Here is a 104,615-nt window from a genome sequence, read left to right as displayed (position 1 = left end):
CGAGAGCTGGTGTGCACGCTGGGGCTGATGGTTTGACAAGGGGGAAAGCACACTGTTAAAGGCTATTTTATTTGGCTTAGCTTCCTTTTCACCTCCAACAGCTACCTCTGTGGAAGACTATACCATCACACTGATGTTGAGCTTATTGCTGCCAGTTCCAAATCTTTAAGAGTCCATTTTCTGCAATTATTTTGTATGAGCTCTACACTCCTTTCTTCACTCAGATTTTGTCAGTCGTACCCTGTTTCTTCTACTCCACTGTTCATTATATCATTCTGATATAATGGTCCCAGAACGGTAACAAGTGAAAAATAAATTTTCTGTTTTGAACAATCTCCCGCTCAGTGTCCTAGATAAATTGTGTCATAAATAACAAGAAAAACTACTCTGTAGCAAAAAAGGAAATGAAACATTGTGTTGCTTTTGTAATGACTGAGCTGGCTACACAGCATCCCCCCCCCAAGCCTTCCCCCCCATCTGCCTGACAGTGTCTTCCTGATGTATCCTAAGGGACAGCAGGAGGAGGGAGGTTTTCTTGAATTTTCCACGTTTCATAATTATACTGATCCCTTCACAACTGTAGGTCACAGACACACACACAGAGTACGTGATCCTGTATTGTGGTTCCCTCTGACAAAACCATTTTGCCCAGAACCACTTCCACTCACCAAACCCTGCCGCAACAGGCAAGGCTCGAGCTCTAGCCACCCCCACCTCCCTCCGGAGCGCCTTCCCAGCACCAGCGGGGCTCTGTTGATGCTGCTGAACACTCTGCATTCCTCCAGCTTCAGCCAGTGCCAGGCACCGCAGCTCGCTGAGCCCATCTTTCCACCCAGTGAGAGCTGCAATCCTCCTGGCTTTGTTCCACCAAGTGCCAGTCCTGCTCAGTTAACCTTCAGCAGTCCCTCAGAGAAGGCGCAGAGCCTGGGAGATTAGTGGATGGTCTCTGTGTATCCTTTGGAAGCTGCTCTGGCAGATGAAAACAAAGCAGCAGCATATTCACAGACGTGACAACAGCCTGTAACCACTGGAGTGTTTAAGATGATACAGATATGCATTAAAAATTTTGACATGCCAACCAGATATTAAAATCCCAGCAACACACTCAATTCCTTTGCTGTGCTATGAACTAGAACTGGTCATGGAGATACCTGCCAGGGTTCTCATGTTGAGTATCACATAGACCTGAGCACTTCCTGGGAAAGATTTAGGCTTTGGTTAGTAAGAAAGTAGGACAGTTGCTGTTGACAAGTATGCTCACTGTGCTGCTGTTGGCAAATACACAGAAGGAAAAGTGACAGCCCTAAAATCAAAAAGGAGCAGATTCTGCTTGATATGAACACAGCTCCCCACGGGCTGCTGCAATGCAGTGGTATCTCAGCCCTTTAATTTCTTCATGATATGGTTGCATCAAACCCTCCAGAACTGGAGACAGTAAGCTCCTAGAATTCATAACACCAACACCAGCAGCTAGAAGGTCAACAGGAATTGCCCTTTTAATCTCACTGTGCTGCCTGTACCCTGTTGGCCTAAGTTACTTTGTGATGGGAAACAGAGTTTACTTTTGAGCAGTATCTAGGACACTGGAAACCTGACCCTCATTCAAACATAGAATATAATCCAACAAAGGCTAATTATTCCCTTTGTTTAAAGGGAATCAAACACAGAGCCAGACTGGACAGCTAGGACACCTCTCTCAGTGGAAAGGAATGAGAGGGAGAGGTACGAAGAGGCAGATGGTGCATCTGAAACACACTTTGTGTAGCTTTCTATTGCACGTGCATGTTTTCCTCTTGCACCTGTTTCTACCACTCAAACACCAAACTATTTAAAGATGGCAAAAGGGAGAGAGGGTGTGGAAAGATGCGATTCATTCTTTGCATTCTCTTCCCCAACACTTGCAGATCCTTGATTCCCTTTTATGTGACTCGTTTTCAACTTTTTTTTCCCCTTCTTTCAAGGCACTACAAATTTGCAGCTGGAGAGGAGGGAAAATTTGCATTTAAAGGGTTTTAATAAATTAAAGGCCCTCGGGGAGTTTCCCAGAGAAACTGAACTCAATTAAATTAAGGGCCAGGTCTCCGGCATCACTTCTGCTGAAATAAAACACAACCTCCAGCAAGGACATATCATCAGATGACTAGTTAATATTGGTTCAATGTTTACAAAAATTCTCTCCTCTCCTTTAAAAACATAACAACCCACTTTGGAGCATTTCTACTCCATAGCAACTAAAATAAAACAGAGGGGAGGAAAGGCAAAAATGCAACCTTCTAAGAACATAACTACAACTCAGGTCTATTCACTGCATGGGGTAAAAGCTAAAGGAGTAGCATTATCTTACATCTCTTTCCATAATCCTGTGAAGACACTAATTTTGTTCCTGTCAATCAGTTCTGCAGCCTTCCCCTATTGTTCTGCTCCCTATTGTTACCTGCAACATGGACCAACAATGGCACAAACAAACAGCAGCTGCCCATGTCTCCAGATGCAGTTATATTCTTCCACAGAGGAAAAAGAAATGAGTACAAATGCTCATCAGGAAAATTCCACTAATTTATTAGATGTCTTGTCCTTCGTAGAATAGTTTGAGCCAAACAAGTCTGCATATTTAAATACAAAATATCTTCTGAATCACAGGAGATTCCAGAAATGCCAGAACTCCTAGCTCTCCTCCCTCAACACAGAATAATCTTTCCCACCCACTTCTCTGCCCAGGCCTGCACTGCATCCACATTAGGGTCTCTGGCCCATCTTCTTCAATGTTCGGTTCAGCTGTAATTAGAGAAAGCAAAGGTCAAAAAATACACAGTGATTGATACAAACTGCTGCTTTCCCTCAGCAGACCTTATCCAATGCCTCTTAACTCCTTCCTCTCCAAATCTCTGACAAGAGAGCTCTTGAGCCAATACAGAATGTCAAGCAGAAGGGGAATAAGTAGAACTCTCCTCTCCAAGACAGCAGAGGAAGATGTGGAGAGAAGAGAGGATATAAACTTGTAGCAGCGGTATCACAACCCTGTATTAAGTCTCCAAATCTCACAATTTTGCCCTCTGAGTTTCCAGTGCAGAACAACCTCCCTTGGGAGAGAGTGAAGCAGTGACAGAATGTCACCTCCTGGCCAAACTCAATGCTGAAGCCCATCTATGCTCCAGAAATCGGAGGTCATTTTCTAGAGCCATAGTTATGAAGTTAGAGATATGATTTTGGTTGTGCTACTGACAGGGACACCACATTTATCTAGAGACAAAGGAATAAGCATCCCTGGACAGTAAAACTCCTCCTTTTCCACTGTGGCTCAACTGAGCACTTCTCACAAAAACATACCATTTCTCAAAGGCCAGCAGCTGCTGCTTAGAACACCTGCCTTTGCCCAGTGCCTTGCAGAGCCAGGCCTAAGTCCAGCATAGAATTACACAGCTGTCTCTCACACAAGTGTGGACCTTTCAGGGCCTGCACAGCCCAATGACTGCCACATGTTTCTATAGAGCTACACAGCTCTCCTGCCCAGGCCTCACCTCCTCAAACTTGTGGATCTGGCGGATGAAGAAGTCCCCGTAGCGCCGAGCGACCTTTGTGTCTGCAATATGGATCATGTCCTGGAAAAGAGAACAGGATGAGATTAGGAAAAGGACTGTGCTACTAGCAGGGAGACAGCAAGAACTGCCAAATATAAGGATCAGCCTAAGGAGCTTCACCCCAGACATGGTTCAGCACTACACATATCTAACCTGTGCTAGTTCCACCGCAACCATCCATTCTCCCTGGGCTGCCTTCCCTCATACCTTTGTCTGGGATGGGTCCCCCGTTCAGGTTGTATTCGCTTCCCACATTCTTATACACTCTGGTTTTGTCCTCTTTGCAGCAGTTTGACAGTTCCAACCCCAGTTCATGCTTCCCTCTTTTCAGTCTTGCTATATGCCATGACAGCTGGGCTGAGACACGGCATGAAACCTTGCAAGAAGAGATCTGCTACAAGGACCAAGAACACAGGGTAACCTGGTCTCCTCCCTAGCAAGAAACCTAATGGTTCCTGCTGTCTTCCTAGACTACAGTCCTACAAGACTCTTTGCTATGCTTCCTGCTGCTGGAACTCCAAGGCAGATGGTGATAGCTCCACAGTCTGTGTTTAGATTCCTCCTAGAGTAGCCACAACTAAATGCTACTCCAGTGCAGAGCAGACCTGTAACATGACCAAGCAGTACCTCTGCTTTGTCTAACAAAGAAGAGATGTGGGGGACACCTACAAGGACAATCCCATCTGACACACAAGCAGCAGCACTATCTGTCACTCAATTATCACCACCCAGAACACTGACAAGCAGCTCCCTCCGTCCTGGGGAAGTGTTTGTTTTCTAAGTATGTTGACTGACAAAGCTGCCTATGATATTCCATCACTCTTCTTCCACTGACACTCTTTTTATGCAGGGCTAGAACTTCATTGTGGGCAGGCAAGCCCTATAAATGGCAAAGGAGGAAGGAATGTCTCCCACAGAACAGAACTAGGTGCTGCCAATTCTAGAATTTCATGGGTGAAAGAATTTCCCAGCCAGCAAGTGGTCATACCAACCTTGTCAATATAGAAGTCAACCTCAGAGGCAGACTGGAACTCTCCATCCAGGGCAGATATGCCACTGGTCCATACCAGATTCTTCATCTTGTGCTTGAAGACGAGCAGCTGGATACGGAACTCCTGCTCTGTGAGGTCTAAGAAGCCGGCCAGCTTCGCCACAGGCATGGTGGTGTAGAGCTTGAGGAAGCTACGGATGGTTGAGAGCTGGGCCTGCTGCTGAACTTCATCAGCAAAGACCTTGAGCTGCTGCAGGAAGGGCTCCTTGTGGTAGTTGGGGTGCACATTGTCATAATTGGGCACCACAGGGGAGAGGAACTTGGGGCAAGCATAACTGAAGAGCTCCTCATAGACCTGCGCGTCGCCCTTCTGCATGCGCAGCATCTTGTCCCCGTACTTCTCGCGCAGCTGCAGGTGGATGCTCTCGTCTATGCGCATGGGGTACATGGTGAGGGCGATGGCCAGCAGCGCGTGCATCTGCTCGTTCTGCTTGTTGATCTGAGACAGAGAAGAGACCCTGTCAGCACCACCGTGTGCTAAGGCTTTAGGGTGCCCGAGGGAGCTGGCAGCTGTAAAGGAAGATCCTTTACACAAAGCACTGATGGTCCTAATGCTCAAGGGGGACCGCGCAAAGAAGGAATACCTCTGGGCAAAGCAAACGGATGAACCAGACATCAATGTTCTTAGAAATAAAAGAGAGGGTGGGCAAGAGGAAGGTACAGAGTAAATGCATCCACAGCAGCACAGAACCCAGAGGGCCAGAAGCGTGTTTGACTGTTTTGGTACAAGAACATGCAGAGAAGGGAAGGCATATAGTTTAACAACCATCTCCTGGCAAGGGACAGTTGTCAGTGAAGAGAAGACTGAGAAAGAAGATTTATATGCGTGTGGGATGAAATGGACAGCTGTGTGGCTGAAACAGACACAACCAACTTTTTGAAGTGTCATGGAATTAAGACTGGCAGCATTTGGCTAAACAAAGAATTAGGAATTAATCATAAGGATAAAAAGGAGACAGCAGGTGAAACGGGCACCAAAATCAGGAGGTAAGACAGCTTTGGTAGAAAGAGAAAGGAGCTTTGTTACAGCCATGACTGTGGATAATTATCAGATAATAGAAATACATCTGACAAAGGCAGCAACCTGAAGTACAGCACTGGACTAGAAACAAAGGTGAGTCTGAAGGAGCATGGACAAGAATATCATCAGCAGCTGATACACATTAACAACCCTGTCTAAAGCTAGAGTGCACATGGACCTGGGGCAACAGTATGGGGAACACCCAAAGTAACTAGTAACATAGCTAAGAGCAAACATTGCCATCCATGGCAAAGGAGTTCAGAGGATCCCCCAGTCACCATCACCAGCAAAGTCCAGGATAATAGTTGGACTACTAGACATAAGCTACCAGGTGATAGAGGAGGGACGGGAAAGAAGACAGTGGCTTTTTCTTTGGGGAAGTCTAGTCTATTCTATCTCTTACCATCTCATACTTGTAGGTTGTCCTCTGAAACATGCTCTTTGTCCTCTGGATGTAGAGGAGGATGTTGGCAAAGACACGGATGGCATCCTGGTAACGCCGCATCATAAGGTAAGCAAAGCCCACATAGTAATAGGTGGTCACCTGGCACTCAGGCACCCGGGAGTACATGCTCTGAGAAGGAAGGAGTAACATGCCATGTTAGGGGAAACAATCCACACCCCTTGTTAGCCACAATTCAGTCATCTCTGCTTTCACTCCCATCCCAAACACAGAAAGGAGAGGGTTAATTCAGGATACCTCACCTCCCACCCATCCCTGCAGCAGCTTCCTCACTGTTTTATTGGATCATCCCATTTCCTATGTTTTCCAGTTTCAGCTTCCTGCGAGGAGAGGACTCTTGCTCTGTGCCTAACATTGCTCTGCTCAGTTCCCTTTCCCCCTGTTTCACTCCACATCCTGTGCCAGACAGCACATAAGCAGATCTGTGCCAAGCCCGGGCTCAAACCCATTGCAACTGAACTTTTATTAGCCACAAGCAGCACTCAATTCTAAGGCAAATACAGCCTAGGTGGGAGCGGGCATAGTGAGAACAGAAGTCAAAAATACAAGAAAGAGACACTGGCAAAATTAAGAATGGTGTGTTCAGGTAGTTGCTACTGCACTACCACTTGTAGTTCCAGTATTCTCTGTAACACTGTGTTGCACAACTCAACAAACCTGCTAAAAAACTGGGCAATTGTGCTGCAACAGCATCAGGCATTATCATATGGCTTGATTTAATGCCAAAGCTCCAGCTGTGCTCAGCCACAAACTCCTGACAACTACAGCAGACACAAACAGTTCCTCAGCTGGAAGATTCAGCACAGCAATTTTTCACCAGCACGCTTCAACAGAGGCATTTGGAAGACTGCAAAAGAAGGGTTAAAACATGTTGCATTACCTTCTTGTTGAGCTCGATGTTCTCCAGCACCTTGATGGCTTGGTAGTAATCTCCCAGCAGAGAGTGCAGACGCAGCAGCCCAACCAAGCTGAAATAGCCCAGCATCTTGTACAGGGAGTGGCGCCCATATTCACCAGCCACACTTTCAGGGTCACCTAGGGGAAAAAAAGGAACCACAATGTCATCCTCCAAGGAAGCAAGCTACCCTCACAATACTTTTCTGTTTAAAACAAAGGGAGCAAGGCCAGAAATGTAATCACTGCTACTTCTCACTTAAGGCCAACAGAACCAGTTCCCAGCCAACCCATCCACTGATTATGGGTTTGATCCAGCTCCCAAACAAAGTTAAGCAACTTGGGTCAAATCAAAGCAAGGCAGCACAGACACCAATGCTGTTTGGCACCTCCCAAAGCTCACCTCCACTTGTATAGACCTCCAGCTGTCGGTTGATGTTGGATTTGTCAACTAGAGAGTGCAGCACATTAAGGACACTGTGGACATTCCAGATCTTGGGGTTGGAACGAAGGAAATCAATTTCCTCTTCAGACTTTTTGGCTGTTTTACAGCGGTACTGGCTGAAAGACTGGAACTACAGGGAAAAGCAGAGATTCAGTGATGACAGCTTGTCTGGAGATGCTCAGGTAAGTGGACTAAGCTTTCAACTTGCTCCTACAAATGCATTACAATAAACTACAAGTTGCATGGAAAAAGAAGTTTCATGTGAGATCACATGGAAATTAAAATGGCAGATTATACCACCTTTAAAGCATCTAAAAGAATTACACAGTATAGACAGAAAAGGCCAGGAGACAATTGAAGCAGAAAAGGATCTCTGAAACAACTAGGAAAGGCAATTAAACACAAATTTGCTGTCTCAACAGATAGAAAAGAGAATGACCAAATTACAATATGTGTTTGCATGCATGCATCTTTTCCCTTATATGTACACATCCTTTTTGTTCTCAAGATTGACAAGACAACACTTTCAGGCAGATCTATAATAAAAAGTTACAGAAAAGGGAATATATTCTTAGAAGAGAAAAATCAATAGCATTTGAGATCTGTACTGTTGTACTCTGAACAGTAAGTGGAAAAACATTTCTTAATGTCAAGACCTCAGACCACAGCTTATTTCAAATCAGATCATCAATCTCTCAGTGCACACATAAGGGCCGTACTAAGAAAGACAGAAATTTTGTTCTGAAAGACAAATAGGCACAAAAGCTCAGAACTCCCCAAAGAGCACCCTGTAACTTAAAAATCTGTACAACTTCTTCATCCACCTGGCAACACGAGAGTAACGGTGATCACCAAAGATTTTCAACTTGCAATGGTACCCTTGCTATGGAAATAATGGGAAGAAATGGAAAATTTATATAACTAATAAAGGAAAAGACACCCCAAAATGGCCCAGTTTTATAATCACATACCTGGTATATGAATTCATCAATGATATCCCAGAGCCACTGGTTGGGCAGTTCCAGAGGAGCAGGGCCATCAGCATCTGCAGGAGAACAGATGAGAGGGTTAACACCTTCAGCAAGAACACTGTCAGAACTGGAGGAATAGTCAAATTAAACAACACAAGAATTTCCTTGAAATGGGAGTGGGGCAGCAGATGAACGAAACTTTCAGTAGGGCTGAGATGCAGCTTTGACTACCTCGACTGCCTTCACTTTCAAAGACTATGAACATGCACAGGGTTAATCTCTAGATTGTGACTGCTCAGCAGCATCAGCTCTCAGAAGCTGCACAGACTGCAGGGGTTTATCCCAACTGATCCATTCTCCACATGAGGCTTTGCAGGGAGTCACAAACACTAACATTTGGTCCAAGGGGAGTCAACAACAGTAAACAGTTATGAAGTTTTCCTTACTGTAAGTTTTCATTTTACTTTTTAATACAGATAGGTGAAGCAGTTCTCAGCAAGAAAGAAAGCTAAGTAAGTTTTATTCTTTACAGTATTTCAGAAAGCACTGGAAACTAATTCTGCTTTTTGTGGTTTTAAATTCATGGATTTAAATTGCTCTTCATTCAACTCAAACATGCAAAGAGCTTATATCTTTCCCTCTATTACTTATAAAGAAACATGTTGCTGTTCTTCTGACCCTTTGTCCAGCTCTGTCCTCTCCATCTGATCTTTCTCTCCAAAACTCACAAACCAGAAATTAATTGCAGCAACTCACTGAGAATGTAGTTGAAGAGATTGCAGTAATTGTAATAAGACTCAAATCTCTGCTCCAGCGTGGGCCCCCCCTGCAAAGAGAAGTCAGCAGAGTCTGCTTCAAATCAAGCAGGGCAGGAGGGAGTTCATGGGCAACAGCATAAGGACAGTCACAACAGTAGAGGGTCTGGTTCAGGAGTGCTAGAGCCAGTATTCAACCAGGACACCCACCAGCATCGCCCAGAAAACCTGTAATTGTAGCACTGCTGTCCCACAAAATAGGGATGGCTTTTCCTGTATAGGCAGATTCTCCCAGGATATCAAGCAGTCAAACATCCTGTGAATATTCTGCATTAACCTTCCCTGCTCCCCTCTGCTGTTCAGATTCAAGAACTTCACTATTCCTTCACCAGCTTTCCTTCCTTCTCTGCTCATGAGAAGCCTTAATAGATGAACAATTCTGTTTCTGGACATAATTCCTAGACACTTGACCTACTGGTTCTTGTTTCAGCTGGAGACACTGAGTCTGAAAACCACTAATGGCACAGCTTGAGAAACCAGTTTCTCCTGCTGAAGTTTGGCTTGGGCACACAGCAGGCTTTTAAAAGTGTCCATTTCTCCACCCTCTGGTCTACAATAAAACTGCAGTTATTACTTATTTACCCAAAAGTCATGCATCTGTTGAGACTTTTTCCTTTAAGAACCAAGTACTATGACTTTCTCATTGATTAAAGAGACTTAGAAATAGGCTTAAAAAAGACAAAGTTTGTTTCGTTTCACAGAGCACTATTCTTTTCATTTCCTTCTTCTCCATCCTTCATGGTATCCATGTTTCCCTTTTCATAAGGCACTCTGATCCCATATGAGGATTTTTATGACAAATAATGCACCTTCCTCTTGTGACACCCCTTCTCACTGCCTGCTCATTTGAAGAGGAAAAACAAAGAAACACACATAAGCAAAAAAAAAGGAAAATTCAGTTACCTTCCAACACCCCCTTATTCCCTAACTCACTAACCATTACATTTGCTGTTAGAAACAAAGAGCCTCCTGAACACTCAGATCCAGTCTCCTGATTCATCTGAGCTACCACAGAAACCAGCACACTCATCACCACCAAGCCTGAAGAGACAGCTAATGAGCCTCAAACAGACAATCAAGTCTTTCTTGCTTTTCAGCAGTCAGTGAATCCTTACTAAACTACCAAAAGCAAAAATTTTAATCTTCCCTAAAATCAGTGTGACTTACAGCTCATGAACCCATCCAATCCTGCCTTGCAAAGGTTAGGGGACCACTGATACTGTAGGGCAGCAAGACTTGTCAAGTTTGCTGGCACAGAGAAGCCAGCAAGCAGCCCACAAGAAGACACAGGGCCAACACTCACGCTGACTTTGGCGTAGATGTGCCTGTAGTACAGCTCCTTGTATAGGATCAGGAAAACTGCATCTGGAAAAGACAACATAAGAGGACATTAGCAAGCCACAAGGCCTAGAAGCCTTCTGCCAGAACAACGAAAGGAAGCACAAAAAGACGCTTCACTCAAGTCTGACTTCTTGCCAGGCATCTGCTGAAAGAGCTGCCAGAGTGAACAAAGGCGACCGACTCAGGCAGCAACAACGCTGTGCACCTGATAACTCAGGGTCAGGAGAAATTCAGTTCCTTCTCTCTCTGACAACCCAACAGAAAGTGGAAAGACTCACCATTTCCAACCTGAGGAGCAATGGCCTCAGCCTCTGGCCATGGAGTGTTCTTAAAAAACCTTTCTGTCAGTTTTGTCCAGCTGAAAAACAGACACACATGAGGTATGAAAATCCACGTTTCACTCAGTATGACAGTGCTGGAGTCAGAGATGACAACAGAGAGAGGCCTTGGACTTGATGAAAGCTGAGCAGCACCACCAACCCCTGCTAGTAAATCCAATGTTGAAGCATACCATGAGAATCACAAGCTGAGCAGTAAGATTGCAATTTATCTCCCAGGCATGAAACAGACATGTACGTCACTTCCACACTCCCTTTAAGTCAAGCTGCCCCAGCTACAAGCAGGAGTGGAAGCAACCGTTTGGAAGAGACACAAAAGCTGTACCTCAGGTTTTTGCAAACTGCCAGACTAACACCACTGAGAGCCCTCTTTGCAGCCTCCCTCCCTGTTAGGCCAGGGCTGACACTTCCCTTCAGACAAATCACAACTCGTCTATACTCACATTGGCCTAATGGGCTGGTAATACCAACGAATTTTTTTTCACAGTTACCAAACAAAACCCGTTTCAGAGAAAGCCCAAGTTCGGAACAGCACAGGTAGCAGCCTTCCCTTTTAACAGCATCACAAGTTAAAACAGTGATTTCCATCTGTTGGAAGTACCTGTTCTCATAAATGTCCTGGATCTCGTACACCTTCTGGTCAATAACATCACTGGAAACGCGGCTGGCCTGGAGCTCATACACCTTCTGGTCAATGAGATCTGACACCGTCTTGTGAAAATACTGAATGAAGTTTTTGATCACTTCGGGGATCACCTGGTAGGTCTGCTGTTCGTACTGGCGCTCGTAGGCCAGGTCTTGCTTGGGGTCTCCTGCGGAGAAGGAGGAGCAGTGAGGCAGCGCCGCACGGCCCGGCCGGGGCGCAGGCAGGCGCGGGGCGCTCACACTCACCCGTGTGCATGTCATAGTCGTTGGAGTAGGCGTAGGGGTCGTAGGCAGCCTGTGGGGAGAGGGCGGCAGTGAGTCCCCGCGAACCCGGCCCCGAGCCCCGCGCCCCCCAGGCCCGCGGCCCGCACCTCGGTGTCGTAGTCCTCCCCCGGGTAGGCCATGGCGGCGGCGCGGCGCGGACAGCGCTGCGGGCGGAAACGCGGGCCTGGCGCGGGGGCGGGGCGAAGGGCCGAGCGGAGCCCTTCTACTGGCCACAGCAAGTGCCTGTCTTCACCCGGGCGGGCCGGCCGCCCCTCTCTGTCTGACTGGGGAAGGCAGCTGCCCGTCAGGCTCTCTGGCCCCTGCCCGCCGCGCCTCCCCGCCCGCTCCCTGCCCATTGGCTGCACCGCGGGCTGTGCCGCCGGTGGCGTCCCGCCCCTGCCGGCCCGGCCGTGACGGGATGGAGGGCGGCGGGGCTGGCGGGGCGCCCGCCGCGGGGCCGGACTCGGAGCCGGGGCCGGACTCGGAGGCACAGCCGCAGCCGCGCATCGCGCTGCCGCCGCTCGGAGCGGACGCACCCCTCGGTTACCTGCACGTCCTGTGGCAGCGGGAGGAGCCCGCGGGCAAGATCCCGGCCCGCCGCCTGCGCAGGGCCGCCCGCCTCCACCGGCGGCTGGGCCCGACGGGCAAGGAGGCGCACGGTGAGCGGCGGCGGGGAGCCGCTGTCCCGCGGCCGAACAGCCGCTCTGCGGCCCGCCCCGCTCGGGCCGCGGCAGGCAGGGAGGGAAGGGAGGGCGGGCGGCTCTGTTCCGTGCCCGTCCCTGCCGGGGGAAGGCGCCCGTCGGGAGCGGGCGGGCCCGCAGCCCGCTTCGGCAGGAGACAGGAGAACCATTCTATATCCTGCTGTCCTGATCTGCTTCCCATTCTCTGGAGCCGGTAGCAGCCTGATTTGGCCCCCCGCGTGTGCTCGAACACCGGGGTGGAACGTGTCTGTAGGGAAACGTGCCTTTTCCCTCTGTACTTTCCAGTAATTGCTTTCTTTCCTCCATAGCTCTGAAAAGGCTGCGTGAAGCTGCCAATAGCAACGATTTGGACACAGGTAAGGCTTCTGTCAGTCCCACTTGGGACCTCTTCTTGGAAGGGCATTATCTCAAAGGCTCTTACTCCAGGAGAGGAGGAAGTGGATGCAGATAGTTTGTGGTCAGGGTGCTTTAGATGCTTCAGATGTAGAAAAGGCTTTTTTAAAATCCAGGTTTGTTCTCCAAGCAGAGTGTGGCTGGTTATTGTTTTCACTTTTTCATTGCACCTGGTTCATAGTGTTAGTTTTCCATCTGCCTGGGCCTAAATCAACGCTGTACTGTCCCAGCTGTTTTGGTATGTTCTTTTGCCCAGTTGTTAGCAGCAAGAGAATAATGTTTTGATTTAGGTGAAAAAGTTATGATTACCTAAGCCATACACTGTATGATGAGGCAGTGTGACCCAGTAGATTAGAACCAGGGCCAGAGCTGGACTCTCCTAGTTTCTGCAAAATTCCCTTGTGATCCATAAATTCTGCTTTCCAGATGTCCAACCTCAACACTACATCTTTGTCTCTCAGGCTTTGTTAATTGAAGCATATCAGAGTTAGTTTATCAAAACTTAAAGTCTTAGTAAATTTTGCAATCTGTGCTCCTACAAAATGAACTTAATGACAACTTTGCTAGATGCTGGCTAAGAGTAATAAAAGAATAACACACAATTTATAATGAATTAATATTTATTGATTATGACTAAACAATCTAATTAAAAGGTAATTAAAAACATTAGCTAAAATTACTAAAAAGTTCTGACATTTCCAAAAATTTCCCCCTTTGGAAGTGATCTTAATTTTCCTTTATGATTACTTGCACTTAAATTGTTGAATATCTAGCAAAACTTAAGACATCAAGATGCAAAAAATTTGCTTGTATTTTGTTATAAGATATCATAGATCATTAATTCCGAATGAAATTCTAAATCGGGGTATTATCTCTTTTAACAATATCTTGGTAACTTCTCTTGCTTTGTTGGTGCAAGTAGCTATCCAAAAAATGTGTCAGCTAAAACCAATATGTATCAATATCCTTCTTGTCGAGGTAATTCAGAAAAATCTGTTTGCCTATAAACTCCAGGACAGTTTTCTCTTTTTATAATCCCTAAAGGAGGTCTTTTGTAGGGCTGTGGATTGTGTTGCAAACATATACACTTACTGACTACACTTTTAATTCCTGGTATTTTTACACTAATTGCTTGATGTTTCAAGTTGTCTCTCATAGCTTCTGCTCCCCAGTGTGTTTCTCTGTGTTTATCTTTTCCTGCTTCTCTCATCACTGCTTGAGGTACTATGTTGTTCCATTTCTCTTTCTTTTGGCAATATAATATCAACTCTAAAATACCATTTTGGTGTCAAATACCATGAACTGACCATTTTCCTTGATTATCTAATAGATACTCTAGCCACCAGAGAATACATTATGCTATTACCAGTTAAAGAATTGCTTTTAAATTCTTTCCAGTGCTGCAAAATGCAACCTAAAGGCAAACATTTGCGTATACCCCTCTTCCCGGGCTCGAGAAGAAAAAGGAAAGCCCACAGTAAATAGAAATTCCAGCAATGACAAAAACACGACACGAGAGAGCGCTCTGTGCACACCAACATAACCCCAGTCAGCTAGGAGGAGCAGCCGCTGTTCTAACGCCAGGAGAGGGCTCTGAGCAAAGGACCCTCGCTTTAACAATTTACATTACCCAAAACCAAACACTTAGTACACACCAAGTACACTAAAATTCACAGTCAACATACAATGGCTTAAACACTCTTACAGCCAATGAGTTTTCATACAGACTCAATTTATGCTTATGACACACGTTAACACACACATTTTCCAACACTAACAGATACCATAGGCTTCAATAAGCAGACATATCTGGGCAAAGCCCTTCCACAACGTGGCTCTTCATGCAAGCAGCACTGTCTGACTAATTTATGGGCAAAGCAGAGGGTGAAGACTCAACACCTTTTGACTGTCACTTATATAGTTTTACAATTAGAGTTTTCCAACTAGACAGTGGGACTCAAACACAATTCCATTAATATTCACTTACAGAGTTTTACACTAACTTTAATAGAAAATAGCCAATTATATATCATAACTTTCTTAACTCTTATTATGTTAGAGAGTGCAAGCTTATGATTAGGTATACCTTTTTAAACCTTCAGTAATGTCTTAATAAACTCCCAGGATTTTTTGCCTTGAACTTGCCTGGATCAGAGGATTGAACATTTTCCCTGAAAAAAGTCTTTCAGTGTGCACCAAAGTCCTTGTTCCTGTAAGTCTGTGGAACATCAAATGCGTTGTCTCACCTGGGTCACCAGTAAATTGTTACTAAATCCTTCTAAATTGTTGGGGTAAATAAACCCCTCTAACATTTTCTTTATAGTGTTAGTGCGTAAGATGTTACGTTGTTGCTGGCCAGGAGGGATTTTTGTGGCTCACAAAATTCTGACCTCCACTCAGACTCAGATATAAAACTTCTTCACTTATTTATATTTTTTAGCAAACAAATAAATGAATGTTCATTGGTTGTAAATTGCATAATTCTCTTCTATTAATTAGTACGGTGTCCTCTGTGGGGTATTGATTTCTTGCTTCTCATGCTAGCTGGTCTATATTTTTAGTCTTTTTAGTATCTTTCTCCTCTGGTAGGGACTTTCCAACACATACACTGAGTTGGAAAGTCTTTGTTAGTCCCTTATTTATCTTCTGGTTTCTGCACAGTCCTTGTGGTCCATAAATTCTACATTCTAGATGTCCAACCTCAACCATACATCTTTCTCAGGTTTTGTTCATTGAAGCATGTCAGAGTTAGTTTATCAAAAGTTAAAGTTCCAGTAGTTTCCCCAAGCTATGTTCCTACAAAAGTACATTATGACAGCTTTGCTAAATACTGGCTAAGAATAATTTAAGAATCACACACTGTTTATAATTGTATATATAGATTATGATTTACTAGAGCTATTAATTTAAAAGTTAATTAAAATCACTAACTAAAATTATTAAAAAGTTATATCATTTCCAACAGGGAGATGAAAGAATGCAGTTTTATGTAAGTCTTGGTTTCAATCCACCTTAGATTTGATAGACAGTTTCCCATGTTTACAGTCCTCTTGTGTTTTGTTTTCTCTGCAGCTTGAGGAAGTGTGCAATGATTAATTTATTTTTCAGCAACAAGTAAACATCTTTGCTGTTTCCTGTGGTGGCACTGGGTGGAGAGGTTATGTCATTCCTACTTGGTTCAGGGGAAGAGTAGCTAAAGTGTTCCAGTTAATGGTTCTCACTGGGGCACTGTCAGTCTTCCATTCTTTCTTCTGAAGTGTCAAACATCCCATGTTAATGCCACTTCCATCATTTTAGGTGTTCTTGTCAGTTCTGTACCACACTTGAAGTAGGATGTGTACAGGAAGAAATTCAGAGGTGGCTGTAATTCAGTTTCTGGAAGCTGAGATGAATGGTGACTTTCAGTGGCCTGAAACAGTCTTGACTGTTGTAGGATATGCTGTTTGAAGATTTCAAAACACTGTGAACCTGTCAGCATTTTTAACAGCTATGGAATGAGCTCTTATTTTACACACCAGATAGTATATCAGATGATCTCAAAACAACAGAAGTAGCAGCCCTTACAGATGCCTCTAATACATATTGCTGTAGGTGCTATTTTTATGCCCCTAATCTTTCCACCCTTTACTGATCTCTTTGCTCAGCTCTTGGCAAGTTGGTACATTCCCCTGCTTGCTTCCCAAACTGTGGCCACCATTGGTTAGGAAGGGGCATAATCAAAACAGGTGTGAAGAAGTGGCTTTTCTCACTACCTGTGGTTACGCTGTGAAACTTCTCACCATGAGTCCATGTAAATGTCAAAAGTTTACACAGGTGCAGAAAATGACCATGTAAATCCACAGGGAAAGCCCATGGAGGGGTAGTGAGCACAGGATGCTAATTCTAGCTTGGGAAGTGCCTGAGATGCAGCTGACTAAAACCAAGAGTTTTTACCACATCCTTCCTATGCTTTTGTATTCTTCTTTAGGTATTGGCTGCTGATTGTCCTTGGAGCTTGAAAATTTGTGTAGGTGGATCTTTAGCCGTTAGAGCTGTTGGCTTATCTTTTATGGCAACATGTGGAAGGTGGTGAAGGCTGAATCAGAGGGTGGAGGTTATGCTGCTTAGGCTGGTTCTGCTGAGCTAGGATAGTGGTAGCAACTGGTTCAAGTCCAGTTGACTTAGCAGCTGACAACATGTGTATCTACTCCCAAAAGAGCATCACCTCTCTGATCAGGTGCCCCTTCAGCTTACCTGCTTTCTTCTCCTTGGGTCTGTCAGTGCAGCAACTCTTGGAGGATGGAGCTGACCCCTGTGCTGCAGACGACAAAGGCCGGACAGCCCTGCACTTTGCCTCCTGCAATGGCAACAATCACATCGGTGAGTGGGGGGGCAGTTCTCCAACCTCTCTGTGGCAGGGATTTTGAAGGATGCTTTTTATTGTGCTTCAGCACCTGTCAGAGATTGTTCTTTTCTGTACCTTTTGTGTCAAAGTTGCCAACTCTGGCCCCAGGGTTTGCCATGTCTGCCTGCTGGAAGGGGAGCAGGACCTCCCAGCTCTAGGACTGTACTGGTGCAGAGGGAAGAGTGTCCTTACTCCCAGTTCTTTGCATCAGAGAGCCCAGGAGCAGTGGCCCTGCATGGCTTTGTGCTGGGTCCTTCTGCATTGATGTGCAAACCCCTGTCTTGTAAGGAAGCTGATGAGCTGAACAGAAGCCTGGTGGCTGCCACATGGACCTGTGGGCCTGACCTGTGGGCCAGAGGGAAGGGACTGATGTGTCTCTGTTTCCTTGTTTCTAGTCCAATTGCTTCTGGACCATGGGGCTGACCCAAACCAGAGAGATGGGCTGGGCAATACTCCCTTACACTTGGGTAAGTACCACACAGATGAGCTTTGCATGCAGAGAAGTGAGGTGAGAACCTCCTTACTGTTCCTTTCCTCTCCACCTTTCTGTTGCCTGTGCCTCACAGAATGCATCTCCAAATTTAAGCTCCTAGGAGGGACTCTGCACTTCATCAGATTCACTCCTCACAGAAGTTTAAAGTCAAAGAAAAGGTTTAAAAAAATTGATTTCCCTCCCTCTGCCAGCCCCAAGGAGTGCAGATAGAGTTCCAAATAAGTATTCAGGCTTGAGTGGGTAGGTACCCTAGCATTTGGGCTGTTCCTCTTTCCTCTGGCAGAGAAGCCCTCAGGGAAGCAGCAAGCTCTGTGGTTGAGCAGAAACTCATTTTTGTTTGTACCTCTGAGTTGTGTGTCCTGTGTTTTCCCTCCCCAGCTGCCTGCACGAACCACGTTCCTGTCATCACCACGCTGCTGCGCGGAGGTAACATTTCCTCTATAACAGTTACAGCCTGTTCCCTTCCTGCCCCGTTGAAACTCCCAGGGACACCAAATCCTGATGACAGACCTCACTGTCCCTGCTCGTGCATCTTGCAGGGGCCAGAGTTGATGCCTTGGATCGAGCTGGCAGAACTCCACTGCACCTCGCTAAATCAAAGCTGAATATCCTGCAGGAAGGATTCTCCCACAGCCTGGAGGCTGTACGCCTTGAAGTGAAACAGGTAAAAGAAACAGCTCCATATTCTCATAAGGGGGTACAGCCTCTGGCAGCCTCCTGTACCCTTTACTTAAATGCCTTTCTGTAGGCTCTTAACTGCTGAGAGAAGAGTTTGACTTCCATTTCTCAAAGACCTCCCTTTTTCCCCAGCCTCTACTTTAAATATTTTCCAGGGCCTCCCTTGGCTCTGGTAAGCTAAGGATGCATTGAGTGAATTCTTGGGCTGTATGGAACATACTCTTTTCTTCAACCACGGTGTAAGAGATGGCTTGTGGCAGAAGAAGGACCACAGCCACAAGGCTATAGCTGTGCCATACACATGCTGTGTATTCCTAGCACACTCTACCCAGCTGCAGTATGTGGAGGCATAGCACATAGCATTTGCAGGAAAGCACTCCTGGGTCTGCAAATGCATGGGGCATGGGCCTCCCTTCAGGAGCCACATAGACACAAGGATTTTTATCCTCTGTGCATGAGCAGATCCTGCTGGAATTAGAAATCCCTGCTCCTCACAGTGAGGGAAGCCAACTAGCCATAGAGAAAAGTTTGGTGCTTTCAGGGCTAGACTTTGTGCTGCTTCAGCTGGGCTTGTCTCTCTTCCCTGTTCTTAACCAGGCACAAGGATCACAACTAGTCCATCTGTCACTGGTGAGCACTTCTGGTGACTCATTGGAGTCTGATGCTGCCATTAGTGCCATGTAATTGCTTTGTCTGGGTTCCTCTCTAGGGGTCATGTACTCTGCCATGTGCTGCAGCTTCAAGGCTGTGTGCTTGGCAATTTTATTTTTCCTGTAGAAACACTCCAGCCTGGTGCAGCTCACTGATGTTTGCCTCTTATGCCTGTTTGTTTCAGATTATCCAGATGTTGCGGGAATACCTGGACCGTCTGGGGAGGCATGAGCAGAAGGAACAGCTGGATGACCTCTGTTCCAGGCTACAGATGACTAGCACAAAGGAGCAGGTAGGCAGCATTGAGCTACTCTGACTCACCTCCTTGCATTGGGACTCCTGCATTTAGGAGAATGTAACTGCATGAGTAATGGGGCATTGAAGACATAGTTCTTGCTCACATTGGGTCAAGTGGGCAAGTTACATGATGGCTCATGGTACTCCTTTAGGTGAAAACTGAAAATGCAGAAAGCACCACAGGGCCAAGCAGCAGGGAAACTGAGGATACAGTCAGTGTAAAGCCAGGATCAGCACAACCACACAGGGTTGCAGGGCCTGGGGTTTTTTCCCTACAAAGACTGGCCCCTAGAAACAGGCTGTGAGGAAATAGCCCTGATACCATATTTGAGTTTTGGGCAATGTAGCAACATGCTTGTATTTTAAGGACTGGCAAAATCAAATATAGTGGATGGAGGTCAAGCATCGCCTCCTCAAGAATGGAGAGAAGCTCCCATTGCCTTAGATTAGGGCTTGTTTGATGATGAGGATAGTAGCCCTTCTGCATGATTGTTGGCACCAAAAGGATCCTGTCCTAGTATAAGTTCAGCATGGGCATTACTGGCAATTCTAGTGCAAGGGTGGTACCTGCTGCATGGGGCTTTCTTCTCTGGGGCTGGATGGCTGCACAGCTACACTCCCCTCCCTGATGGCCATCTGTATTCTTTCAGGTGGATGAGGTTACAGACCTCCTGGCCAGCTTCACATCGCTCAGCCTGCAGATGCAGAAGATGGACAACAGGTAATGGGCTGCCAAATCATCTTCCTGAAGCAGCAGAAGAAACCTTAGAGAGGAAAGGAAGCTGAAGTTTGCTTCTCAGATCACTGACTAAACATTGCTGCCAGCAGCCATTCCTGCCCAGACTGACTCTCCAGTGGTGCTCAGACTGTTCCTGGGGAAGGCAGCAGGCTTTGCACAACAAAGGCAACAGACAAGAATGCTGCAGCTGTGACTTTGGGGTAAAAGAGCTGCTCTACGTTTTACCAGATGGGCTGGTGATGAACAGGGTACCTTTTCCAGAGATATTTTGCCTTCTCCTAAATACGTCAGATCTGACTAGTGCACTCAGCAGCTGGCCAGCATCACAGAAATGCTTGGAACAGGCACCTTTTGCCACCTCCATACTGCTCAGTTGCATGAGGGAGAACGTGAATGCCTTGAACAGCAGAAGGCTTTGTGCTATGAGAAGAACACACATTTAATTCTGCATGCTAGAAGCTGAGCAAACATTCTGCCTTAGGAAATATGCACTGAGGCTTAATTCTCACTGTCTGCAGAGCCTGGTGTCAGAAGGCAGAGAATGTGTCTGGTTTCAAATGGGATACAAAGTTTTTCATGGCTAGACTAACACCTTTCGCTGGACCCATTTTTTAAGTCTGCTGCAAGTTAGTGCTTAAATATTACAGTGTAACACTTCCAAAAAAATACCCAAGTACACAGCTAGCAGGTCAGATCTGTCCTGTTGCGAGCATAAGGATTGGAGGGTGACAGTCTTAATGCAGTTCTAGTCAGACATCTACATCTTGCAAAAAAGCCCCACCCTAACTAACATTTGTGTTTCCTGTTACTGGCAGTCTCAGGCAAGAGGTCCAGTTGTGACAGGAGGTATTGTGGACTCAGATGTATTCCTGGGCTAGGATGGAGGTGGATTTACCTCTGCCTCAGCAGCACCAAACCCATTGCTCAGCCCATCTGTATCTCTTGTCATGGAGAACCTCAAGTGGAGTGTGAGAAACAAATTATGGCTTATGCTGGGAGCCTGAAGTGATGCAGCTATGAAGGATGCAGGGAAATGCTCTTGCTGCTCTCTCTCTTCTGCCCACTGTGGTTAGCAATGAAGAGTTGTTGTGGAGCAGGGATCCAGGAAGTCTTGTTGATGGGGCACCAACAGCAACAGGGTGACAAGAACATGTCAATAGTGATCTGAGTTCCCACCTGTGTTCCACATCATGATGTGCTGATAGCCACATCTATCCTACAGCTTGGGAGTCGCTGGTTTCAAAGAGTTTATTATTAAGATTCAGCTTAAATATGCAGTAGCCACAGTTTGGAGCATTTTTCAGAGATATTTAGGTCAGCATGTTCTCTGATATCTGCCTCTTGTCCAGGAAGAGGCTAAGTGGACCTCTGTTCAAAACTGAGATATCAGAAATAGGCATGGCTTTTAGATGGGTTCGTCTGTGGGCTGCTGGAGGATGCAGCTGGGAGCAGCAGTCTCATGGCTGGGCTAGAGCTGTCACTGTGATACTTCATTATGATGTGCTTGATGGGAAGGATACCGAGAGGGTGAGAGACAATCTGACCTTTTTGTATTTTCAACTTCAATAAAATCCTGTCAGCCTTTTATGACTCCTCAGCCAAGTTCTCTTTCTTAGAGCGGCCCATTCCTCTTTTTTATGTCTGTTCCAGGCCCCATGCACAGCACTGGACTTGGTAACTGCTACTCTCATACCTGGTCCTCAAATCAGAAGTGACAACACAAAGTTGTTTGAGTTCAATCACCACTCTATTAGGGCCTGGGGTTCCCCAGGTCTATCTGACCCCAGCTGCCTAGGTTTCCCTGGGCTGATAAGCACAACCTGTCCAGGCCCCTCAGGCAAGCTCCCAGCCACAGGCAATCTTAGCAAGCAGCTCAGCTCTTAAGTGAGATCAGCTCTTTAGTGATTCAGCTCTTCAGTGATTTCAGCTCTTTGCTTGCTAAGTGCCCCGGGCAGACGTGTGGGGAGAGAGAGGAGAAGGCTGTATGCAGTTCCACAGATGTGCCTTTATTGGCAGCTCCTGCGAAGGGTTTCAGTGGCAGCTCTTCCAGAAATGGGGTTTAATATAGGGTACGGGGTGTTGGAAATTGGTCCAATAGTAAGGGTCAAGGCAAATATGACCTACAGTCTTACAGAGAGATAACGAGGGTCTGAAGGCAAAAGAGGGGCTTCTTTGGCGCAGTCATCATGACTAGGCATTTCTTATCTTAGGCAAGTGACCGCCAGGGAGGCCTTGCAGGGCCTCTGGCTGCTACACCACTCTGTTTGCAGATCGAAGTACAGGGTTGCTGGCTGACCTTTTCTGATCCTGACATCCACAGCCAAGAAATCCAAATTTAAAATCTAGGTAGTTGCTGTGAAACTGTACAAACAGAGGAAAGAGACTCCCAGCAGGAGTGCTTCAAGCTGGAAGATGAGATATTTTGCAGAGAGGAAAAGCAGCCTCACCCAGTGGCAGAAGTTGTGCCTTGCCCCATGCTGAATAAAATGGCTGTGCTGTGAAGAGACAGCAAGAGGATAAGGGGCTGGGGAGGGACATCTGGGCAGAGCAGAGAACTTCCAGCGTGGCCCCTATGTCAGGAGCAGGTGACCTTCATGCCCAGTCTTTACTGATCTTGTTTCTTCCCATCTTTACAGCCCAGTCTTGATGTCCACATACACTCAGCTGCCAGCGCTTCTGCCCTCAGCAGCCTTGTTGCTGAGGAGACCATTAAGGTACCTGAAGAGCACGTGGCTAAAACGCTCTTTATCCCTGCAGTTACTTTAGTTGCTGATGTTATCTCTAAGTAGACACCTCTTACAAGCTTGCCTCAAACCCAGGAACACATCTAGCTGAGACTCAAGAGTGAAGCTTTTAGTCTCAGCACACGTGATGTTGTCCACAGCTCTTCAGGCTTTTTTCTTGCCTGGTGCTGGGTTTTTCTTAACAGCTCCTGACAGAGGGAAAAGGTGGGGGTGCTGCAGCCTGCCAGGAGCGATTGTCTTGCTTCTTTTGCCACCCTGCTCCCACCATGGCAGGAGAGGTAATAAAAAACCAAATGGTTACATGAAGTCTTGCCACTGCTTTAACTAACACCAGGTAAGAAAGAGAAAAGCACATTTGGTTTTCAACGGAGAAAAAAAAAAGTATCATGTAGGAATTGTATTCTATGAATCACCACAGTCAGTTCTGCTTTCCTGCCATGGGGCTTGACACTGTGGGCTGCCCTGAGCCATACCATGTGTTTGGCACTGAATGGAGAAAAGTTTTAGGTTTCTTTGCATCAGCCAGTCATACCCAGAGCCTTAACTAACCTGTCATGCTCAGCAGCTGTATCCAGAATGAGAATTAGGTGCTGGGCAGGGAAGAAGCTGTTCCAGAGAAAGAGAAAACATAGCTTCCCACTGTGCTGAGAGCTGTAGACTGGCACTGCCTGGTTTTCTTTCTTCTTCTGGCATAGAGGCTTCAGCTTCTCCCAGGAGCTTTTCTCTGTCCTTGCACCCTGTGCCACAGATTTCCCTGTACAACCCGTGAGGCTGGTAGCAGTTTTCTGCATCTCCCAGAGGTGTCTGCTGCAGTAATGGAGAATGGAAACAACAGCACAGGTTTCCCTCTGCTATTTATTTTGCCATTAGAATCAGTCCAAACTCCTCATTTCCTTTGTGCTACACCTTCAAATGCACCCCCCAGATGCCTTCCTGGGCCTTGTTCTCAGGGCCATGGTATCAACTGGGACTTCAGGCTTTGGTTCTCTCTTACCACTATCTGACCTCCAAATACACTCTATTTGCCTACCTAATTCAGAGCATATGATCTGCAGAATTCCCAGCTATTGAACCCAGCAGCAACCTCCCTGGCTCTGAGGCTGCTGCTGTACTGTGACATGCAACCAAAACCAGCCAGACTGAGGATCTGCCCTGAGAGCCTGCTTGTGTCTCACAGAGGAGCCATAGCAGAAGCAACAATTCTGACAAGGCCTCCCAAGCAAAGCTGCATTGATGTTACTAAGCAAATGACCTTTCTCTGGAGCAGCTATTTCACCCACACAATTGAGTGCAAAGCACACACACTGCAATGTATGTGAAAACCAAGAATTTGTTCAGCTCTTCGGCAGCTGAAATAATTAATCTCCAACAGCTAAACTCATTTGCTTCCTCCACCTTTGCCTTTCCAGCAGACTTCAAATCCAGCACAGCAATTATCTGTGCTACTAAGGAAGCCACATGTAGCGTCTTTGACAAATTTCTCACCCTTTCATCCACTTCCTTTGCTCACTCTGTGAGCAAAAGTCTCTTCCATCACAGAAAGATACTTAAAAAAAGATGCCTTCTTCATGCATTGTGCCTGGCCATCCTGGGGGAGCAGCTCTGGGCAGGCCAGGGCCCGTGGGGTGACTACATGGAGGAATCAGCAAGTTTGGATGAGGAATATAATAAAGGAGATATGGAAAACAGCATTACTCTGGGATTTTTAAATGAAATCTCTGAGAGGGGAAGAGAGCACATGGAAGAATTAAAATACTCAGCTGGCAACCTCCTAAGGCTGATCAGTAGCTAAACCCAAAAGCAAATAAGCAGAATTCCCTTCCCAGAGCTGCCAGGTTTGCGCACAGGGTCATAAGCAGGATGAGCTTCTTGACACCTGTGTCTGGCACCTCCCAGTATGTCAGGCTCATGTCACACATGCCAGGGAGATGCCAGACACCAGAATCAGCACACAGTTGGCAGGACTAAGTTACTCCACAGAGAAGAGCTGATGCTTACCCCTAGACACAAAGCTCTGACCTACTCACACCTCTCCCATTTCATCCACCCTGTTCCAGATCTTGGAACAGCTGCACTCTACCAATGTGGCAGACCAGCCCCTGCAGGGTTAAAGATGTGCTTGTCAGCCTGAGCGATAAAAAGTAGGATAGAAAATAAGAGAAAAGAGTCATTAATTAAGGCAAGAAGCTGGGAGCAGAGACTGCAGAATGCCAATCAGTCTGGAGAGAAGGCTCAGTGGAAAGCAGCAATCAAACTCCTTCAGTTTTAATTAAATCTGTCTCTCTATCAAGGATGTAACATCTTTGCTTCACCTCTGCTTTTGAGCTGAGAAACCAATTGGAGCATGTAAACTGGTACTGGATAGACAGGAATTCACTTCTGGCTCCAGAGCCTTCCCAACCCAGGCTCAGCACCTGCCTTTCCTTCTCATGTGCTCCCCAAAATTGGGGCTTAGCACCAGGCAGAATGTAGTGAAGGGGTCCAGGGTTTGCAGCCACTTGTCATGCTAAATGCACCTTCTCCCAAAGATCTTCCCTGTCCTCTCTGTCCTGTTTCATTTAGGCTTCACCCCAGTGTGCAGCAGTCAGCCCTGATCTGATCAGTTCCATTTGCAATCTGGGATAAGGAGGAACAGGATCAGGGGTGAGCAACAGCTCAGCTGCTTCTAGGCAAGACTAGGCAGTGTCCAGCCATACCACATCATTGTTCCTGACTGCTGTTCCCTTCTCCCTCCAACCCTTTGGGCTGTGGAGTGATTCTTCACCTGAAGAAATTATAAGATCATGTGAGCTGGCCACCAGCCATGGCATCATGTGCAAAGGGTGGCTGCAGAACTCACTGTTCCCAGGAAGGCACACTGGACACATTTCTGAAAGAGATCTGCTGTAGAGGAGTGGCAGCCACCACGAAAGGAGAGAGGTGGAGAAATCAAAAAACAGGGAGAGAGGCAAGGGAGGTTCAAAGTGCAGAAAGCAACATCAAGCACTTGAATGGAAAAAGAAAACTAATTCCCAGCAGTGTTGGCCTTCCTCTTCAGTTACCCTCTGCACAGAAAAAGGAATGTCCTTGGAGCTAAGCTCTGGCAAGCTGAACAACAGCTTCAGTGAGCGTTAGAAATACCATGTCACCTGGGAATTAAGAGTGGGCAGGACAAAGCAAAAAGGAAAGATTTACGCAAACAGAAGTAGGGAACAGAAAAAGAAGAAAAATAAAGGAGAGACCATGGTTCTGCTGATGCACATCACAGCTCTGCAAGCTGCCTGATGTCACCCAGCCTTACTGTACAATGCCTACAGCACTGGCTGGGGCCAAAACTCCAAAACACAACTTCCAGCACCATGCATGGGGACAGGTGAGGATACCAGAGGATTCTGTAGCCCATGCAGGGCTAAGGACACCTACAAGTGCCATAATAACCTGTAATTGTTTCCCAGCTTCAGTGTGGAAGTCTGGGTGTCCCAGAGTGTCACAGCTTTCCCTAAACACTTTTTCCTAAGCTTCCCAATTTTCACCTTCTTTTAAGAAATTACAGGTGCAGATCTGCCTCACATTAAGGGTTACATATTCAGGATCCACACAGCACTAATAAAACACCATATGTAATTAAAGAAAAGGATGGCTGTTGCAATTGCTTAAAGTTTACTGTGAATATTGAGCTGGGATGATGGCAGGTCTCAGACATAACTACAGGATCATGGAGGAGGTGTTTGAGGAGTTCTGAGGGACTTGAACTCAGTTTAATGGATCTGAATGAACGAGCTCATCTCTCTCTGCCAACATGAAACCATCTCAGTGGGGATAAGGCATGGGCATGATCCTGAAGGAAAGCAAAACCACTGTGATGTGGCCAGAAAATGTGATGCAAATATAGACTTCTTTCTTGCCTCTCTAGCCCTTTTCTAGGGCTTCTTCTTGGTCTTGTCCAACAGTTCCTCTTAGAGGGGTCACATCTAGGGAATGGCCAGCTGTTGTCAAAACTTCCTCCTCCAGTAGCTCCTTCTGAACAGAGACCATGGCACCTTGTACCTGCTGAGTCCATGCTCTGGCACAATTGGCACCTTCATGGTCCCTCTTCCTGGTGTTCTCTTCTGGGGCTTGGGTCACCTCACTGTTGCCTCCATAGAAATCTCCTGTCCTGTTGGGAAAACCTCTTTCTACATTGACCATATGGACTTTCCTTCCAACCCTCTTCTTCTTCTTTTTCCTGATCTTGTTCTGGAAGAAAAAGCAGGTGAAGGCCTGCTTGAAACGCTTGCGGAAATGCTTGGAGATGAGAGCATAGACAATGGGGTTGAGGCAGGAGTTGGTGTAGGAAAGGCAGTGGGAAGCCAGGCGGAAAGCGTAAGTGGCCCGGTTGAAAGGAAAGTGGCCAAACCAGAAGCAGAGGATGACCAGGTGGTGGGGCAGCCAGCAGAGGCAGAACAGGATGGCCACTGTGACAATCATCTTGGTGACCTTACGTTTGGCTTTCCGAGACTCTGAGATTCTTTCTATGGGGTCTACAGAAGTCCACAAGAACTTGATGGTCCTAGAGTATGCCAGGCTCACCACGGTCACAGGCAGCAGGTATCCAAATACAAACGTGAGGATGTCCAGAACCTTTCGGCGCTGGTCCTCCCAGATGGGGACACAGATGGGCACGCCATGGTAATGGATTATCTGGTAGTAACTGAGGTAAGGCCCTGCGAAGAGCAGTGACAGTGACCAGATTACCACAATGGCCACTCCCGCATTTCGGGATGTGCGGAGATCCCGGGACTTGAGTGGATAGCGAATAGCCAAGTACCTGGCAAGGAGGGGAAGAAGAGGCAAAACACAGCATGGGTGAGATGAGGTATTTCTCCTGCCCTTTGGAGCTACCATCTGTGTACCCCTTCCTATGCAGCCACCCATCTCTTCCCTCCCAAATTTTTTGGAAGTGAGAGTTACAGTGAATTCACAAAAATATCAGGGGCATTCCAACAGTGGGCTTGGGATCTCTATCATACACTCTGCTGTGCTAGCTTAGGAAGGGCAAGCAACTTATCTTTTGCAGGGGTAAGAGAAGGATAGGGGCAGGACTCTCCTGTTTCTTCTGAGTAGTGTTGCTGCTCTGGGGGTTTTGCTGTTCTTGCTTATGCATGGTGGACTCCCCTCCTTTCCAAGTGAGTGCTGGGTAATTGGGCTGAGAGCTTGGCTTGGTAGAGGGGGAAGGCATGGGAAGCTGGGGAGACGGGCTCTGCTGGCCCTACCTCTGGGGAGACCTGACCTGCTTCTTACAAGGACACCCTACTGGGTATGTAGTGACCTTCCTCCCACCCTTAGCTCAAGATTGGCAAACACAGTGTCCCTGAGCTGCAGAACTCAAAGGGAAGGGGACACTTACCTGTCAACAGAGACGGCAGCCAGGGTAAAGCTGCTAGCATACATGGTGAGGTAGATCAGGAAATGCACAGCCTTGCAGGCAAAGGCCCCAAAGAGCCACCCATCCAGGGTGTAAATAGTGGCCTGGAAAGGGACACAGCAGATGATGAAGCACAGGTCAGCCACAGCCAGGTTGAGGATGAAGAGGTTGGTGGTGGAGTACTTGACTTGGCCATTCCACAGCAGCACAGCCAGCACCAGTCCATTTCCCACAGTACCCACAAGGAAGATGAGGGAGAAGATGATGGGCACAATAATCCCTGCTGCTCGTAGCTCTGGGCTGTCAGAAGAGATGTTCAATCCCCCTGGCATCTTCCTGTCACACTGCAGGGACCTGCATTGGGAGAAAGGAATAATAGGCTCCAAGGTGCCTGACCCCAGCCTTTGACACTCACGTTTCTCCCAGAGATGCCAATCCCAAACAGCTGATTAGATGATGCCACCAAGATCCTCGTGACATCACTGGCAAGAATGCTGTTGTAGTCAATCAGCCCACATCTACCTGGCTTGAGCAGAGCTGAAGCCTCTTCTCCTGCCCAGGTTCACATTACCATCAGAACATCTTCTGTGCTCCCAGCACTCCGAAGGATCCCTCCTGCCCTGCCATCTGGCCTCACCCCATTCCTCCTACATTCCCAAATCTGCTAAACCCCTTGGCATTGCTTGCTTTGGTAAGTCTAAACCCTGGCTAGTGTTTAACAGGGTTTGGCCACAGGGCCATGAGGTAGGAGGCTCCCATGGCCTGCAAGTGCTCCCAGCACAATCAGCCCAGGGCTGTGCCACCTCCCACAGCAGGGACCCGATGCCTGGATCACACCCCACAGCAGCAGCACCCCAACACATTCCCACCCCAAGGGAACTCCTTAAGCTGGGACCCCCTCACCCAGGAGCTGGCTGCTCCTTGCTACCTGTGCAATAGTTATGGTCCACAGAGGAAAGGCAACTAAATGCACCTTTTCCTGATGCTGAGAGGTAATCAAGGGCTGGATGGTGGCAGGTAGGTGAGGATGGGGAGGAGACCCTGGAGCCACCTGAAATACAACGTGATGATCACTGTGAAGAAGCCTGTTATTATCACAGCTCAAGGTATTGCGATTTGCTGCAAAACTTCCTCCAGCCCTGAGTAACACTGTGCTCAGGCAAGGAACACCAACAGTCTATCTCTGAATAAGCCTTCTCCTTGTTATGCTATCATTAGAACAAATTGTCCTTCTCTGAGCAAAAACAGAGAAGGAAAGACACTGTTATCTAGCTACTGTTGACAAGCAATTAACTCGGTTTTGGGTCATGCAAGCTCCTTCACTCCATGCTCCCCCATCCCTCAGCTCATGCCACTTCTGCTTCCCAGCTTCTTTGTGCATCACACCAAGAGACTGCCTCTGCCCCTCTGTCTTTGGTCCCCTCTGTCCTACTGATAGCTACCCTCCAGCTTATCCAGCTTATCTATCTGGCCCCATGGGATCTCCTCACTGAAGCAGAGGAGCCCAGTCTCCTTCTGGGCATGCAAAATGCAACAGGGTGTCTCTGCTCAGGGAGCCTGAGGCCACCTTTCAGCTTTGGAAGCTGTACTCACCTTTTTGAGGAAGGGCCTGCAGCTTTGCCACTCGCTGAGGGGGAGAATTCCAGTCCAGCCCACACAGTGGTAGCAGGAGGATGCAGACCACAGAAGAGTTTATCTGGGCAGCTCTGTCATCCCAGTCACTCCTGCCCGGTGCTCCGCTGCCTCCCTCTGCCCACCACCAGCTCTGCTCTCTCTTCTTCTGGAGCTCCTCTCCTCTCTCTCTGACTCCCCCTTTTCCCTCCCTCTGCTCTTGCTGCTGATCCATAGTTCTCTGTTGGTTTTTTTTTCCCCTCTCCCTGAGGTTGGGTTTGGAGTTAACTCCTCTCTGCCCAGCTTTCCTGCAGGCTCAGCTGCTCCCTGCTCCTCCTGCTGAGAAGGGGGTGGCAGAGAGAAAGCTCACTTCTCTCTGATGGAAAAGGAAGGATGGAGGGGGAAAGGGTCCCTTGGACCTCATCAGCCACTTCTCAATGATGGGTGCTCAGGATGTGTTGTCCAACACCTCCAGGGAATGTAAATATCCCACAGCTGTGAACCTCATCCCTGCCCTGTCCCTCAAATATAGGGTCCTAAACCCTCTGGAGGATGAGAGGTAATTGCTGTTACTAGATGTTATTAGTTAATTGTTAGTAGCTCTGAGCAGATGGAGCCTCTCCCACAACATCTGACCTAGGGAAGGAGGAGAAGGCACGTTTTGAATTCCATCCAGTCCAGATCTGTACTCCACCAGTACTTCAGTATGGGAGGGAGGACAAGACCTCCAGAGGTCCAGCTCCATCGCAGCTGCCTAGAGACATATGGGGGCTGGCTGATGTGCCAGGAGAGGAAAGTGACCCACGAAGCCCTGCTGCTATGTCCACCCTGGTGGCAGGATCTGTGCCCTGAGGACTTCCAGCTGCACTGAGTGCAGCATGGTGATCCTTTCTCAGCAAGACTCAAAGGCCACCAGCTTCCCTTCATTGGGAAGGTTGCGACTACTTCCTCCAATGACGGTGCAGGATATGGAGAAGGAGGCGCTGGCCCCTTCCCCTCCGCAGCAGCCCAAATTATCCCCATTAGCGCAGTGACAGGAGAGACCATAAGGCTTCTCCCCGCCACCTGCCCCTCTGGTGGGAATGAGCGAGGTGTCCCCGCCAGCTCCCTATCAGCCGCTGTAACCAGGGAAAAGGGGAAGGCCATGCCTCGGGACGCGGTGATAACCCAGGGGATGCGGCAGAGTACGAGCCTGCAGCCGGGCACAGCCTGTCACAGCGCTGCTCGCCATGGAGGGACCACACCGCAGCTGCCTCCTCCTCCTGCTCTGCCTGCTCCCGCCGCCGGGCATCCCAGGCCCACCGCCGCCTCTGGAGGAGCCTGGGGAGCCGCCGCGGCCGCCGTCCGGCACCGCTGAGCCCACGGCGCAGCTGCTGCGCGGCCAGCCCTCGGCCCCGGCGCGGCCCTACAGCCTGTCGCTGTCCCCCGAGGATTATCGCTACGCCCCCAAGCCCCGGCACCTGCGCCCCGGGCGGCTGCGCCGGCTCCTGGGCTCGGCCTTCGACCCCTTCTGGATGGCGACCGAGGAGCCCCGCCGTCGCAACGGGAGCATCCTCGAGGAGAACCTGGAGTCCACGAGCAGGGACTTGGCGGAGGGCGCCGGGCGGTATCACCGCAAGCTGTGGCGAGAGGTGGAGGGGCTGGAGCTGCCCCCAGAGCTACCGGGGGCCCTGGCCCGCCGCCTGCGGCAGTGGCTGGTGGAGCGGGCCAGCTGCCGCCTCACCTCCGCCTGGGTCGACCTGGGCCCCGTCTTCTGGCCCCGCTGGGTGCGCCACACCACGTGCGAGACCGGCCCGCCCGGCTGCTCCTGGCCGCCCGGCATGAGCTGCCGGCCCGCACAGCTCACCCGCATCAAGCTGCTGGCCTGGCACTGCTGGACCCCGCCGCTCCCCGGGCCCCCGAGCTGCACCTGGCGGCACATCCCCTACCCCGTCGTGGCCGCCTGCAAGTGCTCCTGCCGCTGAGGGGGCGGCGGGGGGCTGCGGAGGTACCCCCGGTGCCTGTTCTTGCAGCCAAAAGGCCTGAAAAGGCAAACGGCTGCCTGGACTCGCCCTCGGAGCTGGGGGGAAATCCCTCAGAGAAATAAACCTGCAGGAAGGAAGCGGGGATGGCTGTGGTCGTTGCTCTGTCTCACCAAAACCCCTGGGTGGGGGGTGCTGCTGCTTCCCCCCTCACCCACCAGTGCTGTGAGGCATTAGCACCAGTGGAGGCCCTTGTGCAGCATTTATCTCCAGCAAAGGATGAGGGATGGAAAAAATATGGCACTTGACCCCGTTTGCAACAGCCCCAGCTGGCTCAGTCCAAGCTGGGGCATCCCTGCCTGCCTGGGTGGGGCTGCAGGAAGGGAGCCAGGGCAAGGGAATTCCAGCAAAAGGTAGAGGTGGGTCATTGCTGCTCCGGGTGGAAACAGCAATGTGGAGAGGGGCTGGAGTGAATCGGGGCAGTGAGGTAGTTTGGGACTGCAACAAGGCAGCCTAGTGAGAGTAGAACTGGGAGGTGGGCCACAACCCAGGGCTGGAAGCATTTCTGGGGCTAGGTGTGTATAAAAATGGGATGAGATAGGATAGTCCCCTACTTCGAGGTAAAATGGGTGAAATACGTGGATCCCCCACCAATCCCACAGTGCAGAAGGTGACAGCTCCAGACTCAGGACTGCCTGAGCAGCATACAGGGTATGGGGCAGGTCAGGGAGCCCAGGGTGGGAACTGCATCCTCAAAAAGTGGCATCTGACTCTACATTCCACTCAGCAAAACATCCTCTGCTTTCTGGGATAAAAGCTGCCTACAGCTGTAGATCAGACCTAGGCTGAAAGGCCTTGAAGCAACAAAGAGCAGGAGGATGTGCCTCAATTCAATATTAACATGATGCCTCCAAGTCAACAAGTATGGCATTATTCATTACCAGTGTGCCATCATCTGACCCTCCTGCCTTCCTGGGATTCCAGAACTACACAGTCTGTTCCCCAGACAGCTCCACAGCCTGCTGCTGAGCTTGGCCTTGAAGCAGGCAGTGCAGGGAGTTGGCTGCTGAGGCACCCGAGAGATACAGAGGTGAGAGGGAGGTCAGTGCGTCTGGCGAGAAGAGGAGCAGAAGGGCGAGCCCACAAGTGCATGCAAAAAGAATTGTGAGCATCACAGGAAGGAGGCTGCTCTTGCTGCTCTGACCTACAGCTGAGCAGAGAGACCTCTGTAGGGCTGCTCTGCCAATGAGGAGGACTTGAAAGCCGGAGCAGGGTTAAACTGCTTGGGTTGTCTGCCCTGAGTGGCGTGGAGGCACCAGCAGGGATGCCTGCAGAAGGCCAGGGGAGAGGGGGAGACCAGGGCTAGGTCCCTAGACGAGCAGGAGAGAAATGTGAGGGAGAGTGGTACAGGTATGCAATGGAGGTGTGCGGGTAGGGGGAGCAAGGGGTGCACATGCATTGGGCTCAAACCAGCAGTGATTCAGTTTAGGGTCTCAAGCCTCCCTATACCTGAGCCCATCTTGCTGAACTTTCATCTCTTCCAGGTCACACAAGGGGCCTGAGAGCAATCTCCCTGCCTTCTCCACACCAAAATACCGCCTGTTGAAAAGGGTTTGCAGCACTGCGAGGGCCTGGTGCCACAGAAAGAGATCTCCATATCATAGTTTATCAGCAGGCTGAGCTCAGGGCCTGTGGGGATGGAAAATTAAACAAAATCAGCACACAGTTACACTACCAGCTGTTCTAAAAGGGTTTGGCTGCAGTCCAATTGAACCTACAAGACACATTTCTCCCCTGTCCTTTGCAGCTTTATAAAGCCCTACGGGTCCTGGAGTAACAGCTGTATTCTTCTGCAGTTGCTCTGGCTCAGGTCAGACATATTGCCCTGTGTTCCCTGACAGCCTAATGACACATAAGGACTTCAGAGCAGGTCTCTGCTGACACGACCCAGTGCTCCAGCATTCAGGCAGCTGGCAGGACACACAATTTCTGATCTGGAACAGAACTGATGCAAACAAAGCAATCCTAAGAGATGCCCAGGTCCCACTTGTGCCTTTTTGAATGCTGAAATACTACAGCACAGCTAGGAGGAACAAATCCAGAGATTCCAGACGGGAGAAAGTTAAAGGTTTCCGTCACCTGCTCTGTCCCTGGCCTCAGCCTCAGTCAGATGCAGATCCTCTCAGTATGCTACCACCTCTGCCACCTCAGCTTGCCCACTGCCTGATGGCCTCTCTGGGGCAAGATGTCTTTCCCAGGGCAGGTTTGGGACCACTGAAGTAATTGGCAAAGCCTGGTAGCTGGGGACCAAGCAAGCCTCACATCTAACCTGAGAGTGAGAAGTAGACAAAGGAGCACCAGAGCTTTGGGGGGCCCATATACTCTTTCCCTAACCAGCTGCCAGTAGCACAGGTTGCAAAAGGTGTAGGAAACACCCCTGCCTCAGTGGGGGAATTACAGCAGTCAGATCTGCCAGGGTGATGCTGCTGAACCCACAGGAGAGCATGGAAGAAGCAGGCAACATCAGCAACGCTGTTATTTCCATCAGCAGGAGACAGCAGGAACTGCAGCGCTTCACCATCTGGACTGAGGCTTCGGGGAAGTCATAGCAGTGTCTGGTCACAGCATGAGAGGATGGGGATGGGGTGCAGCTCCTGGATGAGGAAATAGGAGGCAGACAAATATCCGCTGCACTGCAGGACACCTTTAATGACACTTAAGTGCTGTTTACCAGTGCTACTGCCAGCATGCTGCAACAGCCAGCTGGCTGACTCATGTGACACAGGCTGTGATGCCTTGAGGAACGGTCCTGCTTTTGGCAGTGTGCTGTTCAAGCCTTTTTCCCCATCAGAGGCACTTGGTTGTGGACAGAGATGGTGCTGAAGAGGTGTTTTCTGGCCCCTCAAGACAGTGCTCCGTGCTTCCGTCCCACCTCGGTGAAGGCTTCCACGCAGCGGTCGATGTCCTCGTCGCTGTGCACGGCTGAGATCTGGACCCGAATGCGCGCCTTCCCCTTGGGGACCACGGGGTAGCTGAAGCCAATGACGTAAATGCCTGGGGAGGAAATGCAGACAGAGTCAGAGCTGGCTGGGACAGAGACAGGCTGAGTGTACTGGGTGACAGAAAGGCTCCCCTCCCAATAACCACTTCCAGCCTTCAGGGTTTCCAAGTGCCATTTGCTCCCAAGCATGGAAATGAGGTTAAGGGCCAGCAATGGGGATGGAGTCCAGCCTAGCAGGACAAGAGCATTAATGTAAATCCTCTCCCTAACTGAGAAAGAAGCTGCAGCCAGCAACATCTGGGGGAGACCATGAGGACATTTGCAGCTGGAGGGGGAAGAAGTACTGGATTTTGTGCAAGAACATCTTCTGAAGGAGGGCTTGTGGTGGCACCACCGCCAACTGTCCCATCCCTCAGGGAATGTGTCTGCATACTGAGCTCCCTCCCCAGATCACCTCTGTTGAGCATGTCCTCTGCCATCACTGATGCCAGCCGAGCATCCCCCAGCATGACGGGACAGATGGGGTGGTCTTTCCCCGAGATGGTGAAGCCAGCTGCCGTCATCTTACTTCTGAACCTGGTGGAGGGAACAACAGGATGAGTAAAAACCTCAACAACCCTGTCCTTGGAGACCACTGCCTTTCTTTCCCCTGGGAGTCCTGCCCACTGAGAACTGGGTAAGGTTTGCTGCACTGTTCATCTTCTGTGCAGGGAAGAGATCTCTCCTCTTAGAGTGATCTCCTACCGTGTCCTGCCACGCATAATGAGACTGCAGATCCTTGAGGGGACAATGTGCCCCAGCTCACAGAACATCCAGATGTGACACATCTGCCTGACACAGCCAGGCAATCCTGCAGCCTCCCCTGAGCCCTGACTTGCAAACTGTCTTCACAGTTATCACTGGGAAAGGAGGGGCGAATACATCACAGACAACTCACTCCTAACAAAGCTGCCCCTGCTCCCACACCAACATGGCCCCTCACCGTTGGGTTTTGGCAGCCATAGACTGTGCAATGGCATTGCTCTCCATGAGCAGGTCCAGGGCCTTGGATGCACAGCCCACCACGGCAGGAGGCAGGCTGTTGGAGAAGAGGTATGGGCGGGAACGCTGGCGGAGCAAATCGATGAGGGATTTGGGACCTGTTGTGTACCCGCCTGCAGACAGAGGAGAGAGAATTGGACAAGGCACCCCAGCAAGGTGACCTGTTTAGAGTGAGGCTTCTTGATAAAGTCAACCTGGCACCTGCAGCAGGAATTTAGGTACAAACCAGGTCTAAAAATCATAGCTGATGCTTTTGACCAAGAGTTTCCACCTTGACCCCAAAGGCAAATGCATGAGAAAGATGACAATGTAACAGGCACATGGCAGGATCTCCCTTAATCCTGCAGCAAAATCACAAACCAAGCCTTATGCTACCAGTGGAAAAGGATAATATGCATTTGCTACTCTATCATTAGTCAGAGGAAGGAAATGTAAGATTGATGCTGTAGAGCTCTTTAGGGCATGCAGTACGCTGGACAGGAAAATGCCTTCACCTGCAGCTCCTCCAAGAGCTTTTCCCAGAGTAGAATTGATGATGGTGACTTTGTCCATCACTCCCAGGAGCTCATCAGTACCCCTGTAGAAAAAGGAATGTTACGTTATCAGTTGTGCCAGCACACACCAGGGAATCTGCTGGATACCTCAAGGAAAACAAAGCACTGCCAGCCAGGTCTCTGGCATCCCTCCTTCTAGAAAAGGAGGAATAGCCCCTTGAGATAGTTCAACCCAAGTGTTGACCTTCCTCTGCTGCAGAAAGCCTAAGCTGGGAGAGGACCAAGTAAGAACATGTGTTCTTCATCCCTTAGAGATGGGAAAGTGCTCAAACTTCCCACACAGAAGTTTAATAGTCCAAACAAAGCACCTGCCAGGAGAGGTGGTGCCCCAATGAGATGGTCAAACCATCTGTTACACACTGAGAAGAAGCTGTCACTTGGCGATGGATCACTGCTGAAGTATCTCCTTTCAATCCAAAGGTGAGGTGCAAAGCCTTCAAGGAGTCCCCACACAAAAACACGCTGGCCATCAGCAGCTTAGTCCTTGCTTCAGAATGAGTCAGAGTAGGAGGAAGAAACAGGGCTGAGGCAGTCACTTACCGCCCATTGGGTCCCAGGAATCCTGTGGCATGGCATTCATCAATGAAGACCAGGGCATCGTACTTCTGGGCCAGCTGGCAGATTTCCCTCAGGGGCGCGATGTCACCGTCCATGGAGAAGGCACCGTCAGTGGCCACCAGCCGCAGGCGATGCTTCTGTTGGAGGGAAAAAGCCATCCCCAGGGGTGAAGATGTCACCCTGAGGAGAGGGGCTGGCAAAGGCACACACTCAAACCCCTGTATGAAGAGGATGTACCTAACTGACATGGAGGGGATTTGCATCACAACCAGCTGCTTTGCCACCTTGCCTTTTGCCTGTTGGCAAAAACCACGCCTATTGCATGGGAAAGGGCAGAGCTCACCCTCCAGGACTGGTTACTGCACAGGCAGCACAGCTAAGCAAGTGCCCTGGTGTTGGGGTGGGAGCAGAACTCCATACCTGCGCTTCCTTCAGCTTGGCCTCCAGGTCCTGCATGTCCATATGCTTGTAGCGGTACTTGTTGGCCTTGCACAGGCGGATGCCATCGATGATGGAAGCATGGTTCAGCTCATCTGACAGCACTGCATCCTCTGGGGTCAGCAGGGCCTGGCAGTGCCAAACAGAAAGGATCATCCTTTGCTCTGGATGCCAGCTCACCGAGATCTCCCAGCCCCCCTCAGTACAGAGAACAAGGGTGTGATTGATTCCAGCTGCCACATCTCTCCTGGCACTGCTAAACTTTCTATTTCCTTACTAGTCATCTTATTCCCTGGCTTCTTTATGCCAGGCTTTTGCTTGTGGCTTCTGAGCTCAAAATCTCCTTCCCCCTTTCCTAACATGTGAGATCACCCCTGTCCCTCACCTACACTTTAAGGATGCAGAAATGGGAGCCCTCCCTAAGAGCTGGAGCTGGCTGGAGAGAGCAGAGGTGAGGGTGGTTAAATGCCTCTGCGTGGCTTCCCTGGTGCAAGGGCCCCAAGTCAGGGCCCTTCACCACCAGCCACTGCTATCTTTTCTGGTGCATAGACCTCACAGCAGAGCCTCTGGAAGGCATGGGAACCACATTGCTGTCACCTCCCTTCTCCATGCACAACACAAGTGAAGCCTTATGAACCTCAAAGATACCAGCGTTGGCATCAAAGCAACTGGCATAGAGAATGGCATCTTCCCGCTGGTGGAAACGTGCGATCTTCTCCTCCAGGTCCTTGTGTATGCTCTAAAGAGAAGAGAGGAGCAGGAGTCAACAGTGGGGCAGCACAGGTTCTTGCTTGCCCACTGCTGTTAAATGCTGACTTGAAAGGGCTGGAGACAAACAGGTTTTATCCAGAAAAGGGATGTGCGTGGGAGAAGTTACTCATGTTCAGCAAATGCAGCCCTAAAGTATGATTATGGGTTGGGATGCCAAAGCTCAGCAGGGAGACTCGAAGCACCCCATGCACAAAGAGAAAGCTCTTCTTGTTCTTTGCACTTAATCAGGCAGGTTTCAAAAAAGGCTCCAACAGGGATAAACTGGGCTGGGTCTGATGGAGCCACTTCAAGCCAGGTTCACTGTAATTTTGACCCAAAAGAGAGAGAAAAAGACATTTATTTTCTGAATTCAGAAGGGTGTTCAGTTTCTTTGCTCTCAGGTGTTGTAATGGTTTAAATTGGCGTATTTCCAGATGCTTGGCTAGTGGGGATCTGGCAGGCTCCTTTTCTCACCGGGCCACATGTAAGCTAGCACTGTGCACGCATGCCGAGTGGAAGTGTCGAGAGAGGAGTCTGCGTGGACACCCTGCGAAAGGCCCGCGGGGAAGGGGATGCTGCTCAGTACCTGGGTACCGCAAATAAAGCGGACGGAGCTGAGCCCAGCGCCGAACTTCTCCAGGGCCTCCACAGCGGCACGGATGACCTCGGGGTGGCTGGAGAGCCCCAGATAGTTATTGGCGCAGAAGTTGAGGATTCCTGCGGGAACAGAGAGAAAGAAGCAGGGGCATGGCACCGAGGGAAGGGACCGAGAGCTCTCCTTTCCCTCCCCGCCGCACGCACCGGCGCCGCCGCCCGCCAAGCGGAGGTGGGGACCCTGTCGGGAGGTGATGATGCGCTCGCTCTTCCAGGTGCCGGCGCCGCGGATATCCTCCAGCTCGCTCTCCAGCCGCCGCCGCAGCTGCGCCGCCGCCGCGCCCGACGCGGCCCGGGGGGCGCCGGCCCCGGCCCCGCGCAGCGCCCGCACCGCCGCCGCCCGCCACATCCCGGCGCTCCGCCCCGCACGCCCCGGGGCGGGCCCGCCGCCCCATCGCCGCTAATTAACCACGGGTTCATCGCTGACCAATGCACATCGGCCGCCGCGGCACCGCCCCCGCCGGGCGGGGCGGGCGGCCGCCGCGGGTCCAGCGCTCGAAGCGCTTGGGAGCGTTCTCCAGGAGGCGTTCGGCGTCGTCTTTGGAGGAGAGGATCTGTCCCAAGGAGTTTAGGCACCCCAGAGCCAGATATGTGATGCCCGGAGTCTGAGGGATTTTGGGGGAACGCCATCTATGAGATTTAGGAACTGTAATGGGATCATGTAGTATGGTCTGAGGGATTTCATAGCAATAGGGCATCATGGACCTCAAGGATTGACAAGCCCAGGAGCATTAGGTGACTCTGCCTTCAGCACAGGTGACTTGGATCCTTGCACATAGGTGGTTTATGGGTGTCCACCGCTAGGGGTAATGAGCCACGGGTCTGTGGCATGTGTGTGTATCAGGCTGAGGTGACCAACAATCCATTGGACAGAGAGGTTTAGGATTTCCCAGGTGAAAATTAGAATACCCAGAGGATTTGAGCGCCTCTGGCCAAATGTCTTTGTAAACTACAGGCTCAGTGGCTTTAGACACAAAGGGTCATAGAATGATAGAATTGTTTGGGTTCAAAGGAACCTTAAAAATCATCAAATTCCAAGCTCGTGCCATGGGCTGGAAGACCTTCCACTAGACCAAGTTGCTCAGAGCCCCATCAAAACTCGGCTGGAGTATTTTTAGGGATAGGGCATTCATAACTTCTCTGGGCAGCCTGTTCTTTCTGGATTAGGTATCTCTTTCCTCTACTACAACTAACTAGGGAATTCTGTGGCCAGAGTGGTTTAGACCACTCATTCCAGGGGAATTAGGTACCAGGCTCTTGAAAGGTTCAGGGTCTTCAGTCTAGGTGTTCTGGTTGCCTTTGATCTAAGGGTCTTACGAACAAGAGCCCATAGGGATTAGGTGCATCCAGGCCAAGGATTTCAGTGTCCTGAAGTACTGAATTTGGAATCCTTAATGGCTAAAGGACTCAGGCACCATTTGCCCAAGCAATTTAGGAAGAATAGGCTGAAGGATTTGGGAGCCATCATGAGAGGGTGAAGATCCTGGCCTTTTGAGAGTTAGACACAAAAAGTCCAAGGACCCTGGGCATCCAGAGCCCCTGGGATTTTGGAGCTCACGGCTCAGGTGGTTGGGGATCCTGATTATCAAGAAGTTTATCTGTCTCTAGCCAAGAGGGATTAGGCAGCTCCTGCCTGAGGCTCAGACCCTGCTGAGCAGTGAGGTCAGCCCACAGGCTCCCTGCCAGCCCTGGCTTCAGGATCACCCAGCCCAGCCCAGGGAGGGGCTCTGGCAGGGGACAGGCAGGCCCTGGAGTTGTGCCAGCCCCACTGGGCACAAAGCCAGAGCCCTCCTGTCGCAGCAGGACTGAGCCCAGCAGTTCTGCCTCACCCTGCCCACCACATCCTACCCATAGAGCTGTCCACTACCTCAGGATGTTCCTCCCTGGGGAGCAAAGATGCATATGGCTGTATCTGTCCTTTCTCCCCACAGTGATCCCACTTCCCACTCCATGGACACCTTCAACTCCTTGCAAGCCCAGGTGGACAGACTCTGGCTGCACTCCATCTCCTCTGTCCCATCCTTGCCCCAAAAGTCCCTGCCACCATCCAGCTGTGCTGAGGCAGCTCCATAGGCAGGTGGGCAGCCCTGGTTGTCTCCAGCACCAGCTCGACCTCACACCCAGCAGCCCAACATTCCTCACCTCATCCCCACAGTGGGGATCTGCAGCACTGGATAGGGAACAGGGACCCCTCTTCCTCCTCCAAGGAAGGCCAGCTTTCACAGCCATATGTTCCGGCTTCCCCACCAATGTCTTTGCCTGGCCCCAGCAAACAAATAAACCCCCCAGGAGTTGAGGCAGGACCAGGAACTGAAATCCTGCATGACTCCAACAGGCACACAGGGTCACCATCACTCTCAACACACAACAAGCAGTCCAGCATTAATAAAACCAACAGACACACATGCAAGAAATTTCTGAGATATCAGAATAAAAACCCAGACCAGTAACACTTTAAAATTGTTTTTTTTTTCATTCATCAACTGCCTTGTTTCAGCTATTTCAATTCACGAATAGAGCAATTCTTTATAAAATGCAGTAGAAAGGAGTAAAAACAAAGGCAACAGCTATTTACAGAACCAACGGGGAGAGTGCCGAAGTGCCTCTAGACTTCTCACTTCTTCTTGGGCGACTTCCGGGCACCGGACTTGGCTCTGGATTTCGACCGCCTTGCCTTCTTGGGTTTTGATGCCTTCAGGGACTTGGCTTTAACAGTCCTTGGCTTCTTGGCTTTCTTCGGACTCCTCGACTTCTTCCTGGCCTTCCTGGCGGCAGATTTGGGCTTCTTGGCTGGGGACCTGGCTTTCCTGGACCTAGCCGGCTTCCGAGGCGAAGTGGATCTCCTGGCTGCCTTCTTCCTCTTCCTGGAAGGAGACCTCTTCGCCTTGCTGGCCTTGGCTAGGCGGAAAGAGCCGGAGGCACCAACTCCTTTGGTCTGCTTGAGGACTCCAGTGGCCAGCAGGCGCCGGATGGCCAGCCTGATCTGGACGTCGGCATTCTGGCCCACCTTGTAGTTGCTCTTCACGTACTTCTGGATGGACTGCCGGGATGCGCCGCCGCGGCTCTTGTCGGCCCGGATGGCTGCCGTGATCATGTCCGAGTACGCGGGGTGGGCTGCCGGCCGCCGCGCTGACCGGGCCCGCTTGGGCTTGGTGGCCGAAGCCGGTGGCAGTGGGATCGGGCTGTCGCTCATGGCGAGTGCTTCGTCCCGCGATGCCCTGCTATGCCCTCACTGCTGGCAGCGTGGCCCGCCCGGCCTGGGACCCCCGCCCCTGGGCGGGGAGAGGCTGGAAGGGAGCGGTGGGTGGCTGAAGCCGCAGCAGAGCCGGCGCCGCTCCGCCGCCGGTGCCCCCGCCGGTGCCTCTGCGGCCGCGCCCGCCGCGGGCTCCCTTTAAAGCCGCGGCGCGGACCGCGGGGAGGACTGCCCCGCGCCACCCGCCGCCCGTGTCCCCGCGTGTCCCCTGCCACGCCCTGACCCGACCCACCCGGAGCCACAGGCAGGGACAGTGCGGGGGACACTGCGGAATAAGAGCATTTGGGGCAATACGTGGTGGGGACAAGGAGGGACACTGGCGGGATCAGCGGGGGACAGTCAAGAGCGAGGACTTGTAAGGGACATTTAGTGGGGCAGCTTAGGTACAAGGTGCATTTGGAAGGATATTGTGTAGGGACAAAGAAGGACACTGGGGACGCTGGTAAGACAGGGACATGCATGTCAGGGATATTCAGAGCAACAAGAGATGCAGAGGGACACTTAGGGAAGACACAGGGTTAGGGAGGGACATTTAGGGGCAACACAAGCAAACATGCTGGAGGAATATCAGGGGACAAGGAAAGACACTCTGGAAAATATTAAGGGGGTAAGAAGGAACACTAGAGATGACACTGGGCATGGCACCAAGGAGAAAACGGGAAGCACTGGGCACAAGTCAGCCCAGCAGCAATACCCCATGGCCAAGTGCCACTATTCCCTCTTCTGCCCCTTTGCTCTCCACCAGGTGCTTTAGGAACACCATCTCAGCCCTTGCATGTGGGTGATGAGGGGTCACAAATAACAGGCTACCCCCTTGTTTTGGGAGACACACACAACTCTCAGCATGCGGACAGAGTAGGGACATAGTGGCAATCAGCCATCCTTTCCCTGCTGGGTGAGCGGTCGGCTGTTCCTGGGAGATTAAATATAGCCACTATCATCATCTTGCCTGTAGGATTTAGATGATGTTTTCCCCTTATTTTTTAAAAACACATGGGCGCAGCCACCTGGTGCCCGCCAACATGCCACGTGGGGCTCAGAGGTGAACCAAACCTCCCAGTGCTTCAGTTTACCATTAAAATACACAGTGAAGCACCTCTCAATAACTTCTGAGTTCCCTGGGTGTCCAGGGCCATGAAAACCACCAGCCAGGGACACACAGAAGTATACATCAATAAAATATCAATATAGATACATAAATACAAATATAAATACAGAAATTGAAATAATAAAAATAGCAATAGTAGAAATTGAGATAATAGAATCATAGGGTTGTTTGGGCTGGAAGGGACCTTAAAGATCATCCAGTTCCAATTTCCCTGCCATGGGCAAAGACACCTTCCACTAGACCAACGTGCTCAGAGCCCCATTAAGCCTGGCTTTAAACACTGTCAGGCATCCACAACTTCTCTGGGCAACCTGTTTCAGTGCCTCATCACACTCACAATAAAGAATTTCTTCCTAATATCTAATCTAAACTTGCCCTCTTTCAGTTTAGAGCCATTCCCCCTTGCCCCATCACTACATTTAAATAGAAATAGGAATCTTTGATGTGAAGACCTGGCCTGGAATAAGACACTCAGACCCCTGATGCTTTCCCACAGATGGAAGGACCAAGTGCATCTCCTTGAGCCTTCCTCCCTGATGGACTTTCTTCACATGCTCTATTCCATTTGGGGAGTGGGAAAGGCTCTCGGCACCTGCAAACCTTTTTGTTTAATTAGGAGCAAATTGCTTCTAATTGTGGAGAGGAATAACCACCCTCCTGCCTCCCTTGGGGTTTGCTTTAGTTTAAGACCTAATAAATAAATGGCTTTCCATCCCATATGGAGCTCTGGTGGCCTCTGTGCAAGGCTTTGACCGGCTGGGGGACCTCTCATTTTTCCTATCTGGGAATAAACGGCCGGTGCTGGCTGCCGGCACGTAGGCAAAGCCAGGCGGGCAGATAAGGCACCATCTGTTTTTATTTGCACTCAAGTTTGTAACCGTCGTGCGTGGCTTGCCCGTGCACCAGGCTCTGAGGGGAGACGAGGAAGTTTAGGAGGGGTTTAGGAATTGGCACCACGGGCTGCCTGTGGAGCCTCCAGCCCTAACACCCAGGCAGCGGTTATCAATCCAGCGCAGGGATGTGGGGAGGCAAAGGCAGCGGGGGGAGAGGCGGCAGGGAGGGACACACAGATGCTTCACCTAACTTTAACCACCTTAGGGGTCTAATCTCACTCGTTCACCTGGGCAGCTCCTGCTGCTGATCCGGGCTGCTCATCCTCCTCCGGCGGGTGCCGCTGCTGGCAAACAAACATGCTCTCCCCTGTGTGTGGAGGTTCTGGCCCTTTCATGCAGACTAGATCCCTAATTTTTAGTCAGTGAAACTAAGGGGAAGATCCCGTGGCCCCAAGCAACTCACTGGAGGGAAGGCACACAGGTGGTCACAGCTCATCAAGCTGCTGCTGGCTTTGCACATGGGGGGTAACCTGGTCATGGCAAACCCCCAAGCACCCCAGCTGATACTGGAATGCACCCATTGAGCCTTGCACTGTTTTGACAATGCATCTGTAACATGAACTGGTAAGGACTGAGAGGATGACAGAGTTTTCCAGTCCTTGGCAGGATGTCAGGCCTGGAGGTAGAAGGCAGATGCTGTCAAGCAGTGCAAGCCCTGATGCCTCTGGGAAGTGGGTCCAGTGCTTTTGGCACCTCACTGCAGGCAACACAGGGGACATCCAGAAGGAAGAGTTTTTCCCATAGGCACATGTGCCACCATGGCCATCTTGGGTTCATGCCTGTATTTTTGGTCACAGGAACTTGCCACCATGCCCAGGATTGGGTGGGTTACCCCCTGCACCCACTTTTCTCCTCAGGAATTGCTATCCAACCACTCCAAGCCTTCTGAGCCTTCCCTTTCTGGCATTATTCTGCAGAGATTGGGAAATCCCACATCTCCAACAAACCCCAGCGGACACAGCCTGGAAGAAGAATCCTCTCTGTAATCCTGTTTACCTTCTCCTCCCTGTCTGCACTGAGTTCAACCAGACCCCATGGGGATTTGCACATTTCCAGCTGCAGATTTTGTCTTAAAAGGTCAAATCGTGTCCACTGCGGATCCATCGGGTAATAGCCCCTGCCTTATAGGGGCAGGGCAGCTGCTCATAGGCCTTTGAGAGCACCAGGGTACTTCTGGCAATTAATGTCAGAGATAACATTTCATTTTACCCAGTTTCCATTTCAGGGAGACTCAAAATCCTCAGCAGTGGGACTTGGTCTTGGTGGTACTCGGATCCAAGTGCTTCTGTGCTTTTTTAAGAGCAAAACACAAAAACTAGCTGAAGTTCCAGCTGTGTTCCTAAGAGTTTCAGCTCTGAGTCCCCAGTGTGCAATGCAGTGTGGTCAGCCCAGCAGGAAGCCACTCAGCCTGGCCATTGCTAGGGGCAGAGCAGGCTTGAAGGATACAAATAAATGGCAGAGTACCCCTGACTGCTGGACTGATTACCACTGTTTTAAAAGATTGATGGGCTGCTTTTTAAGAGTGAGCTCCTTATGTGAGCTGGGGTGCTGGCTCCCATACAACCATGGTGCTGTAGAGCTGTGGGTTTTCCCAGTGCTTGAGGCTGGGATGTTTCTCACAGCCACAATCCAGCTGCAAGCAAGTGGATGGGATACAACCATCGCTTTGGGATGTTTTTTTGGACTCTGCCAGCCATCATGCCTGTCACCCATGGGCATTTTGGTCATCTCCTCTCCTGGCCACTCTTCCCCTGCCCAGGTTCCCTGCTCCCAGGAGATAAGGATGTGGAGACGACGGGGTGACCATATCACCTCGAGGCAGGCGACACAGGCTCTGCCTGATTAACGCTGTGCCAATTTTGGAGGCGCGTCCCCCATGGCCCCTGGATGAGGGGATGACTCTACCCTGCCTGGGGCTGATCTGCAGCCACAGAGCCTCAAGGAGGGGCAGCTCCACCACATGTCAGGGGCACACACATTTCGCCTGTGCTTACGCCACACACTTATCGGGCTGAGCAGCCCTCGTCTGAAAGGCAGAAAAAAACAACACACCACCCAACAAACCAACCCAAACACAAGATACCAAACTCTTCTGGGAAGGGATGGATGAGCACTGTGCAAAGAGCAGTGTGCAGTTCATCCCTCGCTTACCCTCCGCTTGCCCCCAGTGCCCCACTTTAGGAGTTCCCCCCTTTGGGAGTAGGTACAACTACACAGACTGCTGTTTGAGTGGTTGTTTTTTCTAAAAAAACACACATGGTCCGCAACACTCTGTCCTGAACCCTTTTTTCTCCTCCTCTTTTGGCTCCTCTAAATTCCCATGGCAATTCCAAGTTCTACAGCCTGAAAACACCTGCCCTGAACTGTTCTTTCACCTCTTGCCAGCCCATGGGCAAATCCCCACATGCCAAATTCTTGCCCCTTTCTAAACTCAATGGCAACAGTCACGTCCTGCTGGGAGGCAGAGGGAAAAGCCTGGACCTTGGGCAGCACAGGGAAAGAAGGGTTTCTAGACCAGAGGCAGAACGTCAAAAAGCATTAACAGCAAGCCCTGGTGCTTGACAGGCATAGTAGGGAGCTGAGCTCATTGCTTGGACTCTTGCACCATCCACTGGGTTGCCCAAGGGCCTTGTGCATGTGACTAAAATCTGCAACCCAATTTTACCAGAATTTGTGACTAACAAAGTGATCTGCCTTTCCTAGGGAAAGTAGTCCCTGCAGCCCTTTGCAAGGGAAGGGCAGACCTGCACCCTCTTGCCCTAGAGAATGCCAATACCATGGCAAAAGATCAAAAGAGTGCCTCCCTAATACCCCTCATTTCAGCTGCCACTGTATTCTTACACTCCCTCCCCAAGTCTCCAGTACTCCAGTCTCTCAGCCAACACATCTGTCACTTCCATCCAAAAATCCTCCTTGACCCCTTTGTCTTTCCTTCTTCAGATGCTGCCTCCAGCCCTAGCATGTGACCACAATCAGATCTCTTCTCTGTAAAACAACAGCTCCTATTTATATCAGGATGGGGCTGAATGAGTAGTAGTCACCACCAGGTCCTCCATCCTGACATAAAAGCAACATGCTTCACACAAAAAACAGGAGGAGGAAAGCATTTATGATCTCTGTCATTTCCCTAGTATCTCTATATACTGTTTACTCTACCAGCAATTTGCAGTGCCATGTACCCTTCCAATACTGGATTTACTAATGCAGCCCAGGCTCAGCTCTTCCTCTGTGAGGCTCAGGGTCCACATGGAATTTTGGGAGCAGTGCAGTGAAGCAGATTATTTTTCCCCTCAAACATGAAGGTGGGGCAAACTTGCTGGGCTACTGCAAGGCTCCTTTCACTCTCTGGTCAGGGGTGCTCCTGTTGCTTTCCCTCATCAAATCCTGAAGAAAGGAAGCATCTGGTCAGTATATACCAAAACCTAAAAAAATCTCACACACACACCCCACACACCCTCACCCCTTCACCACTGGATTAGGGCCACATGGCTCAAGGAACACATTTTCCTCAGCGAAAGGGGAAGATTTTATTAAGTTAAAGTTGAAGGGCACAGCGGAGCAGCAGCAGCAGTCACCTTGGGGAGGTTGGCTCGGGCGGGTGCAGTAGCAGCCTCACAGCTCCTCTTCCCCAGAAAGGTGAAGCCCTGTGGCTCTGGGCTCCTGCCAATGCAGGTTCTTGCAGGAGCCAAAAGGGCAGTCACGGAGAGAGAGCTTGATCATGTGGACTCTTGCCAAGGTGTCCTCTTTCAACCGTCTCAGGCAAGCACATCATGGCAGATAGCTCCAGCGGCTCCCTCCTATGGCTTGTGTGTCTTCTCCGCAGGTCCCTGGGGGCAGCACGGGGAGGGGGAGCATGGTCCTTGCCGTACATCCCAGGGGGACCGTGGAGACATTTGGAAGAGAGGGAATATGTGCCAAAGGTGGCTGTGTGTGGCCAGGAGAAACGGAGCTAGGAAAGGGGGAAAAACTGGGTTCTCTTTTTCAGGTTAGAAAAATGCGGGTGATGTAGTAAAAGTTTTCCTCCTCCTCTTCCCCTCCTTTCCACAGGGAAAAAAATTCCTCTATAAAATATAATTTTCACATATAAAATCCTGAGGAAGGTGCATGTAAGGAGCCAGTCCAAACAACGTGCTCAGGTATGCAGGCAAAAAGGGTTCATCAAAAAAGCTTTGGAAGGGGCGTGAGGAGGTTGGGGGGGGATGTGGGATTCCTCACCAAGGTGGCAATGGATAGGGATTCAACCTCCCTCTCCCCACAAGTGAGGAATGGAGCAAATACAAAACAAGAACAGATAACAAATGTAGAGCAGACCTAGAGAGAGAGAAAACCGGACATGGTTTAGAAAGATTCCAGTGAGCACAGAAATGCCATCCCTTCAGCTCCCTGGGAGGTGGCTGTCTGGTGCCCTGCTACAGACCCACTCATCTCAACACCCATCAGCAAGCACTGGTGGAGCAGGGTGGTGAGCCCAATACAAGCAAGCAAGCCCAATACAAGAAGCAGAAGCACTCTGGACATCAGGATGCCCTCATTCCTGCCACCTTGCTCCTCCCCATCTGTGGCAGAGATGCCTGCAAGTGAGCGTGGGGGAAGGGCTGGGTGTAGTTGGGTCTGTTTTGATGTAGATCTAAAATTATCTTGCTGCGATAGGGAAACCACTTCAAAGGTGAAGGCAGCAGAAACAAACACAGGGAATGTGTAACTACCCACAGTAACACCCAAGCCATGGGGCAAAGGCCAATATTTGGCTACCACAGGCAGCCTCGTTCAGGAGTGATCGGTGCTGGCTGCATCAAGAGCACCATGAAAAGGGGGCTGGAGCCCTCGGGAGAACATCAGGCACAACAGGAGGACCAGCAATGCCAAGAGGATGCCATAAGCAGAGAAGGATGAGTTAAGCCCAAAGTTTCAAAACTGATTGGAGTAGGAGAAACTGGCAGCTTCCACACCCCTGCAGCAGCCAGTCTCAGTCACCTGCACCTGCAGGGGACGTCCCAGCATCCCCAGGCTCACCATTACTTGCTGTTGCACAGCGACTCCTTCTCCTGCAGAGCCGCCATGGCCAGGCGCAGGTGCTCCTTCAGCTGCTCGATCTCTCGCTCCGAGCGCACCTTAATGTGATTCAGCTCTGCATAGACATCTTGGTATTTCCCTGAGGCAAATCTCTTGTCCTGCCAGGGGAGGGAGAGGGGTCAGGCAGCTTGCAGGGCTGATTTTAGGGAGGGTGGCAGCAAGGTGAGCCCAGCAGAAGAGCCAGCAGGTGAGGAGGGGAGAGCTAGCCTTGAGTTTAAAGCCCATCCCAATCTGGGCCAGGCAGAAACCACTCAGAAGAGGAGCATGGAGGTGTCACTTTGCAAACACCAGGCCTGAGAAGAATGCAGCGACACTGGTTCCACAGCAGCAGGGATGTGCAGCATCAGGTTGAGGAGGTGATGTGGGCTTTAACACGGCTTGCGTGGATGCGGGGCAGACATATGGGAAATAATAATCCCACCAGGAATGCAGGCCACTGAGAGAGCTGGGTGCAGCTGCTTATATGGCCAAAAAGTTATGTAAGTTATAAACTCCTGGAGCACCACTGAACTCCAAAGCCTCTTTCAGGCTGGCAGTGGCCTTTGAAAATTCCTCTGAAGGAGCTGCTGCCAGTGGAGGGAGCAGCACACCCGGAAACGGTGCCCAAGGAAACTCATCCACTCAGAGAGGAGACAACTAGGGGAAGCAGAATGCCAGGCAGCCTTCATCTAGGTTTCCCACTTGCAGAAGGTAGCCTGCAGTCTTGTCCATGCTTATGTGTGCATACATCTGGGGAAATCAGAAGCTCTGTGACTCCTCCTTTGTACAAGGTCAGCCTATGCCAGTCTGTGCTGCTGGAGCTGCTCTGTGCTCTGCAGTCAGCAAGGACGAGCAGCACAGGTAACAAGAGGGTTTGTCTCAAGCATCCCATCAAACTCACCCAAACCCTGCTGATATGCAGCCCTGATGCTTCCCTGCCTTCCCTCTCCTGCTCTTTCCCAATTGCTCTCAGAAAACACCAACCTTTTGCATCATCTGCAGCTCCTCCCGGAGGCACTGCACCTCCTTCTTTACGTACTGGAGCTCATTCTCCTTCACCCGGAGCAGCACCTGGGCCAGAGAAGGGGGAGAGGAACCAGAGGTGACTCAGGAGCCACCGCCTCGGAAAGGCCGGCAGGCCCTGGCGCAAGTGCAGCGGTGGAAAAGGAAGGAAGGGACAGAAGGGCTGGGGCAGGAAACGGCGCAAGCAGCCCGAGAGAGCAGAGGAGGCAGCCTTGCGGTCTGCTTCCTGAACCACTCCATTGTCACCCCCTCCCACTTGCTCCAAGCCAAAGCCATCAAGAAAAGAAGACCCCTGGGACAGGTGGGGATGGAGGCCACGGGGCAGCCAGGGGGACCCCGTACCTCCAGCTCGCAGGAACTCCGCTCGTTGTTGTGCGAAGCGCGGTCCCCAGAGCCCCGTGATGAAATAAAGCTTCGCAGCTTCCCAATCTCATCCGAGAGGCGGGTCTGCAGCTCCTGCAGGCAAAGACAAAAGACGTCAGAGTAGCCATGGCATAGGATTTCTTACTGTTCTGACCATTCCATCTCCATGGCAGACCCTGTTCAGCTTAGAGACCATGTTATAACCCCCTGTCTACAGGCAATGGCAGCACCTACATCCTGCAGAATACACTCGCCATATTTAATGTCACAGTTAGACAGCCTCTAACTCTTAACCTTTTTCTTTCTGATGATAGAATCTCAGAAGGGAAGAGATATGAACAAATAGGAGAGTTTTAATGGAGGGGTTGTGCTGTGTGAAGGAGAAACATGCTCCAATGCTCCTCTCTGCTGGCAGGAAAGCCCTTCTCTTGCCTGATTTTTCTGGAGGAGGTCCTTCCCCTCCCGCTGACAGTGCTCCAATATCTGCTCCCGCTCTTCTGCCTTCTGGGTGAGCTCCTCGATTTCCAGGCACTTTTGGGAATACTGTTCAGAAAGCACCTGCAGCTCCCGCTTCAGCGATTCCACGTCCAACCTGCCAAAGAGGCACCAGCTCATCACTGCCCCAAAACCCTTGCCAGCTCCCGGCCCCTGGCACTGCCTTCCCCTTGCCATGGCCAGCCTCTGGCCGTATCAGTCATTAGCACAAGACAATGTTCCCTGTGAACCCGAGCTTCAGTTCCCACACTCCTGCACATGAGCGTGGTGCTTCTTGGAGCTCCAAGCCATGCAGAAGAAATGCAGGAGCTTTCCATGAAGAAAATAGAGGGGAAATAGCTATAGGTATGAGGGAGGTGCTATAGGGAAGAGAGCCAAGCAGAGGAGAAACCTCACTGCCCTACAGCTGCAGCAGCCCTGGGAGCATACTGGGCACTCACTAGCCTTGAGGAAGGAGCTGGGGAAGTGGCAGGAGGATAAGCTCAGGGCTAGAGCTGCAGATGGAGTGTGGTGACAGTGGCACAAGGCAGCATCATCAGACAAGGGGAGTGAGAGAGATGCTTTCTTACTGGTGCTGCTTCTGGAGGGCTTCTGGGAGTGAGCTGCATTGCTGGAAGCTCCGTGTCCTGCCTAGCTCCTTATTCATTTCCTCCCGGTGGGCTTTCTTCAGTGCCTCAATGGCTGCAGAGGGGGACAGTGAGAAATGGGGGATCAGGCTGTGCCTGCCTCATGGAAAACACACCTGAGAACTGACTAAGCTCTTGCCACTGCAGCTTCCCAGATCTCTCGCTACAGATTCCCCCTCCTCCCCTTCTTCCCTCAGGGTATCCCCCACTGACTCCACACTCCAGGATTATCATCCTGCCAAGGGGACTAACACAGGGCACTGTGGGAGCTCTCTACCACTTCTGCCTTACCCGCCTACAATAATGTGCTGGTCTCCTCCCACCCATCCAGAGGCATGACCGCATTTCCTTCAGTATCTTTACCACCCCATCTCCACCAGCGCCACAGGAGCAAGAAGCACCAAAGCTCGTGCTCCAAGGAGTGCCAGCCTCACACCAGTATAGTGAACAGTGTGGCTCCAGTTGACTGGCATGACTGGCTTCTGGCAAGAGACATTTGGGGGGAGGCAGGAGGGAGCCAGCCGAGCAGGGGCACAGCTTGGTGTTTGCTCCTACCTGCTGCTGTTGCCGCTGCCTCCTCTGCCAGGAGCCGCTCCTTCTCCTGCCGCAGCCGCTCCAGCTCCCGCTGGTGGTGCCTCTGCAGCTCCTCCATCACTTGCTGGTGGGATGACTCCATCTCAGCCAGGCTGCGCTCACAGGCCTCCTGTTGTGAGGAACAAAGGTGTGAGAGACCAGGACAGAAGGAGGAAGGGCTTGGGCCAGGACAGACACCTGGCTGCAAGTCCAGGGACATTTTTAAAGAAGTGAGACTACTTCCCAGGAGGGTCTCTTCCTTCTGAAAGTGAGGTAGCACTTGAATCACTGGACATAACCATTTTACAGTGACACACATCTTGCAACCCCCCTTTTGTGCTTTATAGAGGAAGAATGTTCCTCTAGCTCTTAAAACTAAAGCAGCAAGACAGGAACATCCCTCTTGGTCCAAAGGCTGGGAATAACATGCCCAACACCACAGTTCCAACTCTACACCAGGCTGCATTGCCTGGCTGGAAGAGATCAACAGTGGGAACTGCATCTTAGTATCTGCCTTTTAAATGAAGCAGCATCCCCTGGAATCAATGAAAACTGAGCCTCCTCTTCTGAAAAGTGACACCCTGTATTACCCTGTGGCATGATGGAGACTGCCAAAGAGCCCTACCCACAGCCTAGTGGTTAGGGATCCTCCTCACACAGCCCTCCCTCCTTTCCGATGGCTCTGAGACCAAGGGGATGGCTCTTTCTATGCTGAGTACTATGATTAACTCGAGCTAGAGCAAAGCAAAGAGGGTCCCATCTTGGCACTACACCTTCACTCCCCCTCTAGATGCTGGCAGCGCCTCCCTGAGCCTCTCAGGAAGGATTTGTGCACCAACAAACCATGCCATGATGATTAATAGCCTGAGCCTCAAGGACATCAGCAGAGAGTGAAGGTACATCCCCCAACAGCTCCTTGCCATCCCATTCCTTCCCCACTGAACACTAAAGCTCACACAAAAGACACTGGAACATGTGTGAATGCAAACCCTCCCTGGCTACTTCTCTCTACTGTGATGAGGGAAGCTGGGAAGCTTCACAGAACCACAGTGGAAAAGGTGAGGAATCAATTTGTTGATCTATTCATGGACCAGCTGCAACCCTTGGCAGACAGAGAGAGTGAATCCTTTGGAGAAAGACCAAGTTTGGCCTCAGATGTGAAATGCTGGCTTTTTGAGCCAAGTTATTAGGAAGATAAGGAAGTTCCTTCCCACTGCTTTTACGCTTTTTTTTTTTACCATAAAGAGGCCTGTAAGCTGTAAATATTAAATCACAATAACACAGAGACTGCTAAGTGTCTGGGCTGGGTACTACAAGGCTTGTGGGTTTCTTTATCTGTGCTAGGTACAGCCAACCCTGTGGAACAGATTTCACCAGCCCCAATTTCCTGCCCTGCCAACCCCCTCTGCCCCGGTATCTTCCAACACATAAGGCCCATCCTGAAAATCCCACTCTATGGTCAAACGGCAGCCTCCACACAGGAAATCCCTGCGGGATGTGACCCTGCTTGCTTTGGATCAGTCCACGAGAGGGGAAAATAAATAAACAAAGAGAAGTGAGAGGATGAAGCATGAGTAAGTTCTGCTTTGCTGGCTCTCCCACGTGCTGTCCCAGCAAACAAATGGGCTGTGCTGTCAAAGTGACCTTCAGGGCTCAGGCTGTCCCCAGGGACTGACTGACTGACTGCTTTTAACAAGACACGTGGGAGCCCCAGTTAGCAAAACCCACATGTGGTGAGCACCAAACCACCAGGGAATGACCAGAGGCTCTGCAGGAAGCTGCTGACCCACTCCTGAGCTGGGGAATGGCTCACCCCCATGGCCCAGGACACCATTGTGCCCATATGCAAAGCAAGACACAGATCTTGCACCTCTCTCCAAATTATCCTTCTCTCCCTTTATAACCCTGGCCCCTTTAAGGCCGAGCAACATGCACCAGCCTTTATGTAATTAACATTGATTACAAATGGGCCCAGTTAGGGTCCCCATGGCAACCCAATGATTAGCAATACCTGCTTGGCAATAAGCTTTGAGCCAGAATTTCCCAGTTTGGTACTGGGAGTGACCCCCAAGCCCCAGGTCTGGCACTCTACTCACCTGTGAGATGTACCCTCGGGGCACATGGCTGTCCCCCTGGGATTTTGCTGCCTCCCGAAGGCTCTCGTTTCTGGCCCGGCAGGACTCCAGCTGTGCCCGCAGTGACTCGATCTGTGCCAGAGAGGACAGAGAAGGATGTTCAGCCGAGGGTGGAAAAGTGCCATGGCCTGACCAATGTGCCACATCCAAACACTGGGCCTATGGATGGGGAGGACAACACATGGCCAATGGAGGCCTCTGCTTCCCCAGCAGCCTGCCAAGAGACCACACAGGCAAAGCCAGCCCCAGCCTGGTTAGTGCCAGTAAGGAAGGGAGGAGACATCCCAGCTTTCAGAGGTGGATCCATGCTGGAGGAAACCACCACAGCATGGTTCCTTTCGAAGGCTGGCAGGTGAAGTGCTTGCAGGTTTGGGAATAGCCAGCAAAGAAAGACTGTAAATGTACTTCCAGGAAACATAGATTCCACACAAGCAGTGTCACTAAATAAATTATTCTGGACCAAAACATGCTCTGGGGAACCTCTGTAGGTATGTGAGAGCTGGCCTCTAGCCTTGCATTACCAGGTTCCAAAAGCTTCCATGCACTTGAGGAGCCAGAAAGAACGAGCATCTCCCTGCACCTCTGCCTTGCTCTTCTGCAGAGCCTCCTTTAGCCAAGTACCACATTAAGGGGCCACCAGAATCCCAGAGATTTCAGAGAGGAGGGATGCTCCTACCTCCTTTTTCAGCGCCTCACTGGTGTCTCCCTGGCTTGTCTTGCTCTGGTTCAGCAGTGTTGTCAAGGGCACCCGCCTCAAGTCCTTCAAGGGCAGGTGCTCCAGTTCCAGCCACTTCTTCTCTATCTCCTCATTCAGACGAATCCTTTGGTCCTCCGAAAGCGGAGGAGTGGGGAGGTCCTGCTCCCCGGCCTTGCGGGAAGGGTCTCCTGCTGGGCCATCGCTGTTTGGGACCCTGCCATCGGGGGTCTCGAACCATTTCCGCCTCTCCTCTGAACGGATGGCCAGATCCCGCTCCAGCTCCTCATACCTGGGAGTTCGGTCAGAGATCTTCACGCTCCCTTTTGTCCTCTGCAGGGACCCCTGATTTCCAGGGTCTTGTGGCAAGGGAGACAGCTCCACATAGTCAAAGGCATGGCGCTGCCCATCTGCCTTCCAGTGACTGCCCTTTGAGTTCCCCTCGGAGCCTGAGCCTGGCCGCTGCTGCTCCTCCGTCCGGAGTGAGCCTTTCTGGGGAACGCAGTTACGGAAGTTCTCCTTGTCACAGTCAGGGAGTCTGAAAGCAGAGCAGGAACTGGTGAAAGAGAGGCACTGTGTGGGAAAGAATGCCAGGAGAGGCACAGCCAACTGCTCTAGGCGCAGACCCTCACTCAGCCCAGCCTTACAAAACTCCACACTGAGTGCAGAGCTGGGCCTGTAGCATCCCATCCCTCAGAGAAATAGATTTCTCCACCAGGCAGCAAGGATCCACCCTGGCTCCAGCTATGCTGGTGGAGAAACCAGTCTAAACTTATGTGGTGAGGCAAAAAGCAGGTAAAAGAAAGGGAGCCATCAGGTTCTCAACCCCTGTCACTGGCTGCTGTAACCAAACCACTTGCAGAAGGAGTAGACGGCAGGGCTGCTCTGAGAGTGGTGAGATTTCAAGAGGGGCCTTCCTTGCCCCTGCCAGTCAGGGTAGAGGGACAGCAAGGGAGAAAAAGGACAAGTAGCACTGGGCAGCTCTTACTTGGTGACGTCTGGAGCACTGACTGGGCGCACATTCTTCCTCAGGGCCTCGATCCAGTTGCGCCGGATGCCAGAGGTCATTGCTGACAGGGTGAAGACAGCATCCTTTGTCTGCAACAGGGAGGTGACAGAGGCCCTCTCAGCACCCAGTGGATGTGCAGCAGCTCCCTCTTGCTCCCCGAGACCCACAGCCACTCACATACACCAGTGCTGGACTGTTAAAAAGGCCACCCTCTGTCTCAGGCTCTTGGGGACAGGTGGAGGGGTGGGAGAGGAGAGGTGAGAGGGGTATTTGAGGAGGATCCTTCATGGGACCATCTCCAAGCAAAGGCAAAAAAAACCTTGCTGGCACACTAGGCCAAACATGCAGTGGTGCAAAGCAGTTGCTCAGGTGCCAAGAGTCAGGTGCCAGCACTGGTGTACAGCAGCAGGGCACAGGGAAAGCCAGACCATGAAGTGCCCATCCCTGCACACCCACAGAAATATCACTTCTCATGCTGCCTTAGCAGTCACCTCCTGCTGCTACAACAAATAGACAAGGACAGAACTGTACTGGGGCTGGATCCAGGGTACAGGTTGTCACTCCGAGCATGGTCAGCCAAGTTACATTGAGATCTGCAGTGCTCACTACTCCCCCCGCAGTTGTGGAAAAGTTGCCTTGGCCAACATGTCACTCAGACACTCCTGGCATTTAGCTTGGCTGCTGGACTGCCTCCAGTACATCCTTCAGCCAGCCCTGCAAAGCCTCCTCCTCCTCCTTCCTTCCTTTGCAGGCAGCCAGCCCTGATGTCCCAGAGCACTGTCACCCATGTGTCAAAAAAACAACCTTGGGCCACCATGCTGGCACGAGGTCTGTATGAATTGCCTCTCAGCATCTCGGCACAGGGAGGGAGCACGCACTCCCACCCCGTGTCCCTTGGTGCTGCCGCTCCGTATGCGTGGTGCCGGACACTCACGTGTATCTGGAAGCCGTAGTTGCGCTGCACCGCAAACTCTGTCACATCCGTGCAGGAACGGAGGTCGATTTCTCCATCAAGGTCATCAGCCTGCAAGCACAGCCACCCGCTAGGACATCAGTGTGCAGCCAGCTTTGAAAAAGGCCACCTCTGCCTTCATCCTACAGTTCCCTGGGAGCCAGGCTCAGCTCTTTGGGAACCAGGCTCAGTTCCCCAGCACAGCATGGTCTCTTCTAACAGAAGGGCTGCCAGCAGCATGGATGGAGAGCATCCCACATACCCAGCCACAGGACCAGCCCTTCTCCCCACCTCCCATAACTGACAGTCCCTCCAGGCTTTGCCACCCTGCTTTCATCCTCTTCATCACCCCTTAGCAAAGAGCAGCTTGGCACCTCAGCCATCCTTCAGGAGGACATGGTGCTGTTGCTTGTCCCTGGTCACGCCAGAGCTGTGCTCCTTTCCCCCCAGCCTGGAAGGAAGAAAGGGCTGGTGAAAGGCTGGCCATGCTTACCTCCTCTGCGTTCGAGTCCCGGTAATACCTCAGGCTCGAGTCGGTCAGCACGAACCAATGTTTCTTCCACTGCAGGTGCACCGGGCAGGGGGAGGGAAGGGAAAAGACAGGAGGGAAATGGACAGGCAGTTACCAGGGAAAGTGTAGGAACAAGGAGGGACGCTCTGCACTATGACCTCTTGGTCTTCTCTTCCCTTCCTCCCTCCCAGATCCCCCTTGTGACCCTCAGCTGGGAGAGAGGCACTCGATGAACCTCTGTGTCCACACACCAAGCGAGGCACCTCCACCGAGAGTTTCCCACTGTGTTTCCCAGAAGGAGAGACCTCAGCAGGCAAGGAGGAAGGAAATCAGTGGGCTCACTGGGGCTCTCCAGCAGCAGGGGATAGGGGAAGAGGCAGACTCATCTAAGGCTTACCTCTCCGGGCTCGTCCAGGATGGACATCCATCCCTTCTTGAAATTGAGAAGATCCGGCTGAAAAACAAAACAGAGAATTACTGTCTTGGAGTGACCCACAAAAGGGTTTTCCATGCCAGGGGGTGGAAGGTGAGTCCCCTATGGCAGAACAAAAATGGGAATAGCCTTTTAGGAAACTCATGGGGCTATGCAACCCTATGGCAAAAAAAAACCTGGGCATAGCTCTCAGCAGTAGTAATTTCTGTAAGAGGAAGCAGAAGATAAGGGAAGAGGTTTTAAAAAAGTAAAGGAAAATATGCAACAAAGAGGTTTCCACAAGGTGCCTCAGAGGTATTTATTCAGAGAGAGGGAGGCAGGGACAAGGAGAGTGGGCAGAAGGGAGTGCTCCACCACCACCAATGGAGCTTGCCTCAGAGATGGAGACAAAGCTACAATGAACCAGACACGCCTTGTCCCAACCCTGGCTGTCCATGCCCCAGAGTTATGTCCCTCTGGTAACTTCACCACTAATAATTTATTAAAAACATAGTAGCTCAACTCTCACCAAAAACCTACAGGAGGCAATTCAACAGCTGTGAAAACACGTTGACTTTAAACAATGTGCCCCAGGGTAGAGATGAAGTCAGTGCTTGATCCTCTCCCCTCTCCCTCCATTCAACCTCCCTGAGATTCTGAATTTTTCTCTTACCCAGCTCTGTCTGCTCCCCCCCACGGCAGAGTCTGCCCTCTGCTCAGCCACAACAACAGAAGATAAGGATGAAGAGAATTTCACCCAGATTACCCTGTGCCACAAGGAAGTTTCCATGCACTCTTTGCCTCCTCCTAACTTCATGTCACTGCTGCAGCATCCCAACCAGTTTATCTTCTTCCCAAGGTGGAGCACCAGAGAGCTGACTCAGGGGAACCTCTCTCCCTAGCTTTGCCCTCAGCCAAACAGGCTCCAGCTGGTCCATCCTCCCACTCCTGCCGGCTCCCAGGAAGTTGCACCATCAAAGAATTCAGTCCAAGGCCTCTCCTCCCATGGAAGTCAGTTTGCCAACCCGCTCCTTCTCAGGCAGCTGAACCAGGCAGGGAGAAGAGACAGTACCAAAGCTGGACCTCCCAGAGGTCCAGCACCAGACCTGCCAGTCCTGCGGAAGCCACCAGCAGTCCCCACATGTTACAACTACCAGCTGAAACAGAGCTGGAGAGAAGGAGGCGTCTCAGCAGCCGATGGCCACTCCACATCCCCCGAACAAGCCCAGTGGCCAGCCACAGCTGCCCCACAAACCCAGCTCCCTGGCTGTATAGCCAGGCCAAGCCTTTCCCTGCTTTCATCTCTCTGAGCTGCTGCTCGTGGGTTACACCCAGGGTTATGGGGCGGCAAGAGCAGAGTATGTGCCGGCCCACCCTGGCGCTCTGGCTATTGGTTCCAGCAGGAGCAAGGAGTCCTGCCAAGGGGAGGTCACCGCCTGCTACAGCTTCAGGCCTGGCCAGAAGCATCCGGCAGTCCTGAGCTCCCTGGGAAGGGAGGGAAACCAGAGCAAAAGGACATGGGGGGCTCCCAAACCTCACCTCCTGATGAGGTGACAGGCAGCTGGTGCTGGCAGCTAGGAGACAAGGGGGATTTATGCACTCCCATCAACCCAGATTTGTGGTGGCTCCACTGCTGCCCTGAGAAAGCACCCCAAAAATTAATTCTTTCTCTGTTTTAGCAGCTCCACCCTTTTTCCCGTTATTCCTTCCAGTCTGGTGACTTAAGTTCCAGCTCTGAATTCAGAGTGGTGAGAGGGAAGGAAAGGAGACAAAACATCAAAGTATAACCACCCCCCTCCTGGGACACACGTGCACTCAACAGAAGAGAGAGAGATGGGCAGGCTCCATGGAGGCAGAAAAACAATGTAGGGAGAGAGTGGGGCTGTTGTACAGATCAGCTGGGTCTCATCTCATTGAGGATTTACAACCCCAAAGCATTAGGTGCCAAAATAATTAATACTAACAAGATGCATGCTGCTGAAAAAACTGCCACCGAGTCCTGCCAAAACTGCTGCCCCCAAAGTAGTGCTGGAGCCAGAAAATCCCCCTGGAGGGCTTTTCCCAAGCAGGCAAACTGCACAGGGTTTCTGCTTTCCCTGCCAGCCTTAGACATGAAGCTGCAGCTCTGCAGAATTGTCTTGGAACTATTCTCGTCATAGCGGGGTCAGTACCATAAGTAGAGGCCTCAGTTGATACACAAAGTGCTTAAAGCCACTTTTTTTCCCTTCCCCACAACCAAATCCAGTTCCCTGATCCAGTATAAAATGCTCAGAGAAGAGCATGGGGCTCAAATAGAATCCCTCATCCAGAGGAAACGGCCCAGCAGTGGGAGGAGGAAACATCCAGGAAAGCCGAGCTGCTGGGAGAGATCCGGGTGCCAGAGGTGCAATGATGCGACAGGATGCACCCCCGGCAAATGCACGGCCCTGCAGCTCGGGGCTGCGGATGGCTTGGGGGGTGGTGGCAGTGATTTTACCCAGCTGCATCCATACCCATCAGTTTTATGTTCAGCCCCACAGCTGGCCAGGTAAAGGCACTGGAGGGAGTCTCCAGTAGCTGGGGATGTAGGTGATTTCTGGAAAGACTTGCTTGCAACAGCAGGTTAAGGAGAGGCAGCTGGCTGCTCTGGTTGAAGAAAGGCTACAGGGAAGGTGATAACAGTCTGTAAGTATCCGAAGAATGTAAACACCAAAGAAGGAAAAGGGACAGGGTGGGAGCAAAGGAATTGCTCCTGGGTGGTACTGAGGCGCCAGGATGGAGAAGTGGAGGAGAAGAGGCTGCAGAAGGCTGCGAAAGCTCAGTGTCCGAGCAGGATAGTCAGGTGTGTGCTTTCATCACCAGCCTTTGTCATCACCCTGCCTCCTGCTCCCCAAAAGCTCCTCAGCAATGCAGGTTCTGAGGCACTGCTTCCTCCCACCTCCGGGAGATGGTGCAAGGGGCTCTCAAGCCTCCCGGAAAGCACAATGTCTCCTCTCCTCTAAAAGGGGAACCCACTTCATAAGGCGTGGGCCCCAGGCCAAAACACAAAGCAAAACCGCTCCAGCTTAGCTGGGTGAAAGCAAAATCACTCGCAGCCTGGAGCACACATGCAGCTCCCGAATCTACACGTGCAATGAGACGAGCCAGCGGACGGGCTCTCCCCTTCCCACCGCCCCCGTGCGAAATGCCGGCGGGCACAGCCCAGCCTGTCACCTCCACCACCCCGCTCGCGGCCGGCAGCCGCCTGTGCCAAGCAAAGTTCGCCCCAGGGGTGGGATGCTCCCTGCCCCAAACCGCATCTGCTTCCCACAGGGAGCCGGAGCTCCCCACGCCCGGGGGGACACCAACTTGGCATCCGACTGCGGTCATAGGTGCGGTGAGCTGGCCTGACCTCAGCCCGATTCACGCTCACGCTTATCGGGGTGGGGTGGTGCCACGAGGAGCTCTGGGGGGTGATGGGGAAGGGAACCAAGGAAGAGCCGCCACAGCCTGGAATCCCGGGGCCAGAGTCCGCCAGGGAGCTGCGGCTCCAGAGATCCCCGGAGCGCAGGGACCCCCGGAGGCGGCGGCTGACAGCTGGGGTCCCCCGCCCCCTCCCAGCCCCGGACCGTCCCCCGGGCTCCGAAGGAGGAGTCCCCGCGATCACGGCCCACCGAGCCCCGAAGCCCAGGTCCCGACTCACCGTCATGGCGGGGGCGCCGCGGCCGGCGGGGCCGGGGTCGCGGCGGGGCCGGGCGCTGGCAGCCAGGGCGGCGGGGCGGCTTCAGCGCCCGGGCGGCTTCCACGGCCCCACCATGCCCGCTCCGCCGCCCGCCCCGCGTCCCCGCGCGCCTCTTGCTTTTCTTTTTTTTTAAGGAAAAAAAAAAAAAGGAAAGGAAAAGGAAAGGAAAGGAGGGGGGAAAAAAGAAAACCACCTCAAAAAACTTTTCTTTCCTCCCCCCAGAACTTCCTGGGAGGACCCGGGCAGGCCAATGGCAGCCGCAGCCGCCGCCCCGACCGCCCGCAGCCAATGGAGCCGCCGGGGCGGGCGAGGCCGCCGGTCCGCACGGAAAGGGGCGGTGGCCCCGGGGCGTTGGGGACGGGACGGGACGGGGGCGATGCTGGGGTCGAGCCATGTCCCTTTCCTGGCCCGCTGGCCCGGGAAAGGTGAAGCCCTGGGAGGGACGGGTTCAGCCGCTGCTGCCCCGGGAAGGGACTGCCAGGAGCCCAGCCCTTACTCAGGCAGGGTTTGCTCTCAGGCTGGGATTTTTCGAAGGCAAGGATTTTCAGCAGTGCACACAATGGGGTCCTCGCCTTGGATCCTGGGGCTGCTTGGTTTTATCCAACTAACTAAACCTTTCTGGGTTCATGGCAGGGGTGGTAGGAGGTCATGGGGAGGCTCCCAGTGCCCCTGGAAAGCCATGCCAGCTGGCCTCAGGAAAGGGAATTGCTAGAGAGAGTCCCAAAGGAAAAGGGGAGAGGGGCTGTGCATCACAAAATGCCAGGCTGTACTGTGCAATCACACCAAGATGATGCTTCTTGCTGCAAGGCAAAGGGAAGGTGCCAGAGCTCAGTGCTGAAGAAACCTGGCACAGGTGAGGCGATCTGGCCCAGTTGTACAGGGTGAGTTCAGGGCTTTGGGCTCCTCTCTGGTCTGATACAGGGAAGTGAGGGAAAGGATGTCACCCGTTTCGAGTTTCAGAGGCCTTTGACAGCCTCTTTCCTGGCTGCAGTTTGTCCTTGTGTAAAGAACAAAGGCAGGTCCTAGCAGAGGATGACCTGGCTGAGATGACTGATGTGCACACAGGGGGGCAGAGGCAGGAACTTGTATGCAGCTGCCAGCAACATGGGCTCCTGGAATACTTTCTGCAGCCCCCCATAGCTGCTGTAATGCCATTTTGCAGGAATGCCAACACAATACACTGTATCTTCTTTCACACCACTAAAGTCCGCTTCATCCCTGTAAAACCCTCGGTGCCATCACAGCACTGGCCAATAATAAAAGCAAAGGAAAGTAACTGTACTGAGATTTTAGTCCCAGGTCTACTGTTTACCCTTCTCTGGCTTTATAAAAGGGCTCTGTGCCTCAGTTTCCCCACCTGAGAAATGGGTGAAGGACAAAGAGGAGTGCTCATGAGCACAGCATCCAGGACATCATGGGGAGGCAGCACCATGCTGGACCTGCTCAGGTCAAGTGCTGGAGACCTAGGTCCTGCCCTCAGTGACTACCAGAGAAGGGCAGTTGCCCCTCCTTCACAATTCCCAGGGCCTGGCCCCTACCTTGTTCCGCTTCTTACTGGCATTCAAATGTGGCTGCGGGCTTCCTGAGGAGCCAGTGCTGCTTTGTGGTGGGAAGGTGCTTCCACCCAGCTGGGGCTGCAGGGGAGAAAGCAAGAGCTGAAGCCATTGGGGCTTAGTCCTCACCTCAGTTTCCCAGATCTGAGCATCCATCTCCTGGCGTGAGCTAGGGAAGAGAGCATCTTCCCTCCTCCCAGTGCCAGGCGGGCAGTACAATTTCCCTGGAGAAGCAGAGGATCCAAGGGAATCAGGGTGCACAGAATTGCAACCCAGTGGACCCACCCAGCCTGTGCTTGCCAGTTTTAGGCCTTGCAGGGTCCCCATCACCTCTGGCTCCTGCCCTACTCACATGGTAAATGAGAAGACTCTTGTTCCCCCAGTCAGTTTCCAATGGCTTCTCAGGGCTGTGTGTATCTCGTGTGTGCTCAGGACCCTTCCAGTCCTCATCCAGGTGCTGTGCTGGACTCTCAGGTCTTTTCCAGCTGTCATCCGACCGTAATCCCACATCCAGACATCTAGCAGGGTTTTTCCAGTCCCTTTCCAGCTGGCGCATCACATCTGTATGGCACACGGGCATCTCTTGGCGCTTCCAGTCCTTCTCCCACACCTGTGCTTGGTGGGCATCCCCCCGGCCCCTCCAGTCCTGCTCCAGTGGTCGCGTCGGGCTTGTGGGGCGCAGGGGCTTGCCTCGGCCTTTCCAGTCACTGCAGGTGCCCTTTGCAGGCTGGGAGGATGTCAGCTTTTCCCGGAGGCTCTGCCAGCTACATTCGGATGGCTTCCTGGGCCCTGCAAGGTGCAGTGGCTCCCCTGGCTTCACTCGTTGCCTGTCTGGCCCCCGCACCAAGCTGGGAGGGGAGATCTCCTTTTGGCTTTTCCTTGTGCTCTCTGTACGTCTCCCAGGACTGAGGGCCCGTGGTGGCGGCCCTGCTCGGCTCAGCCTGACGATATCTGTGCCCTTCCCAGCACCTGTGGGGTGCAGGGAATCCCCTCGGCTCCTCTTCTCCAGCATCTGCTGTATACCCCCTGCTTGCCAGGTGGCTCGGCCCCTGTCTGAGTTTGGGGGGCGGGCAGGCTCCCCTCGGCTTCTCCAGCTTTTCTCAGTGCGACAGGGAGGGGTGACGGGCTCCCCTGCTCTCCTCTCCAACCTGCGGGCTGGGCTTGTGGAGCGTGGGCTCTGGCTCCCCCTCTCCAGCAGCCAGCCAGGGCTAGCAGGGCGTGGGGAGTCCCCCCGGGTCCTGCTGGCCTTCTCGGGGTGCTGAGCTGGGCTGGGGGAACGCCGGCGCTCTTTGGGGTCTCTGCTGCGCTGCTCCAGCTGCCAGGAGAGTCGCTGACCCTGGGTCACAGGGGAGAGAAAGCAGGGATCCTCTTAAAAAAGTGCCAATGAGCAGAACGAGATGGGATTAGGGCTAGCAGGTGATTTGGTTAAATGGCTCCCCAGAGAGAAGTTGCATTCCTGTGCATAGAGCCAGTCCATACTGTAGAGAAGCCTCTTGCACCCAAAGGGTGAAAGGGCTGCTGCATTTTAAGAGCCAAGGGTCCCAGTCCATGACAGAGGAAGAGCTAGGATTAAAGGGAAGAGGGAGAAGGGGAATGAAAGAGAGAAGCATGTGGCAGAAGAAGAGAAAAATGTGACAGGAAAAAGCAGCTCAGCTTGCAGAGCTGGGATGAGGTCCTGCTGTGCAGCCAAGCCTCACCTCCCTGGGCAGGTTCGGGCTGGACCGCCTCCGAGTTAGGTGGCCTTTGCTGGGAGGCACCGGCGTCTTGCCATCGAGTCGGTCCACACGGCCTTCCTCCAGAGCCTGGAAGGCCTCCAGTGTCTCTGATTTCCTGTGGGCACACACAGTTGGTCCAGCTGCCACCCTGCTCAGCTAGGAAGCAGAGCCCCTGCAAACCCTCCTCCACCTTATCCTGACCCCACAGACCTCCACCTGCCCCAGATACTGTGTGCGCCGTAGCCTCTCCCTGTCCCCACCAACCACCTCAGCTTTCATATCCTGCTGCCTCACCCATGTCTTCTTCACACTACTCCTCAAGCTTCCCTTCATCTTTACATCCCACCCACTTTCCCAGTCCCTCCTTATGTCCCCTCCTGCCCTGTGCGTCCACTACTGGAGCCGATCTTGCTCCTCCAGCTGAAGCCTAAACAGCTACTGGCTACTTCTTGGCATCCCCAATAATTTCCCGAGTGGCTCCTACAGTGAATGTGAAATTCCTGGGGAGATATTTATGCTAGGATTGGGGAACACCTCTTTCCTGGCCCTTTTACTGTGGGGAGCCTTGCTTTGTAGCAGGTCCTGCAGCTTCCAGGTGGCTGTGAGGATGAGGAAGGTAGGATGCTCCCTTCCACAACCTTTCCAACAGCCTCAGCTGCCCATATGCCACAATGGAGGAAGCTCTGAGCCTATACCCAACCCTTGCTTTGAGGGAAACTTAAGCACAGCTGAAAGCTGAGCTCTGCCATCTAGCCTTGCCTTCCTCCTGAAGCACAGAGGTGGGGGCCCCCAAGAGCGTGGAAGGGCAATCCCCTGCCTCTGACCACTGTGGGGTCCCATTACTTCTCACCTGCGTTCACATCCAAACATCCTCTCCACCTCCACTCGGCCAGGGCTGAGTGTCCGGGAGCCATAGCGGTCAGCAGCATCCCGCTGGCCGAGGCGCTTGGGCTTGGGCAGGTCTGCCAGCACCGTGTACTCCTGCCTCTCCAGCCCGTGCCGTGCCTCTGCACCCCCACTGCTGGAGTGCCCGTGGGACTCCCGGACCCGTGGGCCAGAGAGGCGCCCACTGCCACCCAGCAGGTCGCTGCGGGCCGGCGGGGAGCCAGCTGGGCTGCGTGGCAGGGTGGATGCCCAGGGAGGGTCAGTTTTTCGGTGCTTTGGCCAGCTCTCCTCAGGCTTCTGGCTGGCAGGGCGGCGCTCTGGGACGGGGAGAAGGCCGTTACTGGGGGAGGCGCGAGCGACGCGGGATGCCACCACGTCCACGGCAAAGCAGGTCTTCGGAGGAGAGCTAGAAATGGTCCAGGAGGGCAGAGATAAAACCCAGACTCCCTCGAGGCAGGGTGGGAGCACTGGAACACAGCACTTCGAGCCGAGGGCATGCCAAACCATGCAGATAGAGAGCACCAAAGACGCCCCCGGTTTGCAGCCAGCACACACACAGATGGATTCTCACATAGTGCCCGCGGATGTGTTGAACACTTCCTGGGACCAGAATTAGATAAAGAGATGCTAAATCTAAACAGAGATCTGCCTTGAACCTCAGAGACCCCTGGGTGGAAAGCACACCAGAACCAGGATCTCACACAGGAGCAAACCAAGAGTACCTGCTTTCAGTGGACAGATTTCTTTCCTAAAGCCCTGGGCTTCAGTTCTCACCCAGGATCCAGAGGGAACAGGCTGAGCCCACCTGGGTCTGTCTGCCTGTGGGGCTCGTGACCGCACCTCCTCCTTATGGCCCAAGTAGCTCATCATGTCCCGTTTGCCTGATCCCAAAGTGTTGTCCCAGAAACGGGTCATTTCCCCTTCCTGGGTGACAAGATAGGGCAGATCTCTGCAATGGGGACTAGTAGCTTCTGTAGGCTGGAAGGAGGTAAGAGTATATATGAGAACTTACAGCCTGTTCAGCTCAAAACTGCAGGTAAAAAGGAACCAGAAGAGGAGCTGTGTGAGTGTAAGATGATGCCAGACCAACGATGGCAAGAAACAACATAGAAAAGTCCACATGGGAGTATCCAAGAGCAAATCTCATGAGCTCTTGAGGGGGAGAGCCTCCTTTGTGGGGACTAAGAGTCTCAGCTGATCCCCTCCTTGCATCTGAGGACCTTAGAATTATAGAATATCTCAAGTTTTAAGGGACCCATAAAAATCATCAAATCCACCTCCCTGCACATGATGGGCTCTTTCCTCCATCTGGCCAAGGCAGGAGAGACAGAGGGACAAATTCAACATGTTTGTGTACCCAGAAACCTTCTGAATGGGCCCAGCAAAAGTGGCATTGAAGGGCCAAGGGAGCTGGGGATACCAAAATAACCCAAACCACAAGAGATCCCCATCTCACCCTGGCAAGCGTGGAGTTGGCTTCAGCACAGGCGCTGGGGTCGGTGCCAGTTTCTCTGTGCTCACCCTCAGCTCCGGGGCTGAGTGGGGGATATCGCCTGCTCTCGTGCCAGCTGTGGGGCAGGGAGAGAGGACAGCTGGTGGTCAGCACAGCCCGCAGAGCTCAGGGGCAAGTGACAGCACTGGCAGCCCAAGCCACACTGACTCACTCTCTACTGGATGGGCAGAGGCTGGCAGAGCCCATCCTGAGACCACCTGCCTTGCTCTGGAGGGAATGAGGATGAAGGACACTCTTTCAGGAGCCCCCTGACCTCTCCAGGGTCAGCCCAGAGGAATGGTTAGAGTGCATCGCATGGGGGTTTCTCACTCCTTTTTCCCAGGCACCAGTGTGCAGAGCATCTGGGAAAAGGCAGCTGATTTCCCCCTGCTTGGCTTCCCGCTCCCCCTCCTCCGTTCTCCCCACCGAAGGGGCTTGTTGGAGCAGCAGGGCTCCCGGCTGGTACTCACCGCTCCGTGCCCTCCGCTGGGCCCACACACACGTACACCTCGCACTGCGGGGCTAAAATATGGAGAGAGTCCCAGGGCTCCCCTGGGGCTGCATCGCTGCAGGCATCGCGCCCTGTGACCTCCGTGGCGTGATCCTGCGAGGAAGAAGGGGTGCAATGGTGCTGTCAGCGTGCCAAGGATGAGGATGAAGGCTGCCTCTTGGAAATGCCTGCTCCTTTTTCCTCCTCCGAGAGCAGCCTGGCCTCCAGGGCTCTTGATATCTCTCCCAGCCCACCGTTGAGATTTTTCTCCTACATCAAGAGGCCAGGGAGACCCAGCACACTCCTATGTGATGCTGAATGCTGCAGACATCCCAGAGACGGCATGTGTGGATGAGGGTTCAGGGAAACTGCCCCCCGATGTTGGCACGGATGATGCCTGTAGCCACTCTCCCTCAGGATAGCGCCTCTCCAGCAGGATAGCTCAGGGAGAGGCAGTGGAGCCAAGTGGAAGGAAGATTTTTGCAGAAAAGGCTGTAGTCCCAGCCTCTGCCTCTCTCTGTCAGGGCTTGCAGGCATCTCAGCATCCTCCCTGGCCCCCATTACCTGCGGGGCTTATGAGCAGCAGTGGGGGAGGCTCCGGGGAGCCGGCTGGCTGTGCTGCCTTCCCTCCAGCATCTTGCCTGCACCAGGATTCACTCAGAGCTGACAGCTCTGAGCAGATCGAGGGTGAAGGGCTAAGGTAACCTTAGAGGACCCAAGGCCAGGAGGAGAGGGGGAAAGGGTGAGAAAGAGAGAGGGAAGCTCATTACTATTTCATCATGCCTGGCCAGCCGCTCCTGTAGGACGTCAAACAACACGAAACCCTCTGTGAACATGAAACCAGCTGTCGCCCAGTTGGAGACAGCCAAGTAGCTTTTGTGTCCAGTCCTTTCCCAAAGTATCATGTTGGATCAAGGTATCTGGAGCCCAAAACACCATGAGATTTACCCCTCTCCTGCCTTCTCCTCTGGGAACATCTTGCTGAAGCTGCCTCAGGGAGAGAACTGAGCCCTGGCCCCAAGCCAACAGCTGAAGCCATAGGGAATCGACCAGGACCCTATTTAAGGTGAGGCAAAGCTGTAAATGCCAGCAAGCATCAAGCAGAGATTAATACAGGGCGGGTCCCTGCTCTGCCAGTTTCCAATTCCCTCCTTGTAGCTTTGCATCTGTGACACTCCTGCTTTCCCTTCCAGGGAAAGGCTATCAAGCCCCTTGTATCCAGTGTCCAGCACTTCTCTGCTCAGCTTGGTTCCCAGCTGTGATCTGGAACAGTTAAATTAAGCATTCCTATGCTTGGAAAGGAATGCCCATAGAGGTTTTCCCCACCAAGAAATCTAGAAATCCTGGCTGAGCCTTTGTCTTAGGGATTTCTGTCTCTAAAAAGGCAGGTGGATCCAGTATAGAACAAAGAGACCCTTAATGAAGTATCCATAGCCTGCAGGTGGGATGGAGGAGCTCACCTGGACAGCATGCTGGTGAGCCCCTGCGGCTCGGAAACAGTGCTGGCACAGGCTCTTTGCAAATATGTTGGCTTCAAAGTTCATGCAAGGCACGTCATCCACTGAACCAGACATTGTGCATAGCAGGGACGAAGATCTTTGGCTGATGGGCTACTGGCAGGGGCCAGCCAGGAGAAAAAGGAGGAAGGAACAGCAGCAGAAGAAGCTGTGAAAGCAGGAATGTTATTTCCAGACTGAAGTTTGCTGCTCCCAGCTGTCAATACTGGAATCAAAGGGAACCCAGGTACAAGGTGATCCATATAAATACAGGTAATAAAAGAAAGTGCTCTAGCGACAGCTCTTTTAGAAGGCACACTACACTCTGAAATGACTGCTGACACTCCTCTGTTTGGGAGTCCTTGTGAACAGAGGGAATGATGCACATGTCCTGCTACTTTGTTTGATGGAAATGTTTTTTCTCTCTTAAAAGGCATGAAAACTAAACCTTTTTTCTTAATTATGTTGGTCATAAAGGGATGGCTATAAGCAGCTTAGGAAATTTGGAAACCCACTGAGACTCTTGTTAATCCTGCTAAAATTTTGAGACCTGTAGGACAGCGGACTTTAAAACTGTGAAGGTTAACAAGCACTGCTAGCATGACAGCTGGGATCCCCATTTCTGTTCTGTTTTCTTGCAAGCATCCTGCCCACCATCAATTCCTCTGTCCTGCAGGGTTTGAGAGTGAGTCCTTGGATTTGAGAATATGATCTAAGCTGGGACGGTTCTGCCTAATTTACCCGGACGAGGCACCAATAGAAGGACAGGAAATCAGACCAGCATCTGAGATGTGAACATGCCACTGGTGCTCTAAACATGGACATTTGAGTCAGAGCAGCTGATCAAGGCTATGGCTGCTCCCCAAAACAACCAAGGCCAAACATCAATGCCAGAACAAAGCTATAATTTTTGTTTGTCAGTGCACCCATTTTCAGTACAGCAAGTTGCACTTGGTGCCGGACTTGCAGCATCCTTCCTCACACTGGGGCATATTTGCTTGACTTGTTCACACAAAATGCTTGACAGGAGCCTAAGCACTCCCCTGCCAGGGATGCAGCACAAAACACGCCACATCGCTGCCCACCACTGCCCATGCACTGCCACCCGTGGGTGAAATCCCTGGTACCCCAGTGCCTGATGGGCAAATCATTACTCCCCGCATCCCTTGGGGCCTACTGCCAGGATAATGCTGTGATGCCCGGGGCCTCCGGCATGCATGCAGCCGCCGTGCTCAGCGCTCCCAGTGCCTCCCGGTATCCCCGGTACCTCAGTTTCCCTACGGCTCCCAGCGCCTCGCCGCCCGCCGAGCTCCCCCTCAATGAGGCTCGCCGTGGGAACCGCGGGGCGCGGGGCCACGCCCCCTCCCCTCTGATTGGCTGCCGCCGGGCAGCGATTTGAATACCGCCTCCTGAGTGGCCGGCGGCGGCGCGCGGCCCTGGCGCCCCCGGGCGCGGGCTCCCTCGTGTCGCGGGCAGCGGCCGGGCGATCGAGCGGCCGGGCCGGGGCTCGGCCCCAGCGCTGCCCCTCGGCTCCAGTCCTTCCCCTCAGCCCCAGCCCTTCCCCTCGGCTCCAGTCCTTCCCCTCAGCCCCAGCCCTTCCCCTCAGCCCCAGCCCTTCCCCTAAGCCCTGCCCCTCAGCCCCCAGCCCTGCCCCTCAGCCCCCAGCCCTTCCCCTAAGCCCTGCCCCTCAGCCCCCAGCCCTGCCCCTCAGCCCCCAGCCCTTCCCCTCAGCCCCAGTCCTTCCCCTCAGCCCCAGCCCTTCCCCTCAGCCCCAGCCCTTCCCCTCAGCCCCAGCCCTTCCCCTAAGCCCTGCCCCTCAGCCCCCAGCCCTGCCCCTCAGCCCCCAGCCCTTCCCCTAAGCCCTGCCCCTCAGCCCCCAGCCCTGCCCCTCAGCCCCCAGCCCTTCCCCTCAGCCCCAGTCCTTCCCCTCAGCCCCAGCCCTTCCCCTCGGCCCCAGTCCTTCCCCTCAGCCCCCAGCCCTTCCCCTAAGCCCTGCCCCTCAGCCCCCAGCCCTGCCCCTCAGCCCCCAGCCCTTCCCCTCAGCCCTGCCCCTCAGCCGCAGCTCCCCAGCACCGCCTCACCCTTGCCCGGGGGGTACCCAGTGCTCCTCGGAGGCAGCGCCCCAAGAGTTATTGATCCCGAAGCCGAAAGAGATGCCAAAGCAGCGGACTTATCCGCGAGCGCTGAGAGAGCAAAACGCCAGCGCGTCCCAGCACAGCTCCAACAGGGGGTCATGCCTACCCTCAGCGCTCAGAGAGATTGTCTGGCGTGGGCTTTACCTACCAAGAACTAGCCCTGCCTCACCCTCACTCTTTCTAGCAGAACGCCCTTAACATCTGTCCTCCACTGCTCCAATTCAAACTCCTCTTCCCGATGCTAGTGAGTTACTAAAAATTCAATTTCACCTTTTGTTCATTCATTAAGGGCAGTCTGTAATCCACTCCTCAAACCTATCTACCTCACACAACCCGTTATTCAGCTCCCTTTTAGTCCCCAAAAGTTCTCATCACTATCCCAGTAACTTTTTTCCTCGAGTTCATTTCTGGAACACAATGCTGGAAACAGCAGCGTGACTGTACTGAGTACAGCCTTGAGCTTGATACATGACAAAAGCAATAACTACAGTGCACTGATTATCACACAGATCATGCACACACTGCAGCCATTCCTCCTTTTTGCTGTGCTCCAATTTTCCCCCAACTGTCTGATCTTTTTGCCTCACAGTCTGTTTTTGATCCTCTATAATCCCAATTATATTTTTGTATGTGCATGTGTGCATAATTGCAGTCTAGCCAGTGGAAGCCACCATGCATAGTAACTCCAATGTGGCAGGCCACGTCAAAGCCCTGCATCTCTGTGCCAGCCTGGGGCGTGTGCCCAGCAAAGCGCAGGTGCCCGAAGTGACCTAGCTACAGAGCCACGCGTGAAATGCCTGTGGAAAAGGGGGTTCACATGGAGCTGCTGGCCTCTGCTTTTCCTTTACAGAGCAGCAATTGCACTAGCATGTTGATTTTTGCAAGTACCTTGCATTTGGAAGCAGCCTCCTCCTGAGCAGCTAGTGGGGGGAAAAAAACCCAAAATTATCAAATCCATCTTGCAAACAAGTGGAAGCAGCAAAGAAGGATTTTAAGCCAGAGTCTGGGATGAACTGTGACATGTCTGCAAACACTTCACTTACTGACTTGTGTGCAAAAACTCATATCCTCATTTCAATATATCCAGGGGTAGCCTGACTGTATACCTTGTGCATAACAAAAACAGCAGTCTAGGGCTAAGTCAGTAATTCACATTACAAAATAAAGCTTTAATCAATGAAATGGAGAAATCAATAGTGTAGTGAACAATCCTGATGGTTAATGCTGTATAGGATTTAACAGTTCTGTTCTCAGTTTTTCCATACACATTTTTATTTTTATTTTTTTTTTTTTTTAATTTTGAAAACTCATTTTCTAGCAGGAACTGAAAGATTTCAGAGCATGGAAGGGGCTGTTGGAAACTTCAGCTGACACTCGAGAAAGGCTCAAAAATGTTATTAGGCCAGGGAAACAGCAAACTAAAAGTGAGATTCTTCTAGATCACCTGACAGCAAAATTACAAAAACTGAAGTCACTTAGCACTTCATCCGGAATACAATGAGGTCATCCAGCTCTGTCCCAGCTACCATGCCAGGCTGCGTACAGGCTGGGGAAGGCAACTGATCCACATTCCACACTCCACACTCCAACAGATTTCTCAAACAGATAGTACATTTTTTTTACAGTGGCCATCCCAGTTCCAGAGCAAACTCCTTGGGTGAGGAAGCATACAGGTCACCTTCTCTCCACAGTCACTCCACAAGGCACAATATCCTGGACAGAAGGGAAAGCTGCTGTATGATCCAGACAAACGGTGTTATCCTGCCCTCCAACTTTGATCTGCCTTCCCCTGGTGCAATACCTCTCTCCAAACAGAACTTCCCTCTCCTTCTCTCCGTCATCCCTCTCTAACCCACCAAGCACAGAATGCTCTAGAGCATGTAACTCCCAAACCAGAACAAGAAATTATTTATGCTCCACACATGGGACCTCGTGGATACTTTGGCTGAGATCCAGTTCAGCAAAACACTTTTGGCCTTGCCCGAGTTGTGTTTTTGCAGCTCTGAAACACCCAAGAACCCCAGGTGAGACAGGTGAATAGGTAAAAATCACATTCAATCCCATTACCTTTCTGGAGTGGTCTTTAAGGCAGTGTTAAAAGGTGAGGTGAGAAAACCACACACATACCTTAATAATGTGACTGAGTTTACTCTGTTAGTGCCCAAGAACTCAGCTCAGAGTGGGACTCTGAATCCAAGCATACAAGGCACCAGTGATAACAGTGTCCGCTTCCCCAGCAATTACCTTCTTCAGAAGGGAAAGGGAAGTGCAAGAGGACCCCATTCCTCACCACAGGCACGTGTGTCACGTGTTGCCTGGCTCCCTCCAGAAGCCTTCCTCTAGCAGAAATTGTGCTGCTGCTGTCAGTGTTGAGATCATACCCTCCCCCTTAGCACACTCTGGAGAACAGCTCTGTGTGCACACCCTACAAGAAACCATGGAGAGTTACATCAGGCTGGTGCCATTCACTACAGTGACTGGTGGCCATCAGCATTGTTCTGATGTTCCTCCATGCAGCCTCAGGCACTGCTTTACTCTTTTCCCTCCCATTTCTGGCATGAGGAATCTATCTACTTGCCCATTGCTGGGTTGCAAATTTTTCTGGTGTGGGTTTTGGACACATAGGCCTTTTCTTTCTTTGTCATTTCCTTTTCAGTGCACACATGGCATGGGAGGAGGCTTGGCTGACAGAGGCAGAATACTCCAGGATACTCCAGGACAGAGGCCAGCATACTTCCTAGGCTCACTCTCAGAGGATTCACTCACAGTTTTACCACCGATACTCCTAAATCCCAACAATACAATATTTTTTCTTCTCCTGCTGAGGGCAACCACAGTAAAAAACATACACTGAGGTCCTAAGAAGAAAGGCAATTAGCTGCTAATAACTACAGCAACCCTGAGGTAAAGGACAAGGGCAGCCTCTGCCACTCCCACCCCAGAGAGGGCCACACACACACACACACACAGCAAGGGCATTAGGGCATTTCATACTCCCCTGAGCTATCGCAGTTACGATCGGCATATTCAGCAGACAATGGAATGAGCCATTCCTGCTCTAGCTGGCTCTGCCTTGCCACAGAAATAGCTCCTAGCTATTTCATTTTCCAAGCACCAGTGGATTTCAATATCCTTTAACCACCAGGAATTACCTCCCCCTCTTTCCAGTTGGTACTGGCGTTAGCATAGCTCCCATTATGCTTCAAATAAGTCACAGATTTTTTCTTTCCTTAGCAAAATTACTTCAGATTTATTCACAAAGTTACCCAATTTCACCTGGCACAAGTACCAAACAAAATATACCCCTGCATCCAGGTGTGTCACTGTGTTGTGTGGTGAAAAAACACAGGAGACAAGATGACACCATGTCTCCATGGAAAAAGGATTTACTGCACAGCAGAAATGCCAGGGCGCTGATGCAGGAGTGCAAGCAGAGCTCTCCCAAGTCTCTCAAACTGTCCTGACAACAATGTGCCTCTCGCACTCTGCCCCAGATCCTCTTCTTTGATAAAGCCAAGTATCAGCTTTGAAAGGGGGCACCAAGGACAGATGGGCTACGCCAAGTAGAGAACAAGACCTTCAGCAGAAGTTTTTAAGAGATTCTGTGGTACCCAGACACTTAGCTGGAGACCCCTGCAAAAATAAATGGGCAGAATGTCTAGTCAACCTGGCCAGTGCTCAGGAGGCTACAGAAAGGCTGAATTGGCCTGGGTAATGGCTAGTCAGAATGTCATGTAAACAAGGTGCTTGCCCACAATGACAGGGTCCCAAAGAGCAGCAGGCCAGATGTGGAGCACTGTCCCAGCTGGTGGTCTGAACATTAGTTTCTCTGTTAATCCTGGTCACGACCCATTTTGCCAGTCAGCCTCCGACGCTGAGTCTTGGTGGTTCGCCCGGTGCTGGACTTCTGGATTTTCTTACGTGGGCCTTGCCCACGTTGGGATCTTTTTCCTTTCGTCTTTTTCTGGCTGTGCATGTGCAGTGTGGCAGTAAGAGAAGAGATTCTGTGCAGGGCAGAAAGAGAAAAATGTTTGGGGACTAAAGCTTGCAGAAGCAAGGCAACACCACAACAATAGCTGGAGATCTCTGTGTGGCCCAGCAGGAATGGATGCCAGACACAGCAAGTCCCAGAGGGACTCTCAGCTACGCAGGAAACATGCATGTGCGGTAACAACAAAAATTAATGTTGTGAGCATGGTATTGCCCAGACCCCACAGAGTTAAAGCAACTCTCCACACCCTCAAAGCAGCTGTAAAACCTGGATACTGAAAAATGTGGAGAACGCCCTGGCTTTCAGCTTTAGCAGCCTCTGACCTTCAACCCTAGAGACAAGCTGTGCACACTGCGGAATGTGCCGCGATGCCGTGCTGGGTGAGAGGTGAGGCCGCAGCCCACCCACCCTGCCGCCGCTCTGCTCCTCCCGCGCGGGCGACAGCAGCGGGGCGGCAGCAGCGGGAGGAGCGGGGCGGCAGATGCGGGTGGAGCAGGCGGCAGCAGCGGGCGGAGCGGGGGGCAGCAGCGGGAGGAGCGGGGCGGCAGATGCGGGAGGAGCGGGGCGGCAGATGCGGGAGGAGCGGGGCGGCAGCAGCGGGAGGAGCGGGGCGGCAGATGCGGGCGGAGCGGGGCGGCAGATGCGGGAGGAGCGGGGCGGCAGCAGCGGGCGGAGCGGGGCGGCAGCAGCGGGCGGAGCGGGGCGGCAGATGCGGGCGGAGTGGGTGGCAGCAGCAGCAGCAGCGGGGCGGCAGCAGCGGGAGGAGCGGGGCGGCAGCAGCGGGCGGAGCGGGGCGGCAGATGCGGGCGGAGCGGGGCGTTTGGGCCGCGCTCCGCCAGCGCCCCCCGCGGGCCCCGGCCTGGCAGCACCCGCGCCTCCCGGAACCCAACATCCCATCGGCTGAAGGAATCCCTACTTACTTTTCAGACAGGAAGGGGTTTCTGGACTTCTTTGGCATTGTTCTCACAGGTTTATTCACCACTTCTTCCCCTTTCTCTTCTTCAGATCCATCAGTTTTTCCCTTAAAAATAAAGCACTTTTGTGATCCTGGGGTTTCCACTGCCTTGTTGGTTTCATCTTGTTTTGTGAACTAACTAGTCACAGAAGATTTCCAAATTCTCCACACCCTTGCTGTCCAAGTGTCAAGGTTTCCTATTGCAGTGCCGCAGAAAGACACAACCAGAGATGTCCTACAGTAATCCACTCCAAGATCCAAAAACTTCAGCATCATTTTAATGGCCATGCACTTGAACTTTAAACTTGAATGAACCAAAGGTCTTGGCTTTTGCTTAAATTACTATCTAGACCTCTTTGAGTGGACTTTCAGATTAGATGACCTTACAAATATAAGCCCAACCACTACCTGAGAGTCTCTATGAAACAAATATAAGCTCTCAGTTACAATGTATTTTGAGAATAAAAGTGACCACAACCAGAACAGAATGGTTTCCTTATTTGCGGTCCAAGCATGGGATGATGGACATAAAAATGCCTCCTCATGCCAAAAGTAATATTTCTGAACAGGACCCAGGAAATAGGTAAAGGACTGACCATTCTTGCTGTTCCTCTTATATCAGCTTTTAAAGTATTACACTGTTGCCATCCAGTCCAGTAACACCTCATTTAACCAGGGTCTGTAGGGACCAGCAAAGCATTCCATCAAGGTGTGAAGTGAGCTATTAACACAGAACATTTCCTTCTCTTTAGAGGTCCAGTTTAAATTGTGGAAAAATATAAAAGTTATGAGTTTCCTTTTTCATCCCTGTTCCCAGCCAGCTGCAAGGCCTTGGACATACTCAGGAACCACCGGCCCTGCCTCACCCGCCCCAGGAGTGCGTACAGGTGATACAGAGAGGTAGAAAGAGGTTTTACCACGGAGCTGGTCAGTCCCAGTTGGCGTGCCCCTGAGAGGTCCAGGTCGCTGATGGTGGTCACTGTTACGATGTGGTTTGGGTGGTCGATGTTTACAGACTCTGTCCGCGATGTCACCAAGTGCTCCAGTTCATCAGCCTCCTCTGGGAACACAAGAAATCCTACACTGCAAAGTGCCCAACTTTTCATGGGATAAACTCACTTGCTCCTGATGCACCATGCTGGGCCGGGGTGACACCTGGCCTTGGCATGCAGGGATAAAGGGCAGAGGGGCTTGGCACTGCAAGCCTGGAGGGTAAACTCCTTCTCCCCCCTGAGGGGACATTGGAGATGTCCTCTTGCTCCTTCCTTTCTGTACAACTCCCGTGACTGCTGGGCAGAGGGCTGCGGGGTCACCACTCAGATCGCTGCCCAGCTTGTCTGGAGCACACGACAGGACCACAGGAGCAGCTGTTGTTGTGCGAGCGTCCCTGCCCCAGCTCTCAACACGCAGTCAAGGCATCGGACCACGGGCGCCCACCTCCCCCCCGAGGGCCCAGCACGTACCGAGCGCCTCCTCCCTCTCGCTCAGCATCTTCAGATACTCCTGGTGCCGCTGAGGAAGGGAAACAAGTCATGCGGCGCCTCTGCCGCCCCTCCTGCCCCGCTCGCTGTCCGCCCTGGCCAGCGGGGACACGAGACCCTTCCCTCACCTCCTCTTTCATTTTCCTCTGCTCTTCCTTCAGCTTCCGTTTGATCTCCTCCAGCGCCGCCTTCCTCCGCTCCACCTTCCGCTTGTGGAAGCCGGTCAGGTACTCCCTGCCGCGGCCAACACAGAACCGCCCGGCTTTCAGCGACCGGGGGATGCCTTCCCTCCCCGCCTCCCCCTGGGGCCCGGCCTCACCTGCGCCGCTCCTCGTCGAAAGTCACCACCAGCCGCCCCTCGCGGCCGCCCGGACCCTTCTTGTTCTTCTTGCGGCCCATGGCGGCCCACGCTGCCGCGGCTGCCGCCGCCCCTTCCGCCGGAACGCGGCGGCGGGGCCCGCCTGCAGCGGTGCCCGCCTGCAGCGGTGCCCGCCTGCAGCGGTGCCCGCCTGCAGCGGTGCCCGCCTGCAGCGGTGCCCGCCTGCAGCGGTGCCCGCCTGCAGCGGTGCCCGCCTGCAGCGGTGCCCGCCTGCAGCGGTGCCCGCCTGCAGCGGTGCCCGCCTGCAGCGGTGCCCGGCGGCGCTCGGGGCCGCCGCCCCTCCGGCCAGCCGCGGAGCTCTGCGCCTGTGCCCGACCGAGGCCGGTCTGCGCTGGACCGGGTTTGCTGCAGGCATGGCAGCCTCCGGCTACGTTCCTCTCCAGCTTCCTCCCAGCAAAACATTCTGTGGCGCTGCCTTGTGCGGAGAACGTGGCAGTGTAGCGCCCGATCTCACAGCGTAGCCCGAAACTCGTTCTGATACTGCAGTGTTTTGCATCTGCATCTCTTTAGTAAATGTCACTCTTGCTAATAGTTAACATCTGCAGTTCTTCAACTGAGCGTTCTTCAATAGAATCTGAGTTTATTTCAAGCTACTTTCGTTTCTTAGCGTTAGCACAGCATGTTACCCTTGTTGCCTGGGGAAGGCAATTGTGGAGATGAGTGATCACGGCTGATGCTGTGTCCAAGTTGCGGCATCTGGCTGGACAGCCATAATTTCTGTAGTGGTGGAGAGAGGTACTGGCATGATGGGTTGATGGGGGCATCAAGACTGCCATGTTCTGATGGCTTAGAGAGACATTGGCTGAGCTCCTGAATATTGCTCCCCTGTTCTCACCTTAAAAATGGCTGTAATGCTTGTGTGGTGGCCAGCTGACTTTGGTGGAAGCTTCTGAAGTATTGTGGGGGCAGCCAAAGCCAGCCTCCCCAGCCCACAGAGTGTGACGAGTCCTGACAGGAGTGCTGTCACAGCCTAGCAGTCACTTGTCCACAGCCAGCTTTCCTTTATCAGCTTGCTTGCTGCTTTCGCTCTTTTCCTGGTCTGTCCTTTCCCCAGCAGAAATGTGGAAAAACCAGTTCTGTGGTTAGTTGCTGCACTTCCCTCCACGCCCATGGGGCAGGTCTCCTCCTCCTCAGTCCTCACGAACAGTCTGGGCGCACTTCAGCCTCCAGCCTCTTTGGCCCTGCCTGTGCTCAGCCGGCTCAGGTGCACCGACAGGTCTCTGTACCCTTTCCATTTACCGTAACCGTAGGCTTCTCTTGCCTTCCTCTTTTCCCTCTGTCTGCCAGAGGGAAAAGTCTCTCTGGTGGCTCCTTCTCTCCTGGATAACGCAGTGGGTTGGCCTGCAGGTACAAAAGGTGAAGGCAGCTGCCCTCCTGGCCCTGTCCTGCCCTGCCTGGGGGGATACCATTCCGAGGTGATGGCTGGAGGAAATGAGCGGAGCATGAAGGCCCTGAAGGAAGTGTGGAAAAGAGCAGAGAACTCTTTGTGTGCGGACTGTGGGAAGCCAGGTGAGTCCCCGAAGGATGCTGGAGGAAGAGTTGGAAGTAGGGAGCTGGGGCTGATCTCTAGCAGCCACTTAGTGCTGGCTATCTGGACTGCACAGAAACCTGGGGTGGAGAGAAAGGCATCGCTCTGGGTATTCATTTCCTCTCCCTTGAAGTGGGTTGGCAAGGGAGGAGGGAGAAGATGCTGCCATAGCACTAGTGGGAAGGACAGGGATGTGGGAGTGCCAGATTAGCAGGGGCTCCATAGCTGCAGCACCGTGGGTTGTAGTCATGTCAAATCTCAAATGCAAATCAAGGTCATGCCCAGTCAGGACCTGACAGGAAAGCTTGCAATGAAATCCTAACTTCTCCAGAGAGAAGGCATGATTCAGGAGGCCATTGTCTCCACCATGACTCAGCTCTGAACTGACAACCTGCCACGGTTGCCTAGGAAATTTCATTTACTGAAGGGCTTGCCCTCTCAGAAGGGTACCCAGTTTGAGGTCCTACGAGTGCTGCTAAAAACACCCATCTTGTACCTCCAAAAGGAGTGTACTACCCAAGCCAAATTAAGACTGGGCAAATTACTACAATTTTGCTGTATTTAATTATTCCAGGAGAGTTTTAGATTCAAGGTTGTTTTCCACTTCCTGAGCTAAACACTGTTAGGGGTTTGCTGTGATGCACTAAACAACTCCTGGAGTCTTTTCCCAGAGGTGGTTTCATTTTCCTCTGGGTGATCCTTTACACAAAGGGACTTCACAGAGCACTTTGGGGTTTTTCAAGATATAGGTAATTAAAAATTCAGTCAAAGTGATTGAAATGGGGAATAGGGGACCAAGAGCTGTGGGTTTTTTGTTTTGTTTTGTTTTGGTGTTTTGTTTTGTTTTGTTTTTTTTACAAGGCATCCATGCCTTGGGTGTTAATTACTCAGCTCAAATGAAACTATGGTCACTAGCTCTCTGTTTATCAGATCTACCTTCTAAGGTGAGGTATATCTCCCGCTTCTAGTTATACCCTTTTTCATATTCTCAGATCCTGACTGGGCATCCTCTACTTTGGGTGTCTTTATATGCCTCAGCTGTTCAGGAATTCATCGCAACATCCCTAACATCAGCAAAGTCAAATCCCTGAAGATGGACTACTGGGATGACGCTCAGGTGCAGGTGAGATCTTTATCCCCATGGTTAGGGCAGGTGGTTTGGACTAGGCTATACACTCAGTGTCCTGGCAAAATTAGTCCTTTGACCTCACAGAGTTGGAATGTAATCTGGTTTAACAGTCTCTTTTCTACTCATGAAAATCAGGGCTAACTCCCCACAACCCACTGAGAGAGGGAGGATACACTTGCTTTACGTGTTTCCTCATGGCCTGTTACTTTATGGCAAATGCAGAGCTCTTGCAATGTATCTTACTACGGTTTAGGGTCTTTGTTGCTTCAGATTACTTGTTTTCCACTTGCCATGACCATCCAGCCTCAATGTCTCCTCTTGATTTCAGCAGTCCAAGGGGAAAATCTTGGGCAATTCCATTCTCCAAGAAAAGTTTCCAGATATAGTACAATGTCTTGGGGAAAAATGGCACTTATTAGAACTTGACTTCTCCCCATTACAGCCCCCTCAACTCACTAATCTTCAGGGGATTGAAAATATTTTCTGGAGATCCAAAGAAAATAATCTGTGTTTTGTTGCTCTTTGGATGAGGTTGGAATTTCTTTCCAGATGCCATTGCAGAGCTGCTGTTAAACTCTCCAGGAGATGTGAGGCATGGCAGCAAATGCACTGAAAGTGTGCACACCCAGCCTTACGGAAGTGACATTTATCTCTGTTGATTCAGGTGCAATCACTGTAATGTCTGAAAGTAGATGAGACCTTTGAGACCCGCCTTTCTGCAGCCAGACTGCTGGAATATTGCAATGGAGGGGAAAGTGAATGCTCCATTAGAGTTTGATATGCATTTGACCCTGTCGTGGGTCAGGAAAGAAAAGGTCTAACATGAGTCTGCATCAAAGGCAAGGCACTAACTCTCTGTCTAACTCTGCAGTTTCTGGCCAAACATGGGAATGCTGTGACTAAAGCCATATATGAAGCTCACATCCCTATTTACTATTACCAGCCAACCTACAATGACTGCCAGTAAGTTGCTGCATACAGAAGAAAAGGGGAAAGGGCAATTCTCTGTTCCTCTAATTCCTCTAGTTTGTTTCTGAGCTACCTGTCCCCTCTCTCCATAGAGTACTGAGAGAACAGTGGATACGGGCCAAATATGAACGCAAAGAATTTACTGAGCCAGGAAAACAGCTGCCATATTCTGATGGTAAGAGCAGAACACAGCATCAAAACATCTTGCCTGTTGTCTGTGCTGGAAACTTCTGAGCATCATGAGGTGTCAGTGTTGCTAATCCCACAAGTACTCCTGAGAACCCAAGTAACCCAAGTGGTCATTACAGGGCTTTGTTTTGGGGGTGTTAAATTGTGGACAACATAGGCTGGCACTGCCACAGGTAGCTTAAAAGCCTGGTGTTACCAGGTGGCATTTTTCAAAAACATTTGTTATCTGGTGGAGACAGACATCTACAATAAGGAATATCTGTCCTTCTGCATGACAGCCCCTCTAACCATGGCAGTTGTCCTTGAAATGGCACTTCCAGTCCTGTGACAAAAGAGCATTGGAGCCCAAGAGACTGCAGAGTCAAGTGGGAAGAGTTCTGGTCCCACACCAGAGTCTGCATGGGCCAGGACTCTAGTGTCACAGGAGACAGCTCTCACACTGTCAGAGGTAGTAGTAGGAGCAGGACTAGGAGGTGGGAAGAATATGGAAATGTCTTTTGGTGAGTTCTTATCTGTACTGCAAACATGGGAACACACCATCTTTAGTTATAAGTCAGAGGTGAAACATCTGAAGTGTTTACTCTCAGCAATAGTACATCATGTTTTTTGTCCCAGAGGGGTGGCTGGGCCCCAGGCTGCATGCAGCTCTCTGTTGCCTACCATGCCTGTGGGGAATGCTATTATAAGTGGCTTTTCTGCTCCAAGGGGTGAAGGAAGGCATCCTTTGGAAGCGAGGTCGAGACAACGGGCAGTTCCTACCCCGCAAGTTCCTCTTGTCCGAGAGAGAGGGATGTCTGAAGTATTTCACCAAGCAGGATGTGAGTATGGTGGTCAACTCCCACCTCAGTGTGTACTCCACCCAGAGCAGAGGGGTCACAGAGATGTTCTGACTTCCTACACAGTTTCGGAGGTTGTCTTCTTCATCAGAGATGAGAACAAAGCATGTCACTAAGGAGAAGGGTCCCCTTCCTACTGTCAGAGTGACTTTTCCTCATGCTCTCCCTTTGTGCTTCCCTCACTACTGAGAAAAGGGCTGATCTTTCACTTCACTCCTATCCATTTGCCTGGATGTGTAATCCTGCACCATTCCTGGAACCAACCTCACCCCGTTGTGAGCCAAGTTGGCAAAAACCTTATCTATGGTTGGTTTTGAGGAGGACTACTTTTCTGCTCATTCATCTCTCTGAAATGAGTGGGGCAAGAGCTAAAATGCTGTCACAATGGAGAGAATGGCTCTGGGTAGGGAGAAGCAGGACATGCCATCCAGAGAAACCTAGACAAGCTCCAGAAGTGGGCTGATATGAACCTCAGAAGGTTTAAAAAGGCCAAGTACAAGGTTCTCCACCTGGGTCAGGTCTCTGACCCTGCCTTACCCCAGGTAATCAGTAGCTCAGATCTCTTTCCTTCTAGGATTGCTCATGCATGGTCAATGCCATTCTGTTTTCAGGCCAAAGAACCCAAAATCAATGTTAAAATAGATGTCATCAATGCTACATTCCAGCCAGAGAAGATTGGGAACCCCAATGGCCTGCAGATCACCTATCTCAAAGACAATAAGACCCGGAATATATTTGTCTACCATGAAAGTGGCAAGGTATCTGGTTTTAGCATCAAACACTGCAAAGCCATTGTGGTGCTTTGAGGAGCTGCTGGTATTAAATACTATGAAGCTTGGGTAAGATGGGGTGTGTGAGTGTGAGTTGATGTAGGTAACAGGGTGGGGGTTCTGGCTCTGTGTTTGTGTATCTGTGAGAGAGTTTTGCTGCAGGGAGCAGGGCAGGAGCACTGGCTGAGTTGGTTTGTGTGGGAGGAGTTCTATAGAAGATGTGCTGCCTGTGCATGTGGGGAATGGGGCAGCCGTGCTGGCTGGCTGTGTGCATGTGAGGGAGATGCTGCGGAGGGAGAGCTGACTGTGTTTGTAGTTAACACAGGGCTGGGTGCAGCTGGGTGAATTTAGATGCTCCTCTGTTGCTCTGGCTAAGCTTTCTGTCCTGTCCTGTTCCATCCTCAGGAGGTAGTGGACTGGTTCAACGCCATCCGCTCTGTGCAGTTCCATTACCTGAAGGTAGCATTTCCCATTGCCAGCGATAATGAGGTAAGGCAGCACTGGAGCTCCATCCTGAGTCTCCCGCTGCTTACATGATAAAAGAGCTCCTTAGTTTCTGTTATAACCCCAGGTACAGAAGTGGAAATTGCAGGGTAAAGACAGAGGGATGAGAAGGTGTTTTTAAAAGGGCCTGTGGTGGTCAGAAAAGAGCTGCTCTCTGCTGTTTCTGGGCATTTGGGAGGCAGAAGTGATGCCTAGCTAAGCAGTTTGGGAAATGTAAATTTAGAAGGTGACTGAATTTGGGGCAATAGAAGGGTGGGGGAGGGAAATGAATAGCAAAGAGGCACAGCTAAATGAATGTTACTCTTGCCATTTTGTCAGATTAAAAATCGTCTGACAAGGAACTTTTTGAAGGAAGGATACATGGAGAAGACTGGTCCCAAGGTGAGCTGCTATGGTAGAAGAAATCTAACAGGGGCCTGCCAGAGCACCACTGACTTTCCCTAATTCAATGTTTTTCTCCTGCTGTTTTCCTCATTCCCCCCTGACTCTTTGGACACCTGTGGGAAGAGTGTGTGTGCACCAAGGGAGGGGAGAATAAAAGGAAGGGGAAGGACACATATGAAAGTAGGTGAAGCCAGAGTCCCTGGTTTCTCCCAGAGCAACAGATCTCTCTGCATGTGTCTGTGTGTGTGTGACCTTACAGGTATATAGTGTCCAGATTTCTCCTGTCTGAACTCTGGGGTCCTTCATCGAAGTTCAGGAGTTGGGGTCAGCAGCTGGGACTGAATAACCCGATACTGACCCCCACTCTCAGCTCAAAAAGGGCGAGAAGGAGATTGCTGTTAAGGCAGGGGCTTGCTTCAAGCGGCTGGGATGAGTTTGGGGTACCCATTCGCGTTGCTCGCAGCAGAGGGCACTGTCCCCTCACACATGTCACCTCTTCCCTTCGCAGCAGAGAGAGGCTTTTAAGAAGCGCTGGTTCACGCTGGATCACCGCAGGCTCATGTACTTCAAGGATCCTTTGGTGAGAGGGGGATGTGACCTCGGGGCAGCTGCAGGCAGCGGTGCTGAGGGCAGGGTCAAAATGCACACAGAGTCTGTGTTCTGCAGAAAGGGTGGCTTGCAGGTTTCCCAGCTGCTGTAAATGGACTTCAGGTCTTCCCCTTTCCTTCCCTTTTAGTTCATCACATGCTTTCTGTGTTTGTTTCACTGCCTGCAAACAATGGGAACAGGGAGGGCAGCAGTGTAAAGGTGGTGATGGGAGGGTGACACAGAGAGATGAGAGCAGCAGTTCCTCTCTCAGACCTCTTGAGATTTATGCCCTTCTTGTTTCCTTTTCACTACTGCCTTTGAACACAGACTCACTGCTCTTCTGAATCCCCTGGCCACCTCCAAAACCTTTTGTTGCTACATCCCTGATCCTCACACACTCTCCTCCTGTCCTTAGGTGCCCTGTAATGATTCTCTTGTTCTTCTGGGATTCCATAAGTCACTGTCTTTCTCTCCTAATGTGCAGGACGCATTTGCTAAGGGTGAGGTATTTGTGGGCAGTGGAGAGAATGGATATAGTGTCCAGAAGGGATTGCCTTCAGGGACACAGGGCAACTTCTCTTGGCACTATGGCATCACCATTGTCACCCCTGACCGGGAATACCTCTTCACCTGCGAGACAGAGACTGACCAGCTGGAGTGGATCAGAGCCTTCACTAGCGTCATCAAACAGGCCATGACACCACAGGAATATGCAAGTAAGTGCCTGAATGCTGTTTCCTTCCCCTCCTGCCACTCCCATTTAGGGTATTGCCCTAATGTACCACCTTTTCTCTTCACTACAGTTGAAGCCTACTTCAAGTTTAAATCCTAGGAAGCCATGCAGGAATCTCACTATGACTCAACTCTACCTGGTCCTATTGGGTGGCTGACAAGGACAGGAGAGGAGACTGACACCAGAGAAACACAGTGCTCTTAGAGCACCCTTTGAAGCACTTTTGCCTCCATAGAATATCCACTTTGTTTTGAGGGCCCAATTTAGCTGCTTCTTTTCAAGTGCAAGATTTTGTGCATCTGAATCCTCAGAACAACCTGTCCCTGTTAAATTGCTGTCGTCTGACTGGATGCTGACAGGACTTGCCTGTCAGTTGGGCCTTGAAAACTTTGGCACTTACTATGTTGGACTTGAAATCCAGCATCATTCCTGTGTGGAACTGCAGTCACCCACCTGATGCAAGAAAACAGCTGCTTGGCTGGAGCCAGGCACCACAGTGAGTTACAGGGGCTGCTGGACTAAAAGAGCCTGTTCCTTTACAGGAAATATCATACCTGCTGGTGACAGAGATGTGAAACCCCTAGATATTTGATCAGTTACTGCAGTGGTTGAAAAAGGTCATTTAAAAGATGTAACCTAACAGCCAAATGTGAGCCTTGTTTCCTTCTGCCATGTATGGGCTTGAAAACTTCTTCAGATGACATTTTTGTGCAGACCTTCCACCAAATGCTTCAGAGAAGATCAAGAGATCATCTCAAAAATAATGTGGATATACATTTGGGTATGTGGATAATGTGTGCATGCACGCACATAACAAAAATTGCTGAAGGTGGAATACTGCCCTAGGGAAGATACTGTGAGGGATATTCATGCCACTGAAGATCAGCTGCTGAACTTGAGTCTCTATCAGACCAATGGAGAGGGATTGGGACTTGCAGAGATGAGCTCATAACATGTATAGAGTTCAGAATCTGTTGTCTCTGGTACAGCCTAGGGTTGATGCTGAATATAGTAATACATGGCTCTCTGCTCCCTCATTCCCTGTATGTCAAAGCCTGGCATTTTCATTCTGACCTGCACATTGCATATGTTTATATCACACATAAATATCTGTATGTTCATGTTCTATTAGTAAGAGTTAGCCTAAAATACTAAATCAACCCATGATTCACATCTTAAAGCTCATCTCTTAAAGCTCTCTTGGGAGAGCTATGCTTCACATGCTGGAAGGAGTAGCTGAGTTCTGCTGGTGACTGTAATATCTGATGTGTTTGCAGTTGTACACGGGCAGTGTGAGAGAAGGTAGCTCATGTGTTAAAGGGAGCTAACTGGAATTAATGAGACAACCAGTATTTTAATTAGCTCCTAAATAAATAATTTAAAAATACCATTATAATTTATTTTAACTTCCTAAATTAGCTGACATGTTAACTGCTGAGGTATGAGGTTGTTTCTTGGAAAAAAGTACAGACGATCAAGCAGAAAGCCATAGTTGTTCATTGTATTTCCTGGGGCATGTGGACTGTGATTATGCCCATCAAAGCCAAATGGGCAGACTCACAGTGCCCCTCCACTTCTCTGGGGACCCCACACTGTGCCAAGACCACCATAATCTGTTGGGAGCATCAACTTTCTGGATGAGTAGGAGCATCACTCACCCTACTACCATGATGCAATGGAAATATCCACTTAAAAGTATATATTCACTGAATTTTGCTGATCTCTCCCAGTTTGTAGCATGATTTTCCTGAAAACCAAAGGTCATTGCACAGTGAGGGGAGTACTGATGGGATGCCTCCTCCTTCTCCCATTTGCTGCTGAATTACCACTGCTGGATATGAGCAGAGGCATTTGATTCAGCCACAATGAAGCTAATACACTGATGGTGCAAAGGAGTGTGGCAGGGGCAGCCTGAAACCCTAAACTAACAGATGAGTTAATGTTGTATGGTACATCTGCCTCTGCTCTGCAAAGTCCACCATGTCTTCCTTGAGACAGCGAGGCTCAGATGTGAGTGAGGAAAGGCAGGGTGGCGTCGGGCGTGGTGTCATGTGGTGGTGTCTCACTAGAAGGTGGTGGTGCCTGCACAATGGGCTTCTTCAATGGGTGCCTGCACAATGGGCTTCTGCTCCCTGCTCTGAGGGGAGGCAGCTTCCCCAGGCTTCCCGGGAAGGAGGGGGAAAGCTCAGAGGAGGATGATGGTCTTTGTGGAGAGGAAGGAAGGACCGAGTCTAAAATACCCAGTCTTTTGAGTCTTTAGGAGCTTGCTCCTGACTTGAGGACAAAGGTGGAAAAGGGCCAGGACAGAAATGTGAGAGGTCATACCATCTGATGGCCTGCTTGCAAACTGGGGACTGCATCCACAACACCCAAACCTCAAAGGGCCCTGGTGTCCTTGGGAGAGAGTGGGGGACTTGGCTAGGGAGTTATGTGGCTGCTCCCTGCCTATTGCACTTCCAGGGCTGGCCCTTGTTTCCCTTCTAAAGCCACAGCATGATGCTTTCCACCCTCCCTGCCATATGAGTCTTGTTTTTCAGTTGTCTCCTGTCTCAAATGAGGACAACTGTACAAGGAGGAAGGGAAACAAGAACAAGAAGGAAGATGGAGGAAGATAAAGGAAGATATGGGGAAAGAAAGCATGTCTGCCAGAAAGAGGAGGGAGCCAGTGGGGTTCCTTAGCTAGTGGCTAAAAGCCCAGCATAAATTTGGAGCTGTATTCACACCGGTGTGTGAAGCTGTGAGCCAGGCACATTCCTCCGTGCAGTGGTCAAGGCAGCTCTCAGGGAGTTGGTTCAGGGGGGCAGGGCTCACCTCTCCAAAGTCTGTCTGAGCTAAGCTGACAGACTTGGGAGCAGAAATCTACTTGTTCATCCACTGTTTCTGTGGGCCCAGCAAACTCTGGAGAAGCAACAAAGCTAGCGAAGAAACGAGACATTTCCTCCTGGCTGGCAGAGGTTATCTTGCACGTATTGGTCTTGAAAGAAAAGGCAGTGTCCCTTTCTTGGCTCTTTCATGGTTAAGGAAAACAACTGGACAGAACTTGTGACGGACAACATCAGCAAAATGGACTGGGCAGCTGGAGGTGAGGAATAGACTTTTCTGGAGCACCCTGTCTATGTCTGATGAACTCTCCCCATTCTTCCCTTGATTGCTTTGCTGTTAAGAATAGATGTGGGCAGGAGGAAGGAACAGGTCTCTGAGATCTTAATTTGCTTTTGCTTAACTTACCCAAAGATGTCTTACAACACTTTTCTCATCAGCCCAAGTCCTAGAGAGGATCCCAAGGGTGGCAGTTTCTTGGAGGAAAGCAGTGGTGGGGGTGATGACAGCAATGTCCTGGGAGGGGACAGCCTGGTCACAGGGCTGCTGGGTGCAGTGCTGCTGGTCATGTGCCTCACTGGGATGGTGGGGAACATCTACACAGTGGCAGTGGCCTCTGGCAGGGTGGCAGGCTGCTCAGCAGGCTCTTTGGGGGTCTACTTGATCAACCTCGCCCTGGCCGACGTCCTGTACCTTTCCACCATCCCCTTTGTGGTTTGCACCTACTTCACCCATGACTGGTTCTTTGGAGATGTGGGTTGCAGGCTTTTGCTCAGCCTGGACCTCCTCACCATGCACGCCAGCATCTTCCTCCTGACCGCCATGAGCCTGGAGAGGTGCTGGGCGGTGGCCAAGCCTCTGCGGGGCAGGCGGGCCAGCAGTGCCTGCTGCAAACTGGCCAGCGCCGTCCTCTGGCTCCTCTCTCTCCTGCTCATGGCCCCCATGATGGTGATGACTGAGCTGTGGGAAAGGGACAGCCCCTGCAAGTGCATCTGCATCCCCATCTGGACGCCATCAGCTTTCCGGCTCTACCTGACGGTGCTGCTCACCACCAGCGTCCTGGCACCCGGCGCCGTGCTGGGCATCGTGTACGCCCTCTCCAGGATCTCTGCCACCGTGGTGGCCTGCTGGGCTTGCTTCCTCCCATTCTGGGCAGCTGGCCGGGCTGTACCAGGGAGAGGGGCTGGGCATCAGCCCCACTGCCCAGGCCTACCTTAACTTCGGTGTCACCCGCCTGGCCTGTGGCAACAGCTGTGTCAACCCCTTCCTCTACACCCTGCAGCCCTGTGTCAACCCCTTCCTCTACGCCCTGCTTGCCAGCAGCTGCTGCTGGCGCCGTGCCCGCGCTGGGACGGGCGTGGCGCGGGCTGCAGCAGCCTCTCCACAGGCTGTGGGGAGCCACAGCATCCTCCTGGCTCTCAGGGAGTGTTGGGGTCTCTGAGGGAAAGCAAGGGGTGAGCAGGCTGGGAACATCTCACCTTTGGCTGGGGTCACGTTGAGAAATAAAAGTGTGTCACCTTCCATGCCAGCATGCAGTGTCTTCCATCAATGTTGTTGCGGTGCTTTCCTCTTTGCATGGCTGCTCATCCTGCTCAGCTGGGCGGGGAGAGTGCTTGTCTCAGGGATCCTGCCTTCATCCTCAGATCCTTCAGCTCGGATACACCAGCCTCCACCTTGCACAAGGCTGGGGAGTGGGTGGAAGGGAGCAGTCAGCTCCCAGCAGATATGTCTAAATTATATATCTGGGGAACCTTTGCCACCCCTCATTCTCCTTGCTAGCAACGGGCCAAGCCATAACAAAGTCAGGACAACAGTGAGTCATAGATTTCACAAGAACAGTGAGTCACTGCAAGAAACAGCCACGCTAGCAGTAGACCTCACTAAGGTTCATACTCCTGTGGTAAAGCTACCACTGAACTCTCTTCAAGAAACCGTCGCAAAAAAATCTTTGAAGAATCTAAAGAAAGATTGCCAAGTGCAATTAAGAGGCCTTGCGGGATTCCCCTGTAGTACAGCCCAGGGAGTCCAGTACATCTGCTCAGCTTTCAAGAGGAAGCTGCAAGGAGAGAGCTCTCCTCTGTGTCCATCATGATAGTTCATGGCACCCTCACCAGCCCTGCTGTGGTCGAGGGCAATACCCAATTCCCTGGCCTACCAAATGTACCCCAGTCTGCCAGACTGTGTCAACACCACTGTACAAACTGAGCCGGGTCTCTTGCCTTGAGACCATCTTGCCTAGCATGGCCCATTTACATACTGCTGAACTTCTCCAAAAAGGATGGCTTCATCCTTATCACACCATGGGAAGTGTCCCAGGCTATGCTGTCCCACTGCCATGCCTATGCATAAGGTGAAATGCTAGATGTCATGTTTACAATTGTAGATGTAGCCCTAAAAAGAGTGTGATGTGATCATCCAAAGCAGATGGGCTTTGAGCAATACAGGACTTCAAGAGACATCCAGCTGCAGAGCCTCAAGTTGCTTGCACACCCCCAGTGCCCCACCTTTCAGGTAAGCTCTCATTTTTCTTCCTTCTCAGACTCACAACTCCTAGCAGCCCAGCCTCTCTCTGCATGGGTATCCAGGACACAGGACCTGGCAGAGCCTCATGAATTATGAAATAAGAATGGCAGGTACAGCTGCTGCAGGGGAAAGTCCCTGTTCTCCAGCTGCTCTGGAGACTGCTTAATGTGAGGAATTAGCCCAGCCAGGCCTGCAGGGAATCCTGTAGTACATCAAATTGTTAGTGCTTTGTGTTGCTTGTGGCCAAGTCTTTCATCCCAGACCAATGTGGTAACTGCTGTGCACTGTGGAAAGGGCAGATCCCACCTTTCCTACACCCACTGAGCACAGCATGCTCAGCAGCAGCACGAAGGCAGAATTAGACTGAGAGAGACCCCAAGGCAGCTATGCAGTAACATCAAACATGCCTGACTGCCTCAGACTTCTCAGAGTCTAGCCTCAGTTTAGACTGAGAACTGCTCAGGTTCATTTGGCCAAGTAAAATTGAGCAAAAGCACAGAACACACATCCTTAGAATCCCACACTCCAGCTGGACATTGCTGCCTCCCTCAGCTCTGGATGGAACAGCCAAAGCACAAGGGGCAGAATAAAACCAGACACCTCCACATTTCTGCCCTCCTGTGCCATAGCACAACACTTTGTGCTCCAGCAGTTACTGGAAGAAAGGATTTGGATGAGGAACTCTCTACATGCTCTGCCACACCCAGCAAGGCATCTTTCCTACCACCTCCATACAGCAGTTAGAGGTGCCAAGCAGACATAGGAGTGGAACCAGCCTCTACAGAAGGCTGCAGCCAAAACTAGTGCAGTTGAGGACTTTGCCCTCATTCCATGCCCCACTAGGCTCACCTAGCACAGCCACTCAGTGCTGTGCTTAGTTTAGGTAATTTATTCAGGCAGTATAAGGTGCCAGTCTAGACCTCAAGAGCAGGTGACCTCACTTAAAATGATGCTTTTGCTCTCGCCTGAGTGACAATTAGCCCCAATGCCTCCTTCTGCAACTGTCCTTGGACTTTCAACCTTCTGACTTCCCAGGCTTTTAACCTTCATTCTCTTCACCATCCATGACTTTCAAGGACCAAGGCTGAGACAATTGCACCCACTTATGGTACTCAAACAAAACTGGCTACCCCTATCCACCCACTCCCAGCAAGGTGCCCAGCCCATGAGGACTCGCAATATTAAACAGATTAGATTTTGACACTTAGTACACCAAAACTCTTATTTATTGATTGCTTTTTCTGTATCTTTGAGATGGAGGTATCAGAGGAAGTTATTCCCAGCTGAGGGACTGGAGTGTGAAGTCCCCTTGTGTATCAAGGTAGTCAAAGACAGAGAGGTTAAGCCGGTTAGGGAACGTGAACTGGTGGCCTGGCAGGTGGACTGTCACATCATTTTGGTTGACAGCAAAAGTGATCTGCAAGGCAAATGGAAAAGTTAGAGAAAGTTTCCTCGAGCCTCTGCAGCACTGCTGTGCCACCCTCTGCTTCACAGGGTGAACAAGCTCAGTAGAATAACCTGCTTATCAACAGCACGAGTGTTATTCTGGTCTCCCAAGAGATGCCCATTCCCTGCTCTGTTCAATAATAACGTCTTTGAGCCAGATAGAGCTTAAACATTTGATCACCACCCTCCATCAGAGCTCAGAGCCCTGAGTGGTGGCACTGGCCAAGCAGGAGAAGCCAGCCACCTTCTGTACAGACAGCCCTGAGACAGCCCTTGCAGCTGAGTGTCCTGTGCCAAATGCTCTCCTTTCACCAGAGCATGTACAGAGTGTGTATATATATATATATATATATATATATATATATATATATATGCATGCCTCACCTCTGCTGTGCCCCCTCTCTGGAAAGGAAAGACAGATTCCCTGTGCTCTGCACCCCACTCTTCCACCTTCTTTGAGTTGCATACGATGGTGTTCACATCGCCATGGGCATCAAAACGGGGATTGAAGTGAAGTCCAAGGAGGGTAGCATCCTTGCCCAGATTCAACACAAAGCTGCAGAGAAAAAAAAAAAGCACAGACATCAATACAGCTAAAAAAAAAAAAAAAAGTAAATACTATAGTAACATGTTTCTCATTACCATGAGCATCCCTTGGTCTGTTTCTTCAAGCCCAGCTGAGGGTAACCTAAGAGAAACCTTTAGCTAAACTACACAGCTTCCTTAAAAAGATGGTACTGTGGCAGTAAGGGGCTCTTTTCTGGGGTGATAGGCTCCAGAGTGCCATCCCTGGAAGAGATACCAGTTCCTCAAACTTTTAACAAGAGAGGGGTTCAGTACACAGTGCCCTGAACAGTGTTATCATACATCTAAACCAATTCCCAAGAGTCAGTTGCTTTCCATAGATTTCCATTCAGTCCTGAACAGTTAGCTAGTGCTGCATCCTGCCTGACAGCCACTGCCTTCTCTCCATCCTGCAGGCTGCTGAAATAAATACCATGTCATTAGCTATCCCAAAGTATCTGCAGTGGCAGTGGGAGGAAGTTTCCTAGCCTAGTGTCCACCTTGCCTGCAGGCCTCTCACCCAGATGAGAAGAGGCATATTTGGCAAGAAAAACCCTGGGAGGCTTCACTCAGACAGTATCAAACTTCAAAGGCACTGGGAAGAGCTGGGACATGTTTCCTGGAACACCACTAGTTCTGGTACAGCAGCTACAGGCTCCACCTTACCTGCAAAGTGCCATCCCCAGCCACAGACCTGCACAAGGGCTGGGGGCTGCTGCAGAGGCTTTGCTGGGAAACCCAGCCACCTGGCCCCTGCCCATTTAGGGGTACACTTCCACTTCAGCCCACCTGCCTGCTCACCACCTTTCTTCCTTCTTTCCTAACCACCATTTGAGGGGAAAATCTACTGGGGCATTATAAATATCCCTACTCCTGGCCATCTTCGTGCAGGGGAGAGGATGTGGTGGGGCAGATGTCTCAAACCAAATCTCAGTATAGACACAGCTTCCATTTCCTTCACCCTGCACTAGAGAGGATGTGGTCACTGCCAGCGTGTGCAGTTGGAACTTCACATCTGCTTTAGCTTAGCCCCTTGGCAGCACAGTGCCTGCAATGTGCATTAGGTGATGACTCACTGGAAGCACTGCTGGTGTTAACCCCTTCTCCTCTTCCACCCAAGAGACAGAGTCCTTTTGCCACCACCTTTTGCAGACCCTCAGTGCAGTGCCCTGGCTGTGCCTGGGCAGCACAGCACAACTCACCTCTTGGCATTTGGTGCAATTTTCCCCTTGACAGTGAGGCGCTGGCCAGGCTTGAGACCCAAGTTGGTGCATACTGGTCCCTGGGGAACATGGAAGCAGAGACATTAGCTCAGTACCTGCTGGCTCACTTGGTCTGACTTGGCTGCTTTCCCTGCTGCCTTTCAAGACAGGCTTTGCTTTGGACCATGGAGAAACAGGGAAGCTCCCTTGCCCTAGGGCATTGTAGCAAGGACATCCCAGAGAAGTTCTCCCAATCACATGGTACATTTGATTGGAGTTCGATTTCCTAATCTTCCTCCTGCTGCTCTCATCAACGTATCTGTATTTCACAGCAGTGAAGGGTAAGTACATTCCAATCACACCCACCCCATCCCAAACACACCCATGTGCCTTGTGGGTCTTGTGTCATCCCACACATATCTGTCTGGGATGGATGGCAGGGATGGAGACTAGCTCATGTTTGAACTTCAAGCCTTGACTAGGTCCAAGGACTCAGACACCTTGCTTTCCATCTCCCAATGGCTTGAGCTTTTGTTTAATGTAGGCTCAGTATGTGCAAGAACATTCTTCTGCTTCACAGAGATACTTTCCCCCCACCTTCTCTCTAGGAGGACCAAAGCATCCTGGAAAGCCCATATGTACTCATTTTTCATCACAGCAGAGCCAAGACCTCAAGAATACTGAAAATCTTTTCTTATTCCATCTTAAAAAAATAAGCTTGCTCTTGGGATCATCTCTGCTCTCAGCCTAATGAAAGGCAAATCAAAGAAATGCAATCACTCTTCTGACATATGCATCTCCCTAGCAGTCACAGAATAGTTAGGACTGGAAGGGACCTTGGAGATCAAGTCCAACCCCCCTACTAAAGTAGGTTCATGTAGAGCAGGTTGCAGTGCCATGTCCAGGTGGCTTTTGAATACCTCCTGAGCAGCAAACCCCACAATCTCTCTGGGCAGTCTGTTCCAGTGCGCTGTTACCCTCACAATGAGGAAGTTTTTCCTTGTATTCAACTATAACTCCCTTCATTTCAGTTTGTGCCTCATGCCCCTTCTCCTGTTGCTGGGCAACTCTGTAAAGAGTCTGGCCCCATGCTCTTGATACCTGCTCTTAAGATAACCTCTCTAACTTCTTAAGATATTTGAACATAGTCCTTGACATTCACATTCCTTACTTCTGTAAGGCACATTCCTTCCAAAAAAGAGAAGATTAACAATTCAATGACTCATGAAAACCTCAGCAGAAAGCAAGCAGCAAGGCTGCCCAGAGAAGATGCTCAGACAGCAATAAATGCTACTGCAGCAGCTTCCCCAGGGTAGAGCTGCAGTAAAACAGGTTACCCCAGTTTAGCACTCAACCCAGCGAGGATCCCCACACACACTGCCCCAAAGGGATCCTACAGGAAAAAAGAACCACTGCTGCCAGAACACAAAACAGCAGCCAGCCCTCTGTAGTGGATGCAGCAGGGATGGGTCCTAACCAGTAGCAGGCACCCAACTCTAACAGACCCTCTGACACTGGGGCTGATGTGCAGGCTAGCACAAGCACCCTCACACCCAGCCAACACAGCCCCACCTCCAGCTAAGCTGCCCCATCCCTTTCTCTACTCACGCAAGACATGGTGCTGCTCTGCAGGGTAGCGCTCCTCTCCACCGAAGTGCAAGAGTCCCAGGCGAGTAGCTCCTAGAGCCCCACCCTTGCCTTTAAATAGATGGAGAGCTGAGTGGTCCCGGCCCTTCTCCACCCCATGCACCAATGAGAAGGGCAGCAGGAGTTGGTTTTGGGAGGAGGGAGGGTCTATTAGACAGAGCTGCCTCCTCCCACACTCGCCCAGCCTCCTCTCCAGGATGCTGAACACAACCCTTCCAAGCAGGCTGTGGGCCACTCCAGGAGGAGATCCAGCTTTATGTGGCCGTGAATCCAATGGAAAGTAGTTTTACAATGAATGCTTTATTATCCAAGGCTTTTATCCCACATGGAAAATGGTCATACGGATCAAGACTTGGCGGGAAGGGTCTGTAATGAGGGCGGGGCTCTTCAGCTCCAGTTAAATCAGGAGTAGAAGAAATGTCACTGATCACACGTATTGCCTAAGAAACTCTTTGTAGTCCAGGTGAAACCCCAGTAACAGAGGACTGGAGCTGCATCCAGGGTCACCTGGCTGCACTATGAATCCTTTCTGTCCCCAGAGACTGCCCAGCTGCTAACACACACTTGTGTAGGTATGGAAACCAAAGGAGAGAAAACAGTCCTTTTTCTACAGAACCCATAGGCACCTTCAAAACTGTACACTTCATCTTGGCTGCAGGGCAGAGTAAGCCAGCAGGAAGCTGCCTTGGAAAGCTGGAAAGAAATTATCTGGGAAAGCACCATGCCTGGCTCTTGCTTCTACCCTGAATACAGCTAGGGGCCTGAGGAAGAAGGGGAAGGGGGCAAAATGCTTCTATCACAATAAGCCATGGGATCTATATGTCTTTTATCTGCCTCTGTGTTCTCTTTGTGGCAAGTATGATTCACTGGGTGAAAGGATTCCTATGGAAAAAGTTACCCAATTACTACATGGCTCAACTTTAATTACACTGAAAGAGAAGGGAAAAATTCAGGCAGTGAGCCAAGCCTGGGGCTTAGAGCTCTCCTTGTCTTGCATATTTGTCTCTAAATCACAAGACGCTCTGTGATTTCCTTAAGAGGCCCAGAACTGAAACTCTCTGAAACAATTTTTTCTTCCATGACTCTGAGGCCCATCAGTTCCCTCTCTGCTGAGAATGTGAGAGTCTCCAGCCCTGTTACCCCCTCCAGTATGACCCCTGAGGATGGCACTACTGAGTATTTCCAGCTGGTGCCATCAATGCCAGCAGAGGTAGCAGGGAGACCCTCTTGCCTGCTTGTTGGAGAGGGCAGAAACAGGCTCCAGACTTTGGCCAGGTTGCTGATCACTCCGTGACACAAGAGGGCAAAATAAAGGCCAAAGTGGTCTTCTCTGCTCTGACATGCCTGCTCCCCCTTTCTCCTTCTGGTCACTTACCTTGGGGTTCAGTCTTGAGCCTGATCAAGGGATCATGTGGTGGAGGACAAGAAGTACTCCATATGAGGAGGAGAAAAAGTAAATAGAATCTGCATCCTTCTACTTGGGATGTGTGTGTTATTAAATCAATTCCTTTCAAATCCAAAGTTTTGTGAGACTAAACCCCAGGCATCTCTCCAAGTACTTGAGCTGCTGCTGGAGCCATGGTCTGGGGGGCGGGACTGGTGGAGGCTGTTGGATGGGGAAGGGAAATGTGTAAATATTTGCTCTCTTGGAGATGGAGGTAGAGGGGGCCTTTTAAAAGCTATGGGGTAAGTTCTGTGTTTTCTGCAGCATTTCTGGCAGCTGGGAACTGTGACCAAGCCTTAGCAGCTTCCAGGTCCTTGAGTTATGTCTGTCTAGGGACTTTCCTCCAAATGCTGCTGTGGAGATTAGAGACCAGCTAATGGCTAAGAGACAATGAAGAAGGGGCTGCCATTCAAAAGCAGGTGCTTAAAGAGCTATTCACATCAAGGAAATTCAGGTTTCAGGCTTGAGTCTAGCTCGGGCAGCCTGTATTTGTCTGATAGAAGTCCAGATGTCTCTACTGACTTTCATGAAACCTTGAATTAAATGGCATTAGCAGAACAGGCTAATACCACAGGCAAGGGGGCCATGGGGTGTCCCATCGCCTGCAGGCCATGGGCCACCACCATCCAAACAATGTCACGTCTGCATTCCTGTTGGAGACATGATGATGAGATGACAAGCTCTAAAGCTCCAGCATCAGCATCCTTACAAGGGATGGCTAAAGTGAGGGGAGGAAAGGTCCCTGCTCACCCTAGTGTCACACCAGGCAGGGATGGTGTCCCTAAGTGTACTGACACCTACTCCACCACACTGGAGACACAGAGGTGCTTGCATGTGATTTTCAGGAGTAATGTGGTGTAGGAAGAGTCACTGTAGATTGAGAAGAGTAGAGCCAGACTCTTTAGAGCTGGCAATCTTCACCACCTGTCACCTCCTTTTTTATCAGTGTGCAGTGGGCCAGCCAGGGGATGTGCCAGCAGTTTAGCAGCCCATGTAATCTGCAAAGGATGCAGATGAGGAAGATGAGGTCAGATCACAACAGACTTTGGTGTCGTGGGCTGTGTGGGAACTCTACACTGGGACAGGGCTCTTCTTCTCCACCATTTCTGCCTCTCCTCACCAGAAAAGCTCTCCTACATTACATTTTAAATCCTAGCTTTGCATTAGAGGGAGAGTCACTGATCTGCATTGTAACTTGGGGAGCAAAGGTCTTCTTTGCTCAGTCCAAAGGGAGTGAGTGATTATGATGCTGTCGCTTCAAACATTGCTCTTGTCCATGCCAAACACTTGGCCAGAGGGAGTCATGAGTTTGGAGAGAGGAGTAATGACTGTGGGATATGACTTCAGCAGTGCCTCACCTCTGGTTATGAAGGTGAGGCAGGTGATGTTTGCATCTGCACTTGCTTTCTGCAAAGTGGGGTTGTGTCCTGGACAGGACAGGGCCCGGAAAAGGGAGTGTAGAAGAGCCAGCTGCCATGACAGGGACTGACCAAATTCACAGACAACACAGATATCCAAGCCCAGGCATCACAGCAAAGACCCCATCAGGAAGGTACTATGCTAGGTTAGGCACCTCACTCAGGTCCTGATAATGGGCATCTCCAGTGTGGCCTGTGCTTCAGTCACCTGCCTCCTGGGAGCAGTTTGCTAATCTCTTGCTAGCCTTTCCTTGCACAATCTGCTCACTCTCCTTAGAAAGTGCAAATTGCCTTTGTGAGTAATCTCAGACAGTCCTTGAGCTTTTAATGCCTTTGGGGCCTGAACCCATCCCCCAGTGCTGGCTGTGACCCAGCATTCCCATCCAAGGGACCAGACATCATTATCTGTCCCTAGGGCTGCACAGGGTGCTCATTGTGACTCTTCTCTCAGGGCCTCAGCCTTCTTCCCGCACTCTCCTTGGCACTCAAAGAGCCCAGGGTGATCTCTCTATACTGAGATGGCACGTTTTCTTGAGATCACAGCCTCCCTCATGGACATCCTCACACCTCCCAACCTCCAAGCTGTAATACACTTTAGGTTGCAGAGGGAAACATGATTGCTAAAAGAGAGTTTCACCATTGCAAGTAGCTTTGATTTAGAGCGTGCCTTCTGGTCTAGCTGATAGGCACTGGCCTCAGCATACCCAGACTGCTCCTGCGGTCTGAGGGCTGGAGTCCAGCTAGTGCAAGCTGTGGGGTTGAGTTGGAACACCGGGCTGAGCCAAGGGGTGGCTCTAAACAAGGTGGTTTGGCAGCTGCCAAAGGAGAAGCCCAGTCAGGCAAGTGTCTGAAGCAAAAGAGGGAAGATCTGCCCCAGATCTTCTTGTGAGGGATGCAGCAATAGATGGGGCATCCTGAGTGATGACAGGGGAGGAATGGGAAAGGGCCTGGCTGAGAAGCCTGGGACTAAAGCCTGCTTGCACACTGTGCTCTTCATCTGGCAAAAGCCTGTTTTGGCTGCAGTTACTCTTGCAGTGATTTGCAACACCTTTCCACAGGGAGAGAGCCTTTGTACCTGTTCAGCCACTTCGTGTCATGTGGCCTGTGGTATTTTAAACTAAGAACTAGGTGTGCTAAACACAGATTTATTATGTTGCGGACACAGAGCCTCACATCAAGAATGAGCCACAGCAGCATTGCCGAAGCTTTGACTGCTGAAACATTTCCAACCACATCCAATTTCCTGGATTAGGAGCCGTCTGTGAGGCTCCAACTCCTGCTGACTCCAGAATCTCTGCTTTCATTAAATCAGTATGGAAATATGTTCCCGAGTGGTGAAGATAATCCTGCAAATGTTATCAAAGTGTACCTGTACAAGTGATTTATCTGGGCGAGCCTGATGTTACAGCTTGGGGAAGCAGGAATGACTCCTTGTGCTAATGATGCTGGGATGTGTTAGACACACCTCTAAGTGCATCCTAAGAGGTTCCCAATTCCATGCTCCCCACCTCCTCCCCTGCACCTCTGGCTGCTCACGCTGCACTCTGTCTTGCCTTTTAGGGTTCAAAGTCTGTGGTCTTTACAACGCTTGGTGGGGAAAGGAGTGCTCCTGATCTGCCAGTGGGGTGGTATCCCTGTGGCTGTGGGATGGACACAGCACCCTGGCCAGGGAGGCAGGGAGGGAGCTCGGTGCTGGGTCGTGGCCATAGGCAACATGGATCAGCCTGTGTTAGCCCACAGAGGTGGCTGGCCCAAGCTGTTCAAGTGCCCTTCTGGCATGTGAGATCAGCCAGGAGACACCCACTGATGAGGGTTAACTCCTCTGTCTGCTAGGGTGACAGGCAGCAGGACTCCTCACCTGACCATGCTGGAAATACTGACAGCACAGCAAAAAAGCCTTTGGTTACCTTGGACGTGAAGGATCCTGACTTCAAGGCTGGACCACCACCGGCGTTAGCAGGTCTTTAATCCCAGCCAGGCAGTGACTGGTCGGGAAGGCTCCAGGCCATCTGCTCTTCAGTTTAAGGATGCTTGGCCCAGGGCAGCACAGCAAAGGCAAGTCAAGGAGGAACGCTTCAGGAAAGCACGTTCTTGGTTTTGACACAGAGAGATTGCTCACAGTGACATAGCCTGGACCAGGGGGTTGCTGCATGTAGAGTATTTCCAAGAGCTACAAATGCAGGTTAAGCGAAGTCTGGCAATTGCTACTGAGCCGGAGGGGAACAGCAAACTGGGGAGAGCTGGACAGTGAATGGAGCAATTCTTAAGTTCTGCTGTAAACAAAGTACAATTAGGACCTCATACAACTCTGACTTCGAAGCCAATAATATTTTTCTTATTTAAAAAAAGTGCAAAATCAACTTCTGTCCAGTGGCATGAATTTCCAATTTTCTTCAAATAAATCAAGTCAAAGAAACAGACGGAAAGGTAAAGATAGAAGTGAAAATTAGTTGGGGTGCAGCATGTGTTGTTCAGGTTGTGCAGACACTGAAGTCAAGGCTTCAAACCTAACCTGTAAGAAATGACAAATTTTGAAAGCAGGGCTGCAAGGTCAGCAAACACTGACTGTAGAGGGGAAGACATTGCCACAGCTTGTCTGGATGTTGGCTAATGACTTCCAGAGGGCCTGCAACATAAGCCTCACACTACTGCTGCAGGACTCAAAGGTATAATTGTGCTAAAATATGATGCCAAGAATTATTCCTGTGCTGCTCCTTAGTGCTGGAAGTTCAAGGGCAAGGAAATGTAGCTCCACGCATGAGGTCAGATGTTTCATCACAGGTGTGCTGGAGCAGGAGAGCTGCTGGCTATTGCCTGACTGTGGCCACTGGCTCTGCACTGCTGCAATCCCCAAATTGGTGTCCTTGAGGTGCCTTAGAAATTTGCCATTTATTGAGCATATTTCAAGCCTGAAAACAACTTGCTGGGACATGGCATATTCACTGTCTCATTTTTTGTCTTTTTTTAAAGTGACTTTTGAGATGTGCTGGGCAGAAGTTTGTTTGCTGTACTTAATATGCAAATTGTAAGTGGATGCTGTGTTTGAACATGTTGCAGCAACCCAGGTGCTGGTTTCAGGTCTTCCAACAAATAGTGCTCAGGAGAAGTATGTTCATGGAACACAGGCACGTCCTCCTCCAACACCCTTGAGACCGAAACTCAGCTGCATGCCATTTTTCAGCAAGCAATGTGTGTAAAAGTTTGTGTGGAATGATAATCCCAAAGAAAAGTGTTGCCGTGAGGAGGCTTTGCTGCCAGGAATGTCAAGAATCCTGAAAACACCTGTTTGGTATTTTTTTATGTGTATGGGAAATAGTACCTAGGGTATGGGCTGTGATGTTAGTCTCCACACATGTCAGAAATAGCAGCAGAGATGCTCAGATGAGACCATCAGGGAGTCTGAGCACATCAGGTTTTACTCCCTGAGACAAACCCTGCTCAGGCCATTGCATCTACTTTGGCAAATGCATTCATCTGCAGCCAGCCCACGAGCCAGTATTAGGGGCACATCTCGTGCTTGGAGAGCCTCCAAAGCACATGGGACCACAAGGCATCAACACAGCTGAACAGAAGCCAAGGCAGGCAAAAGACCAGCTTGGCCTTCCAAAGGGAAATGGGGCCCACTAGACAGCAAGGGCTGGAGAAAACAGAATTGCATTGAGCAGACATGCAGCTGCTCTCCCTGGGGGTCCTGTGGGTGGCACAGCTCATCATTCCCCAACATGGATGAATTCTTCTGTCAGGGACAGAGCTGCTGCAGCCTAGAACAGCTTGACTGGGCATCCTGAGTCCCCCTAAATGTCCTTGGGGGTTTCAGTAATGTGTGCCATCCTTCACTTGGTGCCCCAACCATTTAGGTGTCAATGAGCTCTGTTAGGCAGCTGCTGCCTGCCACCCCAGAGCCAGCTGGAACAATTACTCTGGTAAGCTGTCTCTTATCTGCCAGGATCAGCTGCTGAAATGGGAGGGTTTTTCAGCAGGGCTTGGCACTCTCATTTCCCTGAGGCTTACACTATTGAGGGGGAGAAAGTGCAGGGTGCTTTCTGATGCTGTCACAGTTTGGAGGCTGTGGAAAGCACTGGGATGTGTCATTCTCTGCCATGCTGCTGGTTCCCACTCCCTTGCAAGGGGGTCCAGACACCCTTGAGGCTGGTGGGCACACACACATCACTGCTGTGGTGAGGCTGTGTTGCTCTTTTGGGAGTTTTTGCAAGTGGATCCTTCCAAAGAAGCCCTTTGCAGAACCGTCTCTGCTGCTGCCACCAAGAACATCCACCCATCATCATGTCCCACATAAGGGCCTGCTCTCCCTCACCCCTGGCTTCTCCAGCTTCCTTTGCATCCTGGGCAGAGAGCAGGTGCTGAAGCAGCCCACCAACACCTAAGCTTGGCTTTGCCAGCCTGCAGCACCTGGGAAGAGCTGACCTTTAGTGCTCAATCCACTCCAGGAAACTGTCCACACCTCATGCAAAAGACAGGATTTACGCTGGGGACCTCCTTGGTTCCCTCCTAGAGATCCTGAACTTGGGGCAGGTTCACAGCAGCAGCTGTGGTAATGCAGGTCATTTTGTCAGGAGCATGAGCTCACACACCCCCAGCACTGGCAGCACAGACATACTCTCCCTCCCTTCTGCCCTGTGTTCCTGGGCAGAAGCTCCTTTCACAAACAAAGATGGGGTCGTTTTTCCAGAGGAAGGACACGGACCAACTCATGTCCCAGTAGAAGTGGGTGACTTGTGAGAAGGGTGGGAAGCATGTTGATGCCCTTAGCACCAAAATGAGCAACATGGCTTTGTTCTACAGGATTGTAGTCTTGTTCTTATTGGGATGGACACGGAGGCCAAGCACTGACAAACTCCTGACTTTCACTGGAGGGGTGGATCTTGACATGCCAGCCAACTGCCCAACCATGTGCTTAGATTGGGGGCTTTTCTGTGGGACAGTTTTGAGGATTTTATGAAGCATATTTAGGCCGTGGTCTGCTGTTTGAGAGGTGTCTTGGTAGAGAGTAGGATCACAGATTCAGCAAGAGGTTGATGAGATGTAATATCAGCTTCTGATTCACCTCATCACAGTGATAACCTGGGGTAAGAGGGGTGGATGTTCACTTGCAGCATTCACACGCTGGTGCTGTGGTGGCTTCATGATTTCACGAGCATGAAGCCTGCTCTTCTCACTCAGCATAGAAGGTAAGGGAGGGTCCATCAGCCAGACAGGTATTTTTGGATATACCCTCCCTTCCCAATAGGCAGCTAGTATGTGAGGCATGTCCATGCTGTCTGTTCAGCCCACAGCAGGTTCACTGGATACACCATGAAGCCAAGGGCCACTGCACCATCTAAAAGTTTCCCTATACAGGGTGCATTACCTTCAAAAACCATGGACATCTGAGAGGTACTGGCCTCAGGTCCTCAGGCATTTGCTCCAGAAGCAGGCAACAGCTGGGGTCATTATTTCCATTCCCACCAAAGCAAGCAGGGGAAAACCAGGGTTGTTCACCTGGTCTCTGCACTGGCTATATTTAGTTAGGCAGGTTCAATCTGTGATATAATCCACCTTCTCCCATTTAAAGGGAAAATGGGAGATGAGAGGAGTCCCCAGGTCAAGCCCATGGTGAGGAGGTAACCTTATAGGGAAAGCTCTGTCTCTACAGGGTCTGCTGTTGTGTAACCTTGCCCTGAGCGGGACAGCAC

At 51.3% G+C, this 104,615-nt stretch overlaps 11 protein-coding genes across 15 annotated transcripts; 4 read left to right on the top strand and 7 right to left on the bottom strand.

Moving 5' to 3' along the window:
- Positions 1-2,538: 2,538 nt before the first annotated feature.
- On the bottom strand, positions 2,539-12,063 carry EIF3L (eukaryotic translation initiation factor 3 subunit L). 2 transcript variants are annotated; one of them, XM_021554063.3, is made up of 13 exons: positions 11,934-12,063; positions 11,809-11,857; positions 11,519-11,729; positions 10,858-10,937; positions 10,542-10,603; positions 9,180-9,249; positions 8,424-8,497; positions 7,411-7,582; positions 6,994-7,148; positions 6,054-6,224; positions 4,571-5,068; positions 3,519-3,599; positions 2,539-2,775 (listed from the first exon to the last, which is right to left on the bottom strand). In XM_021554063.3, the coding sequence occupies exons 1-13, from the start codon at positions 11,964-11,966 to the stop codon at positions 2,737-2,739; spliced, it is 1,695 nt and encodes a 564-aa protein (XP_021409738.1). In that variant the 5' UTR covers positions 11,967-12,063; the 3' UTR covers positions 2,539-2,736. The 2 variants fall into 2 exon arrangements, with proteins under 2 accessions (XP_021409738.1, XP_031359510.1); XM_031503650.2 differs by lacking the exons at positions 10,858-10,937; positions 11,809-11,857; positions 11,934-12,063 and having other exon boundaries at positions 11,519-11,713.
- A 174-nt stretch (positions 12,064-12,237) lies between these two features.
- ANKRD54 (ankyrin repeat domain 54) lies at positions 12,238-21,759 on the top strand. Its single transcript, XM_021554065.3, has 8 exons — positions 12,238-12,485; positions 12,836-12,883; positions 17,181-17,279; positions 17,700-17,771; positions 18,176-18,223; positions 18,337-18,461; positions 19,311-19,418; positions 20,074-21,759. The coding sequence occupies exons 1-8, from the start codon at positions 12,245-12,247 to the stop codon at positions 20,146-20,148; spliced, it is 816 nt and encodes a 271-aa protein (XP_021409740.1). The 5' UTR covers positions 12,238-12,244; the 3' UTR covers positions 20,149-21,759.
- A 4,981-nt stretch (positions 21,760-26,740) lies between these two features.
- GALR3 (galanin receptor 3) lies at positions 26,741-30,303 on the bottom strand. Of its 2 annotated transcripts, none has more exons than XM_021554003.3 (3): positions 29,883-30,303; positions 28,272-28,643; positions 26,741-27,692 (listed from the first exon to the last, which is right to left on the bottom strand). In XM_021554003.3, the coding sequence occupies exons 2-3, from the start codon at positions 28,619-28,621 to the stop codon at positions 26,795-26,797; spliced, it is 1,248 nt and encodes a 415-aa protein (XP_021409678.2). In that variant the 5' UTR covers positions 28,622-28,643; positions 29,883-30,303; the 3' UTR covers positions 26,741-26,794. The 2 variants fall into 2 exon arrangements, with proteins under 2 accessions (XP_021409678.2, XP_077639520.1); XM_077783394.1 differs by lacking the exon at positions 29,883-30,303 and adding an exon at positions 29,263-29,323.
- An 826-nt stretch (positions 30,304-31,129) lies between these two features.
- On the top strand, positions 31,130-31,864 carry LOC110483826 (noggin). The gene has a single exon (XM_021554005.3). It carries the CDS (start codon positions 31,130-31,132, stop codon positions 31,862-31,864), a length of 735 nt encoding a protein of 244 aa, XP_021409680.3.
- Positions 31,865-34,545: 2,681 nt separating this feature from the next.
- On the bottom strand, positions 34,546-39,206 carry GCAT (glycine C-acetyltransferase). The gene is made up of 9 exons (XM_021553955.2): positions 39,005-39,206; positions 38,790-38,920; positions 38,091-38,192; positions 37,436-37,582; positions 36,998-37,152; positions 36,398-36,480; positions 35,845-36,016; positions 35,317-35,438; positions 34,546-34,915 (listed from the first exon to the last, which is right to left on the bottom strand). The coding sequence occupies exons 1-9, from the start codon at positions 39,204-39,206 to the stop codon at positions 34,764-34,766; spliced, it is 1,266 nt and encodes a 421-aa protein (XP_021409630.2). The 3' UTR covers positions 34,546-34,763.
- Positions 39,207-41,307: 2,101 nt separating this feature from the next.
- Positions 41,308-42,234, bottom strand: H1-0 (H1.0 linker histone). The gene has a single exon (XM_021553968.3). It carries the CDS (start codon positions 42,048-42,050, stop codon positions 41,472-41,474), a length of 579 nt encoding a protein of 192 aa, XP_021409643.2. The 5' UTR covers positions 42,051-42,234; the 3' UTR covers positions 41,308-41,471.
- Positions 42,235-47,613: 5,379 nt separating this feature from the next.
- Positions 47,614-61,779, bottom strand: TRIOBP (TRIO and F-actin binding protein). Of its 2 annotated transcripts, none has more exons than XM_077783393.1 (14): positions 61,618-61,779; positions 57,942-57,998; positions 57,527-57,595; positions 57,016-57,105; positions 56,061-56,170; positions 55,055-55,610; positions 54,340-54,450; positions 52,226-52,373; positions 51,614-51,725; positions 50,982-51,141; positions 50,529-50,642; positions 50,148-50,234; positions 49,125-49,282; positions 47,614-47,938 (listed from the first exon to the last, which is right to left on the bottom strand). In XM_077783393.1, exons 1-13 carry the CDS (start codon positions 61,621-61,623, stop codon positions 49,127-49,129), a joined length of 1,776 nt encoding a protein of 591 aa, XP_077639519.1. In that variant the 5' UTR covers positions 61,624-61,779; the 3' UTR covers positions 47,614-47,938; positions 49,125-49,126. The 2 variants fall into 2 exon arrangements, with proteins under 2 accessions (XP_077639519.1, XP_077639518.1); XM_077783392.1 differs by having other exon boundaries at positions 47,614-48,422; positions 61,618-61,778.
- Positions 61,780-74,655: 12,876 nt separating this feature from the next.
- NOL12 (nucleolar protein 12) lies at positions 74,656-78,294 on the bottom strand. Its single transcript, XM_021553942.3, has 6 exons — positions 78,169-78,294; positions 77,978-78,083; positions 77,832-77,880; positions 77,286-77,428; positions 76,334-76,434; positions 74,656-75,426 (listed from the first exon to the last, which is right to left on the bottom strand). The coding sequence occupies exons 1-6, from the start codon at positions 78,246-78,248 to the stop codon at positions 75,255-75,257; spliced, it is 651 nt and encodes a 216-aa protein (XP_021409617.2). The 5' UTR covers positions 78,249-78,294; the 3' UTR covers positions 74,656-75,254.
- A 351-nt stretch (positions 78,295-78,645) lies between these two features.
- LOC110483810 (arf-GAP with dual PH domain-containing protein 1) lies at positions 78,646-87,246 on the top strand. Of its 2 annotated transcripts, XM_077783391.1 has the most exons (12): positions 78,646-79,474; positions 79,576-79,737; positions 80,749-80,879; positions 81,757-81,848; positions 81,947-82,029; positions 82,749-82,861; positions 83,491-83,637; positions 84,055-84,138; positions 84,472-84,534; positions 85,046-85,117; positions 85,610-85,841; positions 85,929-87,246. In XM_077783391.1, the coding sequence occupies exons 2-12, from the start codon at positions 79,647-79,649 to the stop codon at positions 85,955-85,957; spliced, it is 1,137 nt and encodes a 378-aa protein (XP_077639517.1). In that variant the 5' UTR covers positions 78,646-79,474; positions 79,576-79,646; the 3' UTR covers positions 85,958-87,246. The 2 variants fall into 2 exon arrangements, with proteins under 2 accessions (XP_077639517.1, XP_031359571.1); XM_031503711.2 differs by lacking the exon at positions 78,646-79,474 and having other exon boundaries at positions 79,523-79,737.
- A 1,846-nt stretch (positions 87,247-89,092) lies between these two features.
- Positions 89,093-90,192, top strand: LOC110483828 (urotensin-2 receptor-like). Its single transcript, XM_021554007.3, is given in 2 exon segments — positions 89,093-89,829; positions 89,831-90,192. Coding segments are annotated over 2 exon segments (1,026 nt in total). The 3' UTR covers positions 90,120-90,192.
- Positions 90,193-92,409: 2,217 nt separating this feature from the next.
- On the bottom strand, positions 92,410-96,130 carry LGALS1 (galectin 1). The gene is made up of 4 exons (XM_021554016.3): positions 96,022-96,130; positions 94,414-94,493; positions 93,032-93,203; positions 92,410-92,618 (listed from the first exon to the last, which is right to left on the bottom strand). Exons 1-4 carry the CDS (start codon positions 96,028-96,030, stop codon positions 92,475-92,477), a joined length of 405 nt encoding a protein of 134 aa, XP_021409691.2. The 5' UTR covers positions 96,031-96,130; the 3' UTR covers positions 92,410-92,474.
- Positions 96,131-104,615: the final 8,485 nt, after the last annotated feature.

Source organism: Lonchura striata, chromosome 5 (genome assembly GCF_046129695.1).
Source record: "Lonchura striata isolate bLonStr1 chromosome 5, bLonStr1.mat, whole genome shotgun sequence".
Classification (NCBI taxonomy): Eukaryota; Metazoa; Chordata; class Aves; order Passeriformes; family Estrildidae; genus Lonchura; species Lonchura striata.
This window is presented reverse-complemented; position numbering and strand designations above follow the sequence as displayed.

Bases quoted from the DNA above. Each gene is read 5' to 3' on its own strand.
- H1-0 (XM_021553968.3), bottom strand. From the start codon at position 42,050: ATGAGCGACAGCCCGATCCCACTGCCACCGGCTTCGGCCACCAAGCCC.
- LOC110483826 (XM_021554005.3), top strand. From the start codon at position 31,130: ATGGAGGGACCACACCGCAGCTGCCTCCTCCTCCTGCTCTGCCTGCTC.
- ANKRD54 (XM_021554065.3), top strand. From the start codon at position 12,245: ATGGAGGGCGGCGGGGCTGGCGGGGCGCCCGCCGCGGGGCCGGACTCG. The intron at 17,772-18,175 runs GTAAGTACCACA...TTCCCTCCCCAG, and splicing joins CAATACTCCCTTACACTTGG to CTGCCTGCACGAACCACGTT. The intron at 19,419-20,073 runs GTAGGCAGCATT...GTATTCTTTCAG, and splicing joins TGACTAGCACAAAGGAGCAG to GTGGATGAGGTTACAGACCT.
- EIF3L (XM_021554063.3), bottom strand. From the start codon at position 11,966: ATGGCCTACCCGGGGGAGGACTACGACACCGAG. The intron at 10,604-10,857 runs GTGAGTCTTTCC...TGTCTTTTCCAG, and splicing joins TGCTCCTCAGGTTGGAAATG to ATGCAGTTTTCCTGATCCTA. The intron at 6,225-6,993 runs GTAATGCAACAT...CTTCCTTCTCAG, and splicing joins ACATCGAGCTCAACAAGAAG to AGCATGTACTCCCGGGTGCC.
- GCAT (XM_021553955.2), bottom strand. From the start codon at position 39,206: ATGTGGCGGGCGGCGGCGGTGCGGGCGCTGCGCGGGGCCGGGGCCGGC. The intron at 36,481-36,997 runs GTAAGTGACTGC...CTTTTTCTACAG, and splicing joins TTCCTGGGACCCAATGGGCG to GGGTACTGATGAGCTCCTGG. The intron at 36,017-36,397 runs GTGAAGGCATTT...CTCTGTCTGCAG, and splicing joins AGCTCTTGGAGGAGCTGCAG to GCGGGTACACAACAGGTCCC.
- TRIOBP (XM_077783393.1), bottom strand. The intron at 57,596-57,941 runs GTAAGCCTTAGA...GTGCACCTGCAG, and splicing joins TCCTGGACGAGCCCGGAGAG to TGGAAGAAACATTGGTTCGT. The intron at 51,142-51,613 runs GTAAGAAAGCAT...CCTCTTTGGCAG, and splicing joins GCCCTCCAGAAGCAGCACCA to GTTGGACGTGGAATCGCTGA.
- NOL12 (XM_021553942.3), bottom strand. From the start codon at position 78,248: ATGGGCCGCAAGAAGAACAAGAAGGGTCCGGGCGGCCGCGAGGGGCGG. The intron at 76,435-77,285 runs GTAAAACCTCTT...TTTATTTTTAAG, and splicing joins TGGGACTGACCAGCTCCGTG to GGAAAAACTGATGGATCTGA. The intron at 75,427-76,333 runs GTAAGTAGGGAT...TGCCCTGCACAG, and splicing joins AACCCCTTCCTGTCTGAAAA to AATCTCTTCTCTTACTGCCA.
- LGALS1 (XM_021554016.3), bottom strand. The intron at 93,204-94,413 runs GTGAGTTGTGCT...TTTTCTCTGCAG, and splicing joins ATTGCACCAAATGCCAAGAG to CTTTGTGTTGAATCTGGGCA. The intron at 92,619-93,031 runs GTGAGGCATGCA...TTTGCCTTGCAG, and splicing joins AGAGAGGGGGCACAGCAGAG to ATCACTTTTGCTGTCAACCA.
- GALR3 (XM_021554003.3), bottom strand. From the start codon at position 28,621: ATGCCAGGGGGATTGAACATCTCTTCTGACAGCCCAGAGCTACGAGCA. The intron at 27,693-28,271 runs GTAAGTGTCCCC...CCTCCTTGCCAG, and splicing joins GCTGCCGTCTCTGTTGACAG to GTACTTGGCTATTCGCTATC.
- LOC110483810 (XM_077783391.1), top strand. From the start codon at position 79,647: ATGGCTGGAGGAAATGAGCGGAGCATGAAGGCCCTGAAGGAAGTGTGG. The intron at 79,738-80,748 runs GTGAGTCCCCGA...TCATATTCTCAG, and splicing joins TGCGGACTGTGGGAAGCCAG to ATCCTGACTGGGCATCCTCT. The intron at 84,535-85,045 runs GTGAGCTGCTAT...TTCCCTTCGCAG, and splicing joins TGGAGAAGACTGGTCCCAAG to CAGAGAGAGGCTTTTAAGAA.